The following is a 143591-nucleotide window of genomic DNA, read 5'->3' on the forward strand; positions in this document are numbered from 1 at the left end:
TGAAAGTCAGAGTTAGAGAGAAGGACAGCCAGGGGCAGAGAGACAGACAGCTTCATCTTCCATCTGCTGGTTCACTCCCCAGATGGCCTCGACAACTGGGGCTGGGCCAGGAGCTTCTTCCAAGTCTCCCATGTTGGTGCAGGGGCCCAAGGACTTGGGTCATCTGTTGCTGCTTTCCTAGGGAGCTGGATAGAAAGCAGGAGTAGCTGGGATTTGAACTGGCTCCTCTGCCTGTGGCGCCAGCACCCTGGGTTCTAGTCCCGGTCGGGGCACTCAATTCTGTCCCGGTTGCTCCTCTTCCAGTGGCCCAGGAGTGCAGTGGAGGATGGCCCAAGTATTTGGGCCCTGCACCCACATGGGAGACCAGGAGGAAGCACCTGGCTCCTGGCTTCAGATCAGCACAGCTCCAGCCGTTGCGGCCACTTGCGGGGGTGAACCAGCGGAGGGAAGACCTCTCTCTCTCTCTCTCTCTCTCTAAATCTGCCTTTCAAATAAATAAATTAAAAAAAAAAGTTGTAATTTGAAAACTTATGTTGGTTCAGCCATAGGATACAATAGTATCATTTTCTCAGTTCTTTGAATTTCTTACCTTCTGGTTCACTGAGTTATGCAGACTCCAAATATTGGCCTGTTTAATTTTATAAGACAGTATGGGCTACATTAGTCTGTGCAAAAGTATTTACTATACATACCACTGACCTAAAGGCGCCATTGTTCATTCCTGGTAAGGTGAATTCCTCCAATGGGAACTCAATGGAATTGTCTTCAGTTTCTATTCAACTTGGGCTTTTTAAATTAATAGAAATTTTTATTTGAAAGGCAAAGAGATAGACTTTCCATCTATTGATTTACTCCCCAAATGCTTGCAACAGCTGGGACTGGGCCAGGTCAAAGGCAGGAGCCTGGAACTCAGTCCTGGTCTCCCACGAGGGTAGCAGCGACCCAACTGCTGAGTCGGCACATGCTGCCTCTCAGGGTAAGCAATAGCAGGAAGCTGGAACAGGAAGCAGGGGTGGGATGTGTGCCCAGACACTCTAATGGGGGATGATGCAGGTGTCCCAAGAAGCATCTTAACAACTGCACCAAATGCCCATCCCCAGTGTGGGTTTTGAAGAGGGAGGCAGTGCGTACTCTGTTGGGATGGTAGAGGCTTTTCTGTAACAGTATTTACGTAGGGCACTGTGAAGCACTTTTACATACACTTGCTTTTCACTTTAGCAGTGCTGTAACAAATGTTGCTCAAGGGTCGCATCACCTGAGTTTCTTTCTTTAATTTATTTGAAAGAGTTACAGAGAGGCAGAGACACAGAGAGGTCTTCCATTTGCTGGTTCACTCCCCAGATGGCTGCAATGGCCAGAGCCGTGCAGATCCGAAGTCAGGAGCTGGGAGCTTCTTCCAGGTCTCCCACACCGGTTCAGGGGCACAGTGACTTGGGCCATCTTCTACTGCTTTCTCAGGCCACAGCAAAGAGCTGGACTGGAAGAGGAGCAGCTGAGACTAGAACCGGTGTCCATATGAGATGCCGGTGCTTCAGGCCAGGGCCTTAACCTGCTGCACCACAGCGCTGGCCTCGCCTGAGTTTCTGAGTCAAGGCATAAGCTGCCTGAAATACCATTAGTCTGCTAGCTATTGAAAACTAACATTTACATAGTTTCATAAGGGAACATACTGCAACAGATTGAATGCAGAAGTGGAAATGATAATCCAGTTGTTCTCTATTAAGTCAGACACTAAAGAGATTTGTAAAAATGTTTTATTAACCATGCCACTTCACTTTGGAAATTATTTCTCATAAAATGTATATTAAACATTTGCAGTTTTGACTACGGTAAATATTGATAGGAATAACCCAAGTTAACCAAAACTCTTTGGGGGACGGACAATGTGGTGCAGTTTAGGCAAATGCTTGGGACACCCACATTCCATATCAGAGTGCTGGTTTGAGTCCCAGCTCCTCTGCTTCTGATCCAGTTTCCTGCTAATCCCACACTAGGGCCAGCTGATAATGGCTCAAGCACTTGGGTCCCTGCCACCACATGGGAGATCCTGAGGGATTCTGGGCTCCTGGTTTCAGCCTGGGCATTTGGGGAGTGAACCCACTGGATGGGAAATTTCTCTGTCTCTCCCTGTCACTAGGCCTTTCAAATAAATAAATAAAAACAATTTTTTAGTCACTAGAAAATCTGAAATTCTGAATGAATTGTTTACCTTGACAATGAAGCCTACAGAGCTTTTCTCCTGAGGACAAACACTACAGACAATACTAACCATTTTTAACGCACATAAGATTACTAAAATGAAAACAGACATTTGAGAAGTGGATAGAGAATTGATTATGGGGACCATGAGTCATTATATCAGGGCATTTGTTATGAAAATTACAGCATATAAATCACCAGCCATCTTTCTTCAACCAAAACCTCTTTGAATATCTTTAATGGTTTCAGAGATTAGAAATTAGAATTCAAGAGGACACAAGGAACTGAACTTTAACTGCTGCCAGTGGACACCTATCTGTGTGACTCTGGGTTCTTGATTTTATGACACAAAGAAAATGTTCCTTGAATGTTGTGGAGGGAGAAAGTTGTAAGTACCACCCATTTTCTAATGGAGAAATTGATTTTTTTTTAAAAAAAGTTTTTATTTATTCCAACATACTTGAAAAGCAGAGAGAGAGGGAGGGAGGGAGAGAGGGTATCATCCATCATCTGGCTCACTTCCCTAACAGTAAGAGCTTGGCAGGCCAAGGCCAGGAGCCTGGAACTTCATCCAGGTCTCCCACATGGGTGGCAAGGACCCAAGTAGAATTATATACAGTGAGAGAGAGACAGAGAGAAAGGTTTTCCTCCCGTTGGTTCACTTCCCCAATGGCCGCCACAGCTGGTGCTGCACCGATCCAAAGCCAAGAGCCGGGTACTTCCTCCTGATCTCCCATGCAGGTGCAGGGACCCATGCACTTGGGCCACCCTCCGCTGCTCTCCCGGGCCACAGCAGAGAGCTGGCCTGGAAGAGGAGCAGCCAGGACTAGAACCCGGTGCCCCAACCGGGACTAGAACCTGGGGCCCTGGCACCACAGGCAGAGGATTAGCTAAGTGAGCCACGGCACTAGCCAGGAACCAAGTACTTGAACCATCATTAGTTGCCTCCCAGGGTACATTGCCAGGAAGTTGGATCAGAAGATGAGGAGCCAGGGGTTGAATCAGCTCTTGGATATGGAATGCAGGCATCCCAAGCTATGGCTTAATCTGTTGCACCATGATCCCATTCCTACACTTTTTAATTACTTAAGATTTCCTTAAGCTTTATGTTTCTGACTTAGCTTTTGCTGAGAGAACCATGCTTGAAGCTTGAGACTGCCCAACTTCCAACAAGCAATTGGTAATGAAACTGGGACGAAGGAAAGCTGCTGACAAGTATAATGTGAGACAGAACAGAGTGAAATACAGCCGTCAGAAAAAAGTGAAAACTGACATTTTAAGGATATAAATCTTAACCCGGTTATTTGGGGATACAGGCTCTGGTGTCAAATTTACCTCTGTCCTGTACCTTATAATCACAATATTGTCCTGGCTAGACTAATTTTAAGGAACTATCTTTAAGATATGTAGACTTCCAAAGCTTAATGTTTACATGCTAATTTGTTGTCATGGAAGGCTGCATTCTGTCCAGGGTCTATGACTTTCATTTATAAAGAACCTCTCCCTCTGGCACTAAGTGCATGGCAGGTTCATTCCTTTAAGAGACTTGAGCTATAATGCTGAATATGCTGTGTGGTATGTGCTCTTTCATTCTACACAACTCTTCAAAACTGACAGAGGCAGTGCAATTCAGAACCATGAATCATCAAGACACAGCTCGAGTGTGGGCAATTAGCAGTAGAGGATAAAATACTTAGGAGGTACAAGTGGGGCCGGTGCCATGGCTCACTTGGTTAATCCTCTGCCTTCGGCACCAGCATCCCATACAGGAGCTGGGTTCTAGTCCCAGTTGCTCATCTTCCAGTCTAGCTCTCTGCTTTGGCCTGGGAAGGCAGTGGAGGATGGCCCAAGTGCTTGGGCTCCTGCTCCTGTTTGGGAGACCAGGAAGAAGCACCTGGCTCCTGGCTTCGGATCGGCACAGCTCCAGCTGTAATGGCCATAATGGGGGGAGAACCAACGGAAGGAATACCTTTCTGTCTCTCTCCCTCACTGTCTATAACTCTACCTGTCAAATTAAAAAAAAAAAAAAAAAAAAAAAAAAAAAAAGAGGTAAAGGCTCTGGGATGTCTGGGTTTAGTCCTAGCTCCCTTTCTGATTCCAGCTTCCTGCTAACATGCAGATAATGGCTCAAGTACTTTGGTCCCAGTCTCCTATGTGGAGACCTGGATTGAGTTCCAGGATACTGGCTTCAGCCTGGCCCAGCCTGGCCCAGCCCTGACTATTGCGGGCATTCGGGGAGTGAACCAGTAGATGAAAGAGTGATTTCTGGGGCCAGCGCTGTGGCACAGCAGGTTAACACCCTGGCCTGAAGCGTAGGCATCCCATATGGGCACCGGTTCGAGACACGGCTGCTCCACTTCCAATCCAGCTCTCTGTTATGGCCTGGGAAAGCAGTAGAGGATGGCCAAAGTCCTTGGGCTCCTGGCTTCGGATCGGCACAGCTCCAGCTGTTGCGGCCATTTGGGGAGTGAACCATGGGATAGAAGATGCTCTCTCTCTCTGCCTCTCCTCTCTCTGTAACTCTTTCAAATAATAAATCTTTAAAAAAAAAAAAAGATCAATTTCTCTCTGTTGCTCTTTCAAATAAAATAAACACAAAGAAGAGGAAGAGGAGGAGGAGAAAGAAGAAATAATATAATCAGAATGTAATTCTTAGAATCTCTTCCATATACTGGCCCCACACTACTAAAATATAAATACTTTCCCTACAATTTAACATTCTTTTAGGAATGTCTTTAGTTAGTGATAAGTTTCGGGATGCTAATTTTACTAAGCAAGCAATACTTGCCTCTCTTCCCACAAAAGGCAAACCGAATACAAAGAGTGTTACTAACATTTTCTATTTATTCATTAATAAAAAGTGCATAGTACAAGCCCTTTATCCCAATCCAAGTACTCAGTAAAAGATTAACAATAAACCCTGGATGGCACAGATATGATTTGTTTGGCATGATTTAAACATTTATAAAACAGCAATTAACATTTAGCCTATCACATGACCACTTTTGCTTTTAACAAAGTAATCAGATATAACACATGATTTTTATTTAGAAATATTATAAGACTAAATCTCTTATTGCAAACAAAATTTAACTCATTAACTGTTTATTTTTCCTTCTTTAAATTGCTGTTCTGTGTCTTAAACTAAGCTGGTCAAATTTAAGCACACAGAGTGACAAATTTCTATGGTTCCTTTGAAAATTTTTAAGATATCGGTAATCCATAAACATTATCACCTTGCATATCACAAAGACACTAAAAGTAGCTATGGAATAGCTGTACTCAATAGTTACTCTGGAAAATCTCTAAGGTTATAAAATATGACTTGTTGACCATGGGGTATGGGGAAGTGCTTGGAGAAATACATAAAATCTTTTACTGTAGATAGTTCCAATGTTTACCTTTTCCATATGGAAAGGAAAAAAAAGACCATTATTTTGCAAAAAAAGAATATTAAATGACTCTAAAACAAAAATTCTAAATGGCATTTGTGAAATGTTAAAAGAGCAAATAGCGAAAAAATGTAAGTTTTTATCTTTCTTATTAACATGTGTTTTTAAAACAAGAATTAGAGCCACAATTCAGATGAATGTTTATAAGCCAAGTAATCATTTTGGGCTCAATAAAAAGGCCACCTGTAGAAGCTGGTAGCGTTAAGTATATAAATCATTAGGTTCACAGGACCCTTTCTGTGCAGCACACCGTCCTTTCGAAGAATGCAGAGAAATGTCATAAGCAGAAACACCAAGACTCAGCATTTCGTTAAGAACTTCTGCTACCAAACAGACGATGCATAGTGGAAAAGGCTAATATATTCAGATGTAATGTCAATTAAGTGAATGTGACAGAAATGAAGAACTAGGAATAAGGATCCACACTTCCGGGTCTCTAATACTAGATATTCTGAATCCATGTTTTGACCACTTCTTCAACCAAAGCCATTTTCCATTACTTGGGAGTCTCAGGTTCAGTGAATACATCCATTGCTCTGCCAGCAGTTGGCTTTCTAGCAGGTCAAAGAACAGACTGTTGGGATACATGCGCAAGCCTTCAGAACTCCAGGGGCAAGAGCAGAAAAACAAAAGCTGCAGGATTTTGCCCTATCTTATAACTTATCTATTCCAGCCCTTTCTGCTTTAAATACTGAATCAGTGATACAGCTGGGAAGGCTTCCAGGCGCCCACGGCAAGAGGAAAACCCGTCACTCTGTGGTGCTCAGCTGTCTAGAATTTAACTTACCTGTGTCACACTACCCCTCTATTAGCGCAATTAACAGTTGGTTCTATTATCTCAAGAAGTGGGGCACAAAGCCAGGATGCACAAAGCCAGGATGCACAAGGAGGAGGCAAGTAGCCAGTGTAGGACTATATAATGAGATGAAACACTTACGATGTTTATGGCCTAGAATGTAATGATAATGAAGGGGAAAATAGCCTGTGAGTGTCACATAATTCTTTAGAGTATTAAATATTACAGTGATATAGAGAATTCAAGTCACACAAATAATTTCTCAGAGCTATACGCTGAATTGTTAGAGCGGCTACAGCGGGTGGGGCATGGGAAGCATCCTTACATTAATCACCAAGTGTCTTCTAGTTCCCATAAATCATCTGCAATCAGGTGCCAGGAAAACAATCCCACAGTCACATCAGTCACATCAGTCACACAGACATTTTTAAATGCCATTTGTATTCACTTTTTTTCAAACCGAGCAAGAAAATGTAACCTTTTACTTCTCACACACACTGCAAATTTTCACTTCTATTAATGCTCCTTCCTACGCTGATCCATCCCATAATCAAAGAGAATGAGATCAGAGCTGAAAAAAATACCCTTGATTGCTTCTCACTGTCCATGTTTCCCCTTGGAGTATATTAAGATTACACATTTTCTAAGAGGGATAACAGGACTCAAAAATTTTCTTCAAAAAGAAAAAGGCAAAGAAAAGAGGCATTCAAATAACCTACCAGGCCCCAATACAAACTGAAGATAATTTCATTTAACATGTGATAGGACAGAAAAGAAGCTTCCTGAGAGGCACTCATTTTAAAAATAAATTATACTATAAATTATCATCATATAGATTACCCCTGGCAAAGGCAGAATTACTTCTTCCTCCTCCTTTCAGGAACCTTGTAAGGCTAGTGTACAGTGGCTTACAAATGTCACATAATGGACCATAAGTCACCCACCATATTGATGAATCGTGTTTATTTAAATTTTAACAATAGACACTTTTAATGGTGGGGGACCAATAAACAACCGTTTCATTTCTTTCCCTCTCCTACTCTAGGCATAAGCCAGTTCTCTAATGGGTGCCACAGATTTCAGCTGTAGTTTGTAAAATACTTCAAGAGCTACCACAGTCCCAAATACTAGAGAAAACTGCCATCCGCAAATAAACTACCAAGGTAAATTTAAATATGGTGTAGTTCTAATTCTTTTTCATACAATCCCAGATAACCCCAAATAACTTCATAAATACCTTATGAAAAAAAAATTAAAAACCTATCAAAATTATTTAAAATATTTAAGTGCAGATATCTCAAATTTCCTTCAATCAGGCCAGAAATCACCACAAAAAATTATGATCACAGTTACAAACAGAATGAGTGGAATGTTTAAGTTTAGGACAACCAAAAAGCCCCATGTATCTTTTAATATAATCATTTACTCAAATATACTGTAGATAGGAATGGTGATAATACAGGAAGCAAAAATAAGTTTGCAAGTGAAATTTCAGAAGCTCATGAAAACAATACCATCCCATATTGCAGATGCGAAAGGAAAAACAGTTCTAATGGGGGTAAGAGTACTCTGGTCATCTTCGTTCATTTGGTCGTGCAAGGTGTTGACTATTTTCACTTCCCATATCACAAAGTTAGTCCACAGGAGGAGCTGGTGGATCTTGTCCCTGGTTTTACAAAGAAATGTTATTTAACACAGTTCTTAAGTCCTAGTGCATCCAATCTAACATACAAGAGCAACAAAGCTCCCCAAACCTTCCATCCCAAATGCTATACTTATTTGGACTTCTCAGGTTTTCACACAAGGGAACTCTAGATTAACATGGTGGTCCATCAATGCTTCACTCACTCTTCCCTGTGGCGTGGAAGAAAGGGAAATGGCCTAGCAGTGATGTGACTCTCCCTGCCAGCTCCAGGGCTGATAGTCAAACCAAGAAAGGTAGCTTCAGCCCACTCGCTACAGTGAAGCCAGAGACTTGTGTCTGTCACCGCAGAATGTCAACGATGCAGCAAGCGAGTGGCTCCTCTTGCTTCTGGCAGCCATGAGAGGGCCCACCCTGGAATGAAGCTGACAGCGGAGGCAAACTAGGTCTCTGATGGCTCTGTGGATTTGTTAATCGGAAACACTCTCTCTGGATTTGTTCACTGCAAACCAATAAAACCACTTAATTAAATCTGTTTGAATTGGTTTTCGTTATTTGCAACTGAAAGCATCTGAACAGTAAAGCAGAAATCGTAACTTTTAGAATCTTCAGGAAGATTTTATTTGTTTACCCTGACATGCTATATGAGGCCTTAATTCAGGGTGATTGTTATGTCTCTCTGGAATCAGACAGTATATTTTCTCAGGTATTCCTGGGGCAGTAGGACTGCTATTTTTGGAACCTCTACCCTACAACATACTAAGTTCTAGGGTCTGAAATCCTGCATGTCTGTCTCTTGAAAAGCAGGTCTTTCTTGAAAACTAGCTCTTCTGTGTAGGTTGCACAAACCCAATTACTTGAGTAACATTGCTGTCTCCTAGGGTTTGCACACTAGCAGGAAGCTGGAGTCAGGAGCTGGAGACAGTTATTGAACTCAGGTACTCTGACATTGAATGCAGGAATCTTAACTACTAAATGCTCATCTCATTTTTTTTTTTTTGAAAAATTAATTTATCTGAGAGGGAGGGAGGGGGAGGAGAGGAAAGGGGAGGGGAGGAGAGGAGAGGAGAAGGGAGGGAGAAAGAGGGAGGAGAGGAGAGGGGGAGGGGTAGAGAGGGAAGAGAGGGAAGAGAGAGAGGAGAGTAGAGGGGAGGGGAGGGGAGGGGAGGGGAGGGGAGGGGAGAGGAGGGGGGTGGGGGTGGGAGAGAAGAAAGAGAACCAACTATTATTCATTAGTTTATTCCACAAATAATTACAACAGCTTGGAATGGCCCAAAGCTGGGAGCTAGGAACTGAATTCAGGTCTCCCACTTGGGTAGCAGAAATCCCATTGCTTAAACCATCACCTTCTGCTTCCCAGGGAGTCCAATAGCAGGAAGGTAGAATTGGGAGCAGAGTCAGGTCTTGAACCCAGACACTCAGATATGGGATGCATGTGTCCCAAGTGACATCTTTTCTTTGAAAATTTATTTTTATTTACTCGAGAGGCAGAGTGATGGGGAGGGGGAGGGAAAGCTAGAGGAGGAGGAGGAAAGGGAGGGAGATGATCTTCCATTCATTGGGTCTAATTCCCAACAGCCACAGTGCTGGGACAGGACCAGGCTGAAGGCAGGAGCCGGGAACTCCATCTTTGTCTTCCACATGGGTACCAAAATCCAAGCATCCAGACCATCTCCTACTGCTTTCTTAGGCACACTAGCAGGGAGCTAGATCGGAAGTGGAGCAGCCAAGACTTGAACTGGCAGGCTGACGAGGGATGCTGGCATCTTAAGAGGCAGCTTAACCTGCTGCACCAAGATGCCATCCTCCAAGTGGCATCTTAAATGCTACACAAACATCTACCCGCAAGTGTTTTAACCCTTACTATTTAAATAAACAAGTAAAATTTACATATACTTATTATGTACAACATGCTATTTTGAAATGTGTATACAATGTAGAATGGCTAGTTGAATTTAAGTAGTGAACATATGCATGAAAGTTTTTTAAATTTTCAAATCAAATAGAAAAGAAAAATAGAATATTTAATAGAGGAGTTCCTTTAATTATAGTACTGAAAACTCCCTGTTGGGTTACCTTATCATACTTTGCATTTAGAAGGTTCTAAACTAGTTCTAATTATGACTATCAAGATGTATCCACATGAGTGACTCCTACCATTTCTTTAACCAGCTCATTTGCTATATTGTGATGCAGACCTGGAAAACAGGATCTCTCTTGATGAGAAAACAGGAGGGATTTAGCCAGACAGCCTCAGCGTGTCTACTGTATTTAATAGCTAGGACAGAAGTGGCTCAAACATTGGAACTGAAGCTAGGAACAAGGTGTGGGGATTCTGGAAGCATGAGAGACAAGGCATCAGCTGTGAGATGCTGGAACTGGGCAGTGCAGGGGAAGCAGTTGAGCAATGTTGCTGTGGGTTAAAAGTTGGATCATCTTTTATATTTCTCATGCGTGAAAAGCCAGGAATTCATCTTAAAATTGTTTTTGAGCGACTGGACTATGCTTCTTCCTACACTCAACTCCACAAACATTAAGCCATTTGAGGCCACAAGACTTACTAGGGTTCCATAGGAAGAACTTACTCTGTGAGTTGAGCGACTCTTTTGCCAATGTAGGTTTTCATCCCAAACTCATTCCCTTCCCCAACCACACACGCCCCCACCTAAGAAGGACGTATAACATACAGCACTTACATTGTGAGGACTGGTTGGCTTTCCGGGTAGGCTGGATCCTCTTAGATTAGGAGGTCTCAGTAAGAACAAGATCACTGCAATAAGCACCCAGGCCATCAAGATCATAGTAACACTTACGCCATTATCACCAGAGGGTCCCGGCACTAAGGACAAACACAAAATCTATTTGTAACAAAGACTGTAGCACTACTATAATACTGGTAAATGTAAAAACCAAGTCTAATGTTTAAAGTGTCAGCCTCAAAAATTGTATTCATATAAAATTATATTAATAATTTGTAGAAGTACAATTCTGAAGTAAAGCACCTTCCATTTCCCTTTCCTCCACTGAGGAAATGTACATAGTAATTGATATTAAATGGTCATAAGTCAAATTCTAATAAGTGAAGGTTTTCAACAGTGCAGTAGTTCTTAATATTTTTGAGGTAACAGAATCCTCTAAGAATTTGATACAAATTAAAAGCTTTCCATTATAAAAAACCATGTACCATAAACATTCAACAATGTTACTTTTTAACGAAAAGGCAACATCTGGCTTGCCTACTACATAATTATTATTTATTTTTAAAGATTTATTTATTTGAAAGGCAGAATTACAGAGAGAGAGGGAGAGAGAGGTCTTCCACCCACTGGTTCACTCCCCAAATGGCCGCAGTGACCAGGGCTGGGCCAAGCAGAAGCCAGGACCAGGAGCTTCACCCGGGTCTCCCATGTGTGTGGAGGGCCCAATGACTTGAGCCATCTTCCACGGCTTTCCCAGGTGCATTAGCAGGGAGCTGGATCAGAAGGAAAGCAGCCAGGACTCAAACAAGCACTTATATGGGATGCTGGCAGAGCAGATGGTGGCTTAACCCACTATGCCACAGCACTGCCCCAAATTATTATTTTTTAAAGATTTATTTATTTATTTAAAAGGCAGAGTGACAGAGAGCGGGGAAGAGAAAGAGATCTTCCATCTGCTGGTTCACTCCCCAAATGGCCACAACCATCAGGGCCAGTTTGAGTCTTTGCTGCATTACTTTTTTTTTTTTTTTTAATGATTTATTTATTTACTTGGAAGAGTTACACAGAGAGAAAGAGAGAGAGAGGTCTTCCATCCGCTGGTTCACTCCCCAGATGGCTGCAACAGCTGGAGCTGCGCCAATCCGAAGCCAGAAGCTTCTTCCAAGTCTCCCACGTGGGCACAGGGGCCCAAGGACTTGGGCCGTCTTCTACTGCTTTCCCAGGCCATAGCAGAGAGCTGGATCAGAAGTGCAGCAGCCGGGACTCAAACCAGTGCCCATATGGGATGCTGGCACTGCAGGCAGCGGCTTTACCCGCTACACCATAGTGGTGGCCCCACTGCATCACTTTTTTTTTTTTTTAAGATTTATTTATTTGAAAATCAGACTTACACAGAGAGAGGAGAGGCAGAGAGAGGGAGGTCGTCCATCCGATGGCCCACTCCCCAATTGGCCGCAATGGCTGGAAGTGCACCGATCTGAAGCCAGGAGCCTCCTCTGGGTCTCCCAGGTGGGTGCAGGGGCCCAAGGACTTGGGCCATCCTCCACTGCTTTCCCAGGCCACAGCAGAGAGCTGGATCAGAAGAGGAGTAGCTGAGACTAGAATCGGCGCCCCTATGGGATGCCGTGCTTCAGGCCAGGATGTTAACCTGCTATGCTACAGCGCTGGCCCCACCACTGCATCACTTCTGATCCAGCTCCCTGGTAATGTGACTAGGAAAGCAGAGGAAGATGGTCCAACTCCTTGGGCCCCTATAACCACATGATAGAACTGGATGGAGTTCCATGCACCTTGGGTCTGGCACATCCTTGGCCTTGGCCATTGCAGCCATTTGGGGAGTAAACCAGTGGATGGAAGGTATCTTTTTCCCCATCTCTCCCTCTCTGTAACTCTGCTTTCAAATAAATAAATAAGATAAAAAGAGGGCCGGCGCCGTGGCTCAATAGGCTAATCCTCCGCCTTGCGGCGCCAGCACACCGGGTTCTAGTCCCAGTCGGGGCACCGGATTCTGTCCCGGTTGTCCCTCTTCCAGGCCAGCTCTCTGCGGTGGCCAGGGACTGCAGTGGAGGATGACCCAACTCCTTGGGCCCTGCACCCCATGGGAGACCAGGAGAAGCACCTGGCTCCTGCCTTTGCATCAGCGCAGCGCGCCGGCCGCGGCGGCCATTGGAGGGTGAACCAACGGCAAAGGAAGACCTTTCTCTCTCTCTCTCTCACTGTCCACTCTGCCTGTCAAAAAATAAAAATAAAAAAATAAAAATAAAAGCCAGGAAAAGAGGGCAGGTGTCTACCCTAGCAGTTAAGATGTCCATATTCCCTTAGGAGTGTCTGGTTCCACTCTTTTCTCCAGCTTCCTGCTAGTGCAGACCCTAGGAGCTGCTGGTGGTATTTTGGGGTGCAGGGCCCAGGACTTGGGCCATCCTCCACTGCAGTCCCTGGCCACCGCAGAGAGCTGGCCTGGAAGAGGGGCAACCGGGACAGAATTCGGCGCCCTAACCGGGACTAGAACCCGGTGTGCCGGCGCCGCAAGGCGGAGGATTAGCCTAGTGAGCCGCGGCGCCGGCCCCTCTTCCTGGCTTTTAAATTTTAGATTCCTCACAGTCAGTCTTAGGTTCCCTTCTTTTATTTTTTTTAAAAGATTTTTATTTATTTATTTGACAGATAGAAGTTAGAGACAGTGAGAGAGAGAAAGGTCCTCACTCCCCAAATGGCCACTATGGCCGGCACTGCTCTGATCTGAAGCCAGGAGCCAGGTGCTTCCTCCTGGTCTCCCATGCGGGTGCAGGGCCCAAGCACCTGGGCCATCCTCCACTGCCTTCCCGGGCCACAGCAGAGAGCTGGACTGGAAGAGGACTAACTGGGACTAGAACCTGGCACCCTTATGGAATGCTGGCACCGCAGGTGGAGGATTAACCTAGTGTGTTACCGCGCCGGCCCTCCCTTTTATTCTACATACTCTCATCCTCACCTATGGCTTCCTTCACCTTCTGAATGCAGATTACACCTAAGTTTATACCCAGCCCCACCCAACTCTGAACTCAGGAACCAAATACTCAATTGTCTGCTGACATCAACAGTTCTCTATTGTTTTTTCTTTGCATCAACAGTTCTAAGATGTGCACTGGAGTAATCTGGTACCTCCTTAAAAAATGCAGAAATTTGGGGTAGGCACTGTGGCACAGTGGGTTAAGCAGCTGCTAGGGACACCCACATCCCATATGGGAGTGCTTGGGGTCATGTTCCATCTCCACTTCCAATCTAGCTTCCTTCTATTGTGCACTGTGGGAGACAGCAGATGATGGCCCAAGTACTTCGGTCCCTGAAAAACACAGGGGAAACATGGGTGGAGTTCTGGCTTCCTGGCTTCAACCTGGCCCAGTCCCGGTTATTGTGGGTATTTGAAGAGTGAACCAGTGGATAGAAGATCTCTCTCTCTTTTGGATCTGTGCTGTGGCATAGTGGGTAAAACCTGGGCACTAGCATCGCATATGAGCACTGGTTCTAGTCCCAGCTGCTCCACTTCCCATCCAGCTCCCTGCTAAGGTGCCTGGGAAAGCTTTGAAGGATGGCCCAAGTCCTTTGGCCCCTGCACCCATGTGGAAGATGTAGAAGAAGCTGCTGGCTCCTGGCTTTGGACCAGCCCAGCCCTGGTGGTCATGGCCATCTGGGGAGTGAACCAGCGGATGGAAGCTCTCTCTATCCCCCTCTCTCTTGTGACTCTGCCTTTCAAGTAAAAAAAAAATGAACTTTTTAAGAAATGCACAAATTTTACCTTGAAGTTAACATATTCAATAGGCCAAACTAAAATCATGAGCAGTGCCTCCTGGCCCTACCTCTCCACTACCCACACCAAAGTGGATCTCTAGTTATCCAACTGTCCACGCCAGGAACTAAAGATAAACACCTTTTATTCTCTCTCAATGGCTCTCTATGTAATCCATCATGAGGTTTCCGTCAATTTATCTCCTGTAAGTCACTCAAATTTATCCATGTCTAGCTCTGTCCTCCCACTTACACAAGCTACCAACACTTCCTCTGGTCTCCCGTAGAGGCCTCTTAACTCATCTTCCCTGATCTACTCTGCCCCCTTGTCCTCTCCACTCTTGTTGGAGTGACACTTTCTTGAAAGTATTATTAAATAATAGCTAAAACTTGAATGGTTACTTTGAATCCGGCATTATCCCTCTTAATCTTCTTTTAAATTTTGTTTGAGAGGTAAAGAGACAGTGAAAAAGAGAGATACAGACAGACATCCATTGCTTTACTTTCTAAACACCTGCAATGGCTAAGGCTGGGCCAGGCTGAGCTGAAGCCAGGAGCTGGAAATTCAGTTCAGTTTTCTCAAATTGGTGGCAGGAGCTCAAATACTTGAGCCATCACTGCTGCCTCCTAGGATGTGCATCAGCAAGGGGCCACGGTCAGAAGCAGGGCCAGGGGTCAAACCCAGGTACTCGAACATGGGACATGGGCATCTTCTCTGCTAGGCTACATGCCCAGCCCTTGTCTCTAACAAGAAATTCTTGTAACAATATTACTTCATGGTAGGTGCTATCATATCTTCATTTTGTAGATGAGCAAACTAAATGCCAATGTCATATAGCAAAGGTGGAATTTAAATAAATTTAGTCTCATTTCAGAGTCTGTGTTCTTAAATTCTTGGCTGTGGCATAATCTCTGACAATACCACACAGTGAGACACACTCCTGAAAATTACTAGTCATGTGGAAAGTAAAAACAGAAAACATAGGTTCAAAAAGATTTCTGATAAACAAGTATAAAACTAGTTAGGTCAAATTAGATTATTTAAGGAAATCTAACCCCAATGCCAATTGTTATGTTATTCAATTTGAAGAGTGAGTACCTTATTATTTTGCATGCTTTGCAAGGAAAAGATTCTGAAGCTTCAGAGTTCAACCTCAGATTGCAAGTTTGTATTTCTAGAAAAAGTAACACTGAAATAAAAAATCCCTTTTCAAGACTCTCCTAGCGATATGACTTTTAGTTCCCTGCAAACGTCTCCTGGCTTGCTCCTGGTTGCAGCCTTACTTCCTGTGTGTTATAGCCAGAAGTCTGCTTAACACACTCTTCTTAACAACCTAGTGACTCCCTCTCCACTGCCTCCTGCTTCAACTCTGAGCCCTTTAACTTCACTTTTCCTCACTTGACTTGGACCTAAGGCTCAAACACTTGAGTTCCTGTTACCCACATGGGATAACTGGATGGAGTTCCTGGCCCCTGGCGTCAGCCTGGCACAGCCCTGGCTGTTCAGGAATTTAGGGACCAGTAGATGAAGATTCTGTCTCTGTCACCCTGCCTTTTGTGTAATAAAGAAATAAAAATAAATAAATGAATGTTCTTTTAAAAAGGAAAGGTGGGGGCACACTGTGGCACAGTAGGTTCATCCTCCACCTGCGGTGCCAGCACTCCATATGGACCCTGGTTCTAGCCCTGGCTGATCCTTTTCTGATCCAGCTCTCTGCTATGGCCTGGGAAAGCAGTAGAAGATGGCCCAGGTGCTTGGCTCCTTCACCCACATGGGAGACCCGGAAGAAGCTCCTGGCTTCGGATAGGCACAGCTCTGGGCATTTGCAGCCATTTGGGGAGTGAACCAGTGGATGGAAAACCTTTCTGTCTTTCCCTCTCACTCTCTGTAATTCTACCTCTCAAATAAATAAACATAATCTTTAAAAATAAAAAAAGCAAAGGGGTGATAAATAATACGTATTTACATTTGCATGTACATGTACAAAGAAACTCTGGGAAGACTTTAGAGGGCTAACAGCACCTAGAGAAAGGACCTGAGTAGGTGGGAGAAACTGAGTAGAGGGACAATTTTACACTACATACTAATTGCCTTCTTGATTTTTGAACCAGAGGAAAAAAACGAAATAGAATTTAAAAGTGGCCTAAAATATTTTGGGAGTGAACATACTGGGTTTCTGAACTGACTCGGTCTCTCTGAAGCACAGAGATGGAACAGAGGATGAATGGGAGTCACTGGAAGTTTTCTGTGATTCTCTGCAGTTCCTTACAAGACCCACTTCATGAAGTCTCAAGAACAGAAGAAAACCAGACTTGAGAGTGACCCGGAAAAGTACGCACTAGCTAATGACTACAAATACCAGAAGCAGCTAATTTCAAGTCAGCACAGATAGGTGAATGGGCCTCTCACTCGTCTGGCCACCACGGTGTTTATTCTGACAACTCCTCAGCTTGTAAACATTAAGGAGCACAATCACATAGGGGATGCAAAAGCTGTTCCCTAACTAGGAACTCCCTATAAATTATTTGCTTTAAGAAGTACTTTCCACTCTATGGTTTGAAAAGATATAAAAGCATAAAAGTGTTAAGAGGGTCTTTGTACACCAAAATACAACATTCCCTGTTCTGCTCAAGCATTAAGTCTTCAGTTACAAGCAAACAGGAGAGCCAATAGCAGAAGCATTACAAATACGATGTCAAATGGAAGAGTCATGGGGAAGCTGTTAACTTAGCTGAACCTCAGGAGGGTGAGGGGGTCAAGAGGGGGGCTCTGCGAGCAGGCAGATCCCAAGGGATTAATATTATAAATCTACACAGGTTTCCAGTGGGAAAAGAAGCAGCAGAATAGCAGTGAGGGGGCAAGCTTCTGGCTTAGTTGAAAAAATGCATGCATCCCATTATCAGAATTCCTATGCTCCAGTCCAGGCTCTTAGCTTCAGCTTCCAGCTACTGCAGACCCAAAGCAGCAGCAGGATGGCTGAAATAACCGGGTTCCTGCCACCGATGTGGGAGACCTGGACTTAGTTTCTACCTTCGGTTTCAGCCAGGTCTAATCCTGGCCATTGTGGGCATCTGGAAATGAACTGGTGCACGAGAGCTCTGTCCTCCTTTGCCTATCAAATAAATAAATTGAACAAATAATAGAGGATTTGAAGAATGAGGATATGAAGCATCATCTTCATGGTTCCTTAATATAGATATACACCTGTACTACCTTCAAATTGTGTTTTGTGAAGGTGTTCCTGGGTTTAATTTCAATTTAGCGTTTTGTTTAGAGAAATACAAGCTGAACTGAAAAGCATAATTTGTTTGAAGGATCCCATTTAACAAAAAAAAAGGAAAAAAGATTCTGAGTATTACCAAGGTCTCTTCCAACTTTAAGATTCTATGAAAGCCTGGAGCCAGCACTGTGGTACAGTGGGTAAAACCACCATCAAATGTGCCGGCATTCCACATGGGTGCCAGTTTGAGGCCCGGCTGCTCCACTTCTGATCTAGCCCTACGCTATGGCCTGGGAAAGCAGTGGAAGATGGCTCAAGTCCTTGGGCCACTGCATCCATGTGGGAGATCCAGATGAAGTTCCTGGCTCCTGGCTTTGGATTGCAGCCATTTGGGGAGTGAACCAGTGGATGAAGGATCTCTCTTTCTCTCTGCCTCTCTGTAACTCTGCCTTTCAAATAAATAAATAAATCTTAAGAAGAAAAAGATTCTATGAAATCCTAAAGATGTCTATTATATTTATACCACTGTAGAAATTTGTATGGTTCAAGTACTATTTACCAAATGAGATATTCCAAATACTGATCTCTTATTTGTTTCTATATTCTTTCTTTCTTTCTTTCTTTCTTTCTTTCTTTCTTTCTTTCTTTCTTTCTTTCTTTCTTTCTTTCTTTCTTTTCTTTTCTTTCTTTCTTTCTTTCTTTCTTTCTTTCTTTCTTTCTTTCTATCAATCAAGATTTACTTCTATCTATCTATTTATCTATCTATCAATCAAGATTTACTTATTTATTTGAAAGGCAGAGTTAGAGGAAGAGGCAGAGAGAGCAGTCTTCCATCTGCTGGTTCACTCCCCAAATGGCCACAGTGGTCAGAGCTGAGCCAATCCAAAGCCAGGAGACAGAAGCTTTGCTTCCTCTGAGTCTCTCTCTCGGAAGCAGGAGTCCAAGGACTTGGGCCATCTTTTACTGCTTTCCCAGGGCATAGCAGAGAGCTGGATTGGAAGTGGAGCAGCCGGGACATAAACCAGCGCCCATATGAAATGCCAGCACTGCAGGTGGCAGCTTTACCCACTATGCCACAGACCTATGTGGGAGACCTTGAAGAAGCTCCTGACTTCAGATTGGCCCAGCTCTAGTCACTGCAGCCATCTGGGGGGAGTGAACCAACGGATGTAAGCCCTTTCTCCCTGTCTCTCCCTCTCTCTGTCTGTAACTCTGCCTCTCAAATAAATAAAATCTTTAAAAAAGAAAAATAAAATGAACTATATCTTTCAGGGTGGTTCTATGAAAAGCACAGAATGTTCTTCAGATAGTTACACTTCCTATACTGAGGAAGCATCATAACAAACTTTGGTGATCACAAGATACAGGAGCTGAAAGATGATGTTAAGCTATGGCAAGCTTCTGACCTAGAGAATGGGAAGCTAACAACAAAACTAGGGAAGTGACTGACCTGGTGCTAAGGATGAAGAAGAGATTAACAATACCCCACCCACCTCTGGCCCTCAAGGAGCTTATGGTGGTGGCTGCATAAAATAAGTCACTAAAATATATAGTTGATACAGATAAATGCTAAAGGGGGAAACAGTAAGAAAGGGGAATAAGAAATAAGTGAATTTTTAAAAAAAGTTTATTTACTTGAAAGGCAGAGTGACAGAGATGACAAGACAGAGAGAATCTTCTATCCATTGGTTCACTCCTCAAATGCTCACAGAAACTAAGGCTAAACCAGGCTGAAGCCAGGAGAATAGAACTCTAACTGGGTCTCTCACAAGCATGGCAGGGACCCAAGGATTGAACCATAATCTGCTGCCTTTCCCCAGCACATTAGCAGGAAGCTGGCTCGGAAGCATAGAAGCCAGGACTCGAACCAGGCACTCTCCTTGTATTTGGGCATTCCAAGTGTTGACTCAACACACTGTAACACAATGCCTTCCCCTTATATTTTTAAAAATTTATTGTTATTTATTTTAAAGACAAAGATACAGACAGAAATCTTCCATTTGTATTCACACCCCAAATAACTGCAAGAGCCAGGGCTGACCGAGGCCAAAGCTAGAAGCAAAGAATTCAATCCTGGTCTCCTACATAGGTGGCAGGGACCAAACTACATGAGCTTTCACCTGCTGCCTCTGAGGGTGTATTAGCAGGAAGCTGGAATTAGGAGAGCCAGGACTCAACCCTAGGCACTCTGATACGGTGTGTGAGTGCCTCAAGAGGTGTCTCAATAACTTCCCAAATACCCATCCCACAAATGAAATTCTACACAGGGAGCTTCTGGAGGTCTCCTTGAGCAGCTAATGCTGGAGTAAAGATGCAACAAAAGTGGAGGAGGGGGCAGGCACTGTGGTGCAGTGGGCTAAGCCTCCACCTGAGGCACCAGCATCCCATATGGGCTCTGGTTCATGTCCTGGCTGCTCCTCTTCCAATCATGCTCTCTGCTATGGCCTGGGAAAGTAGAGGAAGATGGCCCAAGTCCTTGGGCTTCTGCACCAGCATGGGAGACCAGGAGGAGGCTCCTGGCTTCAGATTGGCTCAACTCTGTCTGTTACCGGCATTTGGAAAGTAAACCAAGTGGATGGAAGACCTCTCTGTCTGTAACGCTACCTCTCAAATAAATAAAAGTCCTAAAAAAAAAGAAAAGAAAAGTGAAAGAGAGGCTGTGAGGCCATCTGAAAGAACATCTCAGGTAGAGGGAACAGCAAGTACCCCCAAGTCAGGAGCCTGGGGGTGTGTTTAAACAGTCAGTGGAGTTGGAGTAGAGTAAAATGGGAATTGAGGGTGGGATGAGATATTAAAACAATTAAATCCTAAGAGTAACGAGAGCCAGCCCATGTAGGCCTTCCAGGTCAGAAGACCCTGGGTTTCTATTGGGCATTAAATAGAAAATATCTGAAAAGAGTTTTGAGCAAAAAGGAGACAGTATCTGACTCTCATTTTGAAATTCATGCATATGAGAAGTCTTCCAAAATGTTCATGGGGAATGTGAATTATGAAAAACTATGTGTGGGTTTCAGTTTTTTTCACATGGAAATAAGGTTACATTTTAATTCCACTCTTCCATGAACTCAATGTGGTGTTTGCTGACAGGTAGCCGCAGAGCGTGAGAAAAGGAAGAGCCAGGAGTGACTCTCAGAAGGAGGGAGCTGTCCGGAATTGTGAGAAGGGCAGGCTGGGTGGATACTATCAAGATCTCAAATGTGAAGATGTTGAATGACAAACATCTGTGAGAGACTCTGGTGGCAATGCCAGAGGACAATCATCCGCACACACGTAATGAGCCATGAGATCACCAACGGAGTGAGTGCAGAAAGGGAAAAGGTCTAGAGACCGAGTTCTGGAACAGTCCAAGAGGGACAGGCTAGGTTCCAGAAAGAAGATGGGAAATAGTTTGGAAGCTGGAACTGGGACAGGAAGAGAAACGATAAACATAGATTTGGGAAGTATTTATGAAATTGAGATGTTAAAGGTTACAAATAAATTCTCAAAATTGCATTAGAAATGTAAAGAGTAGAAGGCTTTAAAATTTGTTTATTTATTAGAGATCAAGGAGACCAGTACAGAGAGAGAGAGTCTACCTGCTACTTCTTTTTCCAAATGGCCACAATGGCTGGGGCTGGGCCAGGATCAAAGCTGGAAGCTTGGAACATTCTAGTTTTCCCACGTGGATGGCAAGAACCTAATTACGTGACCTACCACCACTGCCTCCCCAAGGTTTGCAGTGGCAGGAGGCTGGAGGCAGGAGCCAGAGTTGCGGCGCATTGGCTTAAGTCACTACTTGTGACACATCAACACAAAGGAGCACCACTTCCCTTTTGCTCTGCTTCCAATCCAGCTCCCTAATGTGTCTGGGAAAGTAGTGGAAGATGGCCCAAGTCTCTGGGTCCCTGCCACCCATGCGGGAGACTAGGATGGAGTTCCTGGCTCCTGGCTTTGGCCTGGCCCAGACCTGATGGTTGAAGCCACTTGGGGAGTAAACCAGGGGATGGAAGATATCTCTGTCTCTCCCTTTTCTCTGTTGCTCTGTGTTTTAAGTTAAAACAAAACAAATAAGAGTTACATCCAGGAATCAAACCCAGGTACTCGGTTATGGGATGCAGACATCCCAACCAGGAGCTTAACCACTATGCCAAACGTCCACCATTTGAAAATAACCACTGGGTGCCTGTAGCAGTCACCAAACAAAACAAAAATCCAATTTTAATAATACAAGCAATTTCCAAGGCCAAGTGAAAAAGCACAAATAGGTTATATAATTAAGAACATACATATTTCTCTATCATTTACCCTTCGGTCCATGTTTTAATAACTTTAAATCTAGCAGCTGGTTCTATGACTACACAAATAAATGACCTTACTCATAAGACAAAAATTAAACAGAATTTGGAAACAACAAACCACACAAAATAGAACTATAGGAATTATAAAAGAAAGGAAGAACAAAAGGAAATAGTTTAAAAACACGAGTCATGAGAGGAAAATCGAACACATATTTATTTAAGGCTTATTTCAACTATTATGAAGCCTCAGTTTCCTACATTCCTACATCATGTATCACTTAATTTTTTAAAAATTAAATTAAAATTAAATTTTTTTAAAAGTAAAAAAATTTTCTAATTGAATTGTAATACATTTATCTAAACATGAAGAGAGCTATAAAATACGTATTTCATCCTTTTAAGCAGAAAGTATAAATTCCCTGGAGAATACACAGAAAGGTATTACCATAGGGGACCCAGCTTATACCATCTCAAAGCAAGGTGCTCAGAAGAGACTTTCACCATAAGCTAAAGGAACTGGGCAGGAAAAACAAGTTGCCAACATGGCTAAACAAATATTCAAGCGCTATAGAGCTTTGTCTTTCTACTCAGAGAAAGGAATCAACATTTCACCCGCAGGAAGGGGAGGCTATTTGATTTACAGCTGAGACTGGCACAAGGATCACAGCAGCATACACATAATAAGCACTGCCTGTCCCATGAGGAGTTGAATAGGACTATTTTTCTTTTCTTGACAGGCAGAGTTAGTGAGAGAGAGAGAGACAGAGAGAAAGGTCTTCCTTCCATTGGTTCACCCCCCAAATGGCTGCTACAGTCAGCGCGCTGTGCTGATCCGAAGCCAGGAGCCAGGTGCTTCCTCCTGGTCTCCCATGTGGGTGCAGGGCAACATCCTCCACTGCTTTCCCAGGCCACAGCAGAGAGCTGGACTGCAAGAGGAGCAACCGGGACAGAATCCGGCGCCCCAACTGGGACTAGAACCCGGAGTGCCAGCACCATGAATAAGACTATTTTCAACTAGAAAAGCAGCTTTTAGTTTTACCTGCTGGGGCAAATACTTGAGATAAACACCGTAGATTAATGAAAGCCAGTGGGTAAGCAACATGAGTAAGTGTGGAGTGCAGAAACCACCCGCATCCATCCTAACGTGTGTGCACATTACTACTGCAAACATGCATGTCATTAACCACCTGCACCTGCATTCTGACATTTCTGCTTTGGGCTAGCCACTGTACCGGCTCCTACTTCCCTAAGTTGTGATACTTACAGAAGTTAATGGGGTTTCTAGTTTATAAAATCGTAATTATTAACAGAACAAGCCTCTTCACAATGCTACATTACTGTAGCTTGGTTTTAGTTTTAGTTTCAGTTTCATATACATCATAAAGTGGAGCTTGGCTTCAAGATGTTAAATAGAAAAAACTGGTGGGAGTGAGCACTGTGTTATAGTAGGCTGAGCTGCCAACTGGAAGGCCCCCATCCCATAAGAGAGCACCTGGGATGGACTCCCAACTCAGCTTCGCATGCAGTTTCATGCTAATGTACCTGCGAGGCCACAGTGAATGGCTCAAGTGCTGGGGTTCTTGACACTCACAAGGGAGACCTAGAAGGTCTTCCTGGGACTTGGCTTTGGCCTGGCTCAGCCTTGGCTGTTCTAGGCATTTGGGGAGTGAACCAGCAGGTGGAAGACTTTTCTCTCTCATTCTGTCTTTCAAATAAATGCATCTTTTAAAAAAAATGCAACTTGGCACTAAAAGTCTGAAAATGTGTGAGGGAAACTAGAATATGTTATTGCAAACTATGCCTCTTTGACAAAAAAATTATTTTTGAGGGGCTGGTATTATGGCATAATAGATTAAACCCCTGTTTAAGATCCTGCATCCCAGATGGGATACCTGGTTTGAGTCCCAACTGCTCCACTTCTGATCCAGCTCCTGCTAATGCACCTGGGAAGGCAGCAGAGGATTGCCCAAGTACTTAGGCCCTGGTATCCACATGGCAGACCTGGAAGAAGCTCCTGGCTCCTGGTTTTGGATTAGCTCAGCTTCAGCTACTGTGGCCATTTGGGGAATGGATCAGCAGATGGAAGACTCCTCTATCTCTGTCTCACCATTTCTCTATCTATAATTCTGTCTCTCAAATAGATAAAATCATTAAAAAAAATAAAAGTAGCAAATGAAGAAAAGCCCTCTCTATTGCCCTCCCTTTTCTGCCTAAAGGCAGGGCATCAACGCTGTTTTACTGGAGACCACTCTAGACTCTCACCAGCCCAGAGAGAGCCCCAGAGGAACCTGCAAACAAGCCTTGCTTCATTAGTTTCCTCTCATTGCACATGCCTTCCCCCACAAGCTTCCCATCTTGGAAGCTCTTACTCTGTTTCGTGTTGCTGTTACAAAATGCCCAAGCCTGGTAACTTAGGAAGTTTATCTGGCTCACAATTCTGGTGGCCTGAGGGTCCAAACAGCATGGTGCTGGTGTCCTGGCAAGGGCCCCCTGGCTGCATCAGTAGTGACAGAGAAGCAGGCAGGAGGCAGGCTGTGTGCAGAAGTAGCCAAGCACGGGGTGGTGGGTCTGCTTTCTAACAACTTGCTCTTGTAAGAACTACCGCATCACAGGAAACCTCACCCACTCACTCCCACAAGGCAGGTGTTCACCCGTTCCATGAGCAGTGAACAGGACCTGATCATTTTCCATTAAGCCCCATCTTTTAAACACCCACTACCTCTCAATACCGTCAGACTGCAGACCACGCTTCTAGCACCTGACCTGGGAGAGGACAAACCATATGCCAGCCTTAGCAGAAGCTGATGAATTCTCCTTCCTTTTCCCAAAGTGTATTGCTTTTTGTTGAGGATACTTTCTGAGCCAGAGTTGGAAGCCACAGCTTTGAGTTACTTCTCATTGAAGTTTCTTCCATGTTACGTGTGCTGCACATGTTAATAATCTACTTAGTTTTTCTCTTATTATCTGTCCTTTGTTAAAGGTGTCCTAGCTAAGAGGTATGTGGGGCTAAGGGAAAAATTATTTTTCCTTTTTTTTTTTTTTTTTTTGACAGGTAGAGTTAGTGAGAGAGAAAGAGAGAAAGAGAAAGATCTTCCTTCCGTTGGTTCACCCCCCAAATGACCACTACGGGCTGGCACTGTGCCTATCCGAAGCCAGGAGCCAGGTGCTTCTTCCTGGTCTCCCATGCAGGTGCAGGGCCGAAGCTCTTGGGCCATCCTCTGCTGCCTTCCCAGGCCACAGCAGAGAGCTGGACTGGAAGAGGAGCAACCAGGACTAGAACCCAGCGCCCATATGGGATGCCAGTGCCACAGGCGGAGGATTAACCAAGTGAGCCATGGCACCAGCCCCTATTTTGCCTCCTTAACATGTACATACAAAGAATTTTTATACAAATATTGCTAATAGCAAAAAAGAAATCAGTATCCTAAAATTCCAACAAGTGGGAATCATTTAAACACTGGTATATCCACTGTGATGGGTTATTAATCAATAAATATTTTAAGATATATATATTTTTTAGGATTTTATTTATTTGAGAGGTAGAGTTACAGACAGTGAGAGGGAGAGACAGAGAAAGGTCTCCCTTCTGTTGGTTCACTCCCCAAATGGCAGCAATGGCTAGAGCTGCACTGATCTGAAGCTAGGAGCAAGGAGCTTCTTCCTGGTCTCCCATGTTGGTGAGGGGCCTAAGGACTTGGGCCATCTTCTACTGCTTTCTCAGGCCACAGCAGAGAGCTGGATTGGAAGAGGAGCAGCTGGGACTAGAACCAATGCCTATATGGGATGCCAGCGCTTCAAGTAGAGGATTAACCTACTGCACTACGGCACCGTAATACAGAACTGAAAAGCAATAGATAAAAAGTGATATAGATGAGATCTGACTGCCAGGCTTTTCCATCTTAACAATGGCACACTTTCCTTGTCACAGATTACACAGCACAAAATTGGCTTCAATGCTAGCTTACTAGTTCCCTGCAAATACCCCTCAAGTTATTTCTGAGTGTCCTGAAAAAAGATGTCACCCACAATGGTCACTACATTTTATTTGTCTACCACATTTACCAAGCAGGTTCCGCCTTGCTCTGACCCTCACTTTTACCATCACCACTGCCCATGGAGCCACACAGCGAAACCTCTCCACCTCCACGCCCTCACAGGTATGGTACCATCACAGTCACAGGAATGAACCCCACAGGCACCCCAAAACTTCTAAACTTGAGACAATGGCCTCTCTCTGCCCTCACTCAGAAGCTCCCAAGCCAGCCAATAATGCTAGGGAATGGGTAAGGGACTTGTGCTGACTGCCCTGATATTCTATGTCCATCAGCGTGAAGGCCTTGTAGATGCTTATCTGCCAAGGGAAAGGTCTATGAGGAATATACACAGTTGTCAACAATGCTTCTTTTTTAATGTTCTGGATTTTCTTCACTTTCTTTTCATCTTATCTGTGATTTCATAATTTTCTTCAATGTGATAAGGGTTTAGTCTTGAAATAGGAAAAAATAAACTTGAGGCTGGCGCTGTGGCATAGCGGGTAAAGCTGCCACCCACAGTGCCAGCATCCCATATGGGTGCTGGTTTGAGTCCCAGCTGATCCACTTCCTATCCAGCTGCTCCACTTCTGAGCCAGCTCTCTGCTATGGCCTGGCAAAGCAGTAGAAGATTGCCCAAGTCCTTGGGCCCCTGCACCCGCAGGGGAGACCCAGAGAAGCTCCTGGCTCTTGGCTTTGAATCAGCGCAGCTCCAGCCTCTGTGGCCAACTGGGGAGTGAACCAATGGATGGAAGACCTACAACTCTCTCTCTCTGTGCCTCTTCTCTCTCTGTGTAACTCTGACTTTAAAATAAATATTTAAAAATAAATAAATTTGCAAGTGAAAAAAAAATGAAGATTTGAGTTGCAAATAATTCCTGAGACTCCTTTCCTCAAAGAGCAAACTGTCAGAATCATTTCTGACCAGCAGACAGTCACACAGCCTCCACTTCTGCCCCCAGTGCCAGCTCTCCCTGTCCCACTGGTACTTACATTCCTGGAGACACTCTGTGTCTGTGCAGTAGGACTGGGACTGCCGCAGCTGCAAGAAGAAGAGAGCACAGTTACCTAGGAGACTTAACCGAAGGAGGGCAACAGTGATTAGAAAAGATCATGTTTTCTTTTTCAATGAATGCTACCACAGTATGTATCATACCTTCAAAGTTAGATACAAACATGGAATATACTGACAGGCTATTCAGTCCAGGCAGATGTTTTTTTCTACTCAGAATAACTTTTTTTTTAAAACTGGGGCTTTTTTTTTTTTTTAAGATTTTATTTATTTATTTATTTGAGAGGTAGAGTTACAGACAGTGAGAGAGAGACAGAGAGAAAGGTCTTCCTTCCATTGGTTCACTCCCCAAATGGCCGCAACGGCCAGAGCCAGGAGCTTCTTCCCGGTCTCCCATGCAGGTGCAGGAGCCCAAGCACTTGGGACATCTTCCACTGCCCTCCTGGGCCACAGCAGAGAGCTGGATTGGAAGAGGAGCAGCTGGGACTAGAACCGATGCCCATGTGGGATGCTGGCGCCGCAGGCGGAGGATTAACCTACTGTGCCATGGTGCCGGACCCTCAGAATAACTTTAAAATATACCATCATCTGGTACATCTATTTAATTTAAAGCATTAAAAAATCACCTGTGAGAGAAATTCTTGCAGCCACACGTAATTAGGCTTCCCATGGAAAAGTTCTACACTGCAATTACTGGAAAATGAAAACTTTTATTTATGAAATTTTTCTTCTCATTGAAAACTGGAAGCAGACAAACAACAGATTCCATCTGTAGCAGCTCACCTCTGAAAGGGAGGAATACAGTTTATCCCCCTTTCATATGCATAAAGAAACAGTGCATGCAAACATCAGAAACCAATACAAGTTGTCCCCACGACAGGTAGAGGGAGATGATAGAGTAGACTCTTGACAGAGATAGGAACTCAAGTTTTAACATCTATATTTTTATATAATTGGATTTTAAAATCAGGTGATTATCTCTTTTTAAAGATTCATTTATTTGAAAGCCAGAGAGAGAGAGAGAGTGAGAGAGAGAATGAATCTTCTGAGAGTCTACTTCCCAAATGGCTGCAATAGCCAGGAGCCTGGAACTCTATCTGGATCTCCCACATCGGGGGAAGGGACTCAAGCACTTGGACCATCTTGAGCTGCTTTCCCAGGCACATGAACAAGAAGTTAGATTGGTAGTAGAGTAGCTGGGATTTGAACCTGTGCATGCCAGGCAGTGGATTAACAAACTGCACTACAAATTTTAAAAAATAAAGAGAAAAAGCCTGGGTCAGTGTTGTGGCACAGCAGATAAAGACGCCACCTGCAATGCCAACATCCTATGTGAGCACTGGTTTGAATCCCAGCTGCTTCACTTCTGATCCAGCTCCCTGTTAATGCACCTGGGAAAAGCAGAAGATGGCCCAAGTGCTTCGGGTCCTCCACCCTTCTGGTTCCTGGCTTCAGTTTGGCCCAGCCCTGGCTGTTGCTGGCATTTGGGGAGTCAGCGGATGGAAGATCTCTCTCTGTAACTCTTTCAAATAAATAAATCTTTAAACAGAAAGAAAGAGGGGCTGGTGCTGTGGCATAGAAGGTAAAGCCGCCACCTAAAGTGCTGGCATCCCATATGGGCACCAGTTCAAGTTCCGGCTGCTCCACTTCCCATCCAGCTCTCTGCTATGGCCAAGGACAGCAGTAAAAGATGGCTCAAGTCCTTGGGCACCTGCATCTGTGTGGGAGACCCAGAAGAAGCTTCTTGCTTCGGATAGGCGCAGCTCTGGCAGCTGCGGCCCTCTGGGGAGCAACCCAGTGATCAAAGACCTACCTCTCTCTCTCTCTCTCTTCCTCTCTGTCACTCTTTCAAATAAAATAAATAAATTAAAAAAAAAAAAACACAGAAAAAAAGACTTTAAGATCCTTAGGTTACAAAACACACCCAACAAACCTCTTACTCTTGCTTATATTTTCCCAGTAATATATAAACACACACACACGGTACAAAATTATAAAGTACAGAAAAGATATTGTAGGCAGATAATTCTCCCATTCTGTTCTCGTGCCAGCCTCCCCAGTCAATATCCTTATATTTCAAACATACACAGGGTACCTCAAGAAATTTGTGCAAAATGGAATTAAAACACAATGTATATTTTGCAGAAACTTTTCCAAGACCCTGTGTGTGCATATGTATACTCAATGCAAAATTCATAATACATACATATTCATTAAAAAAAAAAAAACCTGGGGCCAGTGCTGCAGCTTAGTAGGCTAACCCTCCGCCAATGGCCCCAGCATCCCACATGGGCACCAGTTTGTGTCCTGGCTGCTCCTCTGCCAATTCAGCTCTCTGCTTACGCCTGGGAAGGCAGTGGAAAATGGCCCAAGTGCTTGGGCCCCTACACCCACGTGGGGGAGCCAAAGAAGCTCCTGGCTTCAGACTGGCTCAGCTCTGTTACAATCATTCGGGAAGTAAACCAGCGAATGGAAGACTTTTCTGTCTCTCCCTCTTTCTCTGTAACTCTACCTCTCAAAGAAATAAAATCATTTAAAAAATCCTGAATTTGATTTTTTTACACCACAATAAACTCATAATTTAGTTGCATTTTCCATGAGCTTACGGTGTGTGTGTGTGTGTGTGTGTGTGTGTGTGTGTCCCAGTTACTCCTCATCTCCAAGCAGTATTGTGGAGAGTGTAAGATAAAGAGAGACCCATGTGGAAAAAAGGTTCTTGGGTGAATCAAGAAGCATCTAACCACTTATATATAAAATAAGGAGTGAAAGTAATTTTCCTACTTGGTTATGTTTAATGTTCAGCAACAATATAGTATATTCTTAAATCTACATGACCATTGAATTCTTAAATCTAAATGACCATTGAATGTTCAGTTCTTTGTACAAAGTGCTGCTCTCGCCTTGAGGTCTGACTTGCTATGGCTCACTGGTATCTATAATTGGCACCATTTCTGCATGAAATGCTCCCAGGTCTGCCATATGCATCTGCTCACAAGTGACTCCCACGTGGACCTCCCTGTCATGCCATTAGTCCTAGCCTCCTTCCCAAGATCTATTGGATGCTCACTGTGTTTTCTCTCCTCCTCAGACCAACAAGTCTGGATTTTACCTGATATCCTTGTTGTTGGGTTTGTGGTCTACGTTAGGGGTTACCAAACTACAAACTGCAGTTTTTTTTCTTTCTTTCTTTTTTTAAACTTGAGCGACAGCAAGAGCTCCCATCCAGTGTTTTATTCCCCAGATGCCTGTAATGGATGGCGCTGCAGTTGGGTCTTCCATGTGAGTGGCAGAGCCAATGACTTGAGCTGTCAACCCCTGCCTTCCAGGGTAAAGTCAGGAGCCGAGCCAGGTATTGAATCCTGGCACTCTGATGTGGAGGGCTGGCATCTCGAAGGGTACCATAACTGTTAGGCCACAAGCTGGCACCTCCCCAACACCTGTGGCTGAATTCTACTTCAGAATTCATGTAAATGAATGTAAATTCATGTAAAGCATTCATGTAAATGCTTCAAAATTTTTTATTTTTTTTTATTTTATTTATTTATTTATTTTTTTACAGATAGAGTTAGACAGTGAGAGAGAGAGAAAAGATCTTCCTTCTGTTGGTTCACCCCCCCAAATGGCTGTTACGGCTGGAACTATGCCGATCCAAAGCCAGGAGCCAGGTGCTTCCTTCTGGTCTCCCATGGGGTGCAGGGCCCAAGCACTTGAGCCATCCTCCACTGCCCTCCCGGGCCACAGCAGAGAGCTGGACTGGAAGAGGAGCAACCGGGACTGGAGCCCGGGATGCTGGTGCCACAGGCGGAGAATTAGCTTAGTGAGCCACAGCACCGGCCCCCAAATTTTTCTTAACTTAAAAAAAATCTTACAAACCAAAATAATGAATTCATGGCTTGGGGAAATCTAATTGGTTACATTTATCCATATGTGAAACATTTTTTTAAAATTGAAACTAAGTCCCAAATAGACAGGAAAGGGAGAACAGAGTCTTTTTTAATATTAAACATGGCTGCCTGTTTGTACAAACAAACCTTTTCAGGTTTATCACTACTCCATGAAATGGCAAAGCCAACAACAAAACACACTTTCAAGTTGTCGGCTAAGCAGTTGTGCATGTCCTCTCTAAGCAGACCTCACACAGTTCATGGTCAGAAAGGGCTGAAAAGCTCAGACCAGTAAGATTCCTGTATTCTCCTAAAAACATAAAGCACCCATTTATTTAACAAATATTTAACTAGTGCCATCTATGTACATTTGATATAAAACAGCTTATCAGACTTTAAGAGGCTACTGACTTTTTTAAACCTCTCAGAGGCATTACTTCTAGCAACTTCATTTGGAACGACAAAGTTACTTGTCAGCTTTCAAGCAGGATATTGTCAAAAAATCAAGTTCAGGGACTGGTGTTGGGTACACTGGGTTAAGCTGCAACCTGCAATGCTAGCATCCCATTTGAGCGCCAGTTTGAGCCCCAGTTGCTCCACTTTTGATTCAGTTCCCTGCTAATCTACCTGGGAAAGCAGCAAAGGATGGCCCAAGTGCATGCCCCCCCCCCCCCCACTCATGTGGAGACATGGATGAAGCTCCTTGCTGGGGCCTAGCCCAGACGTGGCCTTGGGGAGTGAACCAGCAGATGGAAGATCTCTCTCTCCCTCTCCCTCTCCCTTTTTTCTCTGTAACTCTGCCTTTCAAACTGAAGTTCAGAAATGGTTGTGGGGACAAGGAATTGTGTACAATAGGCTAAGTCATTGCTTGGAAATTTTGCATCCCATATTAGAGTGCCTGTTCAAGCCCCAGTTACTCTGATCCCCATCAGCTTCCTGATAACATATCCTGAGAGGCAGCAGATAAGGCATAAGCGTTTGGGCCCCTGCCACCCACATGTGAGACTCAGATGGAGTTCTGGGCTCCTGGCTTCAACTTGGCTCAGCCATGGCTATTGTGGGCATCTAGGAAGTGAACCACCAGATTGAAGATCTCTCTCTCTCCTTCCCCCCATCCTCCGTCCATGTCTGTCTGTCTGTCTCTCTCGTTGTATTTTTCAAGTAAAATAAATGAATGAATAAACATTTTAAAAGGGAGACATAGTTATGCAGAGTTTAAAGTACTCTAACTGGGTTTTAAAACATTCTGATCAGCTTCTCTTCCTCGGCGCTGCCTCCGGAGGTGGCTGCCTTCTCCTCGGCACCATGGCCGCCCTCAGACCCCTGGTGAAGCCCAAGATCGTCAAAAAGAGGACCAAGAAGTTCATCCGCCACCAGTCGGACCGCTATGTCAAGATTAAGCGTAACTGGCGGAAACCCAGAGGTATTGACAACAGGGTGCGGAGAAGATTCAAGGGCCAGATCTTGATGCCCAACATTGGCTACGGGAGCAACAAGAAGACCAAACACATGCTGCCCAGCGGCTTCCACAAGTTCCTGGTCCACAACGTCAAGGAGCTGGAGGTGCTGCTGATGTGCAACAAATCCTACTGTGCAGAGATTGCTCACAACGTCTCCTCCAAGAACCGCAAAGCCATTGTGGAGAGAGCGGCCCAGCTGGCCATCAGGGTCACCAACCCCAACGCCAGGCTGCGCAGTGAAGAAAATGAGTAGGCGGCTCGGGTGTGCATTTTATTTGTGTTTAAATAAAACCTTGAAAACCGGTAAAAAAAAAAAAAAAACAACATTCTGATCATCAGATTCAGCTCATTCTAAATTGGGGTTTAGAAATACAGTTAATAACTAGTGACTGTTTATTAGATCTAAAGATCTAGAAAAGAGCTTAACATGGAAAATAAAAACAGAAAGGTCCTGTGAAAATAACAAACATAGGCTGGCGCCACGGCTTACTAGGCTAATCCTCCACCTGCGGCGCTGGCACCCCGGGTTCTAGTCCCGGCTGGGGTGCCGCATGCTGTCCCGGTTGCTCCTCTTCCAGTCCAGCTCTCTGCTGTGGTCCAGGAGTGCAGTGGAGGATGGCCCAAGTGCTTGGGCCCCGCACCTGCATGGGAGACCAGGAGGAAGTACCTAGCGCCTGGCTAAATGGCTGTAGCGGCCATTTAGGGGGTGAACCAACAGAAGGAAGACCTTTCTCTCTGTCTCTCTCTCACTGTCTAACTCTGCCTGTCCAAAAAAAAAAAAAAAAAAAAGAAAACATTTATTAGTTTTCAATGTACTCAGTAGTGTTCTAAGGGATAGAGTAATGAACAAAATAGGCAAATCCAACCATCTGATGATAACCATTTTGATACATTTTGGTGTCTTCCCCACATGGATTTTTCTAATATGTACCTATATACATATAATTTTATAAACAGGATATCTGTATGTTATTTTGTTGTCTCTTTGCTGCACTCAACTATCAGTAACAAATATGTCCAAAAATAGCACTTCATAATCTTTTCCAAAATTATGTATTTGGAAAGTGAGAGAGAGAGAGAGAATATATCTTCTATCTATTGGTTCATTTCCCAGATGGCCACAACAGCCAGCACTCAATCAAGCCAAAGTCAAGAATTCGGGGCTTCACTCTGGTCTCCCATGTGGGTCTGGGGGCCCAAGCACTTGGACCATCCTCCACTGCTTTTCCCAAACCATTAGCAGGAAACTGCACTGGAAGTAGAGCAGCCGGGACACAAACCAGCGTCCACATAGGATGCCAGGTGGTGGCTTTACTCACTGTGCCATAATGCATGTCCCATTCTTCATAACTTTTAGTGCTATATGACCCCTCATTTAATTATATCATTTTCAAATTTGTATATGAAAACAATACTACAATGGTTTATATACTGCTATAGTGTTTATACAAATACTTTCTTTTATTTTTTAGATTTATTGACAGAGTTACAGACAGTGACAGAGAGAGACAGGGAGAAAGGTCTTCCATCTGCTGGTTCACTCCCCAAATGGCTGCAATGGCTAGAGCTCTGCTGATTCTAAGCCAGAAGCTTCTTCCAGGTCTCCCATGCGGGTACAGGGGCCCAAGCACTTGGGCCATCTTTTGCTTCTACTGCTGTCCCAGGCCATAGTAGAGCGCTGGATTGGAAGAGGAACAGCCAGGACTAGAACTGGCACCCATATAGGATGCCAGTGCCAAAGGCAGAGGATTAACCTACTGTGCCATAGTGCCAGCCCTGAAACACACATTCTTATTATACACATGACAAATCTTAAGAGGTAGAAGAATGGGGCCAGTGCTGTGGCATAGAAGGTTCATGCCAAGTGGGAGGGGGGAAGAGAACTAGATCTTCATATTCTATACTGTTAACTAGTAAATGTCTGTAGATATTGCTTAACACTGGAAAATCAAGAAGTACTACTAATGCATGTTTAAAAACAGGAAGTATGGGGCTGGTGCTGTGGTACAGCAGGTAAAGCCATCAACTATGATACTGGCATTCCATATGGGTATCGACTGGAGTCCTGGCTACTCCACTTTCAATCCAGCTCCCTGCTAATGGCCTGGGAAAGCAGTGGAAAGTAGCCTAAGTGTATGAGCCCCTGCACCCACGTGGGAGACCTGGAAGAAGCTCCTGGATCCTGGCTTCAGCCTGGCCCAGCTCCAGCAGTTGTGGCCATTTGGGGAGTGAAACAGTACATGGAAGATCTCTCTCCTTCTCTCTGTGTAACTCTGCTTTTCAAATAAATAAAAATAAATCTTTTAAAAAAAGAGGTAGAACTACTAAAATAAAAATACACATACTTTAAGTTTTAACCTACATTTCCCAACTATAAGGAAAGAACTTTTAAAAATGATAAACTACAGATGTAGCACATTTAAGTATTCCTACACAACCATACTCCAGCAGAAGTCCAGTGTTTCAACTGGAAAACCAGTCAGAACCTAATACTTCCAATGACATTTGGTTCTGAAGGAGTAAGTGGCTTCTCTACCTACTTTTCTATGAAATAGCAAGAATAATTTTGAGGATCACAATAACACATGCAAATTTAAGCTTCAAGATTATAATCAGGATAAAGTAAGCCTAATTGCTTTAAAAATACTTCTTAAAATGTCTGACATTGATAGGTTGGACTACTTTGCCTAAAAGGTATCCTAATAGAACAACCACTCCTGATTTTCTCACACACATTCTCCAACCCTATAAAAAACCTTGTGAACTTTAACTTAATTACTTTATTGAACCAAAAATCATCATGTAATTTACTGCCACTGAAGAAAACAGTATAATTTAAAGCCATATTCTTATGGCATAGTTTATTTATTTTGATTATATGTAAAGGCATATACGTGCACAGAAATGTGACTAGGAGGTTCATAAACTTGATGTGACCTCTGGCAAAGCAAGCAACAGTGGCCAAGAGGTAAGATGGTAAGTAGGGGGCAATAGAAACGTCAGTGTTAATATTCTGTTCCATATTTCTACATTATATCAAGCTTACTCACATATTATTTACACTATTGAAAGACAAAATTCCAATATTCTGACATATCAAATATCAGCCTTTGTTTTGCTAATACGAAAAGATACATGGGTGTTGGCACTGTGGTGCAGCGGGTTAGCCTTGCCAGCCTGTAGCATCGGCATCCCACATGGGTGCCAATTTGAGTCCCGGCTGTTTCACTTCTGATCCAGCTCCCTGATAATGCACCTGGGAAAGCAGCAGAGGATGGCCCTTTGCACCCACATGGGAGACCCAGAAGCTCCTGTTCCTGGCTTCAGATCAGCTCAGCTCCTGCCACTGTAGTCGTCTTGGGGGTGAACCAGTGGATGGAAGACCTCTCTCCTTCTGTTTCTCTCTCTCAACTCTTTCAAATAAAAATAAAATAACTCTTTAGAAAAAAAGGAAAGATATATGAAGTAAACAAACAAAACCAAGGTAAGTTGCAGAAATGTCTTGGTCACTTTAGGCTACTCCTGCAGCCAGGAAAGGCAGCCCCAACCCTATTTTGGTGACCCCAGAACTTTGGTCACCAATAGACTCTCAGCCTTTTTAAAAAAGATTTATTTATTTATTCAAAAGGCAGAGTTACAGAGAGGCAGAGGCAGAGAAAAAGAGAGAGGTCTTCCATCTGCTGATTCACTTTCCAGATGGCTGCAACAGCTGGAGCTGTGCCGATCTGAAGCCAGGAGCTTCTTCCAGTCTCCCATGTGGATGCAAGGGCCCAAGCACTTGGGCCATCTTCCACTGCTTTTTCAGGCCATAACAGAGAGCTGGATCAACCAGCACTGCAGGCAGCGGCTTTACCTGCTATGCTGCAGCGTCGGCCCCTCCCTGGCCCATTTTTCTGAAGGCATTGTGGTTTCTGCAGTGCATCACCCACCCACCTCCCAAACGGAGGCAGCCATGATGACCCTTTAGTCACCTCTGGGGTCATTCTTCCTCTGTGCTGAAGAACAACCAACCTTCATTCAGTCATTCTTCTTTCCCTTCAGTTCAAATGGGCAGTGTCTTGCTGGAGTTGCTGATGAGTGCTGTGGTATATACCCACATGAATCTCTTTACCAGCCAGTCTGCCGCTCTTAGGATTCTCTTCTGAATATGCATTCTCACAGTCTGTAATATGCACAGGCTGGGAATTTTCTAAATCTTTAAGTTCTGGTTCCTTTTAACTTAATAACTGTTTTTCCATTAATTTCTCTAAGTTTTACTATAAACAATCAAGAGAAATTGAGCCACTCCTTCAATACTCTGCTTAGAAATCTCCTCAAATATCCAATTTCATGGCTCACAAGTTTTGCCTTCCACGAAACACTAGAACACAAACAGAATTCAACCAAATTCTTTGCCACTTTGTAACTAAGATCCCTTTTTCTTCACTGCAATGTTTTTCATTTCTGTCCCAGATGATATCAAAATGGCCTAGCAGTCCTAGTCGCCCCGGAAGTTCTACACACGATTATTTGTGTATTCTCTAAGTACATGCTTTCTCTTCAGCTAGTCTCTTTTCTTCCTGATCACGCTCACTCATTACCTTTCACGTCTGAATTTCCACCAACTGTCCCTTCGCGGCAACATCAGCTGATTCCAGCATGCAGCTGAACACACTCTTCTAGCCTACATCTCTCATCACATTTTTGGTTATTTGTTACAGCAGCACTTTACTTCTCAGGACCAAAATTTCTGAGTTTAGGTTGAAATCACAAATACCACAATTAGGTGGCTTAAAAAAACAAGCATTTATTTCTTCTAAGTCTGGAAGCTAGAAGGTCTAGTTTCTAGCTGGTGAATCTGGTCCCTGGTGAGGGCCCTCTTCCTGCTTTGCACATGCACATCTTCTTGGTGTAGTCTCACAGGTATAGAGATCATCTCCCTCATGTTTCTTCTTGTAATGGCACTAATTTCACTGCAAGGGCTCCACCCTTATGACCCAATTACCTCCACCTATCAACATGATGAAGGTTAGGAATACAACATAAATTTGGGGAGACCCAAACATTCATATCATAGCATATAAAATGATTCCCTGTATGTACAACAAAAGATAAATTATACACATAGGTATATGCATAAAAAAATTTCTAGAAAGATACATGTGGCTGACACTATCTTCCAAAAACAGCTGTGGCAGTATTTCCAAGTCACACATGCTCTCCCAGAATCTTGCCACTCCTCAACAAGAGGTGGAATCGATCTATTTGCTCTCCTCTTGAACCCAGGCAGGCTTGGGACGGCTACAACTATGAGTACAGCATAAGTGTATTATGTGACTTTTTAGGCGAGGCCATAAAAGGGATGCAGCTGCCATGTGGTGCTCTCCATCATCTCTCAGGACAGACACTTGCCCCTGGGACGAAGTCATGATGCCGTGAGGAAGTGAAACAGCCACAGGAAAAGGCAATAAGCAGGTGTTCTGGCTGACAGTGCCAGGGTTTCAGCTACCTACCAGATTGACCACAAGACGGTGAGCAAGCCTTCAGGAACTTCCTGCCCACAGCTAAGAACACAGACACTGTCAGCAGACAAGCCATGTGAATTGAGACACACAGTTTATCAGCTTAATAAATGTTTGCTTTACAACACTGAGTTTTGGGGTAATTTGTTATACAGCCATAGTAACAGGAACAATATATAAGGAACTGCTAATTGTGTGTTTGATCAAGTGGCACTGAGGAGCTGAGGAATGTGGAGAGATTTTTCTCTTTTCACATTTAGCACTAGCTTGAATTTTGTGCCCTAACAATGTGAAACAGTTACTTCATCTTTTAAACAAAATGTAACTCCACTTCCTAAGAAAACAGCTTCAAATTGGTAAAAATCAATTGTAACACTAACTAGGACTGTCTAGTGTTGTGTAATACCTGGATGCTACTCTTAAAAATTGAGAAAAGCTCAGTAAGATCTCCTATATTAACTATAATCCAAAAGTTAATTACATGACTAAAATGTTGAATATTATTATATTGGGGGAAATACACATATACCATAGTATCTAAAATATTTATTAGAAAAATTTGGGAAGGCACATACCAAACTCTTCTAGGGAAGCAGAGAACAGGCAAGGTTTAGAGAAGTGAGGAGAAAGTTTAGTCTCAACTTTTTACTGTGTCGATTTATCTTGAAAGAACATATTTACGGTAGAGATCTCTCAAATTTTCAGGTACATGTTTCTCTTCCACAAAGATCCAGTAGGACTTATGGTGACTAATTTAAGTACGGCAAACATTAGTCACAATTTAGAATGCCATCAGGGCTATAAAGACAAATCTGACAAAGGGTTTCCCAAGTCACATGCTTATTAGAGCATTTTAACACAAAAAGACATTTCAGTAAATTAAAGATGTTGAAGTTTCAGTTACACTGTTTAGATTAAGAGCTGAAATACAGAGCTCAACAATTTAAAAAAGAAAAAAGAGGATTATTGGATTATCTGCATTCCAAATCTTAAATTACGACAGAGAATAGAAAACACACAGAGTATGTACCAAGTTCATGTTTCTAAAGCTATCTGTTGTCTGTGGAACTCTGTTCATTAACAGAAGAAACTACATGCCAAGAGAAAGCCAGTGAGAGAGAACAGCAGGAGAAAGGAGGTAAAAAGGAGAAGAGGGTGGAACCAGAATCGTTCAGCAAATTATTTCAGTGGAAACAGAAAAGATCCTTCACCATGCTGTTTTCATGGCTGTAAAGAAATGAGTGGCATTTATTTATTTATTTATTTTTTAGAATTTTTTAAAAAAGAATACCAGACAAAGTAGCCTTAGGCCAATACCCAATTTTTCTTTCTTTTTTGAAAGAATACTAGGCAACTTAAAGGAATGAAATGATTAGCCCATGGTTTGGTACTGGCACCTTTCTACATATTAGTGGTGGTGTTCTACTGTATAACTAACAAACTCTCCTCTAGTATTGCACATATTCCCATGTTAAATAAAACACAGAATTGGATGTAACATGGTAAAGATGTCTGACTTCAGTTAAAAGGGATGCACTGTATATCTAGTTTTACTACTGTTTCAAGCCCAAGAGACAGCATTGAACAGTAAAGCACTGAAACTCTAATTACAGGGGCCAGCACTTTGGTGCAGAATAAGCTGCCGTCTACAATGCCAGCATCCCATATGGCCACTAGTTTGAGTCCTGGCTGCTCTACTTCCAATCCAGCTCCCTGCTAATGTGCCTGAGAAAGCAGCAAAGGATGGTACAAGTGCTTGAGCTCCTGGCTCTTGGTTCCTGGCTTTGGATCAGCTCAGGCCTGGCCATTGCAGCCATTTGGGGATTGAACTAATAGATGGAAGATCTCTCCTTCTCTCTCTCTCTCCTTCTGTCTCTCTCTCTCTCCTTCTGTCTCTCTCTCTCTCTATCCTTCTGTCTCTTCCTCCCTCTCTGTAACCTGATGTGCCCGCACTGCAGGCGGAGGATTAGCCTAGTGAGCCGCGGCGCCGGCTAATAAATAATCTTTAAAAAACAGGGCCGGTGCCAGTGCTCACTAGGTTAATCCTCTGCCTTGTGGCGCCGGCACACCGGGTTCTAGTCCCGGTCAGGGCGCCGGATTCTGTCCCGGTTGCCCCCCTTCCAGGCCAGCTCTCTGCTGTGGCCAGGGAGTGCAGTGGAGGATGGCCCAAGTGCTTGGGCCCTGCACCCATGGGAGACCAGGATGATAAGTACCTGGCTCCTGGCTTCGGATCAGCGCGATGCGCATGCCGCGGCGGCCATTGGAGGGTGAACCAACGGCAAAGGAAGACCTTTCTCTCTGTCTCTCTCTCTCACTGTCCACTCTGCCTGTCAAAAATAAAATAAAATAAAATAAAATAAATAAATAAATACCCTCTAATTATAGGATTAGACCAAGAAAGAAAAATATCTGTGATACGGCCTAACAACTACTTTGAAACATTTCTGAACATTCTATAAACATTTCCACAGCTGGCAAAATACACCTGTACTATAAATTACCTAACACTCCTGTAACTGAATCATGTAATTAAATCAGAAGGAAAGACACTTGCCAAGAGTAAGAAAAGCTTTGCCACGAGCACCCCAAAATGGGCATTCTTTGCACTGCAGTCACATCAGCCTTGAACTTAGTTTATAACATATAATTTAAAACACTCCCTAAGAATATAGTCAGTGAGACAGTCATTCACTTTCCATTCCATATTGCAGTAGATGGGAAACAAAAAAAACCTGAGTGAAAATCAGATTCACATTTCTTGTAGTAAAACTTACAGAAAACCCAAAGAAGCAATACTTAAGAGAAGTTTAAGCTCCTGCTGTGTCTACATAGCCTTAGGAGTGGGGAAATATTTTCTACTTTTATAGTTTCTACATTCTAATGAGAACAAATCTCACATAAGAAAGTCTTTTGAGACTTTTATTGTAGAATATATTTTTCTTTTCAAATCATACATATAACTAGAAGGTAATTAAAATTTTTCTCCAGGGGCTGGCATTGAGGTACTGTAGGTTAAGCTACCATCAGCATCCCTATGAGTGCCAGTTCAAGTCCTGGCTGTTCTACTTCCAATCCAACTCCCTGCCAAGAAGCCTGGAGACGCAGTGGAAGATGGCCCAAGTGCTTGGGCCCCTACCACCTAAATGGGAGACCTGAATGGAGTTCCAGGCTCCTGGCTTCAGCCTGGGCAAAACTCAGCCATTGTGGCCATGTAGGGGGTGAACTAGTGGATGGAAGATCTCTCTGTCTCTCCCTCATTCTCTGCAATTCCACTTTTCAAGTAAATAAAAAATAAATCTTAAAAAAAAAATTTCTTTAGGGGCCAGTGCTGTGGTGCAATGGGTTAAAGCCCTAGCCTGCAGTGCAGGCATCCCATAGAGGTGCCAGTTCAAGTCCCGGCTATTCTGATCCAGCTCCCTGTTGAAGCACCTAGGAAAGCAGTGGAGGATGGCCCAGGTCCTTGGGCCCCTGCACCCATGTGGGGGACACGGAAGAAGCTCTTGGCTCCTGGGTTCAGATGAGCTCAGCCCCGGCCATCACAACCATTTGAAGAGTGAACCAGGCCGGCGCTGCGGCTCACTTGGGTAATCCTCCGCCTGTGGTACCGGCACCCCAGGTTCTAGTCCCGGTTGGGGCACCAGTTCTGTCCTGGTTGCCCCTCTTCCAGTCCAGCTCTCTGCTGTGGCCCGGGAGTGCAGTGGAGGATGGCCCAAGTGCTTGGGCCCTGCACCCTTATGGGAGACCAGGAGGAAGCACCTGGCTCCTGGCTTCGGATCGGTGCAGAGCGCTGGTTGTATCAGCCATTTGGGGGTGAACCAACGGAAAAGGAAGACCTTTCTGTCTAACTCTGCCTGTCAAAAAAAGGGCCGGCGCCGTGGCTCACTAGGCTAATCCTCCACCTTGCGGCGCCGGCACACCAGGTTCTAGTCCCGGTCAGGGCGCCGGATTCTATCCCGGTTGCCCCTCTTCCAGGCCAGCTCTCTGCTGTGGCCCGGGAGTGCAGTGGAGGATGGCCCAAGTGCTTGGGCCCTGCACCCCATGGGAGACCAGGAGAAGTACCTGGCTCCTGCCATCGGATCAGCGCGGTGCGCTGGCCACAGCGCGCTGGCCACGGCGGCCATTGGAGGGTGAACCAACGGCAAAAAGGAAGACCTTTCTCTCTGTCTCTCTCACTGTCCACTCTGCCTGTCAAAAAAAAAAAAAAAAAAAAAGAGTGAACCAGCAGATGGAAGATCCCTCTCTCTCGCTGTCTCTACCTCTCTTTTTCTTTCAAATAAACAAAATAAATCTTTAAAAAAATTTCTCCAGTAATTAGTAATTTCTTCATAATTACTACTCTTTAATAACTGTACTCTTTGTAATGCTTCTGAAGAGGCTCACAAAGTTTCACTTTTAGGTTATTTGAATAGGTTTCCCCGCCACATGGTTAATGTAAAAATACAGTGAAAAGTCTTCCTCCTCTCTTTTTCTCCTTTGGTTGTATGAGTAGCACTTTCTGAGGTGCCAGAAGGCAACCACTAGGCCATGGAGTAGAATGTAACTAAAGAACAGCACAGCACTGGAAGCTAAGCCGCCAGGGTTTGGCTGCGCCTCTGCCACTCTCGGGCGAGCTCCAACCACACCTAGGAAAACAGCAATCTCTGCACCTCAGGATCCTCACCTATAAAAGGAATCTCAGTGCTTACGTCAGCTTCCTATGGCAGGGCCCCCTTCAAGTGCTCCCCACTGTACTCACTGTACTGTCTGTGGCCTCTCCCTCTCACGCATTTATAAATATACTGTTACTGACCCCCACACACCTGCAAAGGCATCTCTATGGCTTTCAATAAAGGGTCTTCTTTTCTTTTCCTAAAATGATTGGTTTCATTTATTTTTGAGAGAGAGAGAGAGAGAAAGAATGAATGAATGAATGAGAATATCTTCCATCTGCTGGTTCACTCCCTAAATGGCTGCAATGGCTGGGGCTGGGCCAGGCCAAAGCCTGGAGCCTGGAACTCTTTAAGGGGCTCCCACATGGGTGCCAGGGGACCCAAGTACCACGGTCATCGTCTACTGTCTCCCAAGGGTATGCACTAGTAGAAAGCTGGATGAGAAGTAGAGCAGCTGGAGCTTGAACTAAACACCCAGATACTGGATACTGGCATCTCAAGCATTGATTTAACCATTGTGCTGAATAACTACTCCACAACATTTTTTTTAATTAAAGATTTACTAATCTGAAGGGCAAAGTGACAGAGACAGAGAGACCTTCCATCCACTGGTAGACCCCCACTAAATGCCTCCAACAGCTGGAACTAGACCTGGCCAACGCCAGAAGCAAAGAACTCCATCCTAGTCTCTCATGTGGGTGGCAGAAACCCAAATACATGGGTTCATCACCTGCTACCTCCCCAGGTGCACCTCTTCCAATCCAGCTCTCTGTATGTCCTGGGAAAGCAGTAGAAGATGGCTCAAGTGCTTGGGCCCCAGCACCCATGTGGGAGACCCAGAAGAAGCTTCTGGCTCCTGGCTTCAGATTGGCTCAGCTCTGGCCATTGCAGCCATGTGGAGAGTGATCCAAAAGATGGAAGACCTTTCTCTCTGTCTCTTACATTCTCTGTCACTCTACCTCTCTAATAAATAAAAATTTTAAAAAAAAAGGGCTAAACACTAGGGAGCTAGATTAAAAAAAATAGCTTCCCTACCAAGGAAGTATGCAGGCAACATAAAGATTCTTTTAAGATTTATTTATTTATTTGAAAGTCAGAATTATTGTGGCAGGGAGAGGAAGAGATCAACCTTCCACCTGTTGGTTCACTCCCCAAATGGCTGCAGTGGCCAGGGCTGGGCCAGGCAGAAGTCAGGAGCTTCTTCTGGGTCTCCCTCATGGATGCAGGAGCCCAAGGACTTGAGCCATCTTCCACTGTCTTCCCAGGCGCATTAAGCAGGGAACTGGTTTGGAAGTGAAATGGCCAGGGTTTGAACCCGCACTCATATGGGATGCTGCTGCCACATACAGCTGCTTAACCCACTGCACCAAAGTGCCAGCCCCTAAAGATTCTTTTAAAAAAATATTTTTATTTGAAAGGCAGAGAGAAAGAGAGACAGAGGGAGAGGTCTTCCAACCACTGGTTCACTCCCCAGATGGCAGCAATGGCTGGAACTGTGCCAATCTGAAGCCAGGAGCTTCTTCTGGGTCTCCTATGTGGGTGCAGGGGCCCAAGCACTTCGGCCATTTTTTTTTTTTTTTTTTTTTGCAATAAACACTACGTAAGTTTTCTTTTTTTAAAAAAAGTTTTTATTTAATGAATGCATTTTAATAGGTACAACTTTAGGAATATAGTGGTTCTTTTGCCCATACCCACCCTCCCACACCAACTCCCATCCCACCTCCCTCTCCCTCTCCCATTTCCTTCTTCATTATGGTTCATTTTTAGTTTGATTTTATATATAGAGGACCAATTCCATGTCAAGCACAGATTTCAACAGTTTGCATCCACACACACATACAACATATAGAGTATAGTTTGAGAACAAGATTTGCAGTTGATTCTCATAGTACAACTCATTAAGGATGAAGGTCCTATATGGGGAGTAAGTGCAAAGTGACTTCTGTTGTTCCTTTAACAATTAACACTCCTATTTATGACATCAGTGATCTCCTGAGGCTCTTGTCATGGGCTGCCAAGGCTATGGAAGCTTTTTGTGACCATAGACTCCAGCAGTATTTGGACACGGCCAAAAGCAAAGTGGATGTCCTCTCCTCCCCTCAGAGAAAGGTACATTCTTCTTTGATGGTTGGGCTATTTCTTACTACTTTCCCAGGCCATAGCAGAGAGCTGGATTGGAAGTGGAGCAGCTGGGTCTTGAACCAGTGCCCATATGGGATGCTGGCACTGCAGGTGGTAGTTTTACCCACTATGCCACAGTGCCAGCCCCAAAGATTCTCTCAACTCTCAAAGTAGGAAAGGCTTCATCCTAAGGCTTTATAGTATCTCTCATTAATTAAGTGCCTGTTCTTTTCCTTCAATAATAAAACCGATGTAAAGGTTATAGGTGACCTTAGCTTCCTTCTTGGTCCTTAACATCCCACTCGAGCCTTCCACATGCATTTATCTTCCACTTGCCTTAGACAGCAGTTCCAGTTTTAGCCTGGTAGCAAAGGCCAGTCACTTCACAACACACAGAGGGGAAAAGATGCACAACAGATCCAGCTACTCCACAGACCCTTACTTCCTCTTTGTACTAAAACTTGGAAAGTTCATCTTTTTGGTTTTGTTAATCTTATTTAATATTTTATTATTTATTTGAAAGGCAGAGTGACAGAGATATTTTCCATATGCAGGTTCACTCTCCAAAAGACCCCAACAACTGGGGCTGGACCAGGCTGAAGCCAGGAGCTCACACTCCATCTGGTTTCCCACATGGGTGGTAGCCCCCAAGCGCTTGAGTCATCCTCTGCTGCCTTCCTAGGTGCATTAGCAGGGAGCTGGATCGGAAGTGGAGCAGCTGGGATTGGAATCAGTGCTCTGATATGTGATGCTGACATTGCAAGCTGCAGCTTAACTCACTGTGCCAGAATGTTGGCCCCTGTCAGTCTTAACTGTTATTATTTATGTTCACAATAGAGTGAAACAGTTACACAGGTCTTTGGGCCCCTGCACCCGTGTGGGAGACTTGGAGGAAGCTCCTGGCTTTGGATCAGCTGGCTCTGGCCGTTATGGCCAATTGGGGAGTGAACCAGCAGATGGAAGACCTTTCTCTCTCTCTTTGCTTCTCCTTCTCTCTAACTCTGACTTTCAAATAAATAAATATATCTTTTTAAAAAAACTTATTCATTGGAGAGGCAGAGTTACAGAGAGAAAGAGAGAGGGAGAGACACAGGAGAAGTCTTCCATCTGCTGGTTCACTCCCCCAGTGATCCAAAGCCAGGAGCTTCCTCTGGGTCTCCCACGTGGGTATGGGGCCCAAGCAGTTGGACCAGCTTCCACTGCCTTCCCAGGCCATTAGCAGGGAGCTAGATCAGAAGTGGAGCAACCGGGACTCGAACTGGCACCTACATGGTATGCCAGGGCTGCAGGTGGAGGCTTAACCCATTGCACCACAATGCTGGCCCCAAACCTATGACTTTAACAACTTGTTTTCAGTTAGCTAGATCACAAATGTTTAAACACATTAGGTGTTCTAATCTGTACTTCTGAAAAAGTTATATCACCCCCTCACCCCCAATTAAGCCAACTTCCCTGCAATCCTAGTGCACAGCTACCACCCTATGATCTCCCTTCAACATTATCTTGGAAGGAGCTTGATTTCACTCATGTGCTGGATCTCCTGCTCTCTATATTATAAGGCAGTCTTCTTTCTTGGTTAACGCCTTTTTTAAAAAAAGATTTATTTATTTATTTCAAAGTCAGAGTTACAGAGGGAGAGACAGAAAGAAAGATCTTCCAGCTGCTTATTCATTTCCCCAAAGGGCCGCAATGGCCAAGGCTGGGCCAAACTGCATCTAGAAGCCAGGAGCTTCATCCAGGTTTCTCACATGGGTGCAGGGGCTCAAGCACTTGGGCCATCTTCTGCTGCTTTCCCAGGCACATTAGCAAGGAGCTGGATCAGAAGTGGAGCAGTCGGGACTCAAACCGGCACCCATATGGGATGCTGGCCCTGCCGTGTCTTAAGCTGCTGCATCATAGCACTGGCCCCAAGGTTTATGCCTTTATTTTGGTGAAAAATAGTTCATCTTCTAGTTACTTCCCAGAAAAGGGTACTTAAGGTGAAATTTCTGAGGCCTCCCTCCAACACACTTGATGAACAGTTTGGTTGGATACAGAATGCTGGGCTGGTAATAAATTCCTGCTGGAATCCTGAAGTTACTGCATCAGTGTCTTCTAGTTTCCAGTTTTGCTACTGAAAAGTTTAAGGTCATTCTGACTCATGATCCTTAGGATGTGAGCTGTTTTCCAGGAACAGCAAGGTGGCCAGAGTTGCTAGAACAAAGTGAGCAAAGAAGAAGACTCAGGTGGAAGGGGACGGATCATGAAGAGGCATGCAGATTTTGTCATTCTGAGTATCACAGGAGCTACTGCCAGACTTTGAATAAGAAGGAACATTATTTGACTTATCTAAAATAGATCACTTCAGCAGCTATGGGGAAACGAAACATGAAAGGGAGGGTCATAGTTAAGAGGACAGAAGCAAGGAGACCAAAGGCAGTCTAACCGTAGTAACAGATAACAGACTGGAACAGGACACTGCATGGGAACTGTGATAAATGGCTGGGTATTGAATATATTTTTAAGGCTGAGCTGAAAGGATTTCTTCCTGCATCAGATGTGGGGCCAAAAGAACAGAGTATAAGATGACCCAAAAATTGCTGCCCAACTAACCTGAGTAATGAAGTGAATAGGGAAGACTCGGAGAAACGTTAAGCTTGGGGGCAAGCAGTTTGATTACACAAACATCAAATTTAAGATGTCTCTTAGTTACCCAAATGGAGATGATACATCAACAAAGTATGCATAAAAGTATGCAATCCAGAAACAGCAACATCTTGGCCTGACTAATTTGGGGCATGACTTTGGCTCTTGTTTTGATCACTTACCCTCCCCTCCCTCCAACCCTCCATCCCTTCCTGCCTTAAGATTTATTTATTTATTTTTTTTTTCGAAAGCAGAGTGAAACACAGAGAGATCTTCAGTCCTCTGGTTCACGCCCCACATGGCCAAATGGCTGGGCTGAAGCCAGGGGCCTGGAAATTCATACGGTCTCCCATATGGGTGGCAGGGGCCCAACCACTTGGGCCATCCTTTACTGCTGTCCCAGGCACATTAGCAGGGAACCAGATCAGAAGTGGAGCAGCTGGGACTCAAACTGGCACTCGTCTGGGGTGTAGGCACTGCATACAGTGGCTTAACTCACTGTGCCACAACGCCAGCTCCATCCTGCCTTTCATCCTATTTATTTTTCGTGCCAGGTTGAACAATGTGAACCACATAATATCCTTTTTGAAAGTTCTTTTCTGCTTACATCAGCCAGAATTTCTGTTGCTTGTAAAATTCATTTTCAAAAACCTAAAAAAAACCTAAGAGGGGCAAGTATTTATTTATTTATTATTTGACAGGTAGAGTTACAGTCAGTGAGAGAGAGAGACAGAGAGAAAGGTCTTCCTTCCGTTGGTTCACTCCCCAAATGGCCGCCACGGCTGGCGCTGCGCCAATCTGAAGCCAGGAGCCAGGTGCTTCTTCCTGGTCTCCCATGCGGGTGCAGGGCCCAAGGACTTGGACCATCGTCCACTGCACTCCCCGGCCACAGCAGAGAGCTGGCCTGGAAGAGGAGCAGCTGGGAATAGAACCCGGTGCCCATATGGGATGCTGGTGTGGTGGTCCCAGGGGGCAAGTATTTAATCTGGCAATTAAGATAACTATGTCCCATGTCAGAGTACCTGGGTTCAATTCCCAGCTCCATCATTGATTCCAGCTTGCTGCTAACACAGACTGAGACAGGCAGCAATGATGGCTCAAGTAAACGGGTTCCTATTACCCACTAAGAGGTCTGGATTGAGTTCCTGGCTCCTGGCTTTGGCTCAGCCCAGCCATGGCCATTGCAGGCATCTGGAGAATAAATCACTAGATGGAAGAGCTAGCAAAAGATCAAGAGTTAGCCAGCTTACTCAGTTTCTGCCTCTTTACCTTCCCAAATACATTTTTTAAAAATTAAAAAAGTTCCAGTTTAGTATGTGAAATTGATGTTAGTATATTACAAGAATAAATTCTATGTTTAGGGCCGGCATTGCGGTACTGTGGGTAAGCTGTTACCTGTGATGCTAGCATCCCACAAGAGTGCCAGTTTGAGTCTAGGCTGCTCCACTTCTGATCCAACTCTCTGCTAACGCACCTGGGAAAGCAGCAGATGGCTGAAGTGCGCAGGACCCTGTACCCATCTGGGAGACTTAGAAGCTCCTGGTTTCTGGCATTGGCCTGGCCCAGCCCTGGCCACTGTGGCCATCTGGGGAATGAACCAGCAAATGGAAGATCTGTCTCTCCCTCTCCCTCTAACTCTGTCTTTCAAATAAATAAATCTTTTTTTTTTAAATAAAAATCCAGTAAAATAAATTCATTAAAAAAGAATGAGTATTTCTAGAATTTCTATAACCTATCACTATTACATTTATTATTTTCCTGAGCACAGGGAGGTAAATTCTAGTAGCTGGAACCAACAGTGAAAAATTACATCCCCATATAAACTGCTTTTAAAATATAGGCTGGGAGCTAGCTGAGAATTCTACAGAGGCATAAAATTACAAGTATGACAAAAAGGTTCTTTGAAGTATAGCAGGAGGAGAAAACAAATATATGAGATATAAAGGCTTAGTATATTATAAAAGAATACTGATAATATTAAATGGAAAATGGATGGTTTGCATTAAAATAACTTTCTCCTGGTTTTAGATATATAATCCTAACCGATACAGGAAGACTAGGAATTTGGCCTAGTGGTTAAGATGCTGCTTAGGATGCCTGCATGCTTTATCGGAGTGCTTGGGTCCAAGTCACAGCTCTGCTCCTGACTCCAGCTTCCTGCTAACACATACCCTGGGCAGCAGCAGTAATGACTCAAGTGGCTGGGTCCCTGTCACACACGTTGGAGACCTGGATTGCGTTCTCAGCTCCCAGCATGATCTCCTATCCTTTGAGAATTTGGGGAGTGAATTAATGGATGGGATAGCACTCTTTCTTCTCTCTTCCCCTGTCTCTGCTTCTTGAATGAATGAATGAATAACAAAGTATAAGAGAATTCTCAGCCCTGAATTTTGCCATCCAGAGATAATCATTATTAACATTTTCATCTAGTTTTTTTTCTAATGCACATGAGGGTACTTCAAAAAGTTTGTGGAAAATAGAATTAAAAGGTAAGTATGGGGACCCACGCTGTGGTGTAGTGGGTAAAGCCTCTGTCTGCAGTGCTGGCATCCCATATAGATGCCAGTTCGTGTCCCAGCCGCTCCACTTCTGAGCCAGCTCTCTGCTATGGCCTGGGAAGGCAGCAGAAGATGGCCCAAGTCCTTGGGTCCCTGCACCCACATGGGAGCCCCAGAAGAAGCTCCTCGTCCAGGGTTCTCTCTCTCTCTGCCCCTCCTTCTTTCTCTGTGTAACTCTTTCAAATAAATAAATAAATAAATAAATCTTAAAAAAATAAAAAGAAAGCAGTTAGGTATCAACAGAGAAGGTTTGGCTCAGTAACACCACTGGACTGTGAATTTAAATAAAACAAGAAGAAAAATGCATGGAATTAAAGCTTCAAAGCACAATTCAAAGAAATGTTTAACAAACCAAGAGCCGGCGCGGCGGCTCACTAGGCTAATCCTCCGCCTAGCGGCGCCGGCACACCGGGTTCTAGTCCCGGTCGGGGCGCCGGATTCTGTCCCGGTTGCCCCTCTTCCAGGCCAGCTCTCTGCTGTGGCCAGGGAGTGCAGTGGAGGATGGCCCAGGTGCTTGGGCCCTGCACCCCATGGGAGACCAGGAAAAGCACCTGGCTCCTGGCTCCTGCCATCGGATCAGCGCGGTGCGCCGGCCGCAGCGCGCCGGCCGCAGCGGCCATTGGAGGGTGAACCAACGGCAAAGGAAGACCTTTCTCTCTGTCTCTCTCTCTCTCTCACTGTCCACTCTGCCTGTCAAAAAAAAAAAAAAAAAAAAAAAAAAAAGAAATGTTTAACAAACCTAATCAGCACGTTCCCATACAGAAGCAACTGAGTTTTTGTTATAGAATCTTCAATATTGCTAGCAGTGTGTTACTAATGACAGGATCACCCATCAGTAATTCAGACTGTGACTATATGCGGTATAAAAATTTGAACTTGTAAAGGATTTGTAAACTCTAAAACCTGTTGTGATGTAATTACAAATCACTTCACACCAGTACTGTCATCAACAAGGTCCTGTGTAGCACAGATTAGCGTAAACCGCAGGGCATGCACACAGTTAAACACGGCTTCCCTGACAGTCTACCAAAGCACAGTAAAGAGAAAAACACAGGGGATGACCAAACACAGGGCTTAGTTTCAACTATTTCTGAAAAGTAGCAGCGCTAATAGAAAAAAGCACACTACTAAATTCAAAATACTAAAGATTAAAGATAGTTAATAACCCTTACTAAAAATTGATCCCTGGGGACATTTCTCATAGTTAAATTACAAGGCTAAGGCCGGTGCTGTGGCTCAGCGGGTTAACGCCCTGGCCTGAGACAGTGACATGCCATATGGGCGCCAATTCTAGTTCCGTCTGCTCCTCTTCTGATCCAGCTCTCTGCTATAGCCTGGGATAGCAGTAGAAGATGGCCCAAGTCCTTGGATCCCTGGACCCACATGGGAGACCCGGAAGAAGCTCCTGGCTTCAGATCGGCACTTCTCCAGCCATTGCAGCAAATTCGGGCGTGAATCGGATGGAAGACCTCTCCTTCTGCCTCTCCTCTCTCTTTGTGTAGTTCTGACTTTCAAATAAATAAATAAATCTTTAAAAAAAAAAAAAAGCTGAAAAAAATTACAAAGCTAGGGGCTAGCGCTGTGGTGTAGTGGGTAAAGCTACTGCCTGCAGTGGCAGCATCACATATGGGTAAGGGTTCGAGACCCAGCTGCTCCACTTCCAATCCAGCTCTCTGCTGTGGCCTGGGAAAGAAGTAAATAACAGTCTTAGCCCTTGGGCTCCTGCACCTGCATGGGAGACTGGCATCCCATATGGGTGCTTGTTCAAGACCCAGCTGCTCCACTTTCAATCCAGCTCTCTGCTGTGGCCTGGGAAAGCAGTAGATAACGGTCCAAGTCCTTGGGCCCCTACACCTACATGGGAGACCTGGAAGAAGCTCCTGGCTTCAGATTTGTGCAGTTCCAGCTGTTGCAGCCATTTGGAGAGTGAACCAGCGGATGAAGACCTCTCTCTCCACCCCGCTTCCTCTGCCTCTTTGTAGCTCTGCCTTTCAAATAAATAAATCATTAAAAAATTATAAGGCTATATTTTGTTACTAACAGTACAGTCATTTGAAAATGTTTTCATTTTGGTTAAATTTATACCCAAAACTGATCATTTCTTTACTTAATAAACAGAAAATATTTTAAGAACATTCCCTCCTGGAACTCATCTATTTTTACATCAAGTGCTCAGAAATATGACATTATTATTATATTTCTATGTCCTCAAGAGTCTGGTTTAATTTACAAGTCCTTATTTTATTCCTTTCCTTTTAAGGCATTCTGAAGAATCCTAATTCTTAGTATATGCTGACTCTCAAAAAGAAAGTGTATTTAAGCCGGCGCCGTGGCTCAATAGGCTAATCCTCCACCTTGCGGCGCCGGCACACCGGGTTCTAGTCCCGGTTGGGGCGCCGGATTCTGTCCCGGTTGCCCCTCTTCCAGGCCAGCTCTCTGCTATGGCCAGGGAGTGCAGTGGAGGATGGCCCAGGTGCTTGGGCCCTGCACCCCATGGGAGACCAGGAAAAGCACCTGGCTCCTGGCTCCTGCCAGGATCAGCGCGGTGCGCCGGCTGCAGCGGCGGCCATTGGAGGGTGAACCAACGGCAAAGGAAGACCTTTCTCTCTCTGTCTCTCTCTCTCACTGTCCACTCTGCCTGTCAAAAAAAAAAAAAAAAAAAAAAAAAAAAGAAAGTGTATTTATAAAAAATATACTTCTGATCATTACTTATGGAGATACTGAGTCAGCAGAAAACCTACTAATTAAGTAACACCAATTAGAATATTTGAGAAAAGGTTTGTATCTGCCTTTATTAACCAGCTCACAAGAATACACCTTGGTTCAAGAATGTTTTAAAACAACAATAAAAGGCTATCATAAGGTATAATAAAGATGTACTTTATTGTGGCTGGCATTGTGGCGCAGAGGGTGAAGCTGCCATTTGTGATGCTGGCATCTCTTACTGGAGTGCCAGGTCAAGTCCTGGCTATTTCCAGCTTCCTGCTAAAGCTCCTGGGAAGGCAGTGGAAGATGCTCCAAGTACATGAGTCCTGCCACCCATATGAGAGACCAGGATGAAGCTCCTAGTTTCAGCCTGGCCCAGACCTGGCTGCTGCACCCATTTGGGGAATGAACAAGTGCAGGAGGAAGATCTTTCTGTCCCTTCCTCTCTGTTGTTTTGCCTTTCAAATAAATAATTAAACCTCAAAAAAAAGCATTTTATTGTTAATAATCTAATTTCTGCTTTTGCATTAAAAAGTATATAGTATAATCTAAACAGTACTGTGTTTAAGCTCATAAGCTTAGAATGTCTTAAAAACCTTCCATTTAGGGCCGGTACTGTGGCGCAGTAGGTTAATCCTTCACCTACTGGCATCCCATATGGGCATCAGTTCTAGTCCCGCTTTTCCTTTTCTGACACAGCTGGCTCCAGCCATTTGTGGCCATTTGGGGAGTGAACCAGCAGATGAAAGACCTTTCTCTCTGTCTCTCCCTCTGTCTGTAACTCTGCCTCTCAAATAAGTAAATAAAATTTTTTTTGACATGCAGAGTTAGACAGTGAGAGAGAGAGAGACAGAGACAGAGAGAAAGGTCTTCCTTTCTCCGTTGGTTCACCCCCTAAATGGCCACTACGGCTGGCGCGCTGCACCGATCCGAAGCCAGGAGCCAGGTGCTTCCTCCTGGTCTCCCATGCAGGTGCAGGGACCAAGGACTTGGGCCATCCTCCACTGCACTCCCGGGCCACAGCAGAGAGCTGGACTGGTAGAGGAGCAACCGGGACAGAACTGGTGCCCCAACCGGGACTAGAACCTGGGGTGCCAGTGCCGCAGGTGGAGGATTAGCCAAGTGAGCCGTGGCACCAGCCAAATAAGTAAATAAATCTTTTAAGTTACAGAGGGGAAGAGGCAGAGAGAGAGAGAGAGAGAGAGAGAGAGAGAGAATGAGTGTCTGCCATCAGCTGGTTCACTCCCCAGATGGTTGCAATGGCCAGAGCTGTGCTGATCTGAAGCCAGGAGCTTCTTCTTCTGGGTCTCCCACGTGCGTTCAGGAGCCCAATAACTTGACTTGGGTCATCTCCCACTGCTTTCCCAGGCCATAGCAGAGAGCAGGTTCGGAAGTGGAGCAGCCAGGTCTTGAACTGGTGCCCACGTGGGATGCTGGCACTGAAGGCGGCAGCTTTACCTGCTACACCACAGTGCTGGCTCCAATAAATAAAATCTTTAAAAAAAAAAAAAACATTCAAAAACCTTCCAGTTCTAACTTCATTACAATAGATTCAATGAGACAATCCAAAATTTGTTATTCAGAAATCTACCTCTGTCAAACAATTTAGATTTGGAACTGCCTTACCCAGAAATTTTTTCTGTCATATCAGAATGGATGGAGCAGGATTTGAACCATATCCTAATAGAAACTGAGACTTCATAGCAGCTTAGCAGACAAAGAAGCTCCACATAGCTAAAAACAATGCATTTATATATATATATATTTTTTTTTTTTGACAGGCAGAGTGGACAGTGAGAGAGAGAGACAGAGAGAAAGGTCTTCCTTTTTTGCCGTTAGTTCACCCTCCAATGGCTGCCGCGGCCAGCGCGCTGCGGCCAGCACACCGCGCTGATCCGATGGCAGGAGCCAGGAGCCAGGTGCTTCCTCCTGGTCTCCCATGGGGTGCAGGGCCCAAGCACCTGTGCCATCCTCCACTGCACTCCCTGGCCACAGCAGAGAGCTGGCCTGGAAGAGGGGCAACCGGGACAGAATCCGGTGTCCCGACCGGGACTAGAACCCACTGTGCCGGCGCCGCTAGGCAGAGGATTAGCCTAGTGAGCCGCGGCGCCGGCCGCATTTATATTATATTAACACAGGGTAGAAAATGCTGTCCGTGAAGTGTTATCTACCTATGGTGGTAAATTTCATCAACGCCAGTCTCCCGTAAAGACCATAATCTGTTTTCACGTAGTAAAAGAATTGTTGGCAAACATTTTAATCATTATGACTTAAACCATTGTTGAACTTAAACTTTTTAGAGACCATCAGATGAGAATCCTCCAACAAACAATGCTTTCACAAAAACAGGATGGACAGGGTAGGGATCAGGTCTGCGTGACTGCCCCGCTCATCTCACCAGATTGATCAGCCTTCTCATTGCATGTTCATGGGAGCAAATGCATTCGCAGGGATCGAATCCACCTTCTGCCATGATTACCCAGCTTGGTTTTACTTGACTGTTTAAATCTAGGGAGAAGAAATAATAGTGTAAGACTGCCATTCAGAGTTATTCTTGAGTTATGAAAAAGCATATACTGTATTACATAGATCTGTAAGTTTTCCTAAACTGCATATAGTTCACATTTACTAATGATCTATGCCTATTAATTACTGATCCTAAATGAGTTATGCATTTATCATATGAATTATGAACTTACAAAAGTGCTCACCCTTCTACCATCAGACCAATTTCCTACAAATATGAACAAATGTCTTTGGATGCCATAAACTGTCAAACTGTCACCACCTGTGATGCTGATGCTACACTCTACTCAGCCTAATTACTAAATTAGTTCATTTTATTAGCTCCTTTAAAGGCAGCCTTTACTCTACACCAAGGAAGCTGTGGGCGGGGGGGGGGGGGGGGGGGGGAGGTATCTAAAATGATTTTAAGGGTTTTGGAGGGAAATTAATGACAACGGACAGGAAACAGCTATATGGGTTCTAAAAATCAAAGATAAGATAGGATTAAAGAGAAACAAGATAGAATTCAAAGAAATAAGACAGTGTACTCACAACCAGATTTACCCTATGCTGGCATCCCACACGCGTGGCAGTTAAGCCCCGGCTGCTCCGCTTCTGATCTAGATCCCTGCTAATGCAGCTGGGAAGGCAGAAGATGGCCAAGTCCTTGAGCCTCTGCCACCCAGGTGGGAGACCTGACAGAAGCTCCTGGCTTCTGGCTTCAGCCTGGCCCACTCCTGGCCATTGCAGCCATCTGCAGAGTGAACCAGCAGATGGAAGACCTCTTTCTCTCTCTCCTTCTTCCTCTCTGACTTTCAAATAAATAAATCTTTTTTAAAAAGTGGGCAAATACAAGAAACAAGGGCTTTTAAGGCGCTAGTCATTGGGCAACCAAGAAGAGAGATCCCCAAGAGATTGGGACCAGCAAGGCGAGCAACATGATTGGCCCAGTTTACTCCCTGGGGGACTTTCTTGGTCAAGTTGCAGGGAGGGCAAAGCACAGCCAAAGCCCAGTGGCATCAGGGAGAAGCAGCTAAAAAAGGATCACATGGAGCAGCTAGATGAAGGATCTAAGAACTCTCAATTTGTAGATAAAAACATGGCAGTATCCAGGATGACAGATACACTAGATGGACTTAACAGCATGTTAGACATTATACAAGAAAAGATTACTGAACTTAAAAAGACAGAATGTCAGAATTACCAACATAGAAACCGTAAAAAAGGATGAATGGAAACAAGAATAGGGCATTTTTGAGCAATGTGGTAAATTTGAGTGTCCTAACATACGTGAATTAAGTATACATTTGTCAAAACTTACAAACTGTACATTTAAAACTATACAGTTTGCTGCTTATACCTTGATAAAACTGTTTTTTAAAAACAGTAATGAGAGGGGCCGGTGCTATGGCATAGTAGGTTAAGCCTTTGCCCACAGTGCCGGCATCCCATATGGATGCCGGTTCATGTCCTGGCTGCTCCACTTTCCATCCAGCTCTCTGCTAGTGTGCCTAGGTAAGCAGTGAAAGACCTGTTAGATGCTCCTGGCTTCAGCCCAGCCCAGCTCCAGCTGTTGCAGCTATTTGGGGAGTGAACCAGCAGATTCTCTCTCTGCCTCTCAAATCAATAAATCGTTTTTGTTTTTTTTTTTAAATAGTAATGAGTGGGACCAGCATTGCGGCATACCCAGTAAAGCAGCCACCTGCAATGCCATATAGGCACTGGTTCAAGTCCTGGCTGCTCCATCCATTTCCCATCCAACTCCCTGCTCCTGACTCCTGGCTGAAGCTTGGCCCAGGTCAAGCCTTTGCTACCATTTGGGGAGTGAACCAGTGGATGGAAGATATTTATTCTTTCTCTCTCCCTCTCCCTCCCTTCCCCCCCTGCCAATTCTGCCTTTCAAATAAATTTTTTTTTTTATTTTAAGGAGCTTCTTCTGAGTCTCTCACATGGGTGAAGGGGCTCAAGGATTTGGGCAATCCTCTGCTGCTTTCCCAGGCACATTAGCAGGGAGCTGGACTGGAAGTGGAGCAACTGGCACTTGAACCAGCGCCCCTACAGGATGCTGACACTGCAGGATGAAGCTTTAACCTGCTGTGCCACAGCGCCAGCCCCAGTAAAATCAATCTATAAAAAAAAAAAAGTGGTGAAATTAATGCTTATATAAAGAAATGCTAATGAAACAAAACACTTTGGCTAAAAAATGGAACAGTTTCACTCATTCAAAAAAAAAATAGCACTTGTGCTAGGCCTTTTAGTGAGCAAACACTGATAGAATCCTTACCCTAACAGCTTTTATATTCCAATGGTGCAAACAGGCACTAAATTTTTGTTAAATTATAGATACAAACTGATAAATTCCAAAAAGATAAATGGGTCAAGGATGAAAAGAAAACCCACAGAATGGGAGAAAATATTTGCAAATCATGTATCTTACACAGGTTTCATATCCAGAACACATAAAGCACTCCTGTAACAAAAGAGACAACCTGACTTTAAAATTAGCAAAAGGTTTGAACATCTCTCCAAATAAGATATAAAAATGGCTAGTGAGCATACAGAAATCAATCATTAGGAACATGAAAATCAAAATCACCCCAAGATACCACTTTGCTCTACTAGGATTACTACGAAAACATAATGGGAAACTAGTGATGCTGCTTTCCTGGGCACACAGCAGGGAACCGGATTGGAAGTGGAGTAGCTGGTACTTGAACTGCCACTCATATGGGATGCCAGCATCATAAACATCAGCCTGGCCCACTGTGCAACAATGTCGGCCCCAGAAAAATTAATTTAAAAAAGTAAAAAGATAAATTTTTTTGTTCAACATAAGCATCTTTAAGTTCAGGACACGTTTTAAGATTTTATTTATGTATTTGAGAGGCAGAGTTACAGGCAGAGAGAGGAAGAGAGAGAGGTCTTCCTTCTGCTGGCTTACTCCCCAAATGCCTGCAACGGCTGGAGCTGGGGCCATCCGAAGTCAGGAGCCAGGAGCTTCCTCTGGTCTCCCACGTGGGTGCAGGGGCCCAAGCACTTGGGCCATCCTCCACTGCTTTCTCATGTCATTAACAGAGAGCTGGATTGGAAGAGGAGCAGCTAGAGCATGAACTAGTGCCCATAAGGGATGGCAACACTGCATGCGTATGCTTAACCTACTATGCCATGGTGACTTTTTACAAGCAGTATATCAGCCATCCCCATCACTGGATCATACCAGTAAAGCCATGTTTCATGCTCTAATTCTTGGAAGAAATGCTTCAGGATCTTGTTCCCCTTTGTTGAAATTTTTCATTAAAAGCTCTGCTCTTGACTGCAACTGATCTGGGTGCATACCCTTCTTAGCACCTCAAATTAGATCTTGTTCAGATATGTTACATATTTATATGAGTTTATTCTGGTCCAAAAATTCTTGAAATCCATGCACAACTTTTAAAAACTTATTTTTGAGTAGGGTGGAAAGAATCACTATGTTCTGGGGCTGGTGCTGTGACACAGCAGGTTAAAGCCCTGCCCTGAAGCGTCCACATCCTATATGGGCACCAGTTCTAGTCCTGGCTGCTCCTCTTCCGATCCAGCTCTTTGCTATGGCCTGGGAAGGCAGTGGAAGATGGCCCAAGTCCTTGGGCCCCTGCACCTGTGTGGGAAACCTGGAAGAAGTTCCTGTCTCCAGGCTTCAGATCCGTGTAGCTCTGGCCACTGTGGCCATCTGGGGAGTGAGCCAGTGGATGGAAGACCTCTCTCTCTCTGTCTCCACCTCTCTCTGTAGCTCTTTCAAATAAATAATTTTTTTTTAAAAAAAAAGAATTGCTATGTTCCTAAAGTTATATTTATGAAATGCATGAAGTTGGTATACCTTAAATAAAAGGTTTCTGAGGAAAAAAAATATTTTGAGAAGAGGAACAAAGACAGAGAGAGATGGGGCCAGAGCTGTGGCACAGCAGGTAAAGCCACCACCTGCAGTGCCGGCATCCCATATGGGCACCAGTTCTAACTCGGCTGCTCCTCTTCCAATCCCGCTCTCTGCTATGGCCTGGGAAAGCAGTAGAAGACGGCCCAAGTCCTTGGATGTCTGCACCCATGTGGGAGACCCAGAAGAAGCTCCTGGCCCCTGGCTTCAGAATGGCGCAGCTCCGGCCGTTGCGGCCATCCGGGGAGTGAACCAGCAGATGGAAGACACCTCTCTCTGTCTCTACCTCTCTAACTTTGTTTTTCAAATATATAAAATAAATCTTAAAAAAAACCACACACACACACACACACACACACACACAGATCTCTCAACTGCTGACTCATTCTCCAAAAGCCTGCAACCTCTGGAGATAGACCCTAGCTTTGACCTGGCCCATCTCTAGAGGTTGCAGGCTGATCTATGAGCTCAATCTAGATCTACCCTGTGGGTGGCAGGGACCAAACTACTTGAGCCATCACTGCTGCCTCCAGGGTGTGCAGGAGCAGAAAGCTGAAATCAGGAATACAGCCAGGAATCAAACCCAGGCACTCCAACATGGGATGTGGGCATCTTGACTGGTATCTTAACTGCTAGACCGCATGCCTCCCTCCATAGTCTCTCTCTCTCTCTCTCTTTTTTTTAATAGGCAGAGTGGACAGTGAGAGAGAGAGAGACAGAGAGAAAGGTCTTCCTTTTTGCCGTTGGTTCACCCTCCAATGGCCGCCACAGCTGGCGTGCTGCGGCCGGCGCGCCGCGCCAATCCGATGGCAGGAGTCAGGTGCTTCTCCTGGTCTCCCATGGGGTGCAGGTCTCAAGCACTTGGGCCATCCTCCACTGCCTTCCTGGGCCACAGCAGAGAGCTGGCCTGGAAGAGGGGCAACCGGGACAGAATCCGGCGCCCCGACTGGGACTAGAACCCCGTGTGCCGGTGCTGCTAGGTGGAGGATTAGCCTAGTGAGCCGCAGCGCCGGCCCCCATAGTCTCTTCATAACATATTTTTCATGAACTTTTTGAAGTCTCTTCAAAGACAGTTGGCGGAGATGTAAAATCATGTAGCTGCTGTGAAGAGTTTGCCAATTTATCAAAAATTTAAGCATAGAGGTGGGCGTTTTTTCTAGCAGTTGAGACTCTTGTATCTCATAGTGTTATCCAGGTTCAAGATCCAGCTCCTCACTCCAGCTTCCTGCTAATGCACACCCTGGGAGGCAGGGGTAATGGCTCAAAGAACTAGATTCCAGCTGCCTACGTAGAAGACCTGCTTTGAGTTCCCAGTGCCCGGCTTTGGCCCTGGCTCAGTACCAGCTGTCACAGGCATTTGGGGATCGAAAAAGTGAATGAGAGCCCTCTTTTTGTCTCTGCTTCTCACGTAAAAATTTTTTATTAAGTTAAACATAGAATTATCACATGACTTAACAATTTCCACTCCTAGGAATGTACTCAAAAGATTGGAAAATGGACTCAGATATTGTGTGTTAAATGTTCACAGTAGCATTACTTGCAATAGCCAAAAGGTGGAAGCAGCTCCAATGTTCATCAACTGATGAATTAACATAATTTTATGCACACACACACACACACAAGTACACACACAACAGAATACTACTCAACCATACAAAGGAATGAAGTTCTGATATACATAGCACCGGTTCACCTTGAAAACGTGAAGTTAAGTGAAATGAGCCAGATATAAAGTACAAATACCATATGATTCCATTTATATGAAATATCTACACTAGGTAAAATCAAAGGCAGAAATAGGATGGTAGTTTTCAGGGACTGGGGGTAAGGGTCTTAGGGAACTACTGCCTAGTATGTATGCTCTGGGATGGTGCAAATGTTTTGGTAATAGTGGTGATGGCTGTCTACCATTGTGAATAATTACTGCCACTGAAACTGTACACTAAAACATGGTCAAAATGGCAAATTTTATGTTGCACATATTTCACAATTAAAAAATCACCATGGTTGCCCAGAGATGGGGGGAGTGCTGGCCACAGAAGCAGAGAGCCAAACTCCCCAGCAGGGAGGAGGCATCATACACAAACTTTCACCGCTGCACATTTTTGTCTGAGGCTCCAGTGTCTGTCAGTCTGTCTCTCTTAAGTTGATTAGCCTTCATGTTAAGAGAACTGATCATTCATACCCAACACAGAAAACGCTCAAGGTAAATGCAGTCTACCTTTTATGTAGCAACAGTTCAGCCTGGAAGGCTGTTTCTCAACTCTGCTTTCAGTTTGTTCAAAGGCAATAAAGATGTCAGATGGAGCACACAATACTGGTCCTTCCTTCCTCCCTCTCTTATCTTCCCACATCAAGTGTTGGTTAAAGGAAAAGAGGACTGTGCTAAGACTTTTAAATAAGAAATTGAAACACCAACATGCTCCACACCTATTCAGTTCTGCAGCCTCTGAACGTGGGAATTACTAAACAACAACAACAACAACACTAGCACAGACTTTGTAAAGAAAAGGAGTCTTGTTTTGATCACTTGTTATCAATCTGAGTGATAAAGCACTGCGATATTAAAGTCTCTTTTAAATCCACTTGATTACCAAAATTAGATCCCATCACCACCCTCCACATACACAACTTCTTGAGGGCAGGAACCATCTTAGTCACACTGTCTCCTCAGTGCTCAGCCACAGCACTGTCAATCTTTACTGAATTCCTGATGACTTTTACTTTCTCTGCCTCCATATATGTCAGGAACATGTAAATAAACCAGAATTTTACATTATTCTTGAGCTGCAGCCTCCAGGAAAATGAGAGTCTATTTATAAATAGGACATTTCTCAATGGTGCTAAGCTTTGTGGAGCTTCCCTTGTGTAAATTTGAGCTAAGTACTACTCAGTTTTCGGTTAACAGTTTCCATTTGAAAATCATCTTTGTTGTATGAATGAAAATGTGACAGAGCAGGCATGTGGCACAGTGGTTAGGATGACAACTGGGATGCCCACCTCTCTTCCCAGTGTGCCTGGGTTCAAATCCTGGCTCTTTGAAATCTAGGAAAAGCACATGGGTCCCTGCCACCCACATGAGACCTGGATTGGTTCCAGGCTCCTTGCTTCAGCCTGGCAGGACCCCAGCTGTTATGAGCATTTGGGGAGTGAACCAATAGATGGAAGATGTCTCTCCTTCTCTCTGCCTTTCAAATAAATGAAAATTTAAAAATTTCCTATCTCACAGCAAATTCCAAATGCCTTTATATATATATTTATGCACACCCACACAAATAATGGACAACTATCAATTTGTACCAGCAGCTAAGTGCCAGAGCAAAAGAACTTAAACCAATCTCATCCCACGTTTGCCTGTTTTCCTAAGACAGTTAGAAGCTGGTCCAGCGAGGGCCACACAGTACAGGGACTAAATGAGGATTCTAGTAAATCTGCATCACAGAGCCTTTTGGTTGAAAGTAATTTAAACCAAAGCTTGCGCCATTTTTCTTTCCCTCCTCAACATGCATCTCTGATCCTGAAGAACAATGCTACCAAAGTCAAAGGTTTGACCCATGAGGACAAAAATTTGCGACAGGTCACAGAAAGACTAAAAAAAGAAAAAAAAACAAACCATAAGCAGTGTACTAAAACAATTCAAAATGATCTAGGCGGAGTAGGGAAATATTTAAGGGCATCAATGAAGTAAACGGGCCACGGGATGAATGGGTAATGATTCAAGCAATATTCTTTTTCATATTTTGAAATTCTCCATTAAAAGGAACTTAATTTAGCTTTCAGCCTTTTCCTAGTATAAGTAATATTTATAATAGTCCAACTCTGGATTTGAACATATTAAGCAAAATAATTCATAGTTTTTTTTTTTTTGACAGGCAGAGTGGACAGTGAGAGAGAGAGACAGAGAGAAAGGTCTTCCTTTGCCGTTGGTTCACCCCTAATGGCCACTGCGGCTGGTGCACTGCGTTGATCCAAAGGCAGGAGCCAGGTACTTATCCTGGTCTCCCATGGGGTGCAGGGCCCAAGCACTTGGGCTATCCTCCACTGCCTTCCTGGGCCACAGCAGAGAGCTGGCCTGGAAGAGGGGCAACCGGGACAGAATCCAGCGCCCCGACTGGGACTAGAACCCGGTGTGCCGGCGCTGCAAGGCGGAGTATTAGCCTAGTGAGCCACGGCGCCGGCCCATAGCTGACTTTTTATGTGGCACTCAATGTATTATAAATTCACACATCTTAAGTTCTCAAACCTATGCACGCCTAAATAATTTGTAGCACAGAAAAGCAGTGACATAATGTTCTGTGCACACTGAGAAAGAAATAGTAATTCCTCTTATTCCACAAATCTGGGTAATTTTCTCTTTTACAACTAGCACAATCTTCCCTGGTGGAGTTTGGTTGTTGTAAGTCATCCTGCTTCTTTATGTGGTGAGAGAGTTTTCCAGTACTGTTAACCAATTCATCATTTGCTATTTGAACCTTAAACACTCCAGCTCAGGCTAGGTGGGTTTAATTTACCTAATTTGACTATCAAAGGAGAGGGGGTTTGTGTGACAAATTTAATAGCATTCTTGTAACTTTTGAAAAAGAGCTACTGTAATTTCACTACAAAGTGCTTTTCAGAAGTACGCTGAAGGGGCTGACACTGTGGCATAGTGGATAAAGCCACTGTCTGCAGCACTGGTATCACATATGGGTACCGGTTCAAGTCCCAGATGCTCCACTTCCAGACCACTTCCCTGCTAATGTGCCTGGGAAAGCAGCAGAAGATAGCCCATGCAACCATGTGGGAGACTTGGAAGAAGCTCCTGGGATTCAGATCAACCCAGCTCCAGCCATTGCAGCCATTTAGAAAATGAACCAGGAGATGAAGATTTCTGTCTTCCCTTACCCACCCTGTGACTCTTTCAAATACATAAAATAAATCTTTTTTAAAAAGTATGCTGAATAATTATACGTTTATAGAGAGGATTTGATTTCTCAGGAATAAACTTAAAATGGTTCAGGGGTGGGCATTTGGCCTACTGGTTAAGATGCTCACTTTTCCTATCAGAGAAGCCGGCTCTGTTCCCAATTCCAGCTTCCTCCTAATACGGACCCTGAGAGGCAGCAGGTGATAGTTCAGGTAGCTGGGCTTTGCCACCTACATGGGAGAGTAGGATTAAGTTCCTGGCTCCCAATTTCATTCAGCCTGGCCTTGCCCTGGGTATTCTGGGCATCTGGGGAACGAACCAGCTGATGGGATCTCTGTCTCAGCCTAGTAGTTTTTTTTTTTTTTTTTAAGATTTATTTATTTGATAGAGTTACACAGAGAGAGGAGAGGCAGAGAGAGAGAGAGAGAGAGAGAGATAGATAGATATAGAGGTCTTCCATCCGATGGTTCACTCCCCAGTTGGCTACAATGGCCGGAGCTGAACTGATCTGAAGCCAGGAGCCAGGAGATTTTTCCGGGTCTCCCACATGGGTGCATGGGCCCAAGGACTTGGACCACTTTCTACTGCTTTCCCAGGCCATAGCAGAGAGCTGGATCAGAAGTGGAGCAGCCAGGACTCGAACCAGTGCCCATATAGGATGCCGGAGCTTCAGGCCAGGGCAATAGCCCGCTGTGCCTTTTTGAAAGTTCAAAAAACTATAAAGAACTCAAATGTTAATATAAATAGCTACAGTATACTAAATTCATGGGACATTATACTAAGTGGTACCATGGTATAGCAAGCAAAATCAGTCTCCTGCTAACAGTACCTCTAGAATAAATCTAGCTTATTCTGATACGCTCTTCCATTAAAAACAGAGACAGGATATTCCTAAGAGGGTTGGATATTTCTAGTTCCAACACCCAGGATACTGGGTGTGGAAGTTACAGGAAGGGGTCTTGAAAGTTAAGACTTTGGGATGAATTGGCATGGCAATGAAACTGATAGGGTCTCTGCAAATCTGGATGTGGTTCCAATTAGACATTTTTCAATGAGTTGTTCACAAGCAAACAACTACGCAAAGATGAACAGACGACTAGGAAGCAGAATCCAGCAAAGACTAAACATGTGTTGCTCCTCTAGTTCTGAGAATGAAAACCTTTTCATGAAATACAAAATACTAATTTTCTCATAATCAACACCTGCCCAAAGCTATTATTATTTATCTGTAATTATATGTGAACTGTTTCATGACCACTAAACTGAACCATTACCTTTTTGATACACTATGTCTTTACTTAATTTTCTTGTTTAGTATACTGCTTTTAGAATAAAAACTATGGGGGCCAGCGTGGTGGCATAGTAGGCTAAGCCTCCACCAGCAGTTCCCACATCCCATATGAGTACTGGTTTGTGTCCGGCTGTTTCTCTTCTGATCCAGCTCTCTGTTATAGCCTGGGAAAGTAGTGGAAGATGGTCCAGCCTGCACCTGTGTGGGAGACCCAGAAGAAGTTCTTGGCTCCTGGCTTTGGATCAGCCATCGCAGCAGTTAGGGGAGCAAACCAGTAGATGAAGACCTTTCTATCTGTCTCTTTCTCTCTGACTCTGCCTCTCAAATAAAATCTTAAAAAAATAAAATAAAAATTATAGCAAGAAAAAGGGTTTACTTGTTACGTGAAAAAAGCATACTAAACCATCCTACAAAATGGCACACATATTATAAATCTGAAAACACAGCATTTGAAAAAAAGGCTGGAAAGAATCATGTATTAGCAAGTTTAGGCTCATGAAAAATAGCATAGTAGGAAACTCTGGGTTGAGCAATTGGAAAATACACAGGAAAGTAAAGTTAGAACATTAGTTCCAGGTGATCCCAAGAAAGTTCTTGTAGAAATACAAAGATACAGATTATTTCTGACATTTTATCTTAAATTAACAATGCATAACATTTTCCCAGCTATCTGTAGATCTCCAGAAATTTCTTGAAAGCATCCTTTCTGTAGCCTACCAAGAAGCTTATATATTAATTTTGATTTGAGGCACAGTACTGCCTATTAGGCATTTCTGTTCTCCCCAGCATTCGATTCCTGTACATTTTAGGGCTTGGAGTATCAGAACCCTGCCACTCAGTTTCCACTGAGGGAGCATATATAAACTGAATGCATGACTTGAGAAATTCGTTTTTTGTTTTGTTTTGTTTTTGACAGGCAGAGTGGACAGTGAGAAAGAAAGGTCTTCCTTTACCGTTGGTTCACTCTCCAATGGCCGCCGCGGCCGGCGCGCTACGGCCGGCACACCGCGCTGATCCGATGGGCAGGAGCCAGGTACTTATCCTGGTCTCCCATGGGGTGCAGGGCCCAAGCACTTGGGCCATCCTCCACTGCACTCCCTGGCCACAGCAGAGAGCTGGCCTGGAAGAGGGGCAACCAGGACAGAATCTGGCTCCCCGACTGGGATTAGAACCTGGTGTGCCGGCGCCGCGAGGTGGAGGATTAGCCTAGTGAGCCGCGGCGCCGGCCCTTCTTTCCTTTTTAAATAAATCCTCTTGGGGCAAGTATTGTGGCATAGCTGGTAAAGCTGCCGCCCGCAGTGCTGCCATCCCATATGGGCACCAGTTTGAGACCATGCTCTGATCCAGCTCTCTGCTATGGCCTGGGAAAGCTGAAGATGGCCCAAGTGCTTGGGCCCCTGCACCCACCTGGGAGACCTGAAAGAAGCTCCTGGCTCCTGGCTTCAGATCAGTTCAGCTCCGGCCATTGTGGCCCTTTGGGAAGTGAACCAGTGGATGGAAGACCTCCCTCTGCCTCTGCCTCTAATTCTGCCTTTCAAATAAAGTAACTAAATCTTTAAAAAATAAATCCTCTGCTATCCACATCAAAACAGAACAGTGTGACTGTCCTCTGTACATCTAAGATCCATTCCTTAGAGTGTAGAAAAAGAAAAAAAAAAAAAAAAAAAAAAAAAAAACAGAAATAAGAGCAATCAGTTCTAAAGACCAAGAATTACTGCAAATTGAATTTTTTCCCTCAATTTTTTTCCAAGCTGCACCTTATTTAACCTCTCTCTTCTTAGCCAATCTTTAATTTCCTTTCTTCTTCAATAAAGGTTAGTTCTCTGCTGCTTCTTCCAAGAGCAACATTACTGAGATTCATTTCCCTCACAAGAAATGAGTCAGAAATCTAGTATGTTCAATGTGAAATTCTTGTGGTTAAAGGTTAAAAAAGAAAGTAGAACTAATACATTCACAGAATTTAAACATTAAAATGACTACACAGTTCCTGCTAAGGTGGATCAGATGATGGTTTTTGTTTTTCCTGCTTTTCTATACATTTTGTTCTTTTGAACCAAATTATGTATTTACATAAGAGCATACATAAATGCCTACATTTATGTACACATTTATAAACAAAAGATATTACCCAAAGTAAAAAGCCAAACTTCCAGACATAAATAACTTAAGGGTATTTATCTAGGGAAAGATGTTTACAAATAGTCCTAAACTTTAAGAATTTAGTATTTTGAAATAATTATATAATTGGTTGCCAGGGACAGAAGACTTCTCATTGTATAGGTTTTGTGTCTTCTGAATTCTGTATCTTCACGTGAATATTTTAACTACTTGAAAGAATTAACTTTTCAAATAATAACCTTACAATAAGCTGTTTTTTCTTCCATCAACCAGAAATACTAGCACTTGGGACAAATAATATTTCAATTCTGTCTGCAATTGAACATATTAAGTTGTCCAAACTCTGCCTGAGCCTCCATCATCCCAGAATTTGCTGGTTGGACTTAAAAATCTGCCATCTGCAGGGGTCATGTTCCAAGACCATGAAGAATGCCTGAAACTGAGATTATCAAACCCTATATATACATCTGTTTGTTCCTAAACATACACATCTATGATAGTTTAACTTACCAAGTAGACACAGTAAGAGATTTATAATAATAAAGTATAACTGTAACAACATACTGTAATGAAAACGATGTGACTGTGATCTCTCTCAAAATGTTTTCTTTTATGTGCCATGCAGTTTGAGACAAAGCCACTACTTGCAACCCTGGCATCCCATACAAGCTTCAGTTTGACTCACAGCTGTTCAGTTCTGACCCAACTCCCTGCTAGTGCACCTGGGAAGGCAATGGAAGATGGCCGAAGGACCTGGGCCCCTGCAACCCACATAAGAGACCTGGATGGAGTTCCAGGCTCCTGGTTTTAGCCTGGCCCATCCCCAGCAGTGCAGCAATTAGGGAATAAACCAAAGGATAGATCTCTTTTTTTTTTTTTCAAATAAATAATAAATAATCTTAAAAAGAGGAAAAGATTGGCATGAATTTCTATTTCCTTCTTCACAATTTCATGAAAGGTTCATTCTTACTTTAGTTCTTAGCAAACATAACACACAACTGTTTTCCTTTCCTGATTAAGTCAGTGTGTCACCTTTTCACCTCAAAGTAGCAGGTAGCACTTTTTCCCCTCTGACATTTCCAAATTGCCAGTATCACCATGCTGTGCTTTGCAGCTATCGTTCAGTAAAATAAAGGTCACCTGGAGAGAAGACGGCAGCACTGTGCGAGTGCATCTGATAACCTAGACAGCAGCACATCCGGTGCGGATGCCCTGGACAAAGGACGATCCATGCGACTCAGAAAGGCACGCAACTTACAGCTTCTGCTTAAAATCTGGAATTTCCCAGCTAATATTTTCAGACCACCATGATTTTCAGGTAAGGGGGGGCTACTGTAGATAATAAAAGGAATTCTAATAGTGTAAGTAGATGTGTTGCAAAATGAATCAAATCCCATTATCAGTGAAGAAATTACAAACTACATATATAAATAGACGCTCTCATGCGGGCATTTGGTGCAGCTGTTAGGATGCTGCTCAGGATGTCCAACCCATATCCAGTGTGCCGGTTTGAGTCCCAGCTATACTGCTTCCAATCCAGCTTCTTGCTCATGTGCACCCTGGGAGGCAGCAGATTACAGTTCATTTATTGCATCTCTACCACCCTTGTGGCAGACTAGGATGGAGGTCTGGGCTCCTGGCTTCAGCCTGGCCTAGCCACACTGTTGCAGGCATTCATGGGGAGGGGAGGGGAGGGGGAAAAGAAAAGAAGAGGGGAGAGGGGAGAGGAAGAGAGGGGAGGAGAGGGGAGAGGAGGGGAGGGGAGGGGAGGGGAGGGGAGGGGAGGGGAGAGGAGAGGAGAGGAGAGGAGAGGAGAGATCTTCCTTCCATCCACTGGTTTATTCTTGAAATGCCCACAGCAGCTAAAGACCAGTCAACCTGGGTTTCCCACATAAGTGGCAGAGACTCAGGCACTTGGACCATCACCTGCTCCCTTTCAGGTACCCATCAGCTGGAAGCTAGACTAGAAAGCAGAACTGGGCCTGGAACCCAGGCAGTCCAAAATGGGATGCAGGTGTCCCAAATGGTGTCTTAAATGCTGTGCCAGCATTTAAGCGTGGACAGTGAGAGAGACAGACAGAAAGGTCTTCCTTTTTCTGTTGGTTCACTCCCCAAATGGCCGCCACAGCCGGCGCGCTGCGGCCAGCGCACTACACCGATCTGAAGCCAAGAGCCAGGTGCTTCTCCTGGTCTCCCATGGGGTGCAGGGCCCAAGCACTTGGGTCATCCTCCACTGCACTCCCAGGCCACAGCAGAGAGCTGGACTGGAAGAGGGGCAACTAGGACAGAATCTGGCACCCCAACCGCGACTAGAACCCAGGGTACCGGCGCCACAGGTGGAGGATTAGCCTAGTGAGCCATGGTGCCGGCCAACTATCCCTGTTTTAAAACTGAAGAAGCATTTTGACCATGATCACTCATCTAGTATGCGACAGATCCTGGCCAGGAAATCACCTTAAGATTTCCTGACCAAGTCTCAATCCACATCTGCCAGATATTACTAATCATGAGCTAGTTACATTTGTTTCCCTTTCACAAATATCATTGTAGAGCAGTACAGAAATTAGGAAAGTATCAACTGACTTCATATTTTTTTAAATTATTATTTGACAGGTAGCATTATAGACAGTAAGAGAGAGAGACAGAGAGAAAGGTCTTCCTTCCGTTGGTTCACTCCCCTAATGGCTGCTACAGCCGGCGCTGCACCGATCCAAAACCAAGAGCCGGGTGCTTCTTCCCGGTCTCCCATGCGGGTGTAGACCCAAGCACTTGGGCCATCCTCCACTGCACTCCCGGGCCACAGCAGAGAGCTGGACTGGAAGAGGAGCAACCGGGACAGAATCCGGTGCCCCAATCGGGACTAGAACCCAGGGTGCCAGTGCCGCAGGCGGAGGATTAGCCAAGTGAGCCACAGCACCGGCCTCATATTATTCTTAAGGACATACTTTTAAATTACATTTCCATCTCTGATGAGAAGTAGGCAAGGAAAAGAAAGATGCAAGCTCACATTCAGATCAATCATTGTTAAAAATCATGCTAAAGCTATGCCTGGGAGGAGCTAAAGACTGTTTAAGAATGAAAATGCAGAATAAACCCTGCTATATATCCTAAAAATCACAATCCTTTATGCCTAGGAGTTAAAACTCCCTGAATCCTATCATGACAAATTTTTAAAATTCAAATAGTCAAGTCATTATACTTATAAACTTGTTATAATATTCTCTGTATTAACCCAATGACCTATACTCTTCTACATGCAAACAGCTATTCTTTAGACGCAAAAACGATGCAAAGCCTACCTCTGAAATCTTAAAAAATTCAAGAAAATGAAGCACTTTATTAAAAAGCCTTTCAGGGGGCATACTCCTCAAGAGACTAGAGCAGAACGGCTGAAAGGGACAACAGCAGCCTAATTCCCTCAGCGTGGAAAGGGGACAGCAGCGGCAAGGCAGCAGAGCCAGGAGGCCCACACGAGCCACTGCAGTAAGCGCCAGGTATAGACAGGGGCTGCCCAGCCTTCATCTCTTCATATCCAGCAAACTACAATTGTACAAACAGTGCTACTGTGACTTCTGAGACGCAGTGCTTCCCAGCCATTCATTTCTACAGGGAAAACTGAAAACTGAGGCCTAGAGAGCGCCCGCAACTTGCCCTAAGTCATACCACACACCAAGGTGGGATTCAACTCTGAGTCTTCTCTCACTTCTCTTTTCCTGAAAAGGATGTAGCTGACCCGAAGTCCGCTGGGGATTAAGTAACAGTAAAGCATGTACTGCACAAGTCCTCAGGGGACTGCTAACAGTGCTCAGAGGGGCATGCAGCAGCAGCCCACGACCTCCAAGGGCTTGCAAGCAAATTAAGTAAGTTATCTACCATAATTACATACCAGTATATAGTTAACAGTCAATAAATGTCACAGACTGTCATCTCTCTGCAAAAAAGCTCAAAATTCACCAAAAGGACTAGTTCTTTCTTCAGCCTTCCAATCCTCGTGCTATTAGGCCTTACTCTGAAAAAGCTATCAACAATATCCTCATCTCGATAATTCTTCGATTTCTCAGCAGCACAGGATTCTGTTAAAATCCACACCCAATGCTCCCACTTTTTCTGAGGTTGTCATTTAATATGACCCCATCTGCTTATATGCCTGAGTCTCTCTGCTTATGTGCCTTAGTCCACTGTGCTGCTAAAAAAATGTAATAAAGGCAGGGTAGCGTAACAGAAATTCATTTTTCACACTTTTGGAGGTTAAGAAGTCCAAGATCAAGGCACAGGCAAATTCAGGCTGGTACAGCCTGTTCTTTAGTTCACAGACGCTGCCTTCTCACACTGTTCACATTTGGTTGCATCTTCTACTGCTTTCCCAGGCCATAGCAGAGAGCTGGATCAGAAGTGGAGCATCTGGGACTCGAACCAGCGCCCACTTGGGATGCCAGCACTGCAGGCATTGGCTTTACCCGCTACACCACAGCAATGGACCCCCGGGGCCTCTTTTTAAGGGCACTAAACCAGGTGGCCAGTGCTGCACTGTGGTATAGCAGGTAAAGCTACCGCCTGCAGTGCCAGCATCCAAATGGGCACCAGTTCAAGTCCTGGCTGCTCCACTTCCCATCCAGATCTCTGCTATGGCCTGGGATAGCAACAGAAGATGGCACAAGTCCTTGGGGCCCTGCACCCGTGTGGGAGACCTGGAAGAAGCTCCTGGCTCCTGGCTCCTGGCTCCTGATCAGCACAGCTCTGGTGGTTGCGGCCATTTGGGGAGTGAACCAGCGGATGGAAGACCTATATCTGCCTTTCAAATAAATAAATAAATCTAATTGTGAATGCTCTGCCTTCATGATCTAATCACTTCCCACAGGCCACTACCTTTTTTTTTTTTTAAGATTGATTTTTAAGGTAGAGTTAGAGAGAAGCAGAAGGAGAGAAAGAGAGAGAGAGAAAGAGAGAAAGAAAGAGAAAGAAAAAGAGAAAGAGAGAGGTCTTCCATCCACCGGTTCACTCCCCAGATAGCCACAATGGTCGGAGCTAAGCTGATCCGGAGCCAGGAGCCTCCTCCAGGCCTCCCAAACAGGTGCAGGGGTCTAAGGACTTGGGCTATCCTCTACTGCTTCCCAGGCCATAGCAGAGAGCTGGACCAGAAGTGGAGCAGCCAGGACTCAAATCGGCGCCCACATGGGATTCTAGTACTGCAGGCGGCGGCTTTACCCCCTACGCCATAGTGCCGGCCCTGTCACTACCTTTTAATATCATTGAACTGGTGATCACGTTTTCAATATATGAATTTTGGGGGATACATTCAGGCCATAGCATTCTGCCTATGCCCCCCCCAAAAAAACTCATGTCCTTCTTGAATGTAAAATACATTTATTTTATTTCAACAGCTCCAAAAGTCTTGTCTGTATCAAAAGTTTGAAGTCCAAAGGCTCATCTAAGTATATAATCAAATATGGTGAGTTCAAGGTACAATTCATCCAGAGACAACTTGCTCTCCCACTGTGAACCTATGAAGTCAAACAAACTGGTTCCCAAATACAAGACAGATCCAGGATAAACATTCCCATTTCAAAAAGGTGAAACAAGAAAGGAGAGAGGGGTGCAGGCCCCAAGGAAGTACAAACGTTAGTCTTACAGCTCAAGAATCATACCTAACTCAGTGTCCTGCCATAGACGCACACTGGGGCAGGTGTTAAGTCCTCAAGGCTCTAAGCAGCTCAGTTCCCCTGGCTTTGCTGGATGCAGACCACTGCTGCTCTTGTGTGCTGAAATCATACTTGTAACCCCAGTAGGCATTACTCTAGTGGGGAGCCTATGATGGTCATCTGCCCAGCTGGTGCCCGCCCCCCCCCCCCGCCAAGGCTCAGTGCAGCTACATCCTTAGAAATCCAGGCACAGGGTCAGCACTGTGGTGTAGCAGGTATAGGCACCACCAGCAGTGCTAACATCCCACATAGGCAATGGTTCAAGTCCCAGATGCTCCACTTCCCATCCAGTTCTCTGCTAATGCGCCTGGGAAAACAGTGGAAGACGGCCCAAGCGGTTGGGCTTCTGCACTTACTTGGGAGACCCCGATGAAGCTTTTGGCCCCTGGCTTTGGCCTGGCCTAGCCCTGACCATTTGGAAGATCTCTGTCCCTGCCTCTGTCTCTCTTCCTCTGTATCTCTTTCAAATAAATAACTTTTTAAAAGAAAAAAAAAGAAATCCAGGCACAAAGTGGCCATACCCCCATGGCTCATGACCTCCCTATGGTGTGGAGCCATCTCAGTTTTATTTTATAAATCCTATTCTTGAAGGCTCTTCCCTAATGTTCCATTTACCTCCCAAAGACTTCTACTGCCTAATACCAAAACACTAGGGGTAAAAATTTCAAATTTGAATTTTGAAGGACCACAAGCATTCAGACCAAAACATATCTTTCTCTTTTATTATTAAGATTTATTTATTTATTTGAAAGAGTTACAGAGAGAGGTCTTCCATCCACTGGTTCACTCCCCAGTTGGCTGCAATGTTGAGACCTGTGCCAATCCGAAGCCAGGAGCTTCCTCTGGGTCTTCCCACATGGGTGCAGGGGCCTAAGGACCTGGACCATCCTCCACTGCTTTCCCAGGCCATAACAGAGAACTGGATCAGATGTGGAGCAGCCAGGACTTGAACCAGTGCGCATATGTGATGCCAGCACTGCAGGTGGCAGCTTTACCTGCTATGCTGCAGTGCCAGCTCCAACATGATGTCTTAAACATTACCTTCTCTTCACTCAATGATGCTTTTTCCCCCTTATCTGTATTTGAATATTCTAGAAATCACTTTTGATTAAACTTGCCCAAGACATCATGGAACAGAATAATGTCTTATGTAAATGATTCAGGGGGCAGTGGCTAGGATGCCGTTTGGGACACCTGAGTCCTGTGTCAGAGTGCCTGACATAGTAGTTCAAGTAATGCCTCCACTTGGTTATTTGAGATGTAGAGTTATAGACAGAGAGAGGGAGAAAGAAAGGTCTTCCATCTGCTGGCTCACTCCCAAAATGGCTACCACAGCCAGAGCTGGGCCAATCCAAAGCCTGGAGCTTCTTCCAGGTCTCCCACACGGGTGCAGGGGCCCAAGCACTTGGGCCATCTTTCACTGCCTTCCCAGGCTATAAGCAGAGAGCTGGATTGGAAGTGGAGCAGCTGGGACTGGAACTGGTGCCCATATGGGATGCCAGCACTGCAGGTAAAGGATTAGCCCACAATGCCTCAGTGCTAGCACTGATGCCCCACTTCTGATTCCAGCTTCCTGGAAGGCAACGTGTGATGGCTCAAGTACTTGCGTACCTGCTATTCACTTGAGAGACCCAAACTGAGTTCCCAGGTCCTGGCTTCAGCCTGGCCCAGATCCAGCTGTGGCATTCATTTGGGGAATGAACCAGAAAATGGAGATATATTTGTGTCTCTCAAATAAAATGAAAATAAACATTTTTACAGAGTGATTGGTGGTGAGCACTGGTACAGCTGATAAGTTACCACTTAAGACGCCTGCATCCTTATTCAAAGTACCTGGGTTCAAGTCCTGGTTCTGCCTCCAATCTAGCTTCCTGCTAATGCAGACCCTGGGAGGCAGGAGGCAATGGCTCAAGTAGTTGGATCCCTGCCACCAACATGGGAGACCCAGATTGAGTTCTAGACTCTTGGCTTTGGCCTGGACCATCCCAGGCTGTTGTAGGCATTTGTGTGAATAGGCACAGGAAGGAAGATCTTTCAAATAAATGAATGAATGAATGGGTGTTACAGAGCAGCAAGTTATAGACAGTTATAGACAGCTGCCTGGGATACCTGCATCACATCAGACAATCCAGTTAGGAGACCTGGCTACTCCACTTCCAATCCAGCTTCCTGCTAATGCTTCTGGAAGGCAGCAGATAATGGTTCAGGTACCTGAGTCCCCGCCACCCACAGAGGAGACACAGATGGACTTCCAGGCTCCCAGCTTCAGCCTGGCTCAGCCCTAACTTATGAAGGCATTGGAGAAGTGAACCAAAAAATAGATCTCTGTCTCTCTCTTTCAGATAAATAGTGTTGTTTTTTTTTTTTTAAGTTGCCAACTGACATTTAAGTGTCCTTGGAGACTTCCCAACAAGGCAAACCAAAGAAAGGGAATACAAAAAAAGCTTCAAGTTATGGAACTACTGAGAAATGGATAAATTACTTAGCCTCTGTGTGACTTCAGCTGATCTATAAAATAGGAGTGGTAACTGAAACTATTCTTTTAAAGAATTGTGGCAGGACCAAGTGAGAATTTGAAAGGGCTTTGTAAACCTAAACTTGCTCTGGGCCAATTCCAATCTAAGATACCTTTAACTCTCTCTTTTACCACTTTGAATGTCTGCCTTCTGCACAAAGGGGAAAAGAGATTTCTGGTTTTTCCGTCTCTCATCTGCTAATTTCTTATACATTAAGACTCTCTTCACACTCGTCAAACTCCAGTAAAAGGTATAAAACTTTCAAACCAAGTAAAACTTCAACTGAATCATCTTATTTTCAACCTCATAACCAAATGTTTTAAATGCTGAAGATATTTTCTAAAATTTCTCTAACAATATTAGGCATATTTCAAGTAAAAAATTTTAAACTAAGGGAAATAGCTGTGCTCCTCATAAGCTAAAAACAGAAACACTGCACAGAGTATGGAACAAAAAAAGTTCATACTGGGGCTGGTGCTGTGGCATAGCAGGTTAAGCTACTGATTGCGACACTAGCATTCTTTATGGGCACTGGTGTAAATCCTGGCTATTCCACTTCCAATCCAGCTTCCTGTTAATGCACCTGGGAAGAGAATAGAAGATGGCCCAAGTCCTTGGGTCCCTGCCACACACATACCAGATGGGGTTCTAGGCTCCTGGCTTCAACCTTGACCCAATCTTGGCTGTTGCAGCCATCTGGGGAGAGAACTAGTGGATGGAAGATCTCTCTCAGTCTCTCCCTGTCTGTAATTCTGCCTCTCAGACGAGCAAAGAAATCTTCACAAAATCCATACCATCTGATCCCAAATCACAGCGGCTACAAGCTACTTATAAATGCTAAGCAGTTTTCAACAGCTGTCTTCCAGGGCACTGGTAAGATCTGAAACTGTGAGGTATAGCTCAAGCAGTGCTACTAGTTTGTAAATTACATCATTTGAATCAATCAGAGTAGAATAAAAACATTTTCTCAGTTATCACTCTCATTGACTTGCTTGCCTTTATGATTCTTCTGGGCAGAAAGCAAGAGTTACAGCTACCGCTCTCCTGAATCGTGTAACTCCCAGCCTCTCTCATCCAGATCACGCCATGATGACATAAGTGCACAGAAGTAAAAATAAACGTCATTCATGATGATGACTTCTGTGCTAAAGAAAGCAATGCTGGACTAGCATTTAGCCTAGCAGTGAAGATGCCCACATTCCACACTGGAGTGCCTGGGTTCAAGTCCCAGCTCTGGTTCCTGACTCCAGCTTCCTGTCAATGCAGATCTCAGAGTTAGCAGTAATAGCTCAAGTAGCTGGGTTCCTGCCACCCTCATAGGAGACCTGAACTGCACTCAGGCTCCCAACTCTGGCCCCAGCCCCTCTCTAGATGTTAGTTATTTCTGGATTGAACCAGTGAATGGGAGCTCTCTGTGTCTCTGCACTTTCAAATAAATTTTAAAAGTAAAAATTTTTTAAAAAGAAAATGTTCAATAAACATCAGAGAATTTAAAGTCTGTCTAAAATCCCAAGAAAGGTTGTTTCCTTTACTTCACCTCTGCTAAAAGTAACAAAATAGGGCCAGCACTGTGGCACAGGTTAATCCTCCACCTGCAGTGTCAGCATCCCACATGGGCGCTGGTTTGAGTCCTGGATGCTCCACTTCTGATCCAGCTTTCTGCTATGGCCTCGGAAAGCAGTGAAAGATGGCCCAAGTCCTTGGGCCCCTGCACCCACATGGGACACCTGGAAGAAGCTCCTGGCTTCAGATCGGCCCAGTTCTGGCTAATGAATCAGCAGATGGAAGACCTCTGTCCGTCTGTCTCTCCTCTCTCTGCTGCTGCTTCTCTGTAACTCTGCCTTTCAAATAAATAAATAAATCTTAAAAAAATTATTTATTTGAAAGGCAGAGTCAGAAATGCAGAGACAGAGAGAGGGCTTCCATCCGCTGGTTCACTCACCAAATGGCCACAACAGCCACAGCTAGGTTGATCTGAAGCCAAAAACCAGGAGCTTCCTTCAGATCTCCCACGAAGTGCAGGGGCCCAAGAACTTGAGGCATCCTCCACCACTTTCCCAGGCCATAGCAGAGAGCCAGATGGAAAGTGGAACAGCTGGGACTTGAACAATGCTGGTACTACAGGTGACGACTTTACCTACTACGCCACAGCGCCGGGCCCCCAGCTTCACTCTTGATTCTAACTTTCTGCTAATGAACACCCCGGGAGGCTCATTGATGGTTCAAGCAGCTGGGTCCATGCCAATTATGTGGAAGACCTGGATTGTGTTCCCAGCTCCTGGCTTTGGTCAGGGCTGGCCAAAATAAAGATTATAACTTTTAAAATACATACGGTCAGCCCTCTATATTTTTGGATTCCACATCCATGGACTCAATCAACCATGGATGGAAAACACTCAGGGGAAAAACACTGCATCTGTAATTGAACATATAGAGACTTTTGCCTTGTCATTATTCCATAAACAATAACAGAGAATTAACATTGCATTAGGTAATATAAGTATTCCTGAGATTATTTAAAGATCTAGAGATGAAGATGTGTAAATTATATCTTGGCATGCAAGGGGCTTATAGAACCAATGCCCCACAGACCAAGGTACAACTGTACTATGTAAAAATTTAACGTGTTTAGGGTCGGTGTTGTGGCACGGCAAGTTATGCAACAGCCTGTGATGCATATGGGTGCTGGGTCAGGTCCCTGTTAATGCACCTGGGAAAGCAGCAGAAGATGGCTCAAGTACTTGGGCCCCTGTCACCCACGTGAGAGACCCAGATAAGAGTTCCAGGCTCCTGGTTCTGGCCTGGCCCAGCCCCAGCCATTGAAGCTATTTGGGGTAGAAGATCTCTCTCTCTATTCTACCATCAGGTAGAAGATTCTCTAACTCTGCCTTTTAATAAATATTTTTTTAAAAATTAAACTTGTTTAAAAAAAACAATGGTGTAAGGCAAAACATGTAGCAGTCAGAAAAATGACCTCTAAGTCTAGTGCATATACCATAAAGATGCTCACTGCATCCCTAACCTGATTTGAAGTATCTTTATTAGCTGTTAAAATTTTCAAAGCTTCCCACTTGTAACACTTGTCAATGAGTGCAGTCAAGCATAAATCAGTTTCACTCAGTACTTTCACAAAGCTAAGACTCACATCTGTGCTTTGACCTAAATTTAAAAAAAGAAAACAAGGAAATGAAAATTCAGTATGAAAATAAGCAACAAGGCAACTTCTTTCTCCAAAATAAAAACACTATCATTTAAACTGTTGTTTACAATATATACTATACACTGAAAAATATATATTTTTCCAAAAGGTTGATGTTTTTAAAAATCAATACACATTTATAGTGAAACATTTCAAACACTGAAAGTAAAAAGAAAAAAAAAAACCAACAACTCAGAAAAGTAAAAGGTACTCTCCTCTCCCCAAAGGTAGCTTCTATTCAAAACTTTCAAGTAGGGGCTGGTGTTGTGGCTCAGCGGGTTAAGCCACTGCCTGTAACGCCAACATCCCATATCGGAGCACCCACTCACATCCTGGCTACTCCACTCACAATCTGGTTCTCTGCTAATGCACCTGGGAAAGCAGTGGAAGACGGCCCAAGTGCTTGGCCCCTGCCACCCACGTGGGAAACCAGGGTATAGTTCCTGGCTCCTGGCCCAGCCCTAGCTGCTGTGGCCATTTGCGGAGTGAACCAGCAGGTGAAGACTGCTTTCTCCCTCTGTCTCTCCCTGTCACTCTTTCAAGTAAACATAATGAATCTTTATGGAAAAAAAGTCATGCAAATTTTCTAGGCATATGCCAGTATATACATGCTGAATGAATTTGAATTTTGATTAAAATAATTTTGCAATCATTAAAATGCCTTTAGTATGGCTCCTTTTTAAAATTGGACTGGTTGCGGTTAATTATTCAGAATTTGGGTTAACCATTTAAAGCTAGAGATCATTACAATATTATGTATTATGGTGAAAAATTGAAACATTCACGTCCAGCATTAAAAGAAAATTTCAAGTCACGTTACTCAAAATATCTTACATAAATTTGTAACCAGTTAAAAAGCTTGTAAGGCCATAATAAAAAGCTCATTATGCTAAACAAAAACAAAAATTAGGATATAAGCATGTACGGGTTAATATCTCATTTACACCAAATACATGTTTTTTAAAAATTAGACAGAAATACACAGAGATGACTTCTAAGAGGAGAGAGATTCTATTACTGCTGGCTTTATCTATTACTGTTCATTGCAATCTTTCTGTAACAAGCAGGTGAAATATGGGAGACACACATGGCTCTATGCAAAAGCCCAAAGTGGGTTAGACTACAGCTCTGTATGACGAGCCTCCACAGAAGCAAATGGCCAGGCTGCAACACTAAGGCAGGAACGTGAGAAACAAGCATTTCTCTGGTTTGAAATCTGCCCCTTCCCCCCAGTCAACACAAATTTAACATTTTTAAACTTATTTCGAAGAAAGCCATATAGTGAGAAACCTGAGGTTTACAAAACACCTAAACCAACAGAGAAAGTGTAGGAAGAACTCAATTGACTGTAACAAAGTAGAAAGGGAAGGATGGGTTTTGGTGTGGGGAATGTGAAGACACAAGGAGAAAACACTCCAAATTTAAGTCTGGTGCACTCTCAGCACTGGATACAACAAAGTAAGAAGACCTAGAAGCCTTTATAGAATGTTTCTTAAGGTCACTTACCAACTGTCCAACTTTAGGCCAAAAAAGCAAAACACACACACACACACACACACAAAAAAAAACACAAAAAGCAACCAACAATAGACTTCAGTAAGGACAGGATTGGAAACGGGACAGAAAACACTATCTTGTCCTTAACTAAAACATGGCCCATTTTCACCAAAGTACTGAATACAATTCTAAACGCTGTAGTATAAAAGCAGCAGGGAAGTGGTTTCGACAATCGACGTGGGTTCAAATCCAAGATTCTGTCACTGTGTCTCCACTTGTAAAATCAGAGTGGGGAAACCCATATCTGAGTTGCTTTGCAGTTAAATGAAAAATACGTAAGAGCGATTTTTAGCACAGTAACTGCCACATCAAGCATGTTCCCCAAAAATGGCAGTTATATCACTAGTAAAAAACAAGAAACCACCTCTGAGAAGAGCCATTAAAATACTGCGAGACATTCTCAAACTTTAATGTGCATTAAAATCACCTTAGGGAGTTGTTGAAACTGCAGATTCGGGAGACTCCTTTCTCCCAGGGATTACTTTCATAGGTTTTAAGTACAATATGAGTGTTCTCTGGCCCAAATGTGAAGAATTACTTAAGAGAATTAAGGCACTACCCTCCTATAAAAAGCTGCTAATTAGGGCTCTTCCCCAGAATGAACCGATCTAAAATAGAGTATGTGTTCAAGGGGAATACATTTTCACCAAGTGTTTTTCATTTAACCAATACTGAGTACCTACAATGCAGTGAACAAGACAAAAGACTAGCATCGTGGCGCAGCAGGTTAGGCTTCCACTTGGGACGCCCACATCCCATATTGGAGTGTTTCACTCTCAGCTGCTCTGCTTCCAATCCAGCTCCCTGCTAACACACCTGGGAGGCAGTGGATGAAACCCCAAGTACCTGGGTCCCTGCCACCTACATGGGAGACCCAGATTGTTTTCAGGGTCCCTGGCTTTAGCTTGGTCTAGCCCTGGCTGTTGTGGACATTTGGGGTATGAACCAGCAGACAGAAGACATCTGTGTCACTCTGCCTTTCAAATAAATCAGTCTTTAAAAGGACAGACAAGGTCCCCATTTTCTAAGAGCTTCATTTCCAGTGAAGGAGACAGAATATTAAAAATAGGGGCAGGCATTTGGCACAGCTTTAAGACACTGCTTGGGACACCAGCACCCATATTAGAGTTCATGGGTCTAAGTCCTGCCTCTGTTTCCAATTCCAGCTTCCTGCACGGCCTGGAAGGCTTCAGATGGCCCAAGTAGTTGGGTCTCTGCCACCCACATAGGAGAGTCTGTTTGGATTCTGGGCTCCAGGCTACAACCTGGCCCAGCTCTGGCTGTTCTAAGTAATTGGAAAGTGAACTAGCAGATGAAAGATCTCTCCCCATCTTTCTCTGCCTTTCAAGTAAAAAACAAAAAAAAAAAACAAAAAAAAATTAAATAGGGGAATTTCAAATAGTGATAAATGTTGTGGGAAAAAAAAAAAAGAATGGGGGCCAGTGTTGTAGCAAAACAGGTTATGCCACCGCCTGGAATGCCAGCATCCCATATGGGTACCGGTTTGAGTCACACCTGCTCCACTTCCAGCTCCCTGCTACTGCGCCTGGGAAAGCAGCAGCAGATGGCTCAAGTCCTTGGGCCCCTGCACTCAAGTGGGAGACCCAGACGAAATTCCTGGCTTTGGCCTGGCCTAGCGCCAGCAGCTGTAGCCATTTAGGGAGTGAACCAGCAGATGGAAGATTTCTCTACCCTTCCCTCTCTCTGTGAGATGGAAGATTTCTCTCTCTCCCTCTCCTCTGTAACTGCTTTTCAAAGAAAATAAATCTTTAAAAAAAAAAAATAGAATGGCGATATAGGGCAACCTCTTGGAAGAGGTAATATCTGGAGAGACCTGAATGACATGATGCAACCAAGCCACAGCTGACATGGTAGAAGAGCTCTGAAGCCATACAGTACAGAGGAAGTTCAAAGGCCCTCAAGTAAAAGCTAGCCAGCAAGTTCCAGGGATAACAATTCCACTGGGGCTGAACAACAGGAAGAAACAGATGTGACCAATTCCAGAATACTGAGCTAGGCAGAGGGGTACAAGGAAGGCTAAGAGAGACAGGCAGTATCAGGCAGGTCCAGGTAAGGAGTTTGGCTTTCATTCTGCCCTTAGGTGGAAGACTTTCAACAAAGGGGTGATGATCTGATACACACTGTAAAGGCTCTTTACACTGTGGTAAGAAGAATGCACCATACAAGGCCCAGGTAGAAGCAGGGGGACCAGAACGTTACAGCAGATTAGGTGACAGTGGTGACATTTCGGCAAAGGTGGTGGCAACAGAGACAGGAAGAAGTGGACTAGAATACACACTAAATGCTGTAACTCAAAGCAAACCAAAGAAAAAGAACTAAGTCACATAATGAGTAGTAAGCACTGGGGACCAATTACTCGAGAGAAAAGTGAAAGGGATACAAAGGTTGAAAAGGTTTGAGAAATTTTAGATTTAGGCTATTTCTTGGTACTTATCCTTTAGAGTTGAGATAAAGATGACAACATTTGCTTCCACAGTTGGCCCTTTAAGTGCCACTGGTAAAGATGTGGACTAAATGGGCACACACCCAAGATCCAGTGTTAATCAAACATATGAGGATATGTAAAGTCAATCTTCCAGGACTGTATTGCTGGGGACCTGGACAGCTGGTCAGCATTTGGAGCATGGCCTAACCACAGAATAGAACTAAACCTGTACTCCAATCAAACCACCAACTCAGCAAGAACTTTTCAGACTTCCGGATCCTCAATGCAGGCCAGGCCTGCTCTCCCAGGATCTGAACAAGCAAAGCCTAACTTTGCCTAAAGATGCACATTAATTTCTTAAATCGAATTTATCATCATAGCTATTTGGAAGGAACGCTTTTAACACCATAATTTTAAGAACTACAATTTCCCCAACACTGTGAATATTCCGTAAAAGTTAAGGTCCAAAAGTCTTTGACTTGTAAAATTTAAATTTTCTTAAGAAAGAAATACCAGTGTGTGAAAAAGCAGGTTGTACAAAAGCTCATGTGGTATGGTGTCAGGATTTTCTAACATACATAAACACAAAAAATAAATCTGCAAGGATAGAAACCACTGCAAACACTTTGGTGATGTATGAGTGGCAGCATTATTGATGATTTTCTGCCTTTTTGTCTATCTGCTTTTAGCAACATTTTCTCCTATTACCACTAAGCATTCCTATAAGCAAAAATATTCAGTTATAGGGTAACAGAAAAGGGAAACAACTGAAAAAGAGGAACTTCAAGAAAATATTTATCTAAATCGGGATTACAGCTGTGGTAGTAAGGGAAAAAGATCTCAATGGCAGGCATAGTAGGAAAAAAGTTAAAAGGGCCAAGTTATACCACAAGGACATACCCTTCAAAGAAGTAATTGAAATTCATTAAGAATTCCTTCTGGGTTGACTAAGGGGCAATCAGCACACACTTCTGTCCTTCCTCCTCGCTCGCTGTACACCACAGGAACACGTCCACGACCGTGTGGTGGCGGTGGCCGCGGCGGCGGGGACGGGGTGGGGTGGGGGGGCTGTTTTTTAAAACCAAGTTAGGGAAAAAAGGCTTGGTTTTCGGTCTCCATAGCGCTGGGTGAGGACGGCAGGCTCAGAGCCAGCTCTAAAGGAATTCGCGCGAGCAGACACCTCAAAGCGGCAGGGAGGGAACGCAGCCTCCTGCACCGTCCTAAGGGGCTCAGGACTCAAAACACCTGCAAGGCTTTGCCGAGTGATCGTCCGTACCGCTGCCCGCGCAGTTTCTGACAATGAAACACCCAGACTGCAAGCTCTCTTCCACAAACGCCGAGTATTACCTGCGTGGAGCTTCTCTTGATAGAAAAATTACGCGTTCTAGTATCCAGGCCACATTCCTGGTGCTGCCAACTCCGGCGACTGAAAACATCCCGACTGCCTACAGCTACAAATACCGCCTGGGCGAAAAAACCCTCACGTATGAAAACAGCCACTCTGGGAAACTTCGGGACGCCCACAGCTGCTGCCTGCAGACGGTCTGCGTTCCTATCGAGGTGTCTGCTGCGCCGTCAGCTCGGGTCCCGCTCACCCAACGCACAGAGAAAAAGGGGAACCCTTTCGATTCGCGACTCTCGCTTTCAGGATGGCAGCTCTCCCGTCTCGGCAGTCACAACAAAGGACGCCTCTGAGTGACTTCATCGTGCCCAGAGAGGGCTGAGGGACCAGGGTAAAGGATCCAGTGTGGATTTCGGGGTTGTCGAATTGCTCCTTCCGGCTAACACACACACACACACACACACACACACACACACTTCTTTTTAACTCCACGGGTCCGCCTCCGCCCGTGTTGACGACCTGGCCCCCAAAAATAAAACCACCCGTGGCTACCGTCCACTCTGCTGCCAAGCCCCGACTCTGGCTTCCTGCAGGGAGACCCCAACTACGGGCTCCCCGCCTCGCTCCCCTCGGCCGGGGCACGGACGCCCGGCGGCGCCGGCGGGGTTCTCCCGCTGCAGAATCGCCAGTCCGGCCGGGGAAGCGCCGAGTCCCCGCCGCAGTCCCCGAGAGCCTGAGGAGCCCCCAGAAGAAACTGGGGTGAGGGGAAAGAAGGGGGGCCGGCAAGCGGCCGTGGGAGAGGGGGAGACACTCACCCGCCCAGACAACAACCGACGGGGCGGGGAGGGTGGGAGCCGGGACCAGGTCTCGGCAGAAGGACCGCCTGGAGCTTCCGGAACGCTGCGGCTGCTCCGGACGCCGCTGCCGCTGCTGCTCCGGGCCGCCGGCTGACTCCCCCTCCCGTGTTTGGATTCGATTGACCGCGTCACTCAGAGCCACGAGACCCGGATCTGCCGGCTCCCGCGGGCGGCGGCGCAACAGATAGCAGCGGCTCGAGCCCCCAGCGGACGCGGCAGCCGAGCATGCGCACGCCCTGCGCCTGCCCTGTGTGCCGGGGAAGGCGGGCTGGGCGCGAGCCGCTACGGGTGCACACGTCACGCTGTGCGTGGGGGCACGGAGGGTGGGGGATGTAGTTCCGGTTGGGAAGGGTGGGGCCGAGGACTGTGAAGGAAGCAGGGCGCCGGCCCCTGTCTGCTGAGCTGGCCCGCAGTGGCCTTTGTTTTGTCTTTGCTGGGCAGTGCCTTCTCACGTAGTCTCCTTTGGGCTGAACTGATGACTTTGCCTCTAGAATACCGGGGTGGGGGTGGAGGTGGACACATACTGACGCCCGCTGAGACCGAGCGCACCTGTAGGGCTTGTGTCTTTGATCACAAAACTGTCAGATGTGGCAGTTAATGACATCCCTCCTCTCACCCCTCGTTGCTTTCCCTATTGTTTTTGTCGCTGTTTTGCACCAGAAAACTGACCAATATTAAGTTCAACAGGAACATGAAAGGGGATATGTGACCGAAGATGACCTGCTGGCCAGGAGAGGGAGGGGAAGGGGAGGCAGCGCTGTTGGTAAGAAGCCTGCCCGTGCTTTTGTTGCGTGGGTCTTGAGGGCCTGAGTGGAGGATCCTGCTTCTTGTTAGACCAGGTTTGTACTCCAATTGTAGCCTGCTGGTGTCCTCGCTAAACCTTTGGGGTCCGGGGAATTTCGTAACTTGGCGAAAGGTAGGGCTACTCTATTGTGTTCTTAGGTCCGTGAGTGGACAGACAGTGCCCTGGCTCACTTGGTTAATCCTCCGCCTGCGGCGCCGGCATCCCATATGGGCGCCGGATTCTGTCCTGGTTGCTCCTCTTCCAGTCCAGCTCTCTGCTGTGGCCCGGGAGTGCAGTGGAGGATGGCCCAAGTGCTTGGGCCCTGCACCCCATGGGAGACCAGGAGGAAGCACTTGGCTCCTGGCTTCGGAGCAGCGCAGCACCGGCCATAGCGGCCATTTGGGGGGTGAACCAACAGAAAAGGAAGACCTTTTGGTCTCTCTCTCACTGTCTATAACTCTCTCTCTCTCTCTCTCTCTCTCTCTCACTGTCTAACTCTGCCTGTCAAAAAAAAATTTTTTTAAAAATAAGAGCAGTGGTAAAATGAAAGCCTAAGTCCCCAAGATTTCAACGAGGTGCTGTTACTGAACAACAGGCCTGCCCCACCTGTATGTACTCCTGTTAGACAAACACCAGATGCGCTTTATGAGGAAAAGCTTTATTACTGTGAGGCCTGTGAGGAGAGAGGAAGGAAATCGGAAAGACCCGATCCGGTTCAGAAAGGAGTTTGGGAATTTATGGAGTTAGGGTAAATGGGGGTGAAACTAAGTGAGGGAACATGATATGGAAAGTCCTTTGGGCAAGCACACTGAGAGACATCACATGTTTTGAGGAGGGCTGCTGAAACGTCATCAGAGGTGTGGCACCTGTCATTATAGTGAACTGTAAGGTAACTCTCCAGTCAGTCCAGGTGCTCTGCGCAGGCTCCAGTCACAATTTTGACTCGGCTGATTCCATCCAGTTACATCAAGGACCCTGAAAAGAAGGCTCACCAGATTCTTAGCAAAGACAACTATTATGGGTTAGCAACCTAACAAAGAAATGGGCAGGCAAATGACTATTATGGACTGTTGGTATATTGTTAGGGTCGGAAAAAGCCCACCGCCCGAAGAACAACTCCAAGAGACCTTTCTCTAATGCAACCAGCAAAGGGTTAAATTTATTCATCCAACATGCTGGGGCCCTCTGAACATACAAGGACAGAGGAGCAGCGAGGAACTACAGCATAGGGTTTATAAAGGCAAAAACCACAAAATCGGGAGGGGGGAGAGAATACACGGTTGCTAAGTGGTTGCTAAAATCTTACAATCAGCAATTATGATCTTAAGACATAGACAAATCACATCTTCATTATTAGCCCAGGTAACCCAGGTGCAACCTTTCTACTTTTAAGCTTGAGCAATCATGCTAGGGAGTTTTTGTGCGTTGCCAAGGGTGATGTAGTGCACTGCTATTGTCCCACTATTTGAGATCATAGTTTCAGACCAGAGTCTCACGGTGGGGGGGTGCTTTCCCAGAATGGAGTCTCAAGTGCTCCAAAATGGAGTCCCTACTGTCAAGGTGCTACTTCACTCTGTTTTATTTTCACAGCTGCACCAGGAAGGTTTAAACCTGTAAGCTTAAACTTAACTTTTTACACCCACACATATACAATTTTAACTCTTCAATATAAGGTACCTAAAGGAGCAAAGAAGGAGGAGACTTTATTGCCCACAGTTAGGGTACCTCTTTGCCTATCTTCTAGGATAGATGGAAGCTGTTAAGAAGCCATCTCCCTGGGGGCTGGCACTGTGGCTCACTTAGTTAATCCTCCACCTGCGGTGCTGGCATCCCATATGGGTGCCGGGTTCTAGTCCCGGTTGCCCCTCTTCCAGTCCAGCTCTCTGCTGTGACCCAGGAAGGCAGTGGAGGATGGCCCAAGTCCTTGGGCCCTGCACCCGCATGGGAGACCAGGAAGAAGCACCTGGCTCCTGGCTTTGGATTGGCGCAGCGCGCTGGCCGTGGCGGCCATTTGGGGGTGAACCAACGGAAAGAAGACCTTTCTTGCTTGCTTGCTCGCTCGCTCTCGCTCTCTATCCAATTCTGCCTGTTAAATAAAAAAATTTAAAAAAGAAGCCATCTCCCTTGTGGACTCAAAAGACTTCCATAGCCTCAGTAGCTCATGTCAAGAGCCTTGGGTGATCACTGACCTCATACATAAGAGTGTTAATTGTTTAATTAACAACAGGAGGCACTGTGCACTTCCCTTGCAGGACCTCTGTCACCAAGGAGTTGTACTATGAGAATTAACTGTAAAACTTGTTCTCAATTTGTGTGTGTGTGTGTGCGCAAATTATTGAAAGCTTTACTTTGTATATTGTTGATCTGCATATAAAGTTAATTGAAAATGAATCTTAATGGAGAATGGGACTGGGAATGGGAGGGGTGTGGGTGTGTGGACGGGAGTGCAGGTATAGTGAGAAGAATCACTATATTCCTAAAGTTGTGCTTATGAAATTTTTATTCCTTAAATAAAAGGTTTCTTTGGGGGAAAAAAAGATTAAGCACTTTTTTTTTTTTTTTGGACAGGCAGAGTTAGAAAAGTCTTCTGTTGGTTCACCCCCCAAATGGCCACTATGGCTGGCAGGCACACTGCGTCGATCCAAAGCCAGGAGCCAGGTGCTTCCTCCTGGTCTCCCATGGGGTGCAGGGCCCAAGGACTTGGGCCATCCTCCACTGCACTCCCTGGCCACAGCAGAGAGCTGGCCTGGAAGAGGAGCAACCAGGACAGAACCGGCGCCCCAACCGGGACTAGAACCCAGGGCACTGCCGCCACAGGCAGAGGATTAGCTAAGTGAGCTGCAGTGCCGGCCAAGAACATACTTTCATATAACCAGAATAAAAAGATCATTCTTGATAAATTTAACATTATAACCTCCCCTCAAAAAAAGAAATCATCTTCCTTACCTTGATGGTCTTTTCATCTTCTACCCAACTGCCAACTCAGCTGTTTGCTTAATTGCTGTTTAGAAAGCTGAGTCACCTTTAGCAAATTAGTATAATCTGCAAGAATTTTTTTCAAGTTAAAGTGGATACTGAACATAGGTAAAAGTTTCTAGAAAATTAAAGGTCTCTTGTGAAACAAAGTATTTCCTAGTTAATTTACAGTGATTATAAGTAAGCACAAAGCAAGCTTTTGGGCCCTTAATCTCAGTCTTCAACTCAAATTCAGAGAATTTGAGGTGGAATCAGGTGCCCTGATGAAGTTTGTGAGCTGACCTGTAGCAGAGGAGCTTCAGTTTATGGAACTCTAAACAAAATCTTGTGCACTTGGGTGCACCCATGTGCACAAATGTGTTTGAGAACACAGCTGTGTTTGAGAAAACAGTATGATGCAAAGCTAGAATTGTATGGTTGTTGTATCTCAGTACTGGCTTTATAAAGTAAATGACAGGAAATCAAGATGTTAGGATGCTTGGTAGCTAGCCTCCAGATGTCCTCCAGTGACTCTCACCTCTGAAAGTTTAGTCTTTATAAGGCCTTTGAATCAGGGCTCCTATGTTTGACCAACAGAATACAGCAGAAGCTGTGTGACTCCTTGGATAGGTCATAAAGGGACTGGTTACTGGATTCCACCTCATTCTCTTGGATTATTGCCCTGGGAGAAGCCAGTTGCCATGCCACTCCACTCAAACAGCCCTATGAAGTGGTCTGTGTGGAGAGGAACATGAGTCTCCACCAACAGACAGCTTCAACTTGCCAGCCATGTGAGTAAACCGCCTTGACTGATCCTGCAATCCTAATAAAGCATTTGGATTACTGCATCCCTTGAGATTGCAATCTCAAGGAAGTTAGAAAGGACTAGCTATGACCCACAGATACTGTGGTATAGCATCTTTTTTTTTCTTTTGACAGGCAGAGTAGACAGAGAGAGAGAGACAGAAAGAAAGGTCTTCCTTTTTGCCGTTGGTTCACCCTCCAATGGCCGCATCGCGCTGATCCAAAGCAAGAAGCCAGGTGCTTCTCCTGGTCTCCCATGTGGGTGCACTTGGGCCATCCTCCACTGCACTCCCGGGCCACAGCAGAGAGCTGGCCTGGAAGAGGGGCAACCGGGACAGAATCCGGCGCCCCGACTGGGACTAGAACCCAGTGTGCCGGCGCTGCAAGGCGGAGGATTAGCCTATTGAGCCATGGCACCGGCGGTATAGCATCTTACTAGTTACTTGTCATATCTTTGAATTCAACCTTTCAAAATTCTAACAGTGAAAAAACTACAATGTGTGTGTTTTTCTACATGTCAAGTAATTTTAAAAATAACACAGGAGCAGGCATTTGGCCCAGCAGTTAGATGCCTGCATCCCATATCAGAATACCCAAGTTCAAGTCCCAGCTATAGCTTCCTGCAAATGCAGACCCTGGGAGGCAGCGGGTGATAGCCTGAAGTAATTAGGTCCCTGCCATCCACATGAGACCTGGATTGAGTTTCAGGTTTCCAGTTCCTGGTATCTTTTCCTCTTCTTTTTTTAGTGTTTCTTTATTTGAAAGAGAGAGAAAGAAAGATCAAGATCTTCCATCTACTGATTCACTCCCCCAGATGCCCACACCAGCTGGGGTTAGGCCAAGCAGAAGCCAGGAGCCAGGAGCTCCATCCAGGTCTCCCACTTGGGTGGCAGGGCCTCAGTACTTGAACAAACACCGCCTCCCAGGTGCATTAGCAGGAACATGGGGCAGAGGCAGAGGCAGGACTTGATCCCAGGAATTCAGCTATGGGATGCAGGTGTCCCAGGTGGCAGTTTATAGTATGCATTCTCAGTGTTGGTGGAATGGTAAATTTCCCAACAGTCAACTGATCCTACGTGGTATAGCAGGGCCCTAGACAACTGCCCTCCCTATCATCATACTTGTGTGTGAATACACATGCATATCCATGCTGGCTGTGTATGATCTCTACTTCATCAAAAGAGACTTTTTGCATTTCTGAAATCCCGATTACAAATTAGGGGGAGAGAGAGAGTAGCCAATTGGCCCAGTTTAGTCCACTTCTGGTTCTATTGGCTAGGGGCTCAGGGATAGGGGCAAATATGTGTGGGCAAAGTCTTGGAGAAGGAGGCACGAGCGAGCTCACTTAAAGCAATGGAAGGAGGCCAACACTGTGTTACAGTGGATTAGGCTGCTGCCTGGGACACTGGCAGCCCATTTGAGAGCAGTTTGCTGCTCCATTTCCAATCCTGCTCCTTTCTAATTCACCTAGGAAAGCAGTGGAAGATGGCCCAAGTACTTGGGCCCCTGCCACCCACATGGGAGGCCCAGATGGCGTTCCTGGCTCCTGGTTCCAGCCTGAACCAGCCCTGGCCATTGCAACCATTTTAGGGGTGAGCCAGCAGATGGAAGATCTCTGTCTCTGTAATTCTACCCTTCAAATAAATAAATCTTTTATTTTCTTAAGTGATGAAAAGGAAATAAGAGGCTTTATAGCACAATTGTCTGTAACCAATATTTTGGTGATAATACCAAAATTGTGAATCAGACTCATCGTAGAAAGAAAACACATCTGGAACATTCCACACCCTAATACTCATTTTGAAGCTTGACAGAAATACTAGGATGTGCTAGCCTAAAAAATTCTGTCAAATATTTTAAGTCTTAAGGAGAAAATGAAAAAGTGCTCGTTTCGACTAAATGTAGTTTTAGATAATCATGTATCTGATTTCTAGGAAAAATGTGTTTTGGACCTTGGAGAAAGTTCAGTCTATAAATAGTCATCACCAGCAATGATAACAAATACTTGTTGAGCTCTTTAAAAGGTCAAATCCTGCTGCAGTCATGGTTGAGTTCAATTAAACTTAGTGTATTCTTTAAGCAAATCAATGTGTAGAGGGTTGGTGCTGAGACAATCAGGAAACTGTATTAAAAAATCTTAGTATACAACTTGAATTTTTACATATGTGTACACTAATTTATCTACCACCTAGGCCAAGATATAAAATATTTCCCAAAGACTCTTTGGTTCTCTTTCTCCTTCAATACCTGGAGGGATACCTTTGAAGAGGAAACTAGGGATGAATGATTCTCTGGGGAATGCAAAAAAGAAAAGCAGAACACAGTTAGCTAGTTTGAGATTAACAGGTGGCCTGAGGCTTAACAATAGGACAACTTGTTTCCCTAACAGCATCATAATATCTTAATAGAAAAATTGCTAGCCCTGAAGTTTTTTCTAAGTGGTTTAAAATATTTAAAAAGTCTGCTAAGAAATTTCATTGTTTCCAATTCATTCCTAAAATCCAGATAAATCTGAGATGTTAATGATGATGTTGTTGAAACTTCATGCACCTTTAAAGGGACAGATACATAAAGTGACCACACAGGGTGGCAAGATAACATGTTCAATTTTTTGCCACTTACAGCCATATCTCTTAATTTCTACTGCTTTTAAATTTTTTTAAAGATTTATTTATTTACTTATTTGAAAGTCAGAGTTACACACATAGAGAAGGAGAGGCAGAGAGAGAGAGGTCTTCCATCTGCTGTTTCACTCCCCAACTGGCTGCAATGGCCGGACCTGCACTGATCTGGAGCCAGGAGCTTCTTCTGAGCCTCCCACACGGGTACAGGGGACCAAGGACTTGGGCCATCTTCTACTGCTTTCCTAGGCTAAGACAGAGAGCTAGATCGGAAGTGGAGCAGCCGGTACTCGAACCGGTGCCCATATGGGATGCCAGCACTGCAGGCGGCAGCTTTACCCGCTATGCCATAGCACCGGCCCCAATTTCTACTGCTTTTATTAAGACTAAATTTTAATGCTCAGATTCCTTCATTGCATATTGAAAAAATATCTGGACTGAGGCAGGCAGAAGGTTAAGCTACTGCTTGGAACACCTGCTTCCTATATTGGGATGCCAATTTGAGTTCTGGCTGTACTGTTTCCAATCCAACGGTTCAAGAGTTTGGGCCCCTGCCACCCCTATGGAAGCACCATATTGAGTTCTGGCATCCTGGTTTTGGCCTGGAACAGGCCCTGCTCTTGCAGGCATTTGGAGAGTGAACCAGCAGATGAGAGATACTTCTCTCTCTCTCTCTCCCCGCCACCATTGCTCTCCCTTTCAAGTAGATTAAAATAAACAAAACATTCTAAAAATACATGTGAGGAGGCCAGTGCTGTGGTGCAGCAGATTACACTGCTGTCTACAGCACTGGCATCCCATCTGGGCAGCAGTTCAAGTCCCAGCTGCTCCATTTTTTATCCAATTCTCTGCTACTGTGTCTGGGAAAGCAGCAGAAGATAGCCCAAGTACTTTAGTCCCTGTACCCATGTGGGAAATCCAGATGGAGCTCCTGGCTCCTGGCTTTAGCCTAGCCTAGCCCTGGCTATTACGGCCATTTGGGGGTTGAACAGGCAGATAGAAAATCTCTCTCTCTTCTAACTCTTTCCAATAAATGAATAAATATGGCCCACTGAAAAGGCTTAAAAACAATGTCCACTTAGTGGCGGTGAGTACCCAAACACACAGCTTATGTCTTTGAAAACCTTTTCCCACTAAATAAACTAGTACTTTTTGCAAGTTTGGAGCAGGAAATGTACAAGATGGGCCTGATATATTTTATTATAACATGAGGCTATCAAAGCTATCAAAATCATGTCAAGGAGCAGACATTAGGCCTATTGTTTGAGATACTTGTTGGGACACCTGTGTCCCATATCAAAGTGCCTGGGTTTGATGCTCAGCTTTCTCTCCTGACTCTAGCTTCCTGCTAATGGTGGTAGAAAGCAGCAGTGATGGCCCAAATGATAGGGTTCCTGCCAACCACACTGGAGACTCAGACAGAATTCAGGCACCTGGCTTTGACCTAGCCTAGCTATGGATCTTGTGGGCATTTGGGAAGTAAACCAGTGGATGGAAGATACCGCTCTCTCTTTTTCTCTCTCTCTGTCTCTCTCTCTGTGTCTGCCTTCCATATGAAATAAATTAAGATCCCAAATGGTGGCTTAATGCATTGTGCCACAACATCCACCCCTTGTGGTGGATCTGTCTTGTGCTAACTTAGTTAAGCAGAAATCATGATTCCCAGAAATTCCCTTCCCTAAATCACCCATTGCCATCCTCTTTTTATACTTTAAAGGTCAGTGCAAGGCACCAAGCACTGTTTCAGCTCCCACATGCTGTCACCAACTTGCTGGCTCACGTTGGAGGTACGAGGCAGCAGCCTGGTCCACACCAGCTGAGTCCACAGGCAATGCTGCTGGATCTCCTCCTTCAGCTTCTCTGTGACGCCTGGGCTAGGTGGATGTTTAGCTTCATAATGAAAGTTGCTAGCTTCTCTTTTCCCATTACCTGCATAATTGAAATTAGAGGCTTAGAGGTGGTAAGAGACAAAGACAGGTTCCAGCTTGTCTCATGGGTTCTAGTTTGTCCTTGTTCTCCCCCACTTCACGTACATCTCTCCTTCTCAACTGCTTAGCTGCTTGCCATGCTGACAAGACACAGAGAGAAAAGCCACATATAAACATCTTACCAACTCCAAATATTGTGTAAAGTCAAATTTCTATAGTAAATCTTATATCATTCCCAGTGATACCATTTCTTTGATCAAGTCCTGACTGTACCCCATTACACATTTTTGAATCCTTTAGAATATTTCCTATCAACCCATACCTGAGAAAATTATTAATGGGAAGTTAATAGAACTTTCACCCTTAATTCAAGAATGTTTGTCTGAAGGATAGTTCATCCAAGACTGGATGAAATGGCCTGGAGATAAAGAATAAACTTGTGGTTCTATTGAATACATGAGTGTAATGTACAATATTAGGTTTGCTAATTGCAATATTAGGCTTGCTAATGAGCACTTTAGGGTGGCGGAATTAACTGGAGAGCTATAGGATGTTACCATAGGAGTAGTAAAAATTAAAATATGGTTAAAATTTAGACTGTATGATTTTAAAAATGCACATTATAGAGGCATCTCATTAACTATATGTATAATTGGTATCATATCTGAATGGAAATTTCTCCCCTCCTAGGTAAAACAGGAAAAAGAATAATATATCCACCTACCCTTCAGCCACTCATAGTTGGAAATGAAAGCCTTTACATTTGCCTAAGCCAGGCCGTACCTACTGCTGTTGCTGAATTGGGCTCCTCATTTTAACCAATTACTCAAGGATGTCAGGTAATTGGCCTGGTTCACTGATAACAATTCCTATATAAAGAGCCATGGCGGGCCGGCGCCGAGGCTCAATAGGCTAATCCTCCGCCTTGCGGCGCCGACACACCGGGTTCTAGTCCCAGTCAGAGTGCCGGATTCTGTCCCGATCGCCCCTCTTCCAGGCCAGCTCTCTGCTGTGACCAGGGAGTGCAGTGGAGGATGGCCCAAGTGCTTGGGCCCTGCACCCCATGGGAGACCAGGAGAAGTACCTGGCTCCTGCCATTGGATCAGCACGGTGCGCCGTCTGCAGCGCGCTGGCCGCGGCGGCCATTGGAGGGTGAACCAACAGCAAAAGAAGACCTTTCTCTCTGTATCTCTCTCTCACTGTCCACTGTGCCTGTCAAAAACAAAAAAAAAAAACAAAAAAAAAACAAAAAAAAACAAAAAAAAACACCATGGCTCAGAATGGAAAGCAGCTTTCCTGTGTCCAGTAGGTGGTAAAACTCTCATGAAAGCAGATCAGAACAAGTTGGTTCAATGGGCTGAATTACAGGTTGTATTACTAGCAATGATAGAAATAAAAACAAATACAAGCCCTACTCTTTGAGTACCAGTGGATTTTGCAATTTGATCATCAAGTGAGCCATAGATAATTGGATGATAAATGGAACCCTCATGTGAGATACTGCTCTTTGGAAATTTTTATGGGAATCCCAAGGGCAAACCAAAGAGAAGAAATATTGATGCTCACTGAAGAACCTCTATGCAAGGTCCAAAGGTGATTGCAATCAACAAATTGATGCCTTAGTTTCAGATAAGTTAACATGAGAAAATTCAAATCATGCAGCAGTGGACCAGGAGACAACATACCCCAGTGGCCCAGATGGAAGCTCAAATCATTAATAATGTTCTATTTGCTGATACCCATATAAGATTTTCTGGTTTGAGTCCTGGCTCTACTTCCAATACAGCTTCCTGCTACTGCATACCCTGGGAAGGCAGTAGATGATGGCTCAAGTACTTGGTTCCCTGCCATCCACAAGGGATACTAGGATGGAGTTCTTGGCTCCTGGCATTAGCCTGGCACATTCCTGGCTATTGTGGGCATTTGGGAAATGAAGCAACACATGGAAAATCTCTCTCACTCTTTCTCTGTGTTTGTGTCTCTCTGCCTTTCAAGTGAAATGACAATTTGTTTTGAAGGCAATATTTAATTGGGAAGTATTCCAAAAGGAGAAGGTTCAGCCCATAACTGGTGGATAGATTATATTGATATGTTTTCTACTACTTAAGTAGATGTTGTCAGACCTCAATACTGAAGGAGTGGGGCTGCTGCTGTGGTGCAGAGGGAAAAGCCTGTTGCCTGCAGTGCCAGCATCCCATATGGGTGCTGGTTCGAGTCCTGGCTGCTCCACTTCTGATCCAGCTCTCTGCTATTCCCTGGGAAAGCAGTAGAAGATGGCTCAAGTCCTTGGGCCCTTGCACCCATGTTGGAGACCCGGAAAAAGCTCCTGGCTCCTGGCTCCTGGCTCCTGGCTTTGGATTGGCGTGGCTCCTTCCGTTGCAGCCATTTGGGAAGTGAACCAGCAGATGGGAGACCTCTCTCTCTGCCTCTGCCTCTCCCTCTCTGTCACTCTGCCTTTCAAATAAATAAATAAATTTTCTTTAACGTATAAATGCATCATACTTTGGTCATTTCTTTAGACTTTACTGCCTTGTTGAGATCCCTATGTAAGTGTAAAATTAATCTAACTTGTATGTTCTTCTATTAATCTGCTTGGTGTTAATTTGTTTCTAACCCAGGCAAAGAGCCCACAGAAGAATTAAAGATGGGGGAGGGGAGAGGTGTAGGTGAGATCTGTCTCTCCCATACAATATATATCCTGGATTTGGTTTTGCTTATTTAGTGACCACAGCAAATGCTGTCAAAAAGCTGCAACAAAAATATTGTACTTTGGTCCCCCAAATTACATTTCCTCAGATCAGGAATTCTTTTCCTTTCCCATATGGTGCAATAACGGGCAAAAAGCAAACTCATATGTAATGTATTAGATATCATATTCCTCATCACCCTCAAAGTAGTAGGTTAATAAACAATTACAACTGCTTTGAAATATGCAGGAGTGACAAAGGATTACAGGATTAGTCTACAAACCTCTAGTTTGTGTTTTGCAATTTAATGTGAGGCAGACTATAAAACAATAATAAATATATAGACTATTTTTCTTTCTGACACATACCCCCTTTCCTGGCACACAGCTCCTAAAACTCCTGGGATCTCTAAAATGTTAAGCATATTTTTGCATGCTAATGAGGTAACTGGTGGCTGGGGACTCCTGGATGGCTTCAGGAAAGGGGCCAGTTGCCAGGGGAACCAACCATGTGAGAGTTGGAACTTTCAACCCTATCATTACCTCATTCCAGGGGGAGAAGAGAGTGGATGAAGACTGAGCCGATCACCAGTGGCCAATGATTTAATCAAGTATGCATATATAAGGAACCATCCATAAAAATCCAAAAGAATGGGAATGGAGGTACCTGGAGGCAGATGAGCCCAGAAAGGGATAGAATATCTATTCCCCTTTCCACATGTCTTGCTCTATGTACCTCTTCATACCTCTTCATCTGGCTTTTACCTGCATTGTAATATTCTTTATAATAACTGAGTATATATAAGTAAAGTGTTTTCCTGAGTTCTGTGAACTGTCTTAGCTAGTTATTGACCCTGTGAAGTACTCATGGGAACTTCTATTTTTATCCTATATGTTGAAAGCACACTTCAAAACCTGGAACTTGCAACTGACATCTGAAGAAAGGGTAGTCCTCTGTGACTGAGTCCTTAAGCTGTAGGTTCTCATGCTATCTCCAGTAGATAGCGTGAGAACTGAATTGAATTACAGAACACCCAGCTGGTGTCAGAATTGTTTGTTGGGGGAAATCCACACAAAAGTATTCTGTGTTGTGTTGTATTGAAAGAAAAGTAAGATAAAAGTTTGGTTTTCCTTATTATATTCAAGGTCTAAGTTGGGTACATAAATTGTTAGGTTTATACAGTGGAAGTAGGGAAAAGAGAATGGGGAGGGAGTGATAACAGGAACTTGAATACAAGTCTTCCCTAGTTCACCAAAATTTTTTCCAGTGTCAACTCAACTGTTCCTAGACTGTCTATAATTAAGTTTTCCAGAGGTTTAATTTAATAGCATTCTAAAATAAGACACTATGTATATTAATTTAAACCTTATTGCAAAATTCCAGAAGGGACTGATAAGATTGACTATCCCTTTCCCCATCTTGCCAAGTTGAGCCTAACTGGCAGATGTTTTGTTGCCTCGTGGGCAGGATAACCCCACTTTCTCTCCTTACACAATCTGACCCCTACAGTTGAGACTTGACCAGAAGGGAAGTCTGGCCATGTTCTCATCATACTCCCAGCCATACAGGCTAGTCTGTATGAAGAGTGACCTGCTTCAGGGAGAAAGGTTAGAATTAAAATTAATGATTAATGAAACACAAGTTAAACTGTTGCTGAAGGGAAAGGAGTCAATGAAAAGGTTTATAAAAGGGAAAATAGAACAGTTTTGGTGAGATTCAGAAAGAGGCTTAGAAAAAGAAAGCGATATTTTAGCTTGGACTCACTCATATCTGCAGGGAGAAGAACTCAAAACTACTTATTTGAAGAGCCAAAAAGTGAGCTGAATGCCAAGAAAATTCTCAAAAAAGAATGGGAAAGGGGAGCTCTAACTATGATAGATAGAAAAACGCTAATATGGCTATCTTCTGGTTTTTGTTTTGCAGGAAAATATCCTTATTGAGGAGAATTTACCTTAGGAAAATACAGATTCGGCTAATGATAGAGTGATTATAATTCTTTTAGATTTGTTAATTTGTGGGAGACAGAGAGAGAGACAACACTCCTATCCTCTGATTCACTTTCCAAATGCTTGCTAATGGTCGTGGCTGGGCTGGGGCCAAAGGCAGCATCTGGGAATGTAATCTGTGTCTCCCACAAGATGGCAGAAACCCAATTTCTTGAGTCATACTGCTGCTTCCCAGGGTCTGTATTAGCAGGAAGCAGGAGCCAGAGTGAATCGAAACCAGGCACTCTGATGTAGGATGCAGGTGTCTCAACTGGTGTCTTAACTGCTAGCCTAAGTGCCTGCCCCTAATGTGATTCTTAATCATTTAGCAGGTGTACACCTCAAAGTTCAGATAGCTGTATCTCAGTGAGGCAAACAAATTGTACAGTGTAAAAACAGGAGAAAAATTACACTGGTATTGTTCAATGACTCAGTTTCTGTTTAAATCCATATCCATTCTTCACCAGTTATTGCAAATGTTTAGAATCTGTGTGTGCATGTCTAACATAAGTCAAGTAACTTCTGTCAAACTAAAGAGAATTGTTTTGTCATAATAAGGCCTTGATCTCAGCCTAGAGCAGTAGATTATACTGTGACAGTGAATTCTAGCAGGTTGGTGGGAATTGGCCTGAACTATTTTGTTAGAGTTCTTGCATGGTGTTGACTCCTGGTCAAGACATGAAACATCTTGATCATAGAATTGCTTTGTAACCCTGGGTCCAAGAAGTTTGTAGCACTTTTCAACACTGACTATTAGTATCTGTGAGATTGATGTTTTACATCTCCTTCCAGTTTTGCTGTTGAGACTGTTTACTTGGCAGAATATGCCTATGTGACCAGCAAAATATACTCTGCAGCCAACACTCCATTCTGGGCTTTCTGCTTCCATGGTACTCTGTGTCTACATCAGTGGCCCCTGATCTGAAAGAGAAACTCCATGCAGCCTCAACCTTTATGTTGAGCACTCAAAGGAGCCTGCCCCAGCCTCTGGGGACCCCTTGCTGTGAGGCAATCTTTACTGTGATGTATATTCTTACTCTAAAGACATTGATACATCCTTTTCTTTTAATAAACTCTTGATTCGTAAGCACTGTTGTTTTGAGTCTTCTTTAGCAAAAAAAATTCTTACTACCATTAGTGCACGTATAGAGATTAGCTATAGGTTAGGCTATCATCTGGGGCTCTGTTTAAATGGTAAAGGAGGAGCTGGTGCTGTGGCATAGTGGGTTAAGCCTCCACTTGCAGTGCTGGCATCCCACATGGGCACTGGTTTGAGTCCCGGACGCTCCCCTTCCAATCCAGCTCTCTGCTATGGCCTGGGAAAACAGTGGAAGATGGCCCAAATACTTGGGCCCCTGCACCCACGTGGGAGACCCAGAAACTCCTGGCTCCTGGTTTCGGGTCAGCTCAGATCTGGCTGTTTCTACTTTGTGTAGGGAGCAAACCAGTGGATGGAAACTGTTGCAGCCATCTGGGGAGTGAACCAGCAGATGGAAGACCTCTTTCTCTGCCTCTGCCTCTCTGTAACTCTGGCTGCCAAATAAATAAATAAGTCTTTAAAAAAAAAAGTAAGAAAGGGAAGTAAAGTATGGCAAAAGGATGCAATATGGCATAATTTAGGAGAAAAATGGGAGGAAAATAGTAAGCAGGATATTTCAACTCCAGGACCCGACTACTTACTGGGCGTGGCGGGAGTGAGTAGGGGGGTGGTGTCCAAAACTGGCTGCTCTAATTCTAGTTACAAACATTTGTGACACACAGTGATTTATTTGAAATTAAGATAGTTAGCTAAATTTGCAGTTGCTATGCTATCAGGGTGTGGTTGCCTAAGAGCATGGGCACATCCCAACAATTGGTGTTATAATATTTAAATATATTGTGTCACATCTCCCCCTACTCCAAGCTAAAAGCATCATGGTTCATATATAAAATGATACTGTAATAAAATTTAAGGGAGGTGTTCATGGGTAAGTCAATTTGTTTTGTGAAGTATTTTGAAGCATCCAACATGAATTGAAATGGGAAGAAGTAGGAAACAGAAACCTCCCATGCAAGATTTTCAGTCTTTGAGGGTAAGCTAACTAGAGCCAGGGCAAAAGTTCGCAGAGCATATGATCAGCTGGATACAGCAGATAAGAATAGGAAAGACAGGATATTTGGCAGTATTTCAACAGCACAGCATAAAAATCAAAGAAATATTATCCCAAGATTATAGAAACCAAAGTATTTTTATTTGAACTTGTGGCAAAATCTAGGACAAAAGTATCTGGGCAGAATGATCTGTATGGGTGGAGGCCTGCTTTCCCTACCAGAAGACTGATCCTACGTAAAAATATAATTTAAGACCAGATATCAGTTCCAACAATTAAATCACTCAACTACTGAGTAACATAGGGCCAAAGACACACATTCTGGTTATTTAGTGATTGAATCAATATGACATAAACAGAATGCATAATCTTTGGCTTTGATAAGTAGTTCTCCACCCAAATACCATAAATTACATTAAGCAACAACTGCCATTAAATTATGAATGACTGTCCAGCACTTACTTGCAAGCAAAGAAGACCATCAGGGACAGGCTAAGGTGAAATGTGATAGTCATTAGCCAGTAGTAGTTGAGGCTTTTTGGTGTGCTAAGCCTACATCGTGCATTAGGTGTAGTATGTAATTTTTCTAAAAATTCTGTATATAAGATTATCATTACCTTTTTGCAGATGAGGAAATTGAGGAACATTAAGGTTACCCAAGCTTTCTGACCTTAGCCAGAGCTTTCAATCACTGTCCTCTAAAACTCTAGCCTTTCTAGGCCAATGTTTGATGATATGTGCAGGGTGACTAGTGGCGGGAATGCAGAAAGAATTTCTGAAAAGTAGAAAAGCAGACCATGAATCACCAAAATAGATGACTTCAAATAAAGAATTAAAAATAAACAATATCTCTTTTAAGTTATGCATAATTTATATGAATCATAGCATCCATTTTTTTAAAAAAATATTTATTTGAAAGAGTTACAGAGAGAGGGAAAGAGAGAGAGAGAGACCTTCCATCTGCTCTTTCACTCCCCAGATGGTCACAACGTCCAGGCTGGGCCAGGCCAAAGCCAGGAGCCAGCAGCTTCTTCGAGGTCTTCCACAGGGGTGGCAGGAGCCATCTTTTGCTGCTCTTCCCAGGCCATTAGCAGGGAGCTGCATCAGAAGTGGAGCAACTGGGACATGAACCAGTGCCCACATGGGATGCCAGTGTCACAGGTGGTGGCTTTTCCTGCTACACTACAACACTGGCCCCCAAAGCATCAATTAAATTTCCACTCTTATACCATATTTTCCGCCTCATCATAAGCTTAGCACAGTGCTAACTCAGTGCTAGAATCTTTTTTTTTTTTTTTAAGATTTATTTATTTATTTGAAAGTCAGAGTTACACACAGAGAGAAGAGGCAGAGAGAGAGAGAGATATCTTCCAACCTACTGGTTCACTCCCCAGTTGGCTGCAATGGCCGCAGCAGCACCAATCTGAAGCCAGGAGCCAGGAGCTTCTTCTGGTTCTCCCACATGGGTGCAGGGGCCCAAGTACTTGGGTCATCTTCTGCTGCTTTCTCAGGCCGTAGCAGAGAGCTGGATCAGAAGTGGAGCAGCTGGGACTCGAACCAATGCCTGTATAAGATACTGGCATTGCAGGCGGTGGCTTTACCCGCTACACCTCAGCGCTGGCCCCAGATGCTAGAATCTTAATCAAAGAATCAATCCAACAAAGTCTTACCTTATGCTTCCTGGGGTGCTGGGTATTTTAATACCCTTCCATAAAGCAAGACGGTCCCCCTACACAAATTTTGAGAAGATGTTGCATTGCATGATTAAAATTGTGCAAGAATTTATGTTTAAACAGGAACTAAGCTGCCTATTATGAAAGTCAGAGTGACAGATTCTTTGCCTTTTTTTTTATATTCAAAACATTAGGGGACAGGGCTGTAGCGTAGCAGGTAAAGCCACCACTTGCAGTGCCAGTATCCCATAGCGACACCAGTTTGAGTCCCGACTGCTCCACTTCTGATCCAGCTCTTTGCTATGGTATGGGAAAGCAATAGAAGATGGCCCAAGTTCTTGGACCCCTGTACCCACGTGGGAGACCCGGAAGAAGCTCCTGGCTCCTGGCTTCTGACTGACACAGCTTCAGCCATTGCGGCCACTGATGAGTGGATGAGTGAACCAAGAGATGGAAGACCTCTCTCTTTCTCTCTCTCTCTTTTTCTCTCTCTCCCTCTGCCTCTCTGTAACTCTGCCATTCAAATAGATAAATTGATTTTAAAAATTAAAAACACTGGGGCCGGCACTGTGGCACAGCAGGTTAATGCCCTCACCTGAAGCGCCGGCATCCCATATGGGCGCCGGCTGCTCCTCTTCCAATCCAGCTCTCTGCTATGACCTGGGATAGCAGTGGAAGATGGCCCAAGTCCTTGGGCCCCTGCACCCGCGTGGAAGACCTGGGAGAAGCTCCTGGCTCCTGGCTTTGGATCGGCACTGCTCCGGCCGTTGCAGCCATCTGGGGAGTGAACCATCGGATGGAAGACCTCTCTCTCTCTGTTTCTCTTTCTCTCTCTCTCTCTCTCTCTCTCTCTCTCTCTCTCTCTCTCCCCCACCCCTCTGACTATCTCTTGCAAATAAATAAATCTTTTAAAAAAATTCAAAACATTAAAATGTTTGTTTTAATTTATTTGAAAGGCAGAGAGAGAGGGAATCTTCTATCCCCTGGTTCACTTTCCAAATACCCATTACAGCCAGGACTAGAAAAGGTGAAGCCAGGAGCCTGGAACTACATCCAGGTCTCCTATGTGGGTAGCAGGGGACTAAGAACTTTAGATACCACCTGCTGCCTCCCAGAATGTGCATTAGCAAGAAGCTGGAATTGGAAATGGAGTTGAGACTCAAACCTAGTACTCTGACAGTGGATGCAAGTGTCCCAAGTAGCATCTTCTGTGCCAAACACCTACCCCCAAAATACATTTAAATCCATATTGTGAGTTGTTTAGAAAAGTAACAAGGGGTTGGCGCTGTGGCGTAGTGGGTTAAGCCTCTCCCTATGGTGCTGGCATCCCAGATGGGCACTGGTTCAAGTCCTAGCTACTCCTCTTCCAATTCAGCTCTTTGCTTATTGCATGGGAAAGCAGTGGAAAATAGTCCCCCGCACCCACGTGGAAGACCTGGAAGAAGCATCTGGCTCCTGGCTTTGTATCGGCTCAGTTCTGGCTGTTGGGGCCGTTTGGGGAGTGAATCAGTGAATTGAAGACCTTTCCCTCTGTCTCTCCCTCTCTCTGTAATTTTGCCTCTCAAATAAATAAATAAATAAATATTTAAAAGAAAAAAAAAGAATCACTAAAGTGACATTATGTAATGTAGACTTTTTTCAAATGCAAGAGATAGGTATCTAACATTTGAAATCAAAATTTTACATCTTAATTTTATTTGTTATTGTTTAATATACTTCAAACAGCATTTTTAAAGGCACCAGGAGATGCTTCCAGTAGTTTTACTAGCCCACAGATAACTTTTAGCTTAGAAATGCAATGCTAGAGGCCAGAGCACCGGTGTAGCAGGTAGAACCACCACCTGAGAAGCCAGCATCTCATACAGGGACTGGTTTGTGTCCCAGCTGCTCCACTTCAAACCCAGCTCCCTGCAAATGGCCTAGAAAAGCACTGAAAGATGGCCCAACTGCTTGGGCCCCTGCTGCCCACATGGGAGACCTGGAAGAAACTCCAGGCTCCTGGCTTTGGCCTGGCTCAGCCCTAGTCATTGTGGCCATCTGGGGAATGAACCAGAAGACATAAGATCTGTCTTTCTCTGTCTCTGTCTCTTTCTCTCTCTCTCTCTCTCTCTGTATAACTTGAACTTTCAAATAAATAAATCTTTAAAAAAAATGCAATGCTGGCATTGTGGTGTAGTGGATTAGGCAGCCACTTCTGATGCTGGCATCCCATGTCACAGTGCAGGTTTGAGTCCCAGATGCTCTGCTTCTGACCCAGCTTCCTGCTAGTGCACCTGGTAAGGCAGTGGATGGTGGCCCAAGTAATTGGATCCTTGCCATCCAGGTGGGAAGATTCAGATGGAGATCCTGGCTCCTGGCTTCAGCCTGGCTCAGCCTGGACTGTTGCAGCCATTTGAGGAATGGGCCAGCAGATGGAAGATCTCTTGTCTCTGTGTGTCAATCTAACTTTCAAATGACTAAAATTTTTTTAAAGATTTACTTATTTATTTGAAAGTCAGAGTTACACAGAGAGAGGAAAGGCAGAGAGAGAGAGAGGTCTTCCATCTGTTGGTTCACTCCACAAATGGCCGCAACAGCCAGAGCTGCGCCGATCTGAAGCCAGGAGCCAGGAGGTTCTTCTCGGTCTCCCTCGTGGGTGCAGGGGCCCAAAGACGAGAGCCATCTTCTACTGCTTTCCCAGGCCATAGCAGAGAGCTGGATCGGAAGAGGAGCAGCTGGGACTCGAACCGGCACCCATATGGGATGCTGGAGCTTCAGGCCAGGGCATTAACCTGCTGTGCCACAGCGCCAGCCCTAAAATTTTTTTAAAAAATGCATTAAATATGATATCAGTACTTTAAGATGCAGAGTTCTTCAAGTGCTCTTGCTTTCAGTGACACTTCTCCTTATACATTTGTACAATGTATTTTTCTTGGTCAAATTTCCCACCCTGATCAGAAAATCAACCAACAGATAATTACTGAACATTTGCCATTTACAAAAAAAACTCTGGGGGTGAGAGTTGGGTGCAGTGAGTTAAGCAGCAGCCTGGGATGCCCACATCTCATATCAGAGCACTGGTTTGAGTCTCAGCCACTCCGCTTCTGATCTAGCTTCCTGCTATGCACCTGGAAAGTCAGCAAAGATGGCGCAAGTACTTGGGCGCCTGCCACCCAAATGGGAGATATGGATGGCGTTTCAGGGCCCAGACCTGGCAATTGCAAAAATTTGGGGAATAAACTAGTAGGTGAAAGCGCTCTCTCTTTCTCTCTGTTTCTCCCTCTCTGTCAGTCCGCCTTTCAAATAAATTTTTTAAAAAATGAAATTTTGGAGTCCCCTGGTATGTTTCTAACTCTACCATTTGGGGCAAGTCAGCTTGAGCATGTCCCAAATTATATATCTCTTCCCTCTCTTATTCCTACTCTTATGTTTAACAGGGATCACATTTCAGTTAAATTTCAACATCAAGGTGGCATGTACCAATGCCATCTCACTATTCCAAGTGATCAATTTCAGTTCACAATTGATCATAATGAAAGGACTAAGAGTCAAAGGGAGCACATAAACGAGTCTAGTACCTGCTAACACTAACCGATAGAATAAATAAAGGGGAGAGTGATCCAACATGGGAAGTGAGATACTCAGCAGACTCATAGAATGGCAGATGTCCTAAATAGCACTCTGACCTCAGAATCAGCCCTAAAGGCATTCGGATCTGGCTGAAAAGCCCATGAGAGTATTTCAGGCATGGAAAGCCAAGACACTCTGGCAAAAGATCTCTGTGAGTGAGATCTCAGTGGAAAGAACAGGTCTTCAAAGAAGGAGGTACCTTTCTCTGAAGGGAGGAGAGAACCTCCACTTTGACTATGACCTTGTCTAAACAAGATAAGAATCGGAGAACTCAGAGGGCTTCCATAGCCTTGGAAACTCATGACTGGAGCATAGGGAGATTACTGATGCCATAGACAGGAGTGTCAATTGGTAAAGTCAACAACAGGAGTCACTGTGCACTTACTCCTCATGTAGGATCTCTGTCCTTAATGTGTTGTGCATTGAGATTTAATGCTATAACGAGTACTCAAACAATATATTTCACTTTGTGTTTCTATGGGGGTGCAAACTGTTGAAATCCTTACTTAATGCATACTAAACTGATCCTCTGTAAAAAAAAAAAAAAAAAAAAAAAAAAAAGAAAAGAAAAGAAAAGAAATTATCAACTCCCAACTTGACTCTCACTGGGATTAAACATGACAATAGGTCTGATCTGATTTCATCATCATTTAAAAAAAATCATCTATTATTTTTCACTTTATGTTTCTGTGTGGGAGCAAACTGTTGAAATCCTTACTTAATGTATACTAAGCTGATCTTCTGTATATTAAGATAATCAAAAATGAATCTTGATGTGAATGGAAGGGGAGAGGGAGTGGGAAAGGGGAGGGTTGTGGGTGGGAGGGACGGTATGGGGGGGAAGCCATTGTAATCCATAAATCGTACTTTGGAAATTTATATTCATTAAATAAAAGTTAAAAAAAAATGAAATTTTGGGGGCTGGCACTGTGGTATGGTAGGCTAAGCCTCCTCCTGCGGCACTGGCATCCCGTATGGTTACTGGTTCCTATCTCGGCTACTCCACTTCTGATCCAGCTCTTTGCTATAGCCTGGCAAAATAGTAGAAGATGGCCCAAGTCCTTGGGCTCCTGCACTTGCATAGGAGACCTAGAAGAAGCTCCTGACTCCTGGCTTCAGATCAGCCCAGCTCTGGCCATTGTGACCATTTGAGGAGTGAACCAGTGGATAGAAGATCCTTCTCTCTATTTCTCCATCTCTCTATAACTCTACCTCTCAAATAAATAAATGTTTTTTAAAAATGAAACTTCTATGAACAACATGAGAGAGAGTGAGAAGGAAATAAATGGCAGGGAATTTGCCCATGAAGAACTACACTGAGGTAAGAAAAAAAAACGAAAAAAAAAAAAAATCATTTTGAAAGACTCATGCCACGGTCTCAGAAAAGCTGTTATTATCCTGGATCCACAAATATGGCCTCCCTGGGCCCAGCTCACTCTCTCAGGCTGGCTCCCATCACTCAACATTAGCTCTTTAAAGGAACTGTTCTTCAAGTGCTCTGTTTTTCTTCTACAATACACTGTCATGCTAAGTAATCTCAAATTCTCCCAAATCTTTCAAATTAATGTGAATGCAAATGATTCCCAAATCTGTATCTCTTTTTGCTCTGGAATCACATTTCCAACAGCTGCTGGGCTCACTCTGGTGGACTTTGTGATTATCCTCTCTATTTCCATTACACCCTGATTCTAGGAGGTAGACTTCTGGTGTATGGATCTTTGCTAGGGATTGGTTTAAATGATAGGCCTTAGGGACTGGTTTAGTGCCATCCTTGAGATGCAATCTAGGCATTGATAGTGCAGGATAAAGATCTATAGGGAGAGGTGTCTTCTTCCTCACCTCTTAGTATAGTCGCACGCAGGTGTGAGGCCAGAATAGTTCAAAATCCCTTTCTATTGTTTAAAGATTGACTTATTTATCTGAAAGATAAAGTTACAGAGAGAGGGAGACAAAGAGAGATATCTTTCATCTTCTAGTTCATTCCCCAAAAGGCTGCAATGGCCAGGGCTGGGCCAGGCTGAGGCCAGGAGCCAGGAACTCCACCTGGGTCTCCCATGTGGGTGGCATCCACTGCTTTCCCAGGCACTTTAGGGAATAGAACCAGCACTCCTTTGGTATGCTAGTGTCACAGGTGGTGGCTTAACCCACTGTGCCCCAACACTGGAGCCTAGTTCAATGTTCTTAAAAGCGGCCTAAAGAATAAGCTGATGAGGGGAAGAAAGGAGAACCAAGAGAATTACTGGGAAATTGAACCAGAAACACTCCAGGTCAGCCCTAAAGCCCACCCTACCTCCAGGTTTCAATTTTTGAACCAAATATTTTCCTGAATGTTTCAGCCAACTTGAGTAGGGATTTTGTTGCTTGTAGTCAAAAGCATCCTCCACTGCTTTCCCAGGCCATAGCAGAGAGCTGGATCAGAAGCGGAGCAGCCAGAGGAGGAGCAAGCTGGGACTCAAACCGGTGCCTATACAGGATGCTGACGCTGCAGGTGGTGGCTTCACCCACTACGCCACAGCGCCGCCCCCCTCCTCTTCCTTCTTTCAATCAGCCAACTTGTTTCTCTCAGTAACCTTCCAAGACATAGTTAGATCCATGCCATAAGCCTGTGGAAACCTCAATTGACTTATATCATCTATAATAGCATTTCCCAAAATGTGTTCCATTGAGCTGTTACAGGAAATTAGCACAAAAAGGAGTTTGTGATCAAATAAATTGAGGCATTTCATCTGTGGCTGCCAAATTCCAAGACCGCCTTTAATGATCTCTATTCCCTAGTGTTTAGCCCACTCTTTCTGCTTTTTTATGCTATATCAGGGTTGGTTAGTGAATAGGACAGTTTTCTTCCTGACCAAGACCAAGTCAGAAAGGCTAGCTTCTTTATTGCTTGGATCACACATTCTGGGGACACCAGCTGTCATAAGAGGTCCATGTGGCAAGGAACTGAATCCCTGGCGACAGTCACAGCATTCTCCATTGTGTGGTTTAAAAGACTGGAAGAGTCCTTTCCTCACCATCCTCTCTCTTCAGTCTCCACAAGATTAACATAACAGACTCTTCTGTAGTAGAAAATATTTACAGTTGGGGCTGGCACTGTGGCGTAGCAGGTAAAGCCATTGCCTGTAGTGCCAGCATCCCATACGGGTGACGGTTTGAGTCCTGGCTGCTCCACTTCCAATCCAGCTCTCTGCTGTGGCCTGGGAAAGCAGTAGAAGACGGCCCAAATCCTTGGGCCCCTGCACTGTGTGGGAGACCTGGAAGAAATGCCTGGCTCCAGATCTGCACAGCTCCAGCCATTGCGGCCCTCTGGGGAGTGAACCAGAGGATTGAAGACCTCTCTCTCTCTCACACTCTCGCTCTCTCTCTCGCCCTCTCGCCCTCTTGCCCTCTCTCTGCCTCTGCCTCTCTGTAACTCTCCCTTTCAAATAAAAATAAATAAATCTTTTTTTAAAAAATAATTACAGTCATGTGGGGACATATCCTAAAATTTTCATCCTTAGGCATTTTCATTTTTGTATAAACATCACCAAGTGTAATTACACAAACCTATATGGTACAGGTCAATCATTCAATATGGACTCCTGATGCAACCCAGGGATCCATCAACACAAGACACTTGAGACAGCTGCTGGTATAACATGACATACTGTTTTACATTGAACAATTTTCTTGTAAGTAGGAGTAGTATACTCCAAAAATGACAAAAAGGACTGTGCTTTTGGTACAGTGGTTAAGTCACCACTTGGCTTGTCTTCATTCCATGTAAGAATGCCTGGTTGGCAATTTCCCGCTATACCACTACCTCTGCTAGTGGGAGGCAGATGATGGCTCAAATATTGGGGTCTCTGCCATCCCCTTGGGAGACCTGGATTGAGTTCCAGGCTCCTATCTTCAGACTGGCCCAACCCCAGATAGTACAGGCATTTGGGGAGTGAACCAGCAGATGGAAGATTCTCTCCTCTCTCTTTCTGCCTTTTAAATTAAATGTAAATTAAAAATTTTTAAATGATAAATAAAAGCATAGTGTAGTAAACACACAAGCCAGTAGCATAGTCCTTTATTATCCTTGTCAGGTATTGGTATTATGTACTGAATTGTACATGTTACGATGTTACATAACTGCCAACACAAGTCTGTGTACACCAGCATCCCCACAAATGTGAATACTGCACTGCACTGTGACTTTATGATGGCTACAGCACTAGATGTCAGGACTTTTGATCTTATGAGACTACCACTGTATATGTGGCCAGCTGTTGACTGAAATGTCATATGCTGAACATGACTGTATTTACAAAAGAGAGTCAGAGAAGAGGGAAGCTAACCTACCAGCTAACTTGAACTTTCTAGCTGGTCAGTTAACTTATACAAACTAACTTAAACTGTCCCTTGCAACCCAGAAGGGATAGCACCCAAAACTGCATTAGGAGGGAGTCCCCTCTGCACCATCCCTGTTTTCCTAACCTGAAACTGTAGACTCTAGTCCATTTTTCTGCCCTGCTCAAACCCTTTCTGCTCAAGACACTCAGTTCTGCAAGTCCACCCCCTCCCTAGGAAATAAACAAAACTTCTGCTCTTTCCATATAAAGACATTTCTTCTCTTGGGTCCTTCTTGGATCTGCCCTGGTGTAGACTCTGGGCTTTCAAACAGAGACCACAGGAGAAGGAGGTCAGCACAAATCACTGTAAGAGGGCTTACTGCTGGCTGCATAAGCTGGGGCTTGCACTGTGGCATAATGGGGAAAGCCGCTACCTGCAGTGCCAGCATCCCATATGGGTGCTGGTTCAAGACTCAGCTGCTTCTCTTCCAATCCTGCTCTCTGCTATGGCCTGGGAAAGCAGTAAGAGATGGCCCAAGTCCTTGGGCCCCTGCACCCACAGGGGAGACCTGGAAAAAGCTCCTGGCTTCGCATCAGCGCAGCTCTGGCCCTTGTGGCCAGCTGGGGAATAAACCAGCAGATGGAAGACCTCTCTCTGTCTCTCTCTGCCTCTCCTCTCTCTGTGTAACTCTTTTAAATAAATAAATCTTTTTTAAAAAAAACTAATCTGCTGCATAACACAACTGACCTCAAGAAATTTTCTGCCAACAGGATGCCCACCTGCAATGGTCTGATTTCAAGTTGGTTTGGTGTCAAGTAACATCCAGAACTTCTGCCATCTGGGCAGCAACACCACCAGTTCCTTGGTTATACTTGTATATCAGATAACTCTGTCGCCCGAGGACTTACATTAATGATTTTTCTTGAAGACACTGGAGTCTTTACTCATACTGAAAAATATGGTCTCTGTCATGCAGATTTTCCAGTGAGTTAATCAATTGCCAGCGGTTTCTTTCCTACTCCACAAAGGAACTTGAGGACACAAAATTATCAACTGGATGTAAATGTTTCCCCTCTAACTCAGAGATTGGCACCAACCTCATTTGTGCACTCTGGGCTCAGACACTCCTCCTGATAAGAGGTGAGAAAGTGATTTTTCATCCAATACTTTTCATCCAATGATAGCAAGGACTCAAAAAGATCAGAAAAAAAAATTGGTAGCTTGAATGCCTAATTCTAGTAGAATGTTTTCATGTTCACTCAAAGACCACTTGTTTTAATTAATTAGTTTATTTATTTAATTTTATTTGAAGGGCAAAAAGAGAGAGATTTCACATCTGCTGGTTGACTCCCTAAATGCCCCAATAGCCTGGAATGGACCAGGTCAAAACCAGGAGCCGGGATTTCAGGCTGGATCTCCCACATGGGTGACAGTGACCCAACCACTTGAGCCATCATCTACTGCCTTTCTAGGATGTGCATTAGCAGGAAGTAGAGCTGGGACCTGAACCCTGGCACATTAATATGGGATGTGGGGTGTGCCAAGTACTGTCTTAACCACTGTGCCAAATGTTCACCCCAAACTATTATTGAATGTTTTCTGTATGCCATGCCTTAGGGATAGAAGGATGAGTAATATATAAAAGATGTGATTCTCTCAAAGTTCATAAGTTGATAAATAGGAGATTGATCATTAAGAAATTGTCTGGCCCAGATGTTTTAACCTCCCATCTACTGTTCAGCTCACTGATGAGCCACTTCAATTTCCTTGTCCTTAAAGCAGTTAGCAAAATTTCCTCAGAATCTCAAACCAAATTTTCAGTATTCTGAAGTACAGCTATAAGCCATATGTGCAACACTTGATTTGGACAGAACTACGACTTTCAAGTCCTGTTTTCTCTTCTAGGCAGATTAACAAAAATGGACTAATTGTAGAAGTCAACCTGGGGATCCCTCCTCAAACCTACATCAAATCCTAAACAGCTGGCTCTCTGGCTCCCCCTGGTAGCCTTTGATCGTCAAGAATTAAAAGATGCAGAAGGCATCCCTCGAGGGAGGGAGAGAACACCAGTGGAACCAAACTCCCATAAAGTTGTTTCTTTTTCTTTTTCAAGACTAACCAAATAGTCCAATCCACTCTAGTTCTCCATATTCAGAAACTCCTCAATACTGTCATAGTCTCATCATTTAAGGAAGTCATTTGTCATTCTTCCTTCCTACTAGCCAGTACTATAGAAACTGCTCTGGGGCTGACCTTGTGGTATAACAGGTTAAACTGCTGCCTGAAGTGCTGGGCATCCCATAAGGGTGCTGGAGTCCCAGCTGTTCCACTTCCAATCCAGCTCCTTGCTAAAGTACCTGGAAAAGCAGCAGAGGATGGCCCCAGTCCTTGGGTCTCTACACTCACACGGGCAACTGGATGAAGCTCCTGGTTCCTGGCTTCAGTCTGGCCCAGCTCTGGTTGTTGTACCTATTTGAGGAGTGAACCAGCAGATAGAAGACCTTTTTCTCTCTCTCTTTCTCTCAGCAGATAGAAGACCTCTCTCTAATTCTGCCTTTCAAATAAATAAAATAAATCTTTTAAAAAATTAAAATAAAACTGCTCTGCATTTCCATGGTAACTCCAGTTAAGAGGAGCAGGATGGATGAGAAGAGTAGGGTACGAAGCTAAATTATAAATTTATAAATTACTTATTAACTATAATTGGCATTTTTAATGTAACATGAAAAACAGGTCCTATATATTACATTGTATAAAATAAATTTGCTTGGACCTCATTTTCATTATCCCTTTCCTCCTTTATTGCTTTTTTCAGCTTTTTTGCTTCTCCCTTATTTTTACTGGAGTTGCATTTTTCAATATATCCTTTATCTCAATAGTCCTCCTATTCCTTTTTCTTTATGCTACTTAGTACATGATAGAAATGTGCATTTCAAATTTGTCATATTGTAATTTTTGTTCAGTGCCTTAAAACAGAAATTGGTCAGGGGCTGATGCTGTGGTATAAAAGGTTAAGCCTCTGCCTGAAGCACTGGCATCCCATATGGGTGCTAGTTTGAGTCCCGGCTGCTCCACTTCCTATCCAGCTCCCTGCTAATGCACCTAGGACAGCAGTGGAGGATATCCCAAGTGCTTGGCCCCTGCATCCATGTGGGAGACCCAGATGAAGCTCTTGGCTCCTGGTTTCAGCCTGGCCCAGCTCCAGCTGTTGCAGCCATTTAGAGGAGTGAAGGATGTAACACCTCTCTCTCTGTCTCTCCCTCTCTCTCTCAGTAACTCTGCCTTATCAAATAAATAAATAAATAAATAAATCTTAAAAAATAGAAATTGGTCATACAACTTTGTGTTACATTCATTTTACATCTCTGCAGAGAAATAGTACCTTCTAGTGTATGCAATAATTCTATGTTGTACCATTTTCATTCATCTGAAAAGCAAAATAATAAATATTTTAGAAAACCATACAGTTTATACTTTTTATAGTTCTTCTACCATTTTTATTAAATATATGCATAGCATTGTTATCCCTGTTTTAGATATAAAAGTCAGAATCAGGGGCTAGTGTTATGGCGCAGCATATTGAGCTACCAGCTGTGATTCTGGGCATCCCATATCAGAGCACCAGTTCAAATTCCAGCTGCTCTACTTCTGATCCAGCTCCCTGCTTAATGCACCTAGGAAAACAGCGAAAGACGGCCCAAGTGCTTCAGCCCCTACCACCCATGTGGGAGACCTGGATGGAGTTCTAGGCTCACAGATGGAATATCTCTCTCCTGTAACTCGGTCTTTCAAATAAATAAAGTAATAAGTCTTTTTTTAAAAGCCAGAATCATAAAATATTTATTCAGTTATGGTTGACATTAGCACTTAGACCAAACTGTATTTCGCTTAAAACGTTCCTCACCCAGTTGCCATCAGTCACCAACTGGTGAGAAAACCAATCTCTCACAATTATGACTCATGGTATTGCCAAGCCTACTAAGCTTATGTCAAAGATAAAGAATTGCAAAATCTGACTGCTGGAGGACACCATCATGAAGAAGAAGTGTTACCAAAGAGTTGCTCAAGCTTCCCATCCCTCAAGGTAAACCTTTGGAGGAGTGACTTGGAGATCTGTCTTCTTTGGTTCTCCGGCTCCTGAGTTGCCTCTATTTTTCCTAGAATTGACCTTCATTATGCAGTCTCCTGATTCACAGTTTCTTAGGCCTCAGAGATACACTCAGGAATGGGGTTTTACCAGCGATCTCGGCATCCCTTTGTTGACACATGAAATTAATTATTATACTATATTTTAAAAATTTCTTATTTATGTATTTGAAAGGTAGAAAAACAGAATAAGAGAGAGAGACAGAGACAGACAGAGATCTCCCATCTACTGGTTCATTCCTCAAATGCTCACAACAGCTGTGCTGGGTCAGGTCAAAGCCAAGAACTGAGAACTCAGTCCAGGTCTCCCACAAGAGTAGCAGGGGTCCAGCTACTTGAGCCATCACCTGCTGCCTCCTAAGGTGTGCATTAGCAGGAAGATGGAATCAAAAGTGGAGCCAAAACTCAAATCTGTCCATTTGAATATGCAATGCAGGTGTCCCAGGTGGTGTCTCACTGCTATGCCCACACCCACCCTGTTATATCACCTCACCAGCTCCCCATCACCAAGTGCTGCTAATGCAATGGAGTCATTGAATACTGGCATTTTCTCCTTGTCTAGATCATGGTCTAGACCAACACAGTAATTGGTCACTCCAGCTGGAATCAAGGCCTCCACACATCACCTTCTGTATTATGAACAAGGTAACCTTACTAAGATCTTTCTCAGACCATATCATTTGTCCATTCAAAACTCTCTGCAGTGCAGGACAAAACTCTAATTCCTTTACATCTGGATGCCACACTCTATCCAGCGCATCACACATTATGTTAGCTCTTTGTTTTCCTGCACACATGGTGCTTTGGGTGCCGGGAATGTCCTTTCTACCTTGGCTTCCTGTCATGTACCTATTCATCCTTTCCACTCTGGTTGTAGTGACTGCGAGACTCACTGGTGCTCTGTGACCCTTTCCTGAACTTCACAGGGACAGTATCTTCCTCTGCACCATTTCACTCCTTGTACACACTTCAGCTTTTCTATACACCACACACAATTATTTATTAACATGGCTCAGCTAGGCTGTGAATGCCTTAAAGTCAGGAACTGACTGGCAGTTGCAAGCCAATGCACAGGACGGGGACCAGTATGTGACAGCTGTTCTGTAACAGTTTATTGAACTGAACTGAAAATCATGCTACATTAATAGAAATGAGGGAGAGCAGAGAAGAAATGAGATGCTGAAAATGTGAGGCAAAACCTCTAGAGTGACTGAATTCTAAAGTGTTCACCCAGAGAGCTCTGAGTCACTGCTTTTGAAGTTTGAAGTCATATAAAGGAAGCAAATGAATGTAGAATCTAACCACTTGTAAGAGTACTTTTAAAAGTTCATGGAGGGGCTGGCACTGTGGCACAGTGGGTAAAGCCACTGCCTGCAGTGCCAGCATCCCATAGGGGCACCAGTTCAAGACCCAGCTGCTCCACTTCCAATTCAGCTCTCTGCTATGGCCTGGGAAAGCAGTAGAAGATGGCCCAAGTCTTGAGCCCCTGCACCCACAAGGGGAGACCCGGAGGAAGCTCCTGGCTCCTAGCTTCAAATTGGCACAACTCTGGCCATTGCAGCCAACTGGGGAGTGAACCAGTGGATGGATGACCTCACTCTCTCTGCTTTTCCTTCTCTCTGTGTGTAACTCTGACTATGAAATAAATAAATAAATATTTTTTAAAAAAAGTTCATGGAAAATAGAATTAAAAAATAAGTTTATCTTGGTGCAAAATATTTTTATATGCATGCATAGTTTTCTCCTGAAATGCATTGCCCATGAGCTTTCTGAACTTTATGAAGACCCATTGTATGCACGGTTTTCCCCTTTTACAGAGGGTTTTTTTTTTTTTTTTTGACAGGCAGAGTGGACAGTGAGAGAGAGAGACAGAGAGAAAGGTCTTCCTTTGCCGTTGGTTCACCCCCAATGGCCGCTGCGGCCGGCACACTGCGCTGATCCGACGGCAGGAGCCAAGTACTTATCCTGGTCTCCCATGGGGTGCAGGGCCCAAGCACTTGGGCCACCCTCCACTGCACTCCCGGGCCACAGCAGAGAGCTAGCCTGGAAGAGGGGCAACCAGGACAGAATCTAGTGCTCCGACCGGGACTAGAACCTGGTGTGCCAGCGCCGCAAGGCGGAGGATTAGCCTAGTGAACCGCAGCGCCGGCCTAGAGAGAGTTTCTTGATAGCCATTCAGTAAAACACGAAATGAAGCAAATATAATTTTTTTAAACAGAAAATATAAGGAATTTCAAATAAAATATTAAGACATAAGGCTAGTTTATCTCTTCAGAGAAAATTGAGTAACTTGGAAGGGGAAAGAAATCTAAATAAATTTTCTATTTTTAATATAGTACTTCTTTTTTCCTGCATTATCATTTTGTACTTTCTGGGAGATGGAACACACTTTCTGTTCCTACCATTTGAAAAGGCTTCCATTTGAACAATAAAGTAGTTGAATTACCATCTGAAACTCTATATTTTAGATGAAATACCGTAAATAGGATATTTTGTGAATTGTAGTTATTACTTGTTACATAAGAGAACAGCTATAAAAATGCTTTGGAATAAAGTCTTTTTAAAAGCAAGGTTTTGTATCAAACTGTCTGTGATGTATTTTAATGGGTTAGTCCAAAAATACTAACTTGTAATGATAGTGTTTACTAGCACTAATATGTAAAAGCAATGTCAGGAAAATTGATGTTCTGAGCAAGAAGAACAAGGAACACAAGGTGTAATGATGACAGACAACAGAGAAAAGGGCAGAATTAATCAGCTCCTACTTTGCTTCCATTTTCCGTCACAGAGAATTTTCCTCAAATTAGAAGGGTTATGACCTATATGGTAAAGAGGGAATTTAAGTCTGAGGCAGAGGAGGAGTTAAGAAAGCATCCATCTCTTAACACAGCTTGAACTCTCTGGTTGAGTCAAAGAAATGAAATGTGGCAGTAACTTTATTGAGAAAAGAAGAGGTGCCAGAACAGGAGATGGACAAAAATCCCCATTTTTTTTTTAAGTTTTATTTATTTGAGAGGCAGCGTTACAGAGAGACACAGAGAGAGAGACAGAGAGAGAGGCAGAAAGGTCTTCCATCTGCTGGTTCACTCCCCAAATGGACACAAAGGCCAGAACCGAGCTGATCCGAAACCAGGAGCCAGGAGCTTCTTCCAGGTCTCCCACGTGGATGCAGGGGCCCAAACACTTGGGCCATTTTCTGCTGCTATCCCAGGCCATAGCAGAGAGCTGGATTGGAAGAGGAATAGCTGGAACATGAACCAGCACCCATATGGGATGCCAGCACTGCAGGCAGAGGCTTAGCCTACTATGCCGCAGTGTTGGCTCTGTCATCTCATTTTCTTAAAGAAAAACTTGAATTTGTGAGCACATATTTTCCTTGGCAAAGTTCTGGGATGAATAATTAGATAAATTTTTTTGTGAATCTTTAGAAAAATGGTTAAAAAAGAAGAAAAAAGGTACAGCATAAATGTGCTAAAGGTAAAGATCTCTCTTTTTTAAAAGATTTATTTATTTGAATGATAGAGTTAGAGAGAGAGAGAGAAAGAGAGATAGAAAGATCTTCCATTTGCTAGTTCACTCCCCAAATGACCACACCAGCCAGGGCTGGGCCAGGCTAAAGCCAGGAGCCAGGAGCTTCATACAGGTCTCCTACAGGGGTGGCAGGGGCTCACAACATTGGGCCATCTTCCTCTGCTTTCCCAGGTGCATTAGCAGGGAGATTGGAAGTGGAATAGCCAGGGGACTCTAATAGGCAGCTCATATGGGATGCCAGCATTACAGGCGGCACCACAATGCTGGCTCCAAGATAAATTAACATAAACGAAGCTTTTGCTTTTCTTTTCTTTTTTTTTTTTTTCCCCTTTCTGATAGAGTTCCTGTTCTCCCTGATCTAATCTCTGCAGCATAGTGGGAGGGAAAGCTGTGGGCAAGTACAAAAGCGAGACTTGGACATTCAACTTCTTCAAGCCTCTCATCTGATCCAAAGTAGGCTCTTCTCTGCCACACCCTTTGCCTTCCTTGAGACCAATTTCACAGTTTTACTACAAACCAACAACGACATAAATTCCGACTTTGAAGGCACTGTTAAATAACAGGGATTAAAAAGTTTGATAAAATCAATGTCAACAACTTGAGTCCCAAAAATTCCTTCTCTAGGGGATCTATCTCATCTCCTTCAACTCAGACTCCCTGACAAAAACTACAGAAACCAAGAAGCCATCACTTTCTACAGCTTCTCCAAGAAGGCTTGTCCTGCTGCTTCCCACCAGTCAGTGAAACAAAAGGTAGCCAGAAATATTTAGAAAAATGAACATGTGGTTAGCTACAACCAGACTACACTCTTGTATATTCTACGGAGTTTGAATTCTCCAACAAAAAAAATTAAAATGATAATCCTGCCTCATAAAATTTTCCAAGGAACTAAATTAAAAACAACATATGAAAAAGGGTTGGCCTAGACACTCAATAAGTGGTCATCATTATTATTCATTATTACTCTTACCACAGTGGTAGATCAAGAAAATGGTGTAGACCTGTATATCCTTAATTTTTAGATGCATTTGACAAACCTTCATGGACAAGGAGGGCTGATGATAGTACAGTTTTTTTTTTTTTTTTGGAAGATAATTTTTTTTTTAACAGGCAGAGTGGACAGTGAGAGAGAGAGACAGAGAGAAAGGTCTTCCTTTTGCCGTTGGTTCACCCTCCAATGGCTGCCGCGGCCAGCGCACCGCGCTGATCCGATGGCAGGAGCCAGGTACTTATCCTGGTCTCCCATGGGGTGCAGGGCCCAAGCACTTGGGCCATCCTCCACTGCACTCCCTGGCCACAGCAGAGAGCTGGCCTGGAAGAGGGGCAACCGGGACAGAATCCGGCGCCCCGACTGGGACTAGAACCCGGTGTGCTGGCGCCGCAAGGCAGAGGATTAGCCTAGTGAGCCGCGGCGCCAGCCAATACCTTGGATGGTAGGTACAAGGTCCCCCACAGAGCTCCAAACTGCACCTGTGCCATGCTCTTCCCACAGATAAAAAGATTCATTAGAAATTACTACAGGGGCTGGTGCTGTGACACAGTGGGTTAACGCCCTGGCCTGAAATGCCAGCATCCCATATGGGCGCCAGTTCGAGACCTGGCTGCTCCACTTCCTATCCAGCTCTCTGCTATGGCTTGGGAAAGCAGTGGAAAATGGCCCAAGTCTTTGGGCCCCTGCACCCATGTGGGAGACCGAGAAGAAGCTCCTAGCTTCTGGCTTCAGATCGGCGCAGTTCTGACTGTTGCGGCCATCTGGGGAGTGAACCATCGGATGGAAGACCTCTCTCTCTCTCTCTCTCTCTCTCTCTCTCTCTGCCTCTCCTCTCTCTGTGTAACTCTGACTTTCAAATAAATAAATAAATCTTTTAAAAAAGATAAATTACTACAAAGAGCCGCATGCCAACAAACTGGGAAACCTAGAAGAAATGGATAGATTCCTCCATCTCTCTCTCTCTCTGCTTCTCAAATATATAAAGATGTGATTAAAAACACTTGCTTTAAAAAAAAAGATGCTCAATCAATAATATTGCAAATATTGCTTCACAATATAACTAACACATATATCATATTCACTGTGTGACAGGAGCATATATAAGTATCTTATATATGTTAACTTTTCAGCAATTTTTAATTTTGAAATAATTATGGATTCATAGGAAGTTGCACAGATATTGCAGAATCATGTGCACCCATCATTCCGTTCCCCCAACAGTTACCTCTTACATAATTATAGTACAGTATGAAAAATAGCAATTTGGCATTGGCACTATGTAAATATATAGTTCTATCATTTTATCACATATATAGGTTGATGTAATCAATGCTACAGTCATAGTCACTGGCATTGATATTTTACCTTACCTCCCTTTACATCTCTCTGCCCTTCTCTGTGTATCACTATATTTATGACATAATGGTCTTAAATATCTTCTCTAACTACATTGAGAACCACATTAGACAGTGTTATAATTTTCCTTGAAACACCAAATACAAAATAAAATCTGAGAGAAGGAAGTCTATAAATATTTACCTCTATTCTTGTTCTTTCTGTATTCTTCCTTCTTTTGATGGTCCAAGGTTCTTTCTTCTATGAGTTCCTTTCTGTTTCAGAAAACTTCTTTTGGTCATTCTCTTGGGGTACATCTACTAGTGACAAACTTTGTTATCCTTCAACTGAGAATGTCTTGACAATATCATCGCTGGATATAGAATTCTGGATTCACAGTTCTTTTCCTTTAGCACTTCAAAATGTGTCATTGCTTCTGGCTCCTGTGGTTTCTGATCAACAATCTGCTGTTACTTCAATTATTTTCTCCCTAGAGGTAAAATTTCATTTCTCTCTGACTGCTTTCAGGATTTTTGTCTTTAGTTTTCAAAAGTTTATGATACACTGTGGTGTGGACTTCGTGTCTAAATTATTTTCAGTTCAGTTGCCTTAATCTGTAGGTTTATATTGTTTGTCCAAATTCGGAAAATTTCAGTTACTATTTCAATTCCTTTTTTATCCCTGCTCTTTTACTCTTTCCTTCTGAGATTCTTCTGATGTAAATGTTACATTTTGCTATAGGCCCACAAGTCCTTAAGATTCTGTTGATTAAACACACACACACACACACACACACACCTTTTTTCCTTGCTGTTCAGATTGGGTCATTTCTATTATTTTTTCTTTTTAAGATTTATTTATTTATTTGAAAGACAGAGTTACAGAGAGGCATAGGCAGAAAGTCACACACACACACACACACACACACATACACAGAGAGAGAGACAGAGAGAGAGAGAGAGAGAGAAAGGGCTTCTATCCACTCCCCAACTGGCTGCAACAACGGCCGGAGCTGTACCCATCTGAAGCCAGGAGTTTCTTCCGGGTCTCCCACGTGGGTACAGGGGCCAAAGGACCTGGACCATCTTCCACTGCTTTCCCAGGCCATAGCAGAGAGCTGGATTGGAAGTGGAGCAGCTGAGACTCAAACCAGCACCCATCTGGGATGCCAGAACTTGAACCAGCACCCATATGAGATGCTGGGACTTGAACCGGCACCCTTATGGGATGCTGGCACTGCAGGCGGCAGCTTTACCTACTACACCACAGCGCCAGCCCCTGTTTTTTCTTAAAATCACCGATTATTTTGTCCTCTTCAATCTTCTATCACACCCATCAGTTAAGATTTTTCTTGTTGGGGGTCGGCATTGTGGTATAGAGGGTTAAGTCATCACGTGCAATGAGTGAATTGCATATGTTCAAGTCCCAGCTGCTCCACTTCCAATCCAGCTCCCTGCTAATGTGCCTAGGAAAGCAGTAGACAATGGCTCAAGAACTCACGTGGGAGACCTGGAAGAACTCCTGGTTCCTGGCTTCAGCCAGGCCCAGTCCCAGTTGTTGTGGCCGTTTAGGGAGTGAACCAGCAGATGGAAGATCTGTTTCTCTTTGTCTGTCTGTCTGTCTCTCTCTCTCTGTAATTCTTCCTTTCAAATAAAATAAATAAATAAATACATATTTTTAAAAATATAGAATTTTTTTGGCCGGCGCCGCGGCTCACTAGGCTAATCCTCTGCATGCGGCACCGGCACCCCAAGTTCTAGTCCCGGTTGGGGCACCAGTTCTGTCCTGGTTGCCCCTCTTCCAGTCCAGCTCTTTGCTGTGGCTCAGGAGTGCAGTGGAGGATGGCCCAAGTGCTTGGGTCCTGCACCTGCATGGGAGCCCAGGAGAAGCACCTGGCTCCTGGCTTCGGATCGGCACAGTGCCAGCCGTAGCGGCCATTTGGGGGGTGAACCAACAGAAGGAAGACCTTTCTCTATGTCTCTCTCACTAACTCTGCCTGTCAAAATAAATAAATAAATAAATAAATAAATAAACAAATAATAAAATATAGATTTTAATTTTTTATTGCACTTTTAGTTCTAAATTTCCACTTGGTTCTTTTTTTATTCTATTGGTGTGAAAATTTATTGAAATGACCCATATCAAAATTGGTTCTCGGGGCCAGCACTGTGGGATAGCAGGTAAAGCTGCTGCCTGCAATGCTGGCATCCCATATGGGTATGGGTTCGAGTTCAGGCTGCTCCACTTCCGATCCAGCTCTCTGTTATGGCCTGGGAAAGCAGCAGAAGATGGTCCAAGTCCTTGGGCCCCTGCACCCACATGGGAAGACCCAGAGGAAGCTCCTGGCTGTGGATTGGTGCAGCTCCAGTGATTGCAGCTAACTGGGGAGTGAAGCAGCAGATGGAAGACATCTTTCTCTCTGCCTCTCCTTCTTTCTCGGTGTAAGTCTTTCAAATAAATAAATCTTTAAAAATAAATTGGTTCTCTTATACATTCTATTTTTTCCTAAGATTTTCCATTTCTTTGTTGAAATTTTCTATTTTTCACTTGCTTCAAGAATTATTTTTTAAGGTTTATTTATTTACTTGAAAGGCAGAGTTACAGAGAGGCAAAGGCAGAGAAAGTGAGGTCTTCCATCTGCTGCTTCACTCCCCAGATGGCCACAGCAGACGGAGCTCTGCTCATCCAAGGTCAGGAGCCAGGAGCTTCCTCCAGGTCTCCCATGCAGGTGCAGGGGCCCAAGGACCTGGGCCATCTTCCACTGCTTTCCCAGGCTATAGCAGAGAGCTGGATCAGAAGTGGGGCAGCCAGGACTCAAACTGGCACCCATACAGAATGCTGGCACCACAGGCAGCGGCTTTACCCGCTATGCCACAACGCCGGCCCCAAGATTCTAATAAGTGATTTTTGGAGCATTTTTATGATGTTTGCTTAAAAATTCTTCTTGTGGGGTGAACATTTGGTGCAGCAGTTAATTTGCTGCTAGGGATACATGCATTTCATATCAGAATTCCTGGGTTCAATTCCCAGCTTTATTTCCAGTCCAGCTTTCTGTTAGCATGTTCCCTGAGAGGCAGCAGGTGATGGCTTACGTAGCTGGGTCCCTGCTTCCCAGGTGGGAGACCTGGATTGAGTTGTAGGCATTTAGGGAGAGAGCCAGTACAGAGATTTCTCTTTTTCTCTGTGTGTGTGTGTCTTTCTGCTTTTCAAATAAAAAAATTAAGAATTTTTTCAAATAAAATCTTTGGGGGCTGGCACTGTGATGTAGTGAATAAAGCCACCACTTGCAGTGCTGGCATCCCATTTGGGTGCCAGTTCGACTCCTGGTTGCTCTACTTCTGATCCAGCTCCCTGCTGTGGCCTGGAAAAGCCCAAGTCCTTAACCCCCTTCACCCATGTGGGAGACTCAGAAGAAGCTCCTGGCTCCTGGTTTCAGATTGGCCATTTGGGGAGTGAACTAGAGGATGGAAGATGTCTCTCTCTGTGTGTCTCTACCTCTTTCTGTAACTCTGCCTTTCAAATAAATAACTAAATTTTTAAAATAAAATCTTTGTCAAACAGTGCCAACATCTGTGTTATCTTGCTGTTAGCATCTATTATCTTTTTCTCATTCACTTTGAGACATTCCAATTTTTTTATATGACGTGGTTTTTTTATTAAGACCTGGGAGGGAACAGCACTGCTGCATAGTGGGTAAAGCCAGTCTATAACACTGGTATCCCATATGGGTACTGGTTCAAGTTCCGGCTGTTCTTCCTCCGATCCAGCTCCCTCCTAATAAGCCTGAGAAGGCAGTAGAAGATGGGCCAAGTCCTTGGGCCCCTGCACCCATGTGGGAGACCCAGATGGAACTCCGGAATCCTGGGTTTGCCTGGTCCAGCCCTGACCATTGCAGCCATTTGGGGAGTGAACCAGCAGATGGAACATCTCTCTCTCTCTCTCTCTTTTCTCTCTCTCTGCCTTTGCCTCTCTTTCTCTGTAACTCTTTAAAATAAATCTTAAAAAAAAAAAGATCTGGGAATTTGGGGCATTACAAGACTCAAGATCTTATTTAAATCTTGTGTTTTACTGTTCTGGTGGATGAAGGGTGCTGCCTCATTATTGCCAGATTCAGGCAGAAGTTCAGGTTCTCCGGTATCCATTCTCTGGGTGGAGGAAGGGACATTGCTCTGCTACTGAGTGGGAAGGTCAGAGTTCTGGCTCCCTACGTGGCCCCACTGTGGCCATGAGGGCCTGTGTGTGGCTTGCTACCTCTGAGAGCTGGAAAGAATCCTGACTCCACTTATCCTCTGACATTACTCAACAAGGAGGAAGAAGGGTACCTCGGGTCAGGATAGAAGTTCAAGCTCCCCCCGTGGTCTCCACTGACACCACACTGGATCTTATCCTTTTTTATCACCAGGCAAACATGAAAGTTCAGGCTTTCCATGTGGCTTTTCCATGTGGCTTTCTCTGACACTACCCTGGCAAGGTGGTTGGGACAACTCATTACAGCACGGAAAGAGTGGAATCTAGGCTCCCCACTGAGCTTTTGCTATTCACAGTATACTTCTGGTTCATATTTCTTTTCCTTTTTTTTGTTATCTTCCTCTGTGATGCTTGATAGAAAAAAAAAGTACAGTACAGCAGTTATTGTCCAAAGGTTTTCTGTCTTATTAGGCTCTCTTTTTCCTGGTCCTTCAACCAAAGAGAGGAGACTTTTGGGGAGGATGAGTTTTTGTTCTGTTTCATTTTTGTCTGTATCCATTGGTTTTTCCAAGATGTGGCTTTACCAGTATCTAGCCTGGAATATATAGTGGTAAAAAGAAAAATTAGTGAATTCACCACCATGTTGTTTCTTGTGTCCCAAGGTCTCTCGCTAGTCTTTCTCCTCTCAACTTTTAAGAGTCTTCTTATATTTTGCTTCCTTCCCCTCCAAAGATTTATTTATTTATTTAAAAGGCAGAGACAGAGAGAGTAGTCTTCCATCCATTGGTTCACTCCCCAAATGGCTGCAACAGCCGGAGCTGAGCCAATCAGAAGCCAGAAGCCAGGAGATTCTTCCAGGTCTCCTTCATGGTGCAGGGGTCCAAAGAGTTGGGCCATCTTCCACTGCTTTCCCAGGCCAGAGAGCTGGATCAGAAGTAAAGCAGCTGGGACTCGAATGTGTGCCCATATGGGATGCAGGAGCTGCAGGCTGGGGCTTTAACTCACTGCACCACAGCACCAGCTCCCTATATTTTGTTTGATACAGAATTTTCAGGGATATTAGTTGCTTTTAGTGGATGAAATTGGGAAAAGTACATCTATTCCATTTCTTCCTGGAAGCAGAAGTCTAAGTTAACTTTTTAAATCCTCATAACAATTCTGTGAGGTACCAGGAGTATGTCCAGTTCATTTGGGGAAGCTGAAGTACAGAGAGGGTAAGTCATTTGCTTAAGATCACACAGCTCTTCCAGGCCAGCTCTCTGCTGTGGCCAGGGAATGCAGTGGAGGATGGCCCAAGTCCTTGGGCCCTGCACCCCATGGGAGACCAGGATAAGTACCTGGCTCCTGCCATCGGATCAGCGTGGTGCGCCGGCTGCAGCGCGCCAGCCACAGCGGCCATTGGAGAGTGAACCAACGGCAAAAAGGAAGACCCTTCCTCTCTGTCTCTCTCTCTCACTGTCCACTCTGCCTGTCAAAAAAAAAAACAAAAAAAACACACAGCTAGGAAATAGAGAGATGAGATTCAAAATAAGGCAATCTGTTGTGACAGCCCACGTCATGACCACCATACAGGTTTATGACAGCCAATCATTTATTCATCAATTCATACTCTCAAAGTATTATTGCATTTAATTTCATCCAATAAGTCAAAAAAACTGAATGCACACCTATTATAAAGCCTTTATACTAGGTATCAAGATGAAATTGATGGGAGCAGGTGATTTGATGCAGTGAGTTAAGCCCCTGCCTGCAATCCCATAATGGGTGCTGGTTTGAGTCTTGGCTGCTCCTCTTCTGATCCAGCTCCTTGTATTGTGCCTGGGAAAGCAGCAGAAGATGGCTCAAGTACTTAGGTCCCTGCCACCCAGGTGGGAGACTTCAATGAAGCTCTTTGCCCCTGGCTTCCACAGGGCCCAGCTCTGGTTGTTTCGGCAATTTGGGGAGTGACCCAGCAGATGGAAGATCAATCTCTGCCTCTCCTTTGCCCTCTGTGACTCTGCTTTTCAAATAAATAAATAAATAAATCTTTTAAAAAAAAAAGGTGCTCACAGTCTAGTAAAGGGTACAGAAATGAAAATACCTACAATAGAACATGCTAAGGATGACAGTGGAGACATGTGACACAAATAGCAGCTTGCACAAAAGAAGATGTAAGTTTGTTTGGAGAAGGTATGATATTCCCACAGAGGATTTTTTTTTTAATTTATTTGACAGGTAGAGTTAGACAGTGTGAGAGAGAGACAGAGACAAAGGTCTTCCTTCCGTTGGTTCACCCCCCAAATGGCCGCTACGGCCGGTGCTGCACCAATCCGAAGCCAGGAGCTTCCTCCTGGTCTCCCATGCGGGTGCAGGCACCCAAGCACTTGGGCCATCCTCCACTGCCTTCCCGGGCCACAGCAGAGAGATGGACTGGAAGAGGAGCAGCTGGGACTAGAACCCGGTGCCCATATGGGATGCTGGGGCAGCAGGCAGAGGATTAGCCTAGTGAGCCACGGCGCCAGCCCCCCTACAGATTATTGATTTGGATCTTGAAAGAATAAGATTCAAGCAACTGGATGAAAGTGAGAAGGAATTCCCAGCTGAGGGAACAGCATATGCAAAGGCCTGGAAAATAAAAATAGCATCACTTCTCTGGGAAGCAGTAAAAAAGAATGACATACAGGTCAGCGCTGTGGCACAGCAGGTTAACGCCCTGGCCTGAAGTGCAGGCATCCCATATGGGCGCCGGTTCTAGTCCTGGCTGTTCCTCTTCCTATCCAGCTCTCTGATATGGCCTAGGAAAGCAGCAGAAGATGGCCCAAGTCCTTGGGCCCCTGCACCCATGTGGGAGACTGGGAGAAAGCCCCTGGCTCTTGGCTTCGGATTGGCACAGCTCTGGCCGTCACAGCCATCTGGGGAGTTCTCTGTCTTTACCTCTCTCTGTAACTCTGTCTTTTGAATGAATGAAATAAATCTTTTTTTAAAAAATAAAAGAATGATATAACTGTTTTACAGGGTATATGTTGTAAGGCAGAAAATGAAATTAGTTTTCTCAGACCAACATAAACTGCTTATTAAATAATCTATTATTTCTCTACCAATTTGAAATGTCACATACTAATCTTTATAAATGGTGTTGAGTCTGTCCTTTCTGGCTATCCTGGCTGTTCAAGAAATAACTTGCTTCTTTGCAGCTTCAATATATAATAGTGTGTTGCTTTTACAAAGTATTCTTAGATTAAAATGACATGGTTCAGTTGCCAAAAAAAAAAAAAAAAAAGAAATCTGGAATTTTAGTTGGAATAGCATTCAATTTATAAATTAGTCTGAGGAGACATGAAAATATTTAAAATTTTGAGTCTTCCAATAAAGAAAATGTCTTTATTTACTCAAGTCTTCTCAGGAAAGCTTCATGTTTTTTATAAAATATATGCACTCTATAATTATAATGTTTATTTCTAGATAATTATGTTAGTTTTATTTTGTGAAAACATAATTCTTTAATTTTTAAAAATTTCACACAGATAGTGAATTCTTGCCAAGGTGTTATACAATACACTAATGTGAAAAAAACAGTAAAATGTTTGAACTCCTTTAGGAGAGGGGAACTAAGAACATATAATTAGTGGGTAAAAGAATGCTGAAATAAGATTACTAAATTACACAGAAAGCTGTTGGTGTCCTAAAACATAACTTTCAGAATCATCTCACTACCAACAGAAAGAAGAAAATGATTGCATTCCTGTTCATTTCTACAAATTAAACTCTATTGTTTCAGGATTAGAAAACACCTGACTCCTAATCAGTTTTAAGGTCAATTAGGTATACTCTGCACTTATTGTAATTTTGTCTTTTGAAAAATATTTGGGTCCTGCACTACGGCGCAGCAGGTTAAAGCCCCAGCCTGCAGTGCCAGCCCCTCATCCACTTCCGATAAGCTCCCTGCTGATACGCCTGGGAAAGCAGTGGAGGATGGCCTAAATCCTTGGGCCTCTGCAACCAAGTGGGAGACCCAGAAGAAACTCCTATTTCCTGGCTTTGGATCAGCTCAACTCCAGTGGTTGTGGCCATTTGGAGAGTGAATCAGAGGACAGAAGCTGTCTCTCTCTCTGACTCTGTCTCTCTCTGTCTTTCTCTCTCTCTTCCAGTCTCAATCTTTCTCTGTAACTCTTTCAAATAAATAAATCTTTCAAAAAATGTTTATTTATTTTTATATCCTTGAAAAGTAGAGTGACAGAGAGAGAGAGAGAGAGAGAGAGAGAGAGAGAAATCTACCAACCACTGTTTCATTCCTCAAATGCCTGCAACAACCAGAGATGGGCAAGACTGAAGCCAGGAGAAAGGAACTCTACCCAAGTCTCACAAGTAAGTGGCAGGAGTCCAAGCACTCAAGCTGTCATTTGCTGCCTCCCAGGATGCATTAGCAGGAAGCTGGATCAGAAGTAGAGTAGCTGGGACTCACTCTCTGATGTAGGATGTGGGTGTTCCAACTGACAGCTTAACCCACTGAGCCACAATGTCTGCCTTATCTCCTAGTCAATTATTGGTCAGGATTACATTTTCAGAGTCAGATGATCGATTCTAGGTTAGGCTTATTTTAAAATACTCTTAAAAATGCTCTATCTTAGAATAATCAACACAGTATTTAAGACAAAGTCAGAGGACTGAAAATTGCCAACTTAATGATTTACTATAGGGCCAAAGCTGTGGCACAGTAAGCTAAGCTTTCACCTGTGGCACCAGCATCCCATATGGGTGCCAGTTTGAGTCCTGGTTGCTCCTCTTCCAATCCACATTGTCTTGATCATTGTATTTTTTTAAAACTCAATTCTGAGTTTTTCCTTCTTTTTTTTTTTTAAATTATTTGAAAGTCAGAGTTACACAGAGAGAGGAGAGACAGAGGTCTTCCACCCACTGGTTCACTCCCCAATTGGCTGCAACAGCCAGAGCTGTGCCGATCCGAAGCCAGGAGCCAAGAGCTTCTTCTGGGTCTCTCATGCAGGTGCAGGGACCCAAGCGCTTGGGCTATCTTCTATTGCTTTCCCTTTCCCTGGACATAACAGAAAGCTGGATCAGAAGTAGAGCAGCCAGGACTTGAACTAATGTGCACATGGGATGTTGGCACTGCAGGTGGTGACCATATCCACTACGCCACAGCACCAGCCCCTAGAAGACACTCTTAAGGGAATGAAAAGATAAGCCATAAACTAGGAGAAAATATTTGGAAAGCAAAAATCTGATATGGCAATGATACACAAATCATACAAAGAACTCTTAAGACCCAATAATAAGAAAAGAAACAACCCATTTTAAAAATAGGCTAGAGATCCAAACAGATGCTTCACCAAAAAAAAAAAAAAAAAAAAAAAACAGATGGCAAATGGGAATAAGTAAGATGTTCAACATCTATGTCATTAAGGAATCGTATACTAAAAGAAGATGTCAATGCACTTGTTAGAATGGCTAAAATCTAAATCATAAAACACCAAAAATATCAAATGCTGGCAAGGATGTAGAGCAACAGGAATTCTTTTTCATTGCTGGTGGCAATGAAAATGATACAGCTATTTTGGAAAAATAGCTTGGGACTTTCTTACATGACAAAATATAGTCTTGCCATACAAACCAATATTCACTCCCACATATTTCCCAAAGTACTTGAAAATTTTAATCTACTTGGGGCTGGCCCTTTGGAAGGCAGCTATGCTCACCACTATACCACCAATGCGGGGCTGGCCCTTTGGGATAGTAGGTTAAGCCTCTGCCTGGGGCACTGTCATCCTATGCGGGTGCCAGTTTGAGTCCCGGCTGCTCCACTTCCAATCTAGCTCCCTGCTATTGGCCTGGGAAAGCAGGGGAGGATGGTCCAAGTGCTTGGGCCTCTGCACTCACATGGGAGACCCAGAAGAAGCTCCTGGCTTCAGATCAGCCAAGCTCTGGCTGTTGGAGCCATTTGGGGAGTAAACCAGCAGATGGAAGACCTCTCTCTCTGTCTCTCCCTCTCTCTGTCTGTAACTCTGCCTCTCAAATAAATAAATGTTAAAAAAAATATATCTACACAAAAGCTTGTACATGAATGTTTACAAGGTTTTATTCATAATTATCAAAAACTGGAACCAATCAAGATATTCTTCAGATGGTGAATGATAAACACACTGTGATAACTATATAGTGGGATATTATTGAGCAATAAAAAAAACAGATATCAAGTCAGAGAGAAACATAAGAAAAACAATAAATGCATATTGTTCAGTGAAAAAGGTCAGTTTGAAAAGGCTACATATTGTATGCTTCTACCCATATAATAATAAAGTACAAAAAAGGAGATAGTAAAAAAAAAAAATTCGTGGTTAATGCAAGGGAGGGAGTAAGGAGGGATGAATAGGATGAGCACAAGGGATTTTTTTAGGCCAGTGGAATTATTCTATATGACACCTTACTGTAGTTATGGATACACAACATCATGCATTTGTCACAAACCCACAGAACTAAATATCAAAGGTGAACTCTAAGGTGCACTGTGGACTTCAGTTATCAATAGTGTGCCAACATTGGTTCCTCAATGGTAATCAATGTGTCACACTCAAGGGACATGTTAACAACAGGAGAAATGGTGAGGGAATGGAGGACATGGGAAGGCAGTGTGTGGGAACTCCCTGCAGGATTGGCTCAATTTTATGTAAACCTAAAGCTGCTCTATAGAGAAAATCCATTACTTTTTAAATGTTCTAGTTTATTAAAAGGTCTTATAATCATCCTTTTGCTCTATTTCCAGGTTTTGGGGAAATTTTACAGAACAGACTGCTACTGTGAACAGACTTTTTTTTTTAACCTACTATACATACTAATTGAATAGCTTTTTGTGAAGGGAAAATGATTTTGCATAATTATCTTACAGTCAGCTACCTTACTGAACTGAATATTTCCAAAACTTCTTGGGTGATTTTTTTTCTGTCTTCTGTGAATAGTCATAACACCTATAAATAATTATAATTCTGTCCCCATGTTCCTGATCATTGTAATTTAGAACACTTAAGGGTGTAGGCTCTCAGTGAAAAGAACTGTCTTTTCAGTTCCCAGGGTTGAACTTTGGGATGGACAAGTTACTCCACTTGCCTCATTTCAGTTTCTTCACCTGCAAGACAAAGTTCTTTTGTTTTGTTTTGTTTTTAAAGAGATATTTATATATTTCAAAGGCAGTTACAGAGAGAGGGAGAGAGAGAGAGAGAATCTTTGATCCACTGGTTCACTCCGCAAATGGCTGCAACACCTGGAGCTGAGCCAGGTCAAAGCCAGGAGCCAGGAGATTCATCCGTGTCTCCCACGTGGGTGTGGGGGCCCAAGCACTTGAGCCATCTTAAGTTGCTTTCCCAGGTGCATTATCAGGGAACTGGATTGGAAGTGGGGCATCCAGGACATGAACTGGTGCCCATATGGGATGGTGGCGCTGCAGGCAGTGGCTTAACCTGCTGTACCACAGCACCTGCCCCAAGATAAATTCTTATTGGAACCGAGCTCCTACTCCTAATGCTTTTGATGGAAACTTTATTAGGCTCCCGTTTCTCTCCCCCAGTTTGCAGCTCCTCTGTCTTTATCATGAAAGACTACAAGTCAACCCCTTGCTAAAGATTAGCTCATAAATTAAGGGAGTGGCACAAGAGTAAGGCTAGGGAAAACAAAAAAACAAAAAACCCTGAATCACAAACACTCAGAATTCAATGATCAGTTCTACAGATAACATCCCAATGTTAGCCCCCGCTCTGAAATGTTTCACAGGGATTCTAGGCCCTGATCAAACAAAGTAATACACAATCTACCCAGAGGATCTAGACAGACTGGAACCCATTTTGCCATCACACAGCATACACTGGCCTAAGAATTACCACTCAAAGGAGGTCCACAAGCGCAGTGGACCAAACCAGACCCCCACACTAAAGCTGACCTTTCACTGCTCAAGCCCAACTTTATTACATTCACCTCCCCTTAATGCTTTGGGAAATTTGGAAATTGAGCCAAAGCTGCCTGATTCCTTATTCTGCACTTTGCAAATAAAACTTGGACTTTGTTCTGCCTCCCCAAGTGTCAGAGATTGGCTTACTGCCTATCAGGTGACTGGACCCATTTTTTTGGGTTTCAACAACATTCTGATGTTTCATGAGTTAGTTTACATTTTAAAAACATACTAATAACGTTTACGAACTTACAATTTAATAATTAGTTGACCACATATGTCATGGCACATGTTCATGCCTAACATAATCACCCATAGAAATACTTAAGCCACTTAATCAGGCTGAGGGAGATTTACCTTTGGATGTTGGGAGGAGGCCACGGGGAGAGTGAACATCTGAACAAACAGGGGATCTGAAAAGGAGGTTGGGGTAGGCGAGAAATGGATTTAGGTGGGCAACTGACTGCTTCATGCATCAGCTCAGAATGCACAAACTTTTTTTTTTTAAGGTTTATTTATTTACTTGAAAGTCAGAGTTACACAGAGAGAGAAGGAGAGCCAGAGAGAGAGGTCTTCCATCCACTGGTCCACTCCCCAATTGGCTGCAATGGCCAGAGCTGTGCAGATCGAAAGCCAGGAGCCAGGAGCCTCTTCTGGGTCTAGGGTTCAGGGGACAAAGGACTCGGGCCATCCTCTACTGCTTTCCCAGGCCACAGCAGAGAGCTGGATTGGAAAAGGAGTAGCTGGGTCTTGAACCTGCGCCCATATGGGATGCCGGCGCCTCAGGCCAGGGTGTCAACCCGCTGCACCACAGCGCTGGCCCCTAGAATGTACAAATTTGAACTCAGTGTGCTTGGTTTCTTTCCTCCTCTACCTGCCCTTCTTCCTATTTTTCCTACTTCTGTTAATGACACCAAGGAAGTCTGTGAGTTTTCTTTGCTTCCTTCCTTCCTGATGAGATAAAAATTCTAAGATAGCCTAAATTCAGTTCACTTTTTTAAAGATTTATTTATTTATTTGAAAGTCAGAGTTACACAGAGAGAGGAGAGGCAGACAGAGAGAGAGGGGTCTTCCATCTGCTGGTTCATTCCCCAGATGGACTCAACAGCCGGAACTGCACTGATTTGAAGCCAGGAGCCAGGAGCTTCTTTCATTTCTCCCATGTGGGTGCAGGGGCCCAAGGAGTGGGGCCATCTTCTATTGCTTTCCCAGGCCATAGCAGAGAGCTGGATCTGAACTGGAGTAGCTGGGACTCAGCGCTGGCCCCAGCCTAAATTTAGTTCTAATGGCTGGAGGATGGCTAGGAGGAAACATAAGGGAAGTTATTCAATTAATAGCTGCAAGTGGAATTGACAAAGGACAGTTCCACTTCCTGAATGTATGCTAAAATCTTAACTCTAGGTGCCAGTGTTGTGCTCTAGTGGTAAAGATGTCTGCAAACCACACGGGTGCCATTGTGTCCTGATTATTTCACTTCCAATCCAGCTCCCTGCTAATGCCCTGGGAAAGCAGCGGAAGATGGCCCAAGTGTTTGGATCCCTGTAACCCATGTGGGAGACCCAGGTGAAACTCCTGGCTTCAGTCTGGGCTGGTGTTGCAGAGATCTGAGGAGTGAACCAACAGATGCAAGATCTCTCTCTCCTCTCTCTCTCTCTCTCTCTCTCTCTCTAATTCTTTCAAATAAATAAATAAATAAATCTTTAAAAAATAAAACCTTGATTCTAACCCCCAGGAAACATGGAGTCCTGCTTACAACCTCAACTAATCCAAAAACAACAAGTTGTACTTAAGTATAATCTATAATAAAATATATATTATATATAATATAATTAATATTTAATAATATATATTATTTGAAAGGAAGAGAGAGAGCATGCTACCACCAATTGGTTCACTCCTAATTGCCCACAACAGCAGCCAAGGGATGAGCCAGGCCAGAGCCAGGAGCCAGAAACCCAATCCAGGTCACCCACACTGATGGCAGGTACTCAAAACCTGCTCTCTTCCAAGACCTGCTCTCTTCCAAGACCAAAACCTGCTGCCTTCCAAGGTGCTCATTAGCAGGAAGCGGGATTGGAAACAGCACTGGCACTTGAATCTAGGCATTCTGGTATGGACATGCACACCTTAAGCAGTGGCTTAACCCCCTGAACCATTACATCTGTCCCTATCCTGCCCCTCTTATTTATAGTTTATTCAATGTAAAAAAGTTATGTTTTCTTTTCCCCCAAGTTTTTATTATAAAAATGTTCTTGGCTTAGTGATCCAGTAGACATATTTCCAACTGACATCTAACCCTGTGGCTGACAGCTGTAGGAACTTGTCCCAGCACCTGGTCCTTTTCTGGTTAGCATCTGTAATGGCTCAATAAACTCTTTTATTTCAGAGATCCCTTGGTCTCAAGAGTTTTAGTTTAGGGGCCGGGCACCATGGCATAGCAGGTAAAGCTGCCGTCTGCAGTACCGGCATCCCATATAAGCGCCGGTTCTAGTCCTGGCTGCTCCACTTCCCATCCAGCTCTCTGCAATGGCCTGGGAAAGCAGTGGAAGATGACCCAAGTCTGTGGGCCTCTGCACCCGTGTGGGACCTAGAAGAAGCTCCTGGCTCCTGGCTTCGGATGGGTGTAGCTCTGGCTGTTGCGACCAACTGGGGAGTGAACCAGCGGGTAGAAGACCTATCTCTCTCTCTATCTCTGCCTCTCCTTCTCTCTCTGTGTAACTCTGACTTTCAAATAAATAAATAAATCTTTAAAAAAGAGAGTTTTAGTTTAGCATCTCCTTTGCCCTTCAAATCCACATAGTTGGCAAGACATACTGGAATAATTTGCCTACACAGCATAAGTTCTCCTCCATTCGCATTACTGTCACTCTCCTTCAGGTCCTCATAACTGTCTTCTAGAGATGTCTGTCTGCTGGTCTGTCTCTGCCTTATAAATAAATATAATGAAACAAAACATCTTAATGTCATATATAAATGTACATATATACATATATATAATTTATCAATTAAAAATTTTTTAAAAAGAATTACCAGGGCCAGCGCTGTGGCATAGAGGGTAAAGCCACCATCTGCAGTCCCAGCATCCCATATGGGCGCCAGTTCTAGTCCCGGCTGCTCCACTTCCGATCCAGCTCTCTGCTGTGGCCTGGGAAAGCAGTGGAAGATGGCCCAAGTCTTTGGGCCCCTGCACCTGTGTGGGAGACCCAGAAGAAGCTCCTGGCTCCTGGCTTCAGATCAGCACAGTCCAGCAGTTGCGACCAATTGGGGAGTGAACCAGCAGATGGAAGACCTCTCTCTCTCTACCTATCCTTTTTTCTCTCTGTGTAACTCTTTCAAATAAAAAAAAAAGAGTTATCAAAATGATTTAGCAATTGGACTTCTGGATGTGATACCAAAGAACTGAAAGCACAGATTCAAATACATATTTGTATATCAATGTTCATAACAGCATTAACAACCCAAGTACCATGACTAGTTGAATATGTGAGTTAAATATATATATGTGTGTATATATATACACATATATATATTTATTTATTTAGTGGAATATTGCTCAGCCTTAAGAAGGAAGAAAAGGGGCTGGCACTGTGGCATCACAGGTAAAGCCGCCGCCTGCAGTGCTGGCATCCCATATGGGCGCCGGTTTGAGACACGGCTCCTCCACTTTCCATCCAGCTCTCTGCTATGGCCTGAGAAAGCAGCAGAAGACGGCCCAAGTTCTTGGACCCCTGCACCTGCATGGGAGACCTGGAAGAGGCCCCTGGCTCCCAACTTCAGACCGATTCAGTTCAGTTCAGCCATTGTGGCCATTTGGAGAATGAACCAGCAGATGGAAGATGTCTCTCTTGCTCTGCCTCCTCTGCCTCTTTGTAACTCTGCTTTTCAAATAAATAAATTTTTTTTAAAAGAAAGCTTTACTGGGGCCAATGCTGTGGCTCAGAGGGTTAAACCTCAGCCTGCAGCGCCTGAATCCCATGTGGGCACCAGTTCAAGTCCCAGCTGCTCTACTTCCTATCCAGCTCCCTGCTAATGCACCTGGGAAACAGCAGAAGATGGCCCAAGTCCTTTGGCTCCTGCACCCATGTGGGATATCTGGAAGAAGCTCCTGGCTTTGACCTGGCCCAACCCCAGTCATTGTGGCCATTTGGGGAGTATACCAATGGCTGGAAGACCTCTCTCTCTGTGTCTCTACCTCTCTCTGTAACTCTACCTTTCAAATAAATAAAATATTTTTTTAAAAAAAGTTTCATTTATTTTAAAGGTAGAATGACAGAGAAAGAGTGAGAGACATCAAGAGAAAGATCACCCAGCCACTGGCTCATTCCCCAAATGGCTGCAATGACTGGGGCTGGGCCAGGAAGAAGCCAGGAGCCAGGAACTCCAATGGGGTCTCTTATGTGGGTGGCAGTGGTTCGAGTACTTAAGCCATCTTTTGCTGCCTTCCAAGGTACATTAATTAGCAAGGAGCCAGATTGGAAGTGGATCAGCTGACATCCTGATATGGGATGTGGCATTCCAAGTGGCATCCTAACCTGCTATGTCACAATATTCCCCCCCCCCTTTTTTTTTCTTAAGAGTGAGAGCTCAAATCTGCTAGTTCACTTCCCAAATGCTTGCAGCAGTGGGAGCTGGGCAGGGGCCAGAACCAGGAGGCTACACTCATTCCAGGTCTTCCATGCAGCTAGCAAGGAGCCAATCATTTGAGCTATCACCTGATGCCTCCTAGGATCTATGTGGGCATGAAGCCAGAATCAGGGTCCAGGGCCAGGCACTGAGTCCAGGCAATCTGATATGGGAAGTGGGTATCCTAGCTGGTATCTTAACCACTAGGCTGAACACCAATCCCAGAAAGGAAATTCTTTTTAGAAAATGTATTTACATATTTATTTGAAAGAGAAACATAGAAAGAGGGAGAGAGGGAGAGAGGGAAGAAGGGAGGGAGGGAGAGAGAAAGAGAGAATTGCTATCCACTGGTTTACTTCCCAAATGCCCTCAACAACAAAAAGGCAAGGCTGGGTCAGGTGGCAGGCAGTAGCCAGGAATTCCGTGTGTGTTCTTATGTGGGTGGCAGGGACTCAAGCATTTGGGCCATCATCCACTGCCTTCTCACGTGCATTAACAGGAAGCTGGATTGAAAACAGAGGAACCAGGACAGGACTTGAACTATCACTCTGATATGGGATGTGGTGATGCAAGTGGCAGCTTAACCGATTGGGCTACAACACTCACCACAGGAAATTCTAATACAAGAGTACATCAAAAATTCAAGGAAATTAAAATTTTTCATAATACTAATTTTCCATGAAATTTTGAAGATTTTTATGCATGCAACAACATCAATGAACACTAAAGATACTATACATAAGCCAGACACAAAAGGATAAATATTGTTTGACTCCACTTATATGAGGTACCTTGAAAAGTCAAATTCATAGAAAGAAAGTAGAAAAGTGGCTCCCAGAAAACAAAGGCAGGAAGGAGTGTCGAGTTATTATTTAATGGTATATAGTTTCAGTTTGGGAAGATGAAAGAGTTCTGGAAATGGATGGTGGTGACAGGTGTAGAACAAGGTGAACATACATAAGGCTACTGAATTGTACACCTAAAAATAGTCAAAATTGGGGCCGGTGTTATGGTGCAGTGTGTAAAGTGCCACTGCTTGTGGCAGTGGCATCCCATATGGGTGCCGGTTGGAGTTCTGGCTGTTCCCCTTCCCATCCAGCTCCCTGCTGATGTGTCTGGGAAAGCAACGCAAAATGGCCCAGGTGCTTGGGCCCCGGCACCCATGTGGGACACCTGCAGGAAGCTCCTGTTTCAGATCAGATCAGCTCTGGCTGTTGCAGCCATTTGGGGGGAATGAACCAGTAGATAGAAGATCTGTCTCTCTGTATCCCCCTCTCCCTCTCTCTTCCTCTCCTTCTCTGTAATTCTGCCTTTCAAATAAATAAATAAATCTTTAAAAAAGACTCAAAATGGTGTATTTTATGTTGAGTACATTTTACCATCATTTTTGAAAATACAAAGCTCAAAGTGGAACATTTAAAGGATGTCTGGTTCTCGAGAGTCCGTATAGAAAGGTTTTGGTCTTAATTGTATCTAAAAACAAAAATCTGAAAATCTAAATGTCTAGTGTGGGTACTAATTTTTTTAAAGATTTATTTATTTGAAAAGCAGAGTTACAGAGATGCAGAGGCAGAGGCAGAGAGAGAGACAGAGAGATCATAAATCTGCTGGTTCACTCCCCAAATGGCTGCAATGGCCAGAGCTGCGCCAATCTGGAGCCAGGAGTTTCTTCCAGGTTTCCCATGAGGATCCAGGGGCTCAAGCACTTGGGCCATCTTCTACTGCTTTCCCAAGACATAGCAAGAAAGCTGGATTGAAAATGGAGCAGCCAGGACTCAAACCAGCACCCATATGGGATGCTGGCATGCAGGTGACAGCTTTACCCACTACGCCACAGCACCGGCCCCCTTGAAGTTTTTAAAAACATATATATTTAGCTCAAAGTTTGCTTGTTGTACATATTTGTCTAAATATATGTGAAGCTGTAAATGTTACATCTCAGTGCTTTCCTATGTTTTTAAATTGAGAGACTGTGTCTTCCTTAATCAAACATACAGAATTGTGAAATAACAGATTACCAAATGTTATTTTATTTTTCTTTAAAGCTAACATCATTCCTGATGTTAATATAACAAAAATTGTGCTAATAGGCTAAGATGTGTAAGTATGCACCTTCTTTTTAAAACATAAAAACCATAAAAAGGAGAATAAAATGTATTTATATCAAATTCTTAGCACAGAGTTTCTTCCTGTGATGTGTATATGACAAGCATGTCTCCTGCTCGTTTGGATTGGATTGTAGTTACAGCTCTCTCACACAGAGAAGCCCGGTCTGTGTAAGTCCTCCTGATGCCGCCTCAGTCATGTGCTTGCCAACTTCAGAGGGCACAGGGGTAATTCTTTTGCATTTTATACCCTTAAGCTTTTGAGAAGAGGGACTTAAAGCTGGATTGCTCACTCTAGAAAGAAGCCATTCCTGAGATGGCACAGCGGAAGGCTGAGCTATAGAGAGGTGAAAGTGAGTATGAGTTCCCTGTCCACTGAGCACCAAGAGACAGATCTGTCTGTATTCTTGGGCAGTACCTGTGGTGGTCACTTTCTCTTGGCCCTTCAGATGACATCTTACTCCTAGGGGGAAAGGTCTAACACTGAGCTCCTCTAGGAAATCCTGATGCTGCACCTGCAGAACAGTAGAGACAGAGTGGCAATTTTCCTCAATAATAGTAACATCCGAGACAGGCAGAAATTATAGTTATACCTTGGTATATTAGACAGGGTCTTAGCAATAGTCAATAAAAATTATAGAAGGCCATTGTTTTGGACTAAGCTCCTGTGCCAAGCCCCAACAGACCAGACTGAAATCAAAATGGGGTCACTCATACTAAATTTCCACATCACCAAGCTGAAACTAAGCTGTTTTCAGGGGGGAAATGACCTTGTAAGAAATCAGTTTTGGAGAGACAGTTAAATTTCTCAAACAGTGCAATTCCAATTAGCATGCCTTAATCCTTACACATAAGAAATGCTAAGGAAGTAACCTGATGTTAATTGAGTAGCTGTTTTTCTATCTTTCTGTCTCCTTGTCCCTGCCTTACAAGAAAATTGTCTTTAAAATGACCAATCCATTATTTGCTTTTCATTTCTGCTTTTTCAGCCTTTTTCAGTGTACAAAATCCACCTCTTCAGCTCTGTATATTAGATCACTTATTTTGTCCCAAAATAAAAAGTAAAACTAATTAAAATTAAACCAAATTGCTGTAATCTTGTCCTTTGGCAGCAGGAAGTAGGGAGTAAATGAGAAAAATCTGATGAATTGACTATTCACAAAAGTTAAAGGAAGACAACAAAGTCTAATGATAGCAGGGAGCCCATGTTGTTTCCAGGCTTGAAGAGGTAAGGGGAGCAAGATTAACAGATTCCTAAAAGAGTTGGAGGGGCTGGCTCTGTGCTGTAAGGGGCTAAGCTTCCGCCTGTGGCGCCAACATCTCATTTAGGCACTGGTTTGTGTCCTGCCTGCTCCTCTTCTGATCCAGTTCTCTGCTATGGCCTGGGAAGCAGTAGAAGATGGCCCAAGTACTTTGGCCCCTGCAGTCGTGTGGGAAACCTAGTAGAAGCTCCTAGTCCTGGCATCGGACTGGTTCAGTTCAGCTTTGGCCATTGCAGCCATCTGGGGAGTGAACCAGCAGATGGAAGACCTTTCTGTCTCTCCTCCTCTCTTTCTGTAATTCAAATAAATAAATCTCTCAAATAAATAAATCTCTCAAATAAATAAAAATTTTAAGAAAGAAAGAAAGAAAGAGCTAGAGCAGTAGCAGTAGCTGAAGCTGAAGGGGAGGGCAACTGGGTAGGAACTGTGGCTTTTGGTTAAAAAAAAAAAAGTAACATCATAAACCCTTGTTTTCACCTTCGTCAGAGCCTCCTACTGGCCACACTCTACCTGAGAGGTTGAAATGGTGGAAGTTAGCTGTGTGTGGACTTTAGTTAACAGGAAGTTCTCATGTTGGTCAGGTCATGACCATTGAGAGAAGCAGAAGAAGTAGATTTTGAAAAGTGGTTTCTGGTGGGTTTAAGGTCATTGCATTGGGGCCTCAGCGATTCTAAGCTCTAAAATAAAGGATTCTGGTTTACAGTACAGAACTCAGCAATAACTGGGATGGTCAGCAGAGGGCAGTCTATTGGAACGATGACTTATGTCTCGAGTGTGGAGTGTGAAGGCCCTACTGGTCCTGACTCACTTGCAGTTGTATTTTCCTTAGAGAGAGTAGAAATATGAGGCCCCTTTCTAAAAAAGCATCTACCTAAAGGGCCTCTGTGGCTAATAGGGATCTACATAATTTAAGACATAAAGCATATTTTATTATAGACACCAAATTTCCACACTGTGCTGCAGATGTTCTGAAAGTCATAGTGGTGGAGGTTCTGATCTATTTTCCAAGTTTGAAATAACAGAGACTGCATTATAATCGATACTGTGGTCCCCACTGGCTTGGAGCTAAGTTTAGAAGTTAGACTGTGGCTCTAAATGCTGCTTGCTACTCTTGCTGCTCAAGCTCCTCATTCTAACTGGGGAGGTCAGTGGTAGGGGAGAGGAGCTGAACAAACACCATGGGGAGGGCAGAGCTCAGAGAAAACAAAAAATTGGAATGATCTCAGAATTTGGGTTGTGTATTTCAAAAAGAGAGTTAAATGAGAGGTTTTGGTAGAATAACCAGCAGGCAAGAAACAGAAGAAAAAGTCTTAAAAAGCTGGCAAGATACAAGCTCAGAAAAAGGCTGTAAAAAACTCATCTACATTTAGAAGAAAAGAAAATTTGAATCTCAACAACAGCAATGGTAACTAGCAGGATCTACAGAAAGAAAGACTTGCATTTCATATATTAGGCCTATTATTCTAAAGAATGGCAAAGTACTACGATGCCTTGTTGCATTTTTTTTTACTTGAATGAATACATCAGAATATTTAGAAACAGCAGAAGTCACTTGATAAACTTTCCTCTGCTCAACCTAAAAGCAATTTCACAAGCTTCACATTATTTCCATAAATTATATATTCTGAAAGTTTGTGATTTTTAGGTCTAAGTCTTTTTAAGATGTATTTATTTATTTGAAAGGCAGAGTTACAGAGAGGCAGAGAGAGAGAGAGAGAGAGAGAGGTCTTCCATCCATTGGTTCACTCCCCAGAGGACTGCATGGCCATAGCTGCGCTGACTGAAGCCAGGAGTCAGGAGCTTCTTATGGGTCTCCCACGCAGGTGCATGGGCCCAAGCACTTGGACCATCTTCTACTGCTTTCCCAGGCCATAGCAGACAGCTAGATTGGAAGTGGAGCAGCTGGGACTGGGACTGGCACCCATATGGGATGCCGGCACTGAGGGTGGTGGCTTTACCTGCTATGCCACAGTGCCAGCCCCTAAGCCTCAAGTCTTAACACAGAATACTCAAATGTACTCTTCAAAAATGTGGACAATTCCAAATAGCTTTTGTTTAGGTGGCTTATACCTGTCAACACTGTATTATAAATTAAAACTGAGAAAGTATTAAAACATTCATAAATAAATTACTCATAGGGGCCAGCACTGTGGCATAGTGGATAAAGCTGCTGCCTGCAGTGCCAGCATCCCAAATGGACACTGGTTCGAGACCTGGCTGCTCTACTTACAATCCAACTCTCTGCTATGGCCTAGGAAGCAGTAGAGGATAGCCCAAGTGCTTGGGCCCCTGCACCTGCGTGGGAGACCTGGAAGAAGTCTTGGCTTCGGATCGGCCCAGCTTTGGCTGTTGGTGGCCAATTGGGGAGTGAATCAGAGGTTGGAAGATCTCTCTCTCTCTCTTCTCTCTCTCTCTCTGCCTCTGCCTCTCTGTAACTCTGCCTTTCAAATAAATAAATCTTTAAAAAATAAATAAATAACTCATAAATCCATGACGTGCTTATGTAAATAACATCTTTAGTGAAAAATAACTATATTTTTCAAAACTATAAGTCTTTAATGCTTGGTTTAATACACACAGCAGAATTTTCCTATTATTTTGCATTCAACATATTCCATATGTTGAGTGGATTGAAGTACATGAAGAAAATCTACACACAGATATGTAGTTAAAAAAAGAGGAATTTTAAATAATTTTTCAGATCATTGTGGATATTGTTTGGTACTACACTAAATTAGACAAGTAGTAGAGTAGTAATTCTTAAAGATTAGTTGCAATCTGGAATCCTCCATTTTATCACTGAACATAAAATTCCATTCCTGAGCCTTGAATGGATTTTTACAATGCATGGTTATTTAACATCACACATTTGTTATTTTAAAAATATTGGTTCACTGATTTATGCAAATCTTTCAAATGCTGACACATTTCATTGTACAATTCTCAATCACATTTGTTAATTTAATGATTACTTTAAGTCATGGTGGCAGATACATTTTCTAAAATTCTGATTTTTCAGTTGAAAGCTGAATTTTGCCAATGGCAACACATTCCATCAGTTGTTTTTCTAGAAATGACAGGTTTAC

General features: G+C 44.0%; 2 protein-coding genes and 2 long non-coding RNA genes across 6 annotated transcripts; 2 read left to right on the forward strand and 2 right to left on the reverse strand.

The window, feature by feature from the left end:
- Window positions 1–5023: 5023 nt before the first annotated feature.
- SMIM14 (small integral membrane protein 14) lies at window positions 5024–85232 on the reverse strand. Of its 2 annotated transcripts, none has more exons than XM_051842486.2 (5): window positions 84900–85232; window positions 54994–55103; window positions 27073–27121; window positions 10786–10928; window positions 5024–8113 (listed from the first exon to the last, which is right to left on the reverse strand). In XM_051842486.2, exons 2-5 carry the CDS (start codon window positions 55066–55068, stop codon window positions 8081–8083), a joined length of 300 nt encoding a protein of 99 aa, XP_051698446.1. In that variant the 5' UTR covers window positions 55069–55103; window positions 84900–85232; the 3' UTR covers window positions 5024–8080. The 2 variants fall into 2 exon arrangements, with proteins under 2 accessions (XP_051698446.1, XP_069924225.1); XM_070068124.1 differs by lacking the exon at window positions 84900–85232 and adding an exon at window positions 84090–84523.
- On the forward strand, window positions 32228–32761 carry LOC100355268 (large ribosomal subunit protein eL32). The gene has a single exon (XM_051842485.2). It carries the CDS (start codon window positions 32281–32283, stop codon window positions 32686–32688), a length of 408 nt encoding a protein of 135 aa, XP_051698445.2. The 5' UTR covers window positions 32228–32280; the 3' UTR covers window positions 32689–32761.
- LOC103352466 (uncharacterized) lies at window positions 85152–100441 on the forward strand. 2 transcript variants are annotated; one of them, XR_007918078.2, is made up of 5 exons: window positions 85152–85780; window positions 89278–89471; window positions 94724–94872; window positions 97273–97330; window positions 99498–100441. It is a non-coding gene; the product is annotated as an uncharacterized lncRNA (long non-coding RNA). The 2 variants fall into 2 exon arrangements; XR_007918079.2 differs by lacking the exon at window positions 97273–97330.
- On the reverse strand, window positions 86254–90083 carry LOC138848438 (uncharacterized). Its single transcript, XR_011386208.1, has 3 exons — window positions 89219–90083; window positions 88672–88767; window positions 86254–86700 (listed from the first exon to the last, which is right to left on the reverse strand). It is a non-coding gene; the product is annotated as an uncharacterized lncRNA (long non-coding RNA).
- Window positions 100442–143591: the final 43150 nt, after the last annotated feature.

This window comes from Oryctolagus cuniculus, chromosome 2, assembly GCF_964237555.1.
Source record: "Oryctolagus cuniculus chromosome 2, mOryCun1.1, whole genome shotgun sequence".
In the NCBI taxonomy this organism is placed as follows: domain Eukaryota; kingdom Metazoa; phylum Chordata; class Mammalia; order Lagomorpha; family Leporidae; genus Oryctolagus; species Oryctolagus cuniculus.

Coding starts and splice junctions, on each gene's coding strand:
- LOC100355268 (XM_051842485.2), top strand. CDS start 32,281: ATGGCCGCCCTCAGACCCCTGGTGAAGCCCAAGATCGTCAAAAAGAGG.
- SMIM14 (XM_051842486.2), bottom strand. CDS start 55,068: ATGGCAGAAGGTGGATTCGATCCCTGCGAATGCATTTGCTCCCATGAA. Junction 10,929..27,072: donor CACAGAGTGTCTCCAGGAAT/GTAAGTACCAGT, acceptor GTTTGTCCTTAG/TGCCGGGACCCTCTGGTGAT. Junction 8,114..10,785: donor AGCCAACCAGTCCTCACAAT/GTAAGTGCTGTA, acceptor TTGTAAAACCAG/GGACAAGATCCACCAGCTCC.